General features: G+C 41.8%; 4 protein-coding genes across 6 annotated transcripts in view; 3 read left to right on the top strand and 1 right to left on the bottom strand.

Annotated features, from left to right (window-relative positions):
• The first annotated feature begins 21345 nt into the window (after window positions 1-21345).
• epn2 (epsin 2) lies at window positions 21346-45633 on the top strand. 3 transcript variants are annotated; one of them, XM_034226468.1, is made up of 10 exons: window positions 21346-21566; window positions 28994-29759; window positions 31252-31406; window positions 36746-36858; window positions 37170-37274; window positions 37571-37700; window positions 38501-38650; window positions 39093-39122; window positions 41635-41868; window positions 42399-45633. In XM_034226468.1, exons 2-10 carry the CDS (start codon window positions 29329-29331, stop codon window positions 42692-42694), a joined length of 1644 nt encoding a protein of 547 aa, XP_034082359.1. In that variant the 5' UTR covers window positions 21346-21566; window positions 28994-29328; the 3' UTR covers window positions 42695-45633. The 3 variants fall into 3 exon arrangements, with proteins under 3 accessions (XP_034082359.1, XP_034082351.1, XP_034082367.1); XM_034226460.1 differs by having other exon boundaries at window positions 39093-39185; XM_034226476.1 differs by lacking the exons at window positions 41635-41868; window positions 42399-45633 and adding an exon at window positions 39377-39751 and having other exon boundaries at window positions 39093-39342.
• A 6431-nt stretch (window positions 45634-52064) lies between these two features.
• Window positions 52065-55239, bottom strand: b9d1 (B9 protein domain 1). Its single transcript, XM_034226397.1, has 7 exons — window positions 55063-55239; window positions 54850-54918; window positions 54288-54399; window positions 54047-54143; window positions 53861-53923; window positions 53215-53282; window positions 52065-52519 (listed from the first exon to the last, which is right to left on the bottom strand). Exons 1-7 carry the CDS (start codon window positions 55123-55125, stop codon window positions 52359-52361), a joined length of 633 nt encoding a protein of 210 aa, XP_034082288.1. The 5' UTR covers window positions 55126-55239; the 3' UTR covers window positions 52065-52358.
• Window positions 55240-63139: 7900 nt separating this feature from the next.
• Window positions 63140-65133, top strand: LOC117552740. The gene is made up of 2 exons (XM_034226340.1): window positions 63140-63195; window positions 63380-65133. The coding sequence occupies exon 2, from the start codon at window positions 63510-63512 to the stop codon at window positions 64953-64955; it is 1446 nt and encodes a 481-aa protein (XP_034082231.1). The 5' UTR covers window positions 63140-63195; window positions 63380-63509; the 3' UTR covers window positions 64956-65133.
• A 64712-nt stretch (window positions 65134-129845) lies between these two features.
• LOC117552763 (voltage-dependent T-type calcium channel subunit alpha-1H-like) overlaps window positions 129846-140555 on the top strand; it is a 99557-nt gene continuing 88847 nt past the window's right edge. Inside the window, exons 1-2 of the mRNA XM_034226384.1 lie at window positions 129846-130366; window positions 131378-131838. Coding sequence (XP_034082275.1) covers window positions 131618-131838 — 221 coding nt within the window. The 5' untranslated portion in view covers window positions 129846-130366; window positions 131378-131617. The remainder of the gene's footprint in view (window positions 130367-131377; window positions 131839-140555) is intronic.

Below are 140555 nucleotides of genomic sequence, written 5' to 3'. Positions count from 1 at the left end.
ACATGTAATGGTCATCTACTGTGGACAATACCCACAGGAGCAAATTCGGGTGAAGTGTCTTGCCCAAGGACACAACGGCCTGACGCAGTGGGGCGGGAGCGGGTTTCGAACTGGAGTTCCCCAACGCCCCCTTGATCAGATGATCAAACGCACAGACCACTGCGCCACCCGTCCCTCAATGGTGTGAAGCTTTTCCAGACGCGTGGTGTTGACAGGAAATCAGGTCTTCTCTTTGAGTGCATTTAAGATGTTTATTTGGATTGCAGGATGATGACAGCAAACAAGAGCCGGGTGTTTAACTGATAACTAAACAACTAACTGATAAAGAAATAAACCGAAATTAACTCAAAACAAACAGAAAATAAGCGAAAACACGCACGGTTGAAAAACTGTGTGGCTTCCCTCTGGTGATTCCCAATCCCTAATGCTGTGCACCTGTGTCCTCCCTAAATAGTAGGTTGTACCCTGAAATTGGCTGAGTCCCCGCCAAGCGGCAAACTGTGGGGTAGAGCCGGGAAGCCAATACGGAAGTGCCACACACTGCAGTTCATATATTGGCCGATAGGCCATGGCTGCAGAAAGGAGCAATTACCATAGACCCCCATGTTAAAATGCCCAACTTTACAGCAGAAAAAAACATGTTTCTACCCCTGGCTCCATACATTTTATTATCGATATAATTAGATTCCACCTTCATGATTATGGATCTGTGAGTGAATTGTTTTCTAACGTGACCCTTTTATTTATATTAGGTCTTAAAGTTTGTGCATAAATTAGGGCGTGGTCACATTGAGTGACGGCTCTGTCAAGTGCCTGCCGCTGTTAGCTTCTTGTCTCTCTGCTAGCTGCTCCGTGAAGCTAGCTACAGGGACTCTGCCTGCTCAGCTCATCCAGGAAACACAACTTGTAGCCGGCCGTGGTTGTTTGTTCTTCATGCTTATATATCGGACTATTGTGACTCGCTCTGCGGTTAAAACAGACGGTGCATGAATGTGGTTTTGCGGTAAGTGAAATTCTAGTGCTTTATTTATGTGTTAATGATTTTAATCAGCTACGTAATGAATGGTAAGGCTTGGGTTAGCATGTAAGCTAGTGGTAGCTACATCGGTGCTAACGATTGTAATCGTAGCCTCCAAGTTAAAATCATAGACTGTATATATATATATAAAGGTTAAAACTAAATGGACAAGTGTTAAGTGGGATAATACTGTTGAACAAACGGCTTCTGTTTGAGGTTGATAAAATAAGGTTACATCCTTGTAACTTAGAGATATTTTATTATGTAGGTAGAACTGTATGCATCTAAGGTTAATTTAAATTGGCTATGCTCAAGTATGTAGACAAGCTAATGTCGGAGTAGTGTATGTGAAATCAACCTCACAATAAGATGTGTGTATATTACAATTATTAATGTCATATTTCAAGATGATTACTTAGATATTACAATATGGTTGGTTGAGCTGGAGTTCATTATTGAGCTTACACGTTAACGTCACAGTCATCTGAAGAACGAACCCAAACCTTGTTGTTTTTATTAATTGTATTACCAAATGGGTATCAAATAAACAGTAAGCATTGGTAACACAACTTCCAAAGTTACAGTAAAATAAAAAGGCCCCTGACTCGGACAATACACAATCCAACATGTTCAACAGAAGAGAATCAGTTATATTGTTTGTACACATGGTACTTTACATATATATATATATATATATATATATATCAGCGACGTGCAGTCAGGGGAGGCAGGGGAGGCAGAGCCTCACCTGTCATACTCATAGACTGGCCATACTACAATGTAATGGGAAAACAACTAAAGAAAAACTAAATAGTAATAATAATAACATGTCTCCACTGATCTGTGTTGTAAGTGTGATTTCTGTTTGATTCCAATCGCTTCTTATAGTCAAAATCAGCAAATTTGCCGAGCTCCGCTACAACTACATGGGAGCGATGAGGAGTGAGGCAGGGACGAGCTCTGCCTCTCGTAAGCCCACAGTAACTTGCTGTAGCGCGGGCACTAATGTAGCGCGGGCACTTATTTTGTGAGCGCGCTCAAGCCAGTTACTGTGTGGTGAGGTGAGGCACAGATGAGATCTGCCTCACCTCAGAATGCGTCACCTCACAGAAACTGGCTGGAAAGCGGGCCCTAAGCGCATGCCTGCACCATCTCACTGTATGTCACCAATGTAATGTTTGTAGATCCCTTTATTACATTTATCCTCGCCATCCATAGTCTCTAAATAACTTATTTCACGTATATATGATATTTAGGCTCGCCGTACAACGGCAATGAAAAAAGCACCAGGGGAGGCAGCCATAACCTCTGCCGCACTGAAGGGGGCGCACATGAGCCCACAGGTTCTTGTTGCTACTGTTATTCTACGCAGAGACGGTATAGACGCGAACAACAAACTAGACTTTTGAAACTACAGGAAGATAAGGAGGACTTTTACAAAAAATTAATAGAGATTGTTGTCCAGAAGGATAGCATGGACTTCATCTTCAAGTCAAGGTAAGACCACATTGGTAATGAAAATGGGATCTTACTAAGAAAGAACAAACCAATATTTAGATTGTGGGTATCCTTTTGTTGAACAGTCTGTTTAAAATGAATCAAAACATCAGACCAAAAAAGCTTTTGAAAATAACAGAATATTTCGATTAAGGTCAGAATATAATATTTGTAAATCTGACTCTGAAAGAGTCAGTGCCTCACCAGCCATGAACCTCACCGCACGTCACTGATATATATATCTATAGATATATAGATATATATATATCTATAGATATATATCTATAGATATATATATATCTATAGATATATATCTATCTATCTATATATATCTATCTATATATATATATATATCTATATAGATATAGATATATCTATAGATATAGATATATCTATATATATATAGATATATATATATATCTCTATAGATATAGATATATCTATAGATATATCTATATCTATATATATATTTATATATATATATATATATATATAGGTTCATATATAGATAGAGATATATAGATAGATATATATATATATATATATAGATATAGATAGATAGATAGATAGATATATATATATATATATATATATATATATATATATATAGATAGATAGATAGATAGATAGATAGATCTGTTTGTTTAAGGTGTCCAGGTGATGCAGACAGGCTGGACCAGAGAGTGAGAGACAGAACTGGACTCCTCACAGCAGTGAACTTCAGCTCAGGTACAAAGACTCTTTTTTCATACTGTACAAAGAATCAAGAAAGATATTGGTTTAAATGAATGAAGTATTGACTTGAATACACTGATATACATTCCATTAAACAATACTAAATACTAGATCACCTACACATCAGTTAAGTTGAGGGTTTTTTACATGCAAAAAGTTACATTTAGATGATAACAAGCAATATGACTTTGTCAGCTTTCTAATTTAATGTATTGAAGGCAAAGATATTTAACACATAGTGAGAACTGCTACTATTTATCTCTCAATATTGTCTGTAAAAAACGTGGTAAAAGGGATTCTTTCAGTGAGACAACAGAGCAAGCTTCTACAGTTGCACTACGTTTTGATAACAGTTAAATATTATTTTGATAATAACATATTTCAATGTTGATGAACTTCATACTGTTCATTCATAATCTGTTTGTCTTTGTAGCTCATTGTTGAAATTAAAAAAAAACATTACAATTACAAAATAATTATATCTACAGCCCCTAAACACACAAACACACCGCTTTCATAAATAACACACTTGTTCTGCAATAATATGTTTTATGTTTCCTGTCATTTTTGTTAGGAAAGGACATGCCTGAAAGACAGGACATTGTCTCCTTCTCTGAGGGTCAAGAAGAACATCCAAGAGGAACATTAAAAGCTAATGTTATGAGATTTTAAGACCAGTACAGGACATTCACTAAGAAACTACTTTTATTGTAAAAACAGTCAGCTGATCGAATGCAGCTATTTCCACATCTACACTCCATCAGCTGATTATTTCTATTTGCCTCACTTTATGAGCTTCACAACATGTACCTTGTTTTGCAACGTCACAAATAAATGGGGCCAATCTTCAGTCAGATGTGAATGTGTAATCTAACATTTTCAGTAAGAATAATGGACAAAAGGAGAGCAAATACAATTTATTGAAATGTGAACCAAAAGTTAATCAAATGTTTTAAATAAAAAGCACATATGGACAGAAGGTGTAAACCTATTAAATGTATAAGTAAACACATTTAGTCAAATAAAGTGACCGACTAGGCCTGTGTAGTTGGTATCAGCTTTGCCCAGCATGGGCTCCTCCATCAGGCTTGGTCCTCCTCGCTGAGGAAATACCCTCAGTCCTCTCCAAACCAACAGACAGGACCATCACACAGAGATTTCTCCCTGAAGTCTCTGCTGCTCTCTGGACACCATGCTGTCTCAATCCGTCCGCACTGAATATGAGAGGGGGAAAATGAAAATAATAAATGCTTTAGACAATAAGAAACATAAAGTTGACTGTTGAGTTGCTCAGTTTTTTTAGATTGTCAATACTATTACTGTATAACTAATATCTCAGGTTAAGAGGCACATTCAAATAAAGATTGGTCTTTAAATACATTTTGTCTTTTGAATTGTTTGTCTAAAGTCAAGGATCTAGAACTGGTACTTAGTTTTAATGATACAGTCTGGTTATTATGCTGTTTGGAGGAGGCCTCACAGGTAAGAGCGCTAACTAGCTACCATCACATGTACCTTAGCTTGACTTAAATGTATTAAACGTATAGTTAAGTGATATCAAAATATAAATAACTAATGTCATGCAAACATATTAATATTTGCTTGATTCCAGTGTTGAATTTAGCACAATTGCATACAAACGTTAAGGGGTTTTAAGATTCTGAAGTATTATGCTAAAAGCTCAATAACTTAGATTATTATTTATAGTTTTGCTGAATAGTTTCATGTCCGCTTACCTTAGAAACGTAAAATGTGACGGCAGCGTGCAGATGGGGAGCATGTTAGCTTAGCTTGGTAGCTTCAGCTAGCTCTGGAACTTCCAGCTCGGTGGCAGCAGGTCCCGCCTCGGCTCCGCCTCTTTGCCCTTATTTGGAGCAGGCTGGAGAAGGCGGGAGTTGAACTCTGACGTCACTGTTGAGCCGTTAGTGGCCGACTCCGCCTACTAAGGGCTTCACGGCAACTCTGCAGAATCCTATGGGTGACGTCACGGACCCTACGTCCATTTATATATACAGTCTATGGTCCCCGCCTATGCCCAGGTCAATTCAGTAGTATCACAGCACCTTCATATACAAATATTAAAATACATCAAATTGGCTGCAACAGAACATTTTAAATAAAGTGAGGGGAATACAAATTACTGAGTTGTAGTCATTTGAATTACTTATATTGATTGAGCAATTTGGATTAAATTATGTTAAGTGCAAATAACACAATCCTACAACATAAATGGAACTAATTTGTGTTAATACAACCTCATTGTGTTAAGTAAAAACAACATAACTGTATGATGTAGCATTTAATTAAGATGCTTTGGTAAGATTTACTTAAAGGCAAGAAGTAAATATTAGTTTACTAGTCTGTTTCCTATTTACTTAGCCATGTTACGTGGCAACCGGTTGACATAACTAGATTAAGTAAATCTAACATATAATTTCTTTGAGTGCAGCTCCTCATTTGCATGTAACACATCATTTTCATCATCCACAACCTATATGCATTTCTCCCTGTTTGTGGATTACTTCTTTAACATTGTGCATTTCATTTTGAAACCATTCCGTTTAAACATTTCATCCTCAGGCAACAAAGGTTTTAATGACTCATGCAACCTATAGTTTCCCCAGACAGTTTCCACAACATTTCATGTTTGATTTGCATGTCAGAAACATTTCCATCTGAAATCATCATTTGTTCCAATTCCTTTGCCATTTTACACAATTGTTTTATCCCAGAATTCCTGTCCTTTAGCAGATAATATCTTTGCTTCCGCTGCTTTATACGTGAGTTTAGCTGTCCTTACCAAGCCCATCCTCCTTTCAGTTTGATTGACAGCAGCGTTCATTTCCTGATTTTCCTCGTGACTCATGGCCATTATTTAGCAATCCACGGAGGCTTTGTTTAAAATTACTTTATGGGATTTGCCTGTATCCCGTTGCGTGAAGGCCACTCTCCTCCGCAACCTTTTATTCATTCATAAATACTCCTACCGTGACTTTGATGTTTGGTCCGTTCCTCTTGCGGGTGCGTAACATGGATTTAAGTCGGGGAAAGTCAATGAATACAGCGCTGTCCTCCTGTGTCCATCCGTCTTTGGAAGCAAGTTTTTCAACAATTGTAAAGGCAACCGAACAACAAATATTTGCCAGTGAGGAATTTGGTGTGAAGCTTTTCCAGACGCGTGGTGTTCACAGCAAATCAGGATGATGACAGCAAACAAGAGACGGGTGTTTAACTGATAACTAAACAACTAACTGATAAAGAAATAAACCGAAATTAACTCAAAACAAACAGAAAATAAGCTAAAACACGCACGGTTGAAAAACTGTGTGGCTTCCCTCTGGTGATTCCCAATCCCTAATGCTGTGCACCTGTGTCCTCCCTAAATAGTAGGTTGTACCCAGGGCCGCCCCTTGCCAACTTGGGGCCCCAAGCGACATTGTGAGATGAGGCCCCCCCCCCAACCGACAGGAGTGAAAAAATGTTTGCAAATATAATTCCTGTTTATTATTATTATCAACAGTTACTTTTTTATACAGTGAGGTAAATGGTAAATGTGCATGTATGTCGTTCAGTATGTGTTTACAGGTGAATACGTCTGCATTTCCTGCCAAATACTAGCCTATGTAAGCCAACTAGACAGACAGTTTATCACGATTCAGATTAGTGTTGCACGGTGTACCGATACTTGAAAGGTACCGCGATACCCTGCCGTTAAAAACGGTACGATTCCTCCGTTTCATTAGTATCGGTACTTTAAGAATGACGGGGAAAAGTACTCCGGTGAGAAAGCGCCTTTTTAATAAGAGCCGTGTGTGTTCAGCGCTTTGCTTCCATTCCCTGCACTGCAGCCGTGCCTGCAGTCCCTCCCCTCTCAAGCACATTCTAAGTCCCTCCCCTCTCTCGTGCACTCGGCCACGCGCTAGCTGCCAGAGCATGTGAGAAAACGAGAAGCATGGCTGCAAGTGGGAGTGCAACTGCCGCTGCGCCTCGGCTTGTTGACAAAAAAGACGCCAGAAGCTAAATTTGGAAGTATTTGAGCTATATCTCTGACAGCGAGGGCAAGCCTACGGACACCACGAGGCCTGTCTGTGAGAAATATTTTAGAACCCTGCAAACCAAGGGAGCCAACACATCAAACTTGGCTAAGCACCCGCCGACCGGCATCCAGACCTGTTTAAAGACTTTAAAGGCAGACAGGTTAGCGAATGTGATAGATCAGGGGTTCCCAACCTTTATTGTGCCAAGGACCGGCAGATAGGCTACATTAAAAAAAAATCGCTGACCGGTTGTCAATTTTAACTGATTTTAATATTTACTCACCAGCAGGTAGCAACGGAGGCTAATTGTATGTAACAGCCTGAACAAATAATAGAACAATGCATCCAAAACATATTAACAACATTTACAAAAGAACCGGTGTCGTTTTTTGGTTTTTCGGGAAAATGGAAAACCAAAAAACCAACGTTATTCAGTTTTTAAACCAAAACGGGGAAAACAGATAAATCAACGTTTTGGTTTTGTTTGTATGATTTACGGATAATCCAGTGATGGGAAAACAAGGTGAAGGCGCATTATGAAGGCGGTGTGTGTGTGTGTGTGTGTGTGTGTGTGTGTGTGTGTGTGTGTGTGTGTGTGTGTGTGTGTGTGTGTGTGTGTGTGTGTGTGTGTGTGTGTGTGTGTGTGTGTGTGTGTGTGTGTGTGTGACACTGGCATTTGTTTTCAGAAGATATTATGATAGGGACGTTCGTTCCGGTGCACGTCCGACAGCATTTAGCACTACATCGAGATTAAGATTAAACTAATTTGTTTTGGGAACACCAGCATATAGGCTACCTATGGAGTTAGCCAGATGTGTGTACATTACTGTTCATGGTCATTTGAAAACAAATGCCGGTGTCGGACAGACACACACACACACACACACACACACACACACACACACACACACACACACACACACACACACACTATGCGCCTTGGTGACCGGACATCTCCTTCATAAAACTAATAAAAGGGGGAGTAATCGGGCAGTTCGATGTGTGTAGAGATGTGTGTGGTTAACACGTAGCAGCCTGCAGTCACTCGCTGTTCTGATGAAGGTAAACACAGCGAAGGCGGTGCGTAAAAAGGCACAGCTCTCGGCGCGCTGGTGCTGCACTTCTCAGAAGCGGAGTTACACGTCCCGCTGCCTCCTGATGCTGCCTGCAGCCATTTCATGAAGTGAAGGAGGTTTTCCTTCTATAAACAGCTGCGGGCAGCAGATACCGTGAGAGTCCCGGACATGAATTCATAGATCAAGGCAACTGGTTTGCCAATCCGGTGCTTAAACAAAGGCAAGTCAAGTTTATTTATATAGCACTTTTCAACACAAGGCAATTCAAAGTGCTTTACAAAAAAATGAAAGACATTAAGAAAATGGCATTTAAAATCAGTCATTAAAAAGAAAATCTAATAAAATAAACATATAGCTCTACACCCCTGGCCGACATGTCCTTAAAATGAAGTCCGAGTTTGAAATATATCTCAAATAATGTATGCACTGCCATTTCCCCACATAAACATAACAGTCTGCAATTAAACGGTTGTCTCCTGTGCGCTCCTCTTCCTACTTAGCGCACCGGTAACTTTCTCATGCGCACAAGAGGCTGAGACCAGGGCCCTTTCTCATTTCTCTAACTCCCCTCCTCGACTCCCCTCCTCGACTCCTATCCTCGAGACTTAGTCCCGCCCACAGGAGATGCGAGCCGAGGAGCCGAGCAGAGAGGAGGGGAAGCAGCAGGCGGTTAGAGAAATGAGAACTCCTCTCCTCTGAGCGGTCATTTTAAAGAGACGTCCATTAATGATGACGGAAGCCACAGCTGTTCATGACCACTTATATATTTACTTTGATTCATTCACAGTGATAATGAGACAATAACAGGCTACAGATGCGGGGACACACACACACATATATATTTATATACATATATACAATTTCAGAATCAAACAGAGCACTCTCATAATAAAGTAACACTATCAGAGACTGGATATATCCCCCCCCTCTCTGGTCGCTACAATGAGGACAATAAATTACGGGCCAAAAGTTGTATTTACAAGTATTGAAAGTAAGCAGAGGACACCAAACCAACTGAGACCTGTCTGTCCGCTGCATATACGCACACACTGTACCACACACACACACACACACACACACACACACACACACACACACACACACACACACACACACACACACACACACACACACACACACACACACACACACACACACACACACACACCTACAGCTAACAGCCTAACAGCCGTTGTGTATTTTATTATGTGAAGCACTAAATGGTTTTAGAAAATATGGACTCTTTGTTTGTAGATATCTACTAAACTAAAGCAAATAAAAAGAGTAGGCCTGTTATACTGAGTGATATATTTTACACACTGCTCTACTTTCTGCACGGACCTCACAGCTGTTCTCACTGTAAACATCGCGTCGCGATGAGAGCAGTTAATAAAATAATATCCAGGGGATGCATGCAGAGCTGTCATTGGCTGAGATAAGTCCGGCCGTGCGTCACGACTCTTTGAAACATCTCTGTTCCCGGAAATGCATCCACGAAGGAGCCGTGGAGGACCCATCAGTGTATCCTCGGTTATAGCTCCTCCAGAGAGCCTCCTCGACGCTCGATCCTCGGTCCTCGAAGTGCATTTAGAGAAATGAGATGTCCTTCAACATGGCACACTGAAATTCATTTCCGGTTCACTACCGGAGGACCGAGGAGTCGAGGAGGGGGATTTGATGAAATGAGAAAGGGCCCAGGCTGAGCCGCCGAATCCCTCGGAACATCATAAAAGCCATTTTCAACGGTTATCTGGTGAAAGATTAACTAGGCTACTGGATAAAATAATATGACTGGTAGCCTATAGGTGCGAACATTAAACACTTTTTGAAAAAAATATTATGATAAAATATTTTTATATATTTATAATTCTGCAAATATTACGATAAACTCACAGCTATTTCGCGGCCCGGCAGTAACACCTCCGCGGCCCGGTACCGGTCCGCGGACCGGGGGTTGGCAACCCCTGTGATACATAACATAATTACATCATGCTCAAGCCCATGCCCTCAAATCTAAGTCAAATAAATGTAATTTATTTTTTGACAAACGAACGTTTTCGTAGTTTGACGAGGCAATTAATGGCAATGATAACTGTCTAATATGGCTATCTTTTTAGCTAACTTACCAATGTGGCTAACATCTGCAATATACATTTTGTCAATAATTATTTATATTACTGTACATGTTAATAAAATATAAAAAAATATATATTTTATAAAACAAAAAAGTTGTTTGAGATGATGCTTAATTTTATTTAATATGAATTATTGTCATTTATTTTGTTTATTGTTCTTATTGTTTAAAAGTGTGTGTTATGTTCTGGTGTGACATAAAGCGCAATAATTACATTTAAGACTGTTTCCCTTTTTTTAAGAAAAGTATCGAAAAAGAATCGGAATCGCAATTCTTGACTTGGTATCGGTATCGAAACCAAAATGTTGGTATCGTGACAGCCCTAATTCAGATCGGTTGAACCGTTGAACCACAACGCTCATACCCATGGATGTATAATAAGAACCATATTACCCCTCCTGTACCTGGGCCCGGTGACACGATGGAATCAAGAGAGCTCAGACCCTCACTTAGAGGTCGGAACATGTCATAAGTATAAATAGATACAAGCATAAATAAATGTAGGAATAAAAACATGAATAAATAAATGAATAAATATCGTGCAGTGTTTTCAGGGAGATTCAGTGTGGGGCTGCGGCTCAGCTGGAAAGCAGTTGACTCACGACCGCAGGGTCCCTGCACAACCGGTCAATAGGCCTACGTATTTGTTGTTGTTTATAAAAGCTACAGCTAAATGAGATAATGTAGTTAATAAATGTATTCTTTGATATGGTTTAGCCTTTCTCAGGCTACAACATGGTTACGTTTATGAAGGAATACAAATCCCTCTTTGCAATGTTTACCAGCCTCCTTAGGCTTTTCAATCACAATCATTCAACTGGAATACAAACAATATTGTTGACATGAAAATATGATTTAATGTTGGTTGTTTAGAGTTATTCTAAGGCTTTACTAATTGGGAACTCGGTATGAGATAAAGCACACTGTTGAGATGTCCAATCTGCCTGTTTTACACACTTTGACCAACAGGGGGTTTGTGTTCAAATGAAGCCCATGATGAAGCCTCATGAGATGAACCCTTTTGCGAACCAATTGGCTGGAAAGCTTCAAAGCTTCATAAGGCTTCATCTCACCATCACTATTAAAATGTTCTTTTAGCCCTATCTAAAATGTCAAATGACAGTACAATTGACCAATCTTCCCTCTAAATGGGTGGGTGTTATTATCGCGGACTTTATGACAAGTTCCGCCCGCTGTGAAACTTTTCTTGTTTCCATAACAACAACAACTTCCTGTCAATAGCGTTAACTCGCCTTCAAAATAAAAGCATGCCAAATTACACTTAAGACATACAACTGCAACAAAAGAACACAAATAGGGTTATTTACAGGTGTTGTTTTGTGTGGTAGAGGTTCGCTTTCATTTATGCGTTTTGCACCCCGGGCCGTTGTTTTTGATATTCTGCTGAAGTATGCTGTGATGTAATAACTCGAGGGAAGGGGTGGGGGTCAGAGGGCCTAGGAATACAAGTCACGGCTCGCCACTGGCTTTGAAGAACCAAAAACTAATTAAAATGTCCACTCTGCTCTGCCTCCAAACGTGACATTTTTAAATAAACTGCTTTTTAATCGCTTTGCACAAGTAAGTATTGAATACAATCAACATTTTTGTCCATATCCAAAACTTTAAATCTATTTTCTGTAAGCTTTGTCCCAGAAAGAGCAGACTTAGTGTTCAGTTGCAGATGCATTACGTCTGCCTCCATCTACCCACAAGTACTGACTCCATTCTGCAAGAGTCAAGCTTTGCCTGAACAGTCAACTAAAACTATTCATCAAGTATGAATATTTCTGCTCTCATGGAGGTCAGAGATCATCTCCAGGTTTAAATGTTCTTTTTAGGGATGCACCGAATATTCGGCCACCGAAAATTATCGGCCGAAAATGGTTAAAAAGGCCCTTTCGGCTTTGACCTTTGTCATCGAGATTGCCCTGAGCCAGGGGCGTCGCCTGGACCTGGAAACATTCGGGGCTTAGCCCACAGTGGCGGCGCTACAGTCACATTTTCTACTGCAAGACTCCCCACACGCACATACACAATTGCGCCATCTGGTGTCACAAACAAAAAGCTTTGTTACGGCAATGGAGTGTGGGAGATTCTCATAGCACGTGAGGATCTCTTGAGGGTAAGGTGCCTGTATTATCTCGGTGGACAAAATGTATGTTTTTATTTTATAAGGACAATAACGTTCTGTTGTGTTTGTTTAGTTTAATGTTAATTGTTTAATGCTCACAGTCACAGCAACATGTTTTTTGTGTGATTGGCTATTTGTTTTATATGATTTATCAACGTGATCATCAATAGCTTATCTGAGCACCAGAACCCAGCTCACGAGTCCTTTTATGCTGTCCATTGAAATGCAGGTATGTGAGTTTTATACACCAGTTTATTTATGTTTAATATTTCACATTGCTCCACATGATGCCTTGACTACAAAGTCTTCCATGTTTCTACGCTTCTTCCTCTGTGTCACAGTTTCGGGAATATCAAGATCATTGCACAGGGCCTTGGTCTTGTCATAGACCTCATGTGCTTTCTCGTTACTTCGGTAACTTTTCAGTGTGTTCTCAACTGCTGTTTTGTAATCTACTGCCTACACCAAGTCAATTGTTTCTTTCTGCAGGTATTCAAGCAGGCCCTGAGTGGTTGAGAGCAGTGTCTGGAACATGACAGCATGTAGATGGTACTGCATTTTCAAAGCTTGCTTTCCAGTCCCTTTGCTAGAGGGGCTAAAGGCTCCCTAAAGTCTTGATCAAAGCAGGAGGTTTTTGACATGCCCAGCGAACAAGTTGTTTGTCCCCTACCTCTAGCTGTTTCTGAAATGTTTGCAATCTCTGATGGTGGACAAGAGATGTGGAGAAGAAAGAGTAGAGACACTCCAGGAGATCAACGCAGGTATGTGAGTTTTGTACACCAGTTTGTATAAGTTTAATGTTTCACATTGCTTGTGAAAAATATACTACCACTATACGATCACTGAAATTTGTTGTTGACTGGACACTTATTTTGTAAAAGAGATAGCATGTGAGGATCTCTTAAGCAATGCAGCTCACGTGTCCTTTTTATATGCTGTCCATTGAAATGCAGGAAAGTAATCACCAGCTCTGAGTGATCTGTTGCCGAGGGGACACTACACCGGAGTTACATAAGCAGAGATAAAGTGCTATTTTGGGGGGAACTCACCTCCTCTGGGGTCCCCCAGGAAGACTTTTTTTTTTTAAATACTGAAGTTAAAAGCATCAATCTTGTGCACTTTGAGAGCAACATTAAGAGATATGGATACATCTCTGAACACCCATATGTCAAAAAGAAATCAAAGAATCAGAATCAGAAACGGGTTTATTATTTAAAAACACTTCATTTTCCAATTAAATCATAAACTATGTCAAATTATTAGAAGTAGTTAGTAATCAGATTAAACAGAAAAAAGGGATGGAAGGAGGAAATAATAATCCCTCATCACTTGCTGTTTGCGGTTGAAATGATCTCTTTTGCTGGCCAAACATGCTGGATGGAAAGCAGTGATGTCTCACTTGCCTTGGCCCTGTATCTGCAGTCCCTAAATCAGTCATGTTACTCATTGACTCTTGTCTGGTGTTCCTGTTCATTGTTGTCTCCATTGTCGTTCTTGTCTGTTGTATCTCCTTCTTGTGTGTCCCTTTCTCCTGTTCTCCTTTCTTCATCCTCTACTCTGTTTGGCTCATCTGTGATGACTGTGTAGGTAAACACAAACAAGTATGTAAGTCAATCAGTTTCCAGCTCTGTCAAATAAATGAATTTCAAGATACACACATTTGTCTTCATTAAAATGAGTGTCACCACACTGTCACAAAATGTAATACTAACCAATTGATAATAGTTACATTTACATCTCTTGTTAGATATCACTGTTAGAGTAGTTATCTGCCAATAGGACAGAATCATTCCTATACAAATGCAGTTTGAGTAATTCACTTAATATATTTACTTAAAACTTTAATAGTCATTTTCACTTAATACTCTAATATAGTCATCTTTCTGCTTTCAACACTAAGGAAAGCTGTACAATTTGACATGATAATGAGGAAAAAAGGCCTCCGACAATGCAGATCATTTTTTGATCATATCAATTTTAATATGCGGGTCAAGGCTTAATATTTGGGAGCATAGTGTCCCTTCCCCCTTTCAGGAGCCCCACTGGATTAACTTTGATCTGAAATATTTGAATAAAAAGCTTGTTAGCTGGCTGTCCATCTCATAATGTTCACATAGAAACTAGCTGTCAATAGGAAATATAAATCAGAAGAATTATATTTTCATGCAAAATCTGTCACAAAAAGAGGTTGCACATTTAAATGCAGGTGTTGTTATGGCAACGTCAGTGGCCAGACAGCCACATTTACTGCTGCAAATACGTTCAAACATGCTGTCGACACGTAAAGCAGTGGCAACTATGCCACCATTTCAGCTGACTTTTTCTCAGAAATACTGTCACATAACATCCATATATATATTTCAGTGCTAGGTTGATGCTTAGCTAAGCTAACTATGAAACACTTTAACTGACAGGACTCAGGAATCAGGATCAACTGTGCCGTCCGTCCTATAGGTAAAGTAGGTTAATGTATTATATTATTGAGGGAAAATTTGTCCGGGGCTAAAGAAAAAACATCCGGGGCTAAAGCCCCGGATGCCTACCCCAGGCGACGCCCCTGGTCATGTGTCTTTCATTACATTACATGTCACTTGTTAGACACTTTTATCCAAAGCGACTTACATACTCAATACTGTGGGCAATCCCCACAGGAGCGACTTGGGGTGAAGACGACATGTTGACTGCAGTGGGGTTTAAACCTGTGCCCCCCTGATCCCAACACCAAGGCTCTATCCACTGCGCCACACGCCTCCCCACTTTCCCTTTAGAAATGGTATTTAGTCATTCATATCGGGAACCTGAGTTTCTCAGTTCCCGATGTGTGAACAATTGAACAATCAAGTGCTTTTATAATTGTCAGTAAGTCATAAATAAACTGTTGTTATTGTAGTCTAATGTTTTTTCATTAGTAAATGTTCGATTGTTTGAATACTATTTTGTAAGTTAATAACAAATTGAGTTTCCTACTTTAAGTTTGGGAAGAAAATCATCTACCAGACAACGATACATTACATGCTCATTATTTTAGAAAAGTGTACCAGAAAGTACCTCGTGGTAACACAAAGGATGCCGCAGAGCGTATACATGAATAGTACTAGATGGTTCTTCTGATGCACGCAAAAGCACGTAAGGTCATGGACATGTAAAAAGACAAAATAGTATCTTCTGAAGCTGAAACTATAAACATGGATGGACATGGATCTTTCTCACAGAGCCAGCCTGCTCCACTCGGGGGAAGAAGACATATTGTAAATGAAAAGAAAATGCATTCATATTTGTACCTTCTCTTTACGCATGCAACAACAAATTTGAAATATTTTTATTAATTTGCGTTGTATTAGCTAAAGTAATTAGAAAATAACACTTTCTGGATGCAAACAATTGCTATAATTAAGGTAAAAGTAGTTTGAAGATGTGTTGTTGTTGTTTGTGAGTAAATATAAGTTTGCTAAAAGATTTAATGACCACTCTTTAATGTCGTCCCTTATAACTTTATATTCTAAGTAACATTTTAACCGATAATCAATGCATTAATATAGATTCATTTAGAAATATGTAGTGAATGCTTAATTTGTACTTTTCATTTTTGCTTGAAAAAAGTCCAGAAACCATTACACTCATAATATATTCAATGATACTTAACGTTTCTTGCTCAACATTTTTTAAGGTTTTATAGTTATTTAGATTATCTCTAGAAAGCGGAAAGACTCTATATATTTTAAAACCTAAAAGAAAATGATAAAATCTCAGTGATCCGACCCTGAGACTCAGTCTCTTTGGATACAAACAGTTTTAATGTGACACAGCAACATACGAGTCATTATGTTTATATATTGCATGAACACAGCTGATAGAATTGTCAGTTTAGCTTAGGAAGGTTCCTAACGGAGTGAAATGACCCGGGAGTGCCTCAGTGGCAGCCATGATAAGAGCTGTTGGAATTCTCTATCAGTGCTTCTCAAAGTGTGGTCCTCGGACCACTGGTGGTCCGTGAGCGCCCCCTAGTGGTCCGTGTGTATATTGGTAACATTTCACATTTGAAATTCATTAATTAATTTAAGTTTTCCGCACTCTCGCGGGAATATCTCCGCAATGGAGCGAGTTTAAGTTTCACTTTCGATTGCATGATATAGCCCAGCGCAACACCTTGATCATACATGTTGCCACCTGTTTGTACCATTTTCAGACGATTTGTAATCTGTTCTAAAAAAAACTATGTGTTTTGGGATATTTGTGGAGTTAGGTGGTCCGCGAGTGTTTTTTCATTGGTTAAGTGGTCCTTGGTATGAAAAAGTTTGAGAAACACTGCTCTAGATGATAGGAAAGGAGCTTTGAAACTTCCTTTATAACCTCCTTTAGATTAGGAAACACTCCTTTGATTATGAAACACTCCTTTAGGAAAGGAAAGCAGAACATTTTGCCCCACAATGCCTTGCGGCCGCGACATTAACCTGGACACAACATTCGGCCGTTCACGGAAACAACCGAGAACAAAATATCATGAAAGTTAAGGTGCTTATTAAACATTTTACAAGTTATATTGTAACTTTCCAAAGCAATTTGTTTTGAAAGTTCAACACTATAATAATCAAAAGGCAAAATATGAACGATATTTTTTAACTGTAAAATTATCAAATAAAGTCAACATTTCTCAGTCTTTACTGAGTTGAGGTTTCTTTAACTTTATCAAACACGTTTAATTGGTGATATACACAGTGATAGGTTGAGGCCTAACAAGTTTATAATAAATACAATTGTATTTATTTTTAAATATTTCCATACAATCATGTATTGGGATTCATGTTGATTAAGCGGAAGCAAGTGGGCACAAAGTCTCTTAACTTCCTTTCAAAGAAAAAGACAACACTTTCTTTCTCCATCGCTTTAGTCTGAAGGCCGTTGAGAAAAATGTACAGGACTTAATAAAAGTGGACGAAGCAGAACAACATGGACGGGTTATGGTTTCAACAACATGACCTGTCCAGGAAATCCCCAGTCAGCTGGTCCCTTGACTCAGCCATGGCAAGAGGAATTGCATGAGGAAGAGAGGAGGAAGAGGGGAAGAGGAAGTGGAACGGCCTTTCAGCTCCATGGCCAAAGCACAATCTCTACTTTTTTGTGTGTGTGATGATTTCCCATGAGTTCCTACACATGAGGACGTGTACGGCATCTCAATACGGAAGCAATTCCATCACAGATAGTGATATTTATTATAAACGCTCAACTCTTCATACCCTTTTGTTCTGTTCAGCTCACCCAGCACTTACATCACTTCCTGTGTCAATTTCCAGTGAAGACAGCGCCGGATATTATGAGCAACGAGTGTTGAAGCTGCTGTGAAGTGTTTTATATATCATTTTGTTCCATCACTTCAAAATCTTTATATTTGTATTGAGGGATATGAGTAACTAACATTTCATTGTTCGTGTGAAAGGCAATTCAATAGCAACAGCAGTGAATGTGTTAGCCACAACCTACTGGCACATGTAGAATACAAGGGTGAAGAAAACTGTTCATCCTGTCTTAACCCTAACTCATGCAGAGGGCACAGGTGTGCACATGTGTGTGTGAGTGTGAACAAAAATTGAACAAAAATGTGTATGAACATACAAAGTTAAAGTAAGAATTTGCATTAATAAAATCTATTTATATAAAGATATATAAGCATAAGAAGTTAAGATAATTTCCAATTAATTAAATCAAATATAACAAATATATTTAAATAACTATAAGAAGCAAAAATATCATACAAATATTTCAGTAAATATAAGATGTTAAAATAAAAGAATGTCCTATCGTGGGGATGCAATAATCTATAGACAATGTTTTACTAGATAGATAATAGATAAAGTAGATAATAATGATATTAATAACTGATCTGATTACATCTACGACTGGTGCATTAGACTTAAGGGTGTTGATAGGATATCTAAGGGCCCAATGATTTTCCAATATGGATGTTCGTAATTACAAGGAAGAAGGCAGGGTATAGTGTTTAATTTGAATTAGGTTTAATTTTTTTTTTTATTAAGGGTCACCAGGCTTATTCCAAGTTAAAGGCCACTCATGGCTGCAGGGGTTCAGGTAAAGGACCTCCCAAGTTACCTTCAGATACAATAAGAAGGTAAGTCTTATCAAAAGTAGAACACTGCTGACCTCTGTTGGCTAAAATTGGAACTGCACATGAATGGAGGTGTCTGATCTGAAGGAGGCACGAACACAGCGTAAGACAAGCCTGCTGACTTTCATTGCTTTCTCTGTGCCTTCTATAGATTAGCACAGTGGTGAAAAAGTACAAGACATAACTTAATTAAAGATAGCCTTCAAAATATACTCAGAGTCCAAAAATTAAAAGTAGCCTATTTCTGAATAATAATTATATAATATTACTGCACTATGAGTATTGATGCATTCAAGAGTCTATAGCAGCTGACATTGTGTGTATATATGTAGAACAACTAGTTGCTAAAGCTCTCAGATAAATAATAATAATAAATAATATTTATATATGTGCTTCTCTAGAACTCAAAGACGCTTGTAGCAGAGTTAAGAGTACAAAATGTACATCCAAAATGTAGTGGAGTAGTATAAAGTAGCATACAATGAAAAGTAAAATAACCCTCACAATTGTACTTCATTGTACTTGAGCAAATGTACTTCATTACATTCAACCAATGGAATAGCACAATCCAGATTTTACAGGCTTGAATAAGCAAAGAGGAGAGTATGATAACACTCGGACAGACAAGATAAGAAAACTATGAAACAAGGTGATGTCAGGAGTTGGTAAATAATCTTATATGTCAAGGTGACATTAAATGCTATTTTTTTTTAATGTCCTGCTTGTAAAATAAAGGATCTTATCAGACCGACCAGGGTTACCTTTGGTCACATGCTGGAAAGGAGAGCATTTATCACTTGTGTTAATGCAATTGCTTTTTTCCAGCTGATTAAAGAAAAAATATGTTATATTTTATTATATATTTTGTATGTTATATTTATTTATATAATTCATAACAACATATATAATGCCCTCCTCCAGTCACCTCTCATGTTCTTGAACAAACCAGCTTTGGTACATAATCCTCTTCGGCAATCTGGGCTAAATATTGACTGTTCCAGTGTGTTTCAGGAAGGTTGTGTTTTAAATGTGGATTATTTTAGGTCTACACTGATGTAAAGAAAGCTCAGGGGTCTATCAATGCCAGAAAATACTGTTTTGGTCAAGTTTTTTAATAATCTGTTTATGTTTGCCTGCAAATGCCTGCTCTATTTATATAAAGCTTTAAAACCAGTGTGGCTGAAAAATAAAAGGTATTTAACAGCTTGTTCACACAATGACATCCAAGTCTGTCTTTCTTTTTTACTCTCTCATGCAGACGCTTACAATCACAATTGGCTTAGGCTTAGAAAAAGACCAAAATAACGTGTCACTGCCAGCCAGCCAGAAGGCACAGCATATATAGAAAGAAAATACAGTTTACAGACACCACATTGGCCATGAACATGGTCCAGGTGCTGGCAACTTTCCTGTCAATGCTGTAAAACTCTGACGTTTTAATTCCTACTTAGCAATTGGATCAAACTCTCCATCTTCACTATTCATAGCTCACTGTACACTTTTAAAGCCTATCTTTAGAACTTGATTTGAGTATTACAACAGTGTGTGATGCATATGACTCAGAAATATGGGGGAATGCGTTCCTCCCTATTCAAATTATGAGATGGTTGCAAAGAGACAATGAACAAGTCTGACTGATGGAATGCTGTCCTACAATGTTTGCTATGCCTGTATGGACACACCTGTGACACACACCTGTGACACAAACACACACGCACGCATGCACGCACGCACGCACACATACACACACACACACACACACACACACACACACACACACGTTAAGAAGATGTTATGTGTGTATACTACTTAGCCATCATAAGTAATTCCCAGTGACTTTCATTACAAATAAGTATAGGTTAGTTTCTTGAGGAGAACCTGATTAACCTGAGAGGTCTGTTCAGTCACTTACAGCTCAAACAGAATAGACGCTAATGTTTTATAACAAGAGTGTCCAGGTAATTTGAAATTCGAAAGGAGACATAAGCACTGCTGTGAGCCTTCATGCCATTTGATACACTCCAAAGAAACAAGGCCCATCCTGTTGCATGTCATTTCAGTGAACACTTGGGAAATATATGAATTATGATTAAGGCGGCTCTGCCCTGTTGCCGTCACCTCACATTATGACTTTGTGAGCAGTATGACTAGCCTATACTTTTCAGCTAAGATGGGAGAAGTAGGCTACTCAGATCTTCTAAGTAAAAGTAGAAATGTACTTAATAAGAGTAGGATTACTATTTTCTTGAATACTGCAGGGAAGCTTTTGAATGTTACTCCTTGAGTGTAACTAACATCTTATGTAAGTGTCCTTTATATTTCTCATTATTAATCCAAATCTGCAAAGTAACTAAAGGTATTAAACAAATGTGGTGGAGTAAAGTACACCATTCACCTCTTAATTTGAGTGTGGTAGTACAAAGTAGCACAAACATTTGAAATACTCAAAGTACAAGTCCATCAAAAATGATACTTAAGAACAGTACTTGAGTAAATGTACTTAGTTACTTTACACCACTGGTTTTCAGACCGGAGTAAAGGGTCTTTCTGTGTCGCTGGCAAGTAAAGCCGCCTTGGTCACACCCTTCCCAGCTTCCCCCTCCGCCCGCCATGTTCTGGAGGAGGAGATACGTGTAGCCTCCTGGCTTTAGCTGGCTTAGCATTAGCAACACATAGCTAGGCGGAGGCGCAACAAGCTCTCCGAACGCCGGAATAAGTACTCTATCTTGATTTTTTCCCTTGGGTTTGGAGAAACTCGTTTATGGGTATATTTTCCTGGACTAAAAGTTGAACCCGACGTAGCCCAAATATATGGTAAGTTAACGTCGGCTTTCAAGACAGTCGAGTTGTTTTGTTTTTTTCCAGGGTGTCCTGTAATCCAGTTTGCTCTGGTGATGTCTCCACCGAGCACCCGTCTTGGATGCTAGCTTGAAGGATTGCTAACTAGCTTAGCATCCTAGTGGCTGTCTAGCTAAACGGAATAGTTCTGTATCTTGGTGTGGGATTGCCTGTAAATCCCCAAAAATACAAGCTGTGTATAACACTAGATGCTAAGTGATCAACAGTTGAATGTTTAAGCCAAACTACAGGGGTGAGGAGATACACCGCTGGCTAACCTAACATAAGCTTTGCTAGCTTTGATCCAACTTTTTTACAAAGACAAGTTTTGATCTTTTATGATAAATGAATGTTAGTCAGCCGTTATATCTACGGGCACACAATCAAATTGGTGACAAGACCAACTACATATTAAATCAAAATGTAGTTTTGTTGTGCTTTTCAAATCACCAGACTCAACTAAGTAAAACACTGTAAGCAAGTTGCCCGCTAGCTTATTTGGCTAGCTACTGACAACTAACGTTACTTGCTGCAAGTTTGCACTCAACTTGCTAGCTAGGGTTAGCGGTAACCGTTAGCGACGAGGTGACTATTTATTCAAACGACTGAATTAAAATAGCAATTCACACACTTGGATTTATTCTTCGTTTAACATTATTTCGCTATCCAACCCGGTCTATTGCTTGAAGAGGGACATTATTGAGGCTTACTAGTGTTAGCTAACTCTTCTTTAGCTTGCTACTAATCACATCAGTTCATTTAAACGCCGTGATTTGTTTCCTTTTTGTAAAGGGACGCTTTGATTACTTGTATTTCCTTTACAACTGCACCATGCTTTAATATAGATAACGACTATGTTAGGTCATACTATTGTGAGTCATCAAGGCAAAACTTGACTTCCTTTTATTGATATTTTATGATAAATTATTTTACGATGTGGGCGCTGTCTGTTTACTTGCTCCGTTTCCAATCGACCATCCGTAATGGCATTTAAGCCAACTATGCTGTGAGACACTGAACAGTTGTAGGGTTTGTTTGTTTTATGGGGTATGGTCGAAGATGCCTGTGTCTGGGTCATACAGCCTGTGGGTTGGGTGTAAGCTTTGTATTCAGAGCTGCACTGAGCCCATTTAAACGTGGCCTGAGAGAGGGGCAGGGCTTTGTCTATCGTCAGGACGATCAGTCAGTGGGTGACGGATGCATCACCCTGATTTAGCTTTGTCCCCCAGCCGGCCAAGCAGGACAATAGGTGGCTTCTCCTTCCTCCTCACTGCTTCTGCCTTAATGCTCCTCATAACTTAAGGACAGCCACTATAGGTGTCTTTGAACACGTGTTGATTTGTGCGGGTTAGACTTGATATACTTTTTATTTGCCTTGACAGCATTTCATCTTTGAGTAGTTGAGTGTTAGTGGATTAATCACTGTTATACGGTGCTTGTTGTTGCACTCAAATTCAGTTTAAAGGAAGTAAATGGATGGCTGGATAACTTTATGTCAAGCTGTAGCACACTCAATGCACTCAAAGATATTGGTTCACAGGTATACCGGGTATACCACATACCCGGTTGTGAAATCATTCTATCTCCAGATCAGCTTTACTCTTGTTGTTTGGGTCTGGCTCGGTAGACCTGTTCTCGGTCTACAGCTTTTCAACCCTTAATGCTCATCACAGTTTACCTAGGTTTTGCCCACACACACACACACACACACACACACACACACACACACACACATCTAGCTTGTGCTCTTGCATCAGACAGTGGTGGATTTTTATTTAGAGTGGTGCAGTGATGACGTATGTTAATGGCCAGCCCAGAAGGAAGTATCGCAGGCCAGGGGCTCCTTCAGAAAATGATATTGGGATTTAGCTTTTGGAATATAGCAAACAAATAAGATCAGGTGCAAACAGACGTTTATGCCACTTTCATGTTTTATTGCTTACGTAACAAACAAACGACATGGTTGCCTGACTGAACGTCACAACCGCTAAGCAAAAGGGGGACTAGTATTCTGTGTGATGAAGTTTAGTAGTCATATTGAGTCTCTTGTAAGCAACTTCTGTTTTTAAGACACACACAAGCTTCAGACATTCACGAGTGGGGTATTACCGATGTATTTAATGTTGTAGAACTAAATAAAAATCATTGTAAGCTTGAGTTAAACACAGACCTTATTTTAGGCATCCAAATTGAAAAACCATTGACTTTTAGACAAGGATTACTCAAATGCTAACCCATTTTCGGACACTTTCACTTTTCACTTTACGGACTGTAGGTTGTGGCATTGTCTCACACATTGTTCTTGTCCTCAGTCTCATAAAATGTTTCTATTATGGCCTCTAGTCTGGCATATATTTGCATTCGCACCAATGCGGTTCTGTCGTCTCATCTGTCTGCCCCACAATCCAAATCTTGAGTGTATGACGACAGACCCTGGTAAGATTATTTGCATTCTTTCTTTTTTACACTGTGGCATCACATCATACTGGTCGTGTGCTCTGTAATTCATATGTAGGTCATTCACTAACACAGTTTGAGATTTCAGTTTTAAATCTAGTGCGATTTGGCGTTTTAGCTGACGTACTTGTAGCATCAACAATTATTGGAAATGGATCACACTTTAAGTCGTTGATGTCATTCATCAAAAATGCTGTGATTATAACACTCCTGCAGATCAGGTCCTAATGTTGTAAGTACCTCTGGTCAATACATCGATTTACAGTTCGGCAAGGAATTGAACCTGTTGATGAGCACATCGCAACAAGAGAAGGACATGCATTTGCTATAAACTTGAAATAATTGTGTTTAGTCTGTTTTATTCACTTATTGATAGAAATGACTTTGCTAGTTGACTCAGGCTAAATGTCCCCCCAGATATTGTAATGATAGCCCATGCTGGTACTTCAACATTTCCTTTTATTGTTATAAATGTAAACATGACGGTACCAAATTATATTCTAGTTATTTTTTTGTGATGAAGGAACGTCGTCACCTCCTCGGTCGACCACGGTGTGCTTTTCTTATTAGACGTAGCCATTTTTGTAGCTCATCCGTTTACAAAATGCTGCAAGCTTGCTTCTAGATATATATGCGACGCTAGGGATGAACTCGCGCGCGATCTTGTGACGATTCTCTCTGACCAATCAGCAGTCGAGAGTGTTGACGTCACTAGTTCAGCCCTGGCCCTGGTCTGAGGGAACCACGATTTTATGAGGCCGGAAAAAGAGGGAAAAAGTACCCGCTGGCCGGTACTAGGCTATATGGAAACGCCACCAAAAACTGGCCTGGCCGCTTGAGGACAGTTAAGGACGCTTAAACGGGGCTACCCGCTGCAGTGGAAACGCGCCATTAGATTACTGTGTAATGGCGCGTTTCCACTGCAGGCCTCGCTCGGCCTCGCTCGGTTTGGTTAGGCCTTATTAGGCCCGGCTCACTTTAATGCTGCGCTTCCATTACAGTTTAGGAACTGGGGTAGTTACTATAGTAACGCAGTGTAGGCGGAGCCGTGACGTCTTCTTCAATGAGAGCCCCAGAAAAACAACACAGCCGTTAGCTCTTAGCACTCAGAGCTCACAGCTCCTCATATCTGTTCAGAAACTAGACAAAAGTTAAACAAGTACAAACCACAGACTGCCTGTGTCATGGCGAGTACAGTCGCTGGTTTATTTATGTCTGTATAGGCCGTTGTTGTGAGTGTGGACGGTCGGAGCATATATAACGTTAGCTTAGCCAAGCTCCATTTAGAAAACACGCATTTTAAAGGGTTTTTCGCCTGCCGTCTGTCTGCAGACTTGTCAAAGCATTAATTCATGGTTTTTACTAACCGGTATCAGTATGTTGTTACTTCGGCATCATTTTGAAACGTGTATTACAATTAAATCACGGTCAAATATGTTCATCTTGTTGTAGTTGTAGCCCCCTTGCCAGCGATTCTCTCTCTAGTTTAGCATACTCAGCCCGACTCAGCCTGGTTGTTCCTGGCCCTAGAACCACGATTTAGTCGGGCCAGAAAAAAGGTGAAAAAGTAGCCCGGGCCAAAACTAGGCCAAGTGGAAACGCAACCAAAAACGGGCCCCCCACGGCTCGGCACGCTTAAAGCGAGCTACCCGCTGCAGTGGAAACGCGCCATAATAGTGCACGCGACTGTGTTGTTCTGTGTGGAACAAATGTCTCCTTTCTAATGTTTTTTGCAATGACGTACAATAACAAAGTAGTTTATCTCCTTTTAAAAACTCTGAACTGAGCCCATCTGGTATTTGCAGTTGCGTTTCCTGCTGATACTACAGTACTGTCCTTCTCATGCCTTCATTAGAGCATTTCTTCATGAACTTGATGCCAGAAAAGACAGCAAAATGTGTTAAAGTCAACATGAATTAAAAGAAAATATAGGTTTAGTATGTAGAGATAACAATGTTGAATATAAAAGAAAAGAAAGTCAAATATCTTTGAGACATAATGAAGCCTGAAAGGATATATTTATATTTCTAAACACACACACACGTCTTGTGTGCTGTCTCTTCTGGGCCTTGGGGGATCTAAGCACAGAAGGGCTGGAGGAAGGCGGGCCAACAGTGCCTTGTGGGTTTTTTTTTCCCGGGGTGTGAAGGAGGTGTGTGGGGGGCTTGGATGGACCAGACAGACTCTCCTCTCTTCCTCCTGTCTGCTATGGGTGAATAGGTGATTATAGCAGCAGATGTGTCATTAGGTCTGAGCAGTATTCATGCGGATGCAGGGTGAGGAGTGGGGGGGAGAAGGGTGACGAGGGAACGTTTGGGGGGCACGCTCCACAGGAATCACATTTCACTAACGTTTAGTCAATTTAGGGGATGTGCCAAGTTGTTTTCTTACCCCCCCCCCGAACAGTCTCACGCTCCTCTTCGTTTCCTCACCCTCGTCCACCCCAGCTGTCTTTCCATGGCATTGCTAGGCAGGAAGTTCCTTGAAACAAATGCATACAAGTGTGTAAATCTCTTCATCGCCATTTGCTACTTTTGAAATTGAAAAATTGTGTTGCATTCACCACAGAGTCTGCAAAGACTGCTAATCACGTCTAGAACCCGTCCCTTGGTAATGAAAGCAGGAGGTTGTGGGGCAGGTCGGTACACGCTTGGCGCAGGGATCAGATTACTGAATAGGATAAGTCATCTCGGGTCTAGATGGTAGTCTGAGCAACAGTGGGCACAAACAGATCCTTATTCAGAAAAAAGGATTCATTTAAAAAAGGATTTGGTGAGGGTGCAGTCAGGTGATGTAAACTACGACAATATGTTTGATGGCACTAGTGGGTGGAGAATACGCTGGGCAAAACATCCTAATCAGTGTACGTTCATTTATTATCCTCAATATTTAGTTAACAATTATTTATATTAGCGTCTTATTAAGTTAAGACGCTAATATATGAAGAGCTTTTGTAAACTTTGTGGAGTTAACAATTTAATCATAAATAAATTAACTTGTAGATATGAATCGTGATTAAGCTGCATCAAAAAAGTCACTCCCACCTGGTGACGAGACAGAGTTCGGGTTTTCAAACGGCTTGACCGGCTTCTGACCACACCCCCAAAGCACGGAGGGCAGTCCACTTCGGATTGAAGTAGCAACGGGAAAAAGGCGGCCAGTACGTTTAGGTGCAATGCTCACAGCTGTACCTGCCACCCCAGGGCTCGACATTAAGGACCGCCCGATGGCCCGGGGCCATCTAGTGTTTAGCTCGGGCAATGAAGCCTCACCTGCTGGTTGCCCGATCGGGCAATCTATTGTGCCAGTCTCATGCAGCTCGGGGATCAGTAATGAGTGACCCGACAGTAAAACTAAACATATCTATAACTAGTGTAGGTAGTTTGAGAGGTCATTAAAATAGCTACGTGTGATATTCTAACCTGAAGTGTGTTTTGTTCGCTCACCGCTGCATGTGATCATGCAGAGCTGCGTGTCGACCCGTCAGCAGCAGCTGATCTCTCTCTCCCGTCAGATTAGACTTCACTCTCGTTTATGTCCACATCGATCAGATCCATGCCATGCACTGACCCACCTTCGTTTGCAGCCTTCCTGAGCCGACCTAGTGCTGGATGGGCTGCACCGAGCGAGGGCCAGCCCGCACGGAGGAGAGGAACAAGTGGTGCTGGATTTATAACTAAACAACACGAAAGCATCATGAAACAGAATGCATCATCGTTTTATCTCAATGATCTTGTTTTCATAAACATCATCATGATACTAATCTGCCTGAATGACCGAGCCAATCAGATGCTTGCTCATTGGAATGAACCGTTCTGTCCGAGCGTGCCGTGTTAACATAAGCCACACCTCTTGGTGAACAGAAGCTGCATGAACGGTAAACGTGTGTTTCATAACTTCACAGTAAAGTGACTTTTTCACGCTTCAGAGAGTTTGCATATGGAATGAAATCTGTAGGCGTCACGCAGCTGTGCATCGCTACAATATCTCCATACTGGTGAGTGTCAGGAAGTGATTGGTCTCTGTGCTGCTGATCTGATAGAAACAGGACGAGTCACTTGTGTATTCTTCATCTGACATTCATTTCTCCTGACACCCACCAAAGAGTGGAAACACATTTTTACTCACTGTGTGTTCTGGCGTCTCTCATAATGACTGTTAATACTGTCGTTATGGGGAAGAGCGTCGATAAAGGCTCGTTAAATACTGCTTGAGAATTATAAATAAGGAAAACATTGATTCCACAAAGCTGGCAACAACAAACCACGTTGTGATTGAGGTTATTCTTCGCAGTATCGTAAGAAAAGAATCACCACATTATTTGATTATCTTTTGAGACTCAGACAATTGTTGTATTTTCTTTTTAAACTCTTTAAACATTTATTTTATGTTTTTCCCGTCGCATTGATCTTCTATTTTATTCCCACCAATCTTGCGTTTTCTTCGAGTGTCCTGCGATCTTTGCTCCTATGTCTTGCCCTCCAAGCCCACCCACTACGCAACTTAACCACCACACAGACCTGACTGCTCTTATGTTGTTCATGTTCAGCACCCTGCCTTGTCATTTGAAATTCAGTCGGGTTACTGTAAACTCAAGTGAGATAACAACCGTGGAAAAACCACCTGGCCCCAGTTAATAAGAAGGAGGCATGGAAATTGCTTATCAAAGTGTGAAAGCATGACACATTGTTTGGTCTAGTTTCAGAAAGGAAGGCCCGACAGCTGCTCGTATAAATACAAATGATATTTTCGATTTCTTTGTTCATAATCTTTAAGAAAGTCACTGGCTCTGACTACCAGATGTTCATAGTTTCTCCTATATTTCCTTAAGAAAGGTAGCTTGAATCAAATATTTAAGGGATTTGGATTAATAATATCATTGGCATACAACATCAAGTTGTTGTCTTGTTCCTTCCACTAACCTGGTATTTGTCTGTTTGTTCCAGGTGATGGCGTGGTCACATGTGCAGCCAGCACTGTGTGTGTGGAGATGGTTTTAACAGACGCTGCTCTGGAGGACTCAGGAACACTGCACTGGCCTGGCGAAGCCTCATAAACAAACACACACAGCGCTGTACACAAGAAGATTTTCGTGCCACCGCCGTGCCTTGAGAAAGGACACAGGCGCACGGACACATAACTTGAGCTTCACCTGAAGCACACACAAACACGTATACACCCGCTGTGTTCTCTACCTAAATATTTTTGGGGTCATAGATTCTCTCCTGTGTGAGAGTGTACGTTTTTGTTTCTTCCCACTTGTCCCATCTCCGCCGCCACCATGCCGAGCTCCACCATTCGCCGGCAGATGAAGAACATGGTGAACAACTACTCGGACGCAGAGAAGAAAGTCCGAGAGTCCACCTCCAACGACCCCTGGGGCCCGTCGTCCTCGCTCATGTCCGAGATCGCCGACCTCACCTACAACGTGGTCGCCTTCAGCGAGATCATGAGCATGATCTGGAAGCGGCTCAACGACCACGGCAAGAACTGGCGCCACGTCTACAAGGCGCTCACCCTGCTCGACTATCTGATCAAGACGGGCTCAGAGCGAGTGGCGCTGCAGTGCAAAGAGAACATCTTCGCCATCCAGACCCTAAAGGACTTCCAATTTATCGACAGAGACGGCAAGGACCAGGGCATCAACGTCAGGGAGAAGAGCAAGCAGCTGGTGGTCCTACTCAAAGACGAGGAGCGCCTCAAAGGAGAGAGGTAAGACACTTTTTTAATCAAAAACTCAGAAATATTAGAGGTTGACTTTTGCGATAAGCCTGTAATCATGCCACGTTATTATGTCCTACTGGAAAAGCCTGTGCCCAACTTTTTTTTACAAAAGTCAGGTTTCTCGACTAACTTTTTTCACCATCCTCCCGGAAGCGTCCCGAAATACAATCTCTAAGCCGTCCCGAAATTAATGTGGACCGTCCCGAATTAAAATATTAGTTTTTCTACATTATCATTAGTTAAAATCATTCAAAGTGACCTTTAACATAAATAAAACATCGTACAAATCTAGATGATAATTCATCAACCTTTTTATTTGAGGAAATCAGTAAACAGAAACAAAGGCCAAATATATTTAAAAAACACACAACCGAGAAAGTTACTCTAATATTGAATCCAATCAAGTCTCATCCAATTAACAAACACATCCAACACTGTGTCCTGAAGACAGAAGACAGAGTAACCAGGATGACCGTCTGTAACACAGTCAGGAGACCTGTACAAACGGCCCCGCCCCCTCGCACACAGACGGGAGAGTCTGGATTGGTCTTATTGCGGAGTTGGCGAAACTAAAACTGCGATATAATCTTTATGTAGCAATAATACATCGGATCTTAACGGTACCACGTTCTTTAATAATTCCTGTGTGTGGTGTTGTGTGTGTGTTTGTGTGTGTGTGTTGTGTGTGTGTGTGTGTGTGTGTGTGTGTGTGTGTGTGTGTGTGTGTGTGTGTGTGTGTGTGTGTGTGTGTGTGTGTGTGTGTGTGTGTGTGTGTGTGTGTGTGTGTGTGTGTGTGTGTGTGTGTGTGTGTGTGTGTGTGTGTGTGTGTGTGTGTGTGTGTGTTGTGTGTGTGTGTGTGTGTGTGTGTGTGTGTGTGTGTGTGTGTGTGTGTGTGTGTGTGTGTGTGTGTGTGTGTGTGTGTGTGTGTGTGTGTGTGTGTGTGTGTGTGTGTGTGTGTGTGTGTGTGGAACTCTGAATTATGTGCTCATCCAATCAAAATGGCCTCTTAATAGATATTTACTGAGAAGGAGCCATTGGCTAAAATGTGTCCTCTTTTTTTATTTTTTATCAAGCAACATCATGTATTCACTCTTGTATCTGCTCTGGTGCTGAAAACTACCAAAGCCAACCAAATTCCTCTTCCTCCCTGATTCCCCCCAAAGAATCTGGGCCTTCCAAAATCATATCAGTTGGCCCGGGGGGGGGGGGGGGGGGTGATTCACCATTTGTTTGGCAGCATGTTTAATTCTAATTCATGATTTTTTTGGGGAACTATTTAAAACCCTGATTCTCATGGCTGTTTTAGAAATAGACTTCGTCTCACTCGTGCAAATGTCCACTTCTAAAGACTATTTCCCCTTTTCTTTTAATACCTTATGCTTACGTTGTCTTTTTGTCACACGAAGGATTAGAAGAATCTTAGTTAAGACAAGATTGTTGTTCAGTAGCTGATGCTGTGTTGTATTTGTTGTCCTTCTAGGTCTCAGGCTTTGAAGACCAAAGAGCGCATGGCCCAGGTGTCCACAGGGAGCAGTCAGATGGGTTTTGGTCGAGGCTCGTCTCAGCCTAACCTCTCCACCTCCTACAGCGAAGAGTACGGCAGGTCGGAGGGCTCACCTGCCTCCTACCATGGCTGTGAGTATTGCGTTATAGTCGCCACAGAGGCTGCACACACACACACACACACACACACACGGCTCGTTTCATCTGTGTAAGAAGCCCATATGATACCAAATATTCCATTATATTGTATTGTGCGTCCCAGTTGGTGAAACTTTGGCCTACATCCTGAAACCTGCCCCTCCCCCTGTTCTGTCTCTGGCTCACAGTTCCGCAGTAGGGCTGCATTCCTCAGCACTCACACACATTCACTCTCTCTCTCTCTCTCACACACACACACACACACACACACACACACACACACACACACACACACACACACACGGAAGAGGAAACAGAGTTCACCCCCTCCAGTCTCTATCATCCACACGACAGAGGAATCTGCTCCTCTTTTCACTGATACTCTCACTCCTCCAGAGACATGGAGAGGGAGAGATTTTGAAACACACAGTGACAGACAGTGCAATACTTGCATCTCTTGTTCGACTAAGATACACTCGCTGAAAAGAGAGAAGTTATTGGAACCTGATTTGGCTAACCTTAAGAAGAGGGAAATAGAAATAAATGTGTTTTTTTTAATGACGTGGTTTAGGGCTTCACGATATTGGAAAAAGCTGACACTGCGATATTTTCTTCCCTTGCGATAAATATATATATATATAAATTGCGATATGAAAAAATACAGGAATTGAAGAAAAGACAGTTTTTTTTGTCCGCAAACCATCCTTTCTTGAAATGTAATGATACAATTGGTATTTTTTTTTTCAATATTTAACCGAATGAAGGATTTTAGTCACGGACTTCTGGATCTTAAGTTATCAGAGCAACAAGCTGAGCTAGCTCGGTTATCCTGCTGTGATCTGATCAAGGAGGTTGTGATTAGTGGTTGGCTGTGCATTAGAGCCGGCATGTCACTCACTCAAGTACCCCTGACATGAGAGCCGCGCAAGCATCAAAAATAATTGTAACATGACGTGTTTGAGTTAATTTGCCTACTTAATATCGCACGTCCTGCGATGTCAATATGGCGCATGCGCATACCGCGATTATCGTTACGACACGATATATCGCGCAGTCCTAATGTGGTTTATTTTCTACATATGCACTCTTCGGCTCCATTGCATGATATATCCATTCGTCTGATATCTTTAATATTCCATATCGCATAATTCCTCCCTCCCACTCTGGAAGGGTTTCTTTACTTGCATTTCTACTAAATGTCTTGTTTCCAATATCTCATTCTAACAGTTTTCAAATGGTTTGAAAGGAAGATGGAGGGAGAGAGGCGTAGAGTTGAAAAGAAACAGAAATCCCAGGCAGGAAGTGGGGTAACTTAGAGGGGAAGAATGGAGAAGATGAAATGAAAAAGTGAACCATGGCCCCTTCTCCTTTTCATCCTCTGACCCCTAGTCCTTTGTGTGTGTGTGTGTGTGTGTTCTACGTGTTGCATTGAGTGTGTGTTCATCTTTTACTCTGGCCCATATTCCTGCATGTGCGTTATGCTTGAGCATGGGGCCCAGAGACGGAAGCTCAGGCAGCTGAGTCATTAGTTGAGAAAACTGAAGGAGAGCCGGGCCAATAGGAGGCTGGCCTGTCGCTGTGGGCGTTTTCAGGGGGGATTGTTGCCATTCCAGCCGAAATGTTTTAAGTGTTGTTGTCCAGACAGTGTGTGAATGAACGGCCATGCAAGTGGGACTGTTGGTGTTTACCTAGCATAACCCACCTGACCCCAAATAATCTAAAAAAGTTGGAACTGGCTTGCTCCAATAACTGTAATTGTTCTGAATTCTAATGATATGATTACACCGCGTTAGTGCCAATGTGTGCTTGTGTGCCAACGACTAAGCACATGTTTATTTAGACTGTAGTTTCCCTGAGGTTAATGAGCCAAAGATAAAGGCAGGTTTCGTTTCTGTTTTTTTGTTTATAGTTCAATGACTCCCTTTCCCCTCAGTACACAAGCTAACATGGTTAATTGCTTTTAAATCCCGTTATGAGTTCAAGCAGTTCACCTAATCCAAGTCAACACGCTTGATGAAGTTCTGTTTCTATACGTTGTCTTATCTGAGTAAAATCTCCAGGGCTCCAAGTATGTTCTCTGTGGAACACCAAACTCATTCCTCTTTAGTTGTTCCTCATTCCTCTGACTGGTGATCCCCTTTCTTTACATGCAACATTCTTCCTTCCTAAAAATCTACATTTAAGAACCCGCCCCAGTCACCAGCTTCCAAGCAGCCACCTCATTCTATATCTAAGGAGACAAGAGGCTGGGTGTCGCAGATGTTGTGGTAGACGCCCTGAGGATAACAATCCTATACACTGGTGGTCATCCGCCCATTTCACTTTCCCCAATACGCATGCTGCACTTAAAAACGTGGCTTTGACTGAAGGGTTTGGAGGATCAGTGTTGTGCTTATTCGCCCAGAGATAAAACATAACATGCAGAAAATTGAAATGATAGATAAGTAATTACTGGAACTAACAGCTAACACACACAAGAGTAGGAAACGGTAGACCTAGGAGAGTAGCTTTTTCAAAATGCCTGTTTCTGCTCGCAGGCTCAGCTTTTTCCGTGAGGAATGCAAAGAACTTGTGATTATCCTTATATGGTCCATTCCCACAGTGGTGGGCAAACTGTTGTGTTTTAGTTGGACTTGAGTTTTGTTTATTTGTCTTTCTGACTCGCTCCTGTCCTTTATTGTGTTGGCAGTTCGGTCTTTCTTTAGTGGTTGGAAACGGTTGTTTAAGTCTTCTTTTGCCTTGCAGTTGTTTTTGGAGAGACTAATGTAATGTAACGCATCGATCAAACATGTAAATGGAAGATATTGGCAAATGTCTGAACATCATAGAATAAATGGCATTGTAGACACTTTGTGTGACCCTAAGAACAGATCTCTCTGTCTGTTTTGTAATGGTTTAGATAAAGCATATACATCAGTTGCAGGGTCACATTGTCTTCCTATTTAGGCTTTAGTGCCACTGTGGTCCCTGTCTATTTAAGGCAGACATGTAGCTGAAGTTGAGGCAATGGCTCAAGTCCCACCAGCTAACAAAACACACCTTTACCCTTCGTCCTTCTGATCAATTTCCCAAGAGATACACAGCCTGGAGATAGAGCTTGGGAGACATGGGACTACGGAACAATAGGGCCTGAAAGGAGCTAGTTAGTGAGCCCAGGAGTCAGGAGAGGAGACAAGAAGTGTTTTTTTTTTATTAAGCTAGTTTATCCTTGTGTCCTCACGCGACCCAGAAACCGTTCCATCTCTGCCATCATGGAGGATCATCCCTGTTGGTGAGAGTAAAAGGACTTCTGGAGTCTTTTCATCTTCACATCTGATCGTGACACAAAGCTGTGTTATGGCGCGTTTCCACTGCAGCGGGTAGCCCCGTTTAAGCGTCCCTAAGCGTCCTCGGGCTGCCTCGCTGGCCGGCCCAGGCCGTGGCGCATTTCCATTACAGTTTAGGACCTGGGGTAGCAACGCAGTGTAGGCGGGCGATCGGCTTCACATTTCGAGTTGTTCCGTCGAGCTCCCGCTGGATTTGATCATCCCCAATGAGATGTAGGAACGTCGTCACCTCCTCGGTCGACCACGGTGTGCTTTTCTTATTAGACGTAGCCATTTTTGTAGCTCCTCCGTTTACAAAATGCTGTTTATAAAAATGCTGCAAGCTTGCTTCTAAATATATATGCGACGCTAGGGATGAACTCGCGCGCGATCTTGTGACGATTCTCTCTGACCAATCACCAGTCGAGAGTGTTGACGTCACTAGTTCAGCCCTGGCCCTGGTCTGAGGGAACCACGATTTTATGGGGCCGGAAAAAGAGGGAAAAAGTACCCGCTAGCCGGTACTAGGCTATATGGAAACGCCACCAAAAACTGGCCTGGCCGCTTGAGGACAGTTAAGGACGCTTAAACGGGGCTACCCGCTGCAGTGGAAACGCGCCATTAGTAAACAGGAACTGTTGTTGCTTCTAAACTGAAGCTCTGGAATTAAGGATTATTTTATTTGGCAGCTGTGGCTCCACTTTTCTTTCAGGGCATACCTCCGAATAATTAGGTTTTAAGTTTGAAACAGCTTTCAAAGAATGGAAAGCCTTTGAACTGTTCAAGGAACGTCCTTGTTAAGAACAAATGATTGGTACCATTTACTCGTCATCATGGAAACACTGGTTACGGCAAATCTACACGGTTTTAATAAAAGAAAACTCGATGTGACGTCTGCTTCTGATAGGACCGGAGGATGTTTGCCAAAGAGGTTTTAAAGTTAGTTGTAGTGAAACTCACCATCGTTTCCCTAAGTCATATCTGTGTCAGTGTTGTTGTTGTTTTGTCTCTACACTAAAGCTTCTTTCTATACATCTTTTTTCCAACCGTTTGCTTTCAGAATCTGAAACGGATGTAACAATATACAAAAGATCATCATGGTGTGATGAGTATTGAGTGAGTATGTTTGGGAGTGTCCACATTAGCAGCAGAAGCAGGCATGTCATGACAGGTCTGTGTTTTCAGAGCAGAGAGAAAGAGATTAGTTGGCAGAAGTAAAGGAGCAAAGTTTATAATCTAAGTTGGAGAACTGAAAGCACTCTTGAGACTGAGAGGAATCGTCAAGGACTAACCTGCACAGGGCATTTCTTTCCAATGCATATGCTAAGTAGTGGATACAATGGCTTTGTATATGAACAGTTGCATACAAAACATTTAATTATGAAAGCATAGGTTTAGTGAACACCCACAGACGGAACTGAAAGGAACTGTAATTTTCAGAACTGATGAAGCAGAATTGTTTGTCTGTCTTGAAAATTCAATATTCATGACATGGTAAACGTGATCATTCTGGATAGTAATACTAATATATCATTTCCATACGGTTTCATTTCTTGTCATCACCGCCCACATCATGGTTCCCACGGAAACAGCAAAGTAACTCTTTCCAAATGAGAAGACACATGGTCCATTCGATGTCACCCACCTTGTGTGTGTGTGTGTGTGTGTGTGTGTGTGTGTGTGTGTGTGTGTGTGGTGTGTGTGTGTGTGTGTGTGTGTGTGTGTGTGTGTGTGTGTGTGTGTGTGTGTGTGTGTGTGTGTGTGTGTGTGTGTGTGTGTGTGTGATCCAATAAGCCACTGAATGCCTCCAACACACACTGTACTTTCTATATATTCTGCATACAGCACACACGTCATTTAAATACAACTTGCTCGAATAGACAATACGTTATTGTGTCTTTTTGGGGGAAGTTTTTGAGTATTAACACACAGACTTTAATTGTTAAGCTCTATTATAGTACGTACACGGCTATGTGATGGGGTTAGTGAAGCAGTGATGCTGACATGTCTTCTCAATGTGTGTTTTAGCCACATCTCCCAACGCGGGTTCAGAGCTGGAGCAGGCCAGACCTCAGACCAGCGGAGAGGAGGAGCTGCAGCTGCAACTGGCTCTGGCCATGAGCAGAGAGGCTGCAGAGCAGGTACGCACACGCATAAATAAATGAAAGATGAATGTAAAACAAGAAGTTGAAATACGTGCATTAAAAACACATTGAAACCCTGTAACATTACCTGCACATTGCCAATGCCTCTTTTCTCAATATACTAGGTTTTCCTTGGTCAATAAACTGTAATCTTCAGAAGCATATTGCACCACCAGCGAAATGGCATTTTCCCTTTATCATGAACTTGTATTTGGAACAATAGGTCAAAAATATTGAGACCATTCTGTGTTATATTAGTTAATATAAAAAGAAGTTGCTCATGTGCTGATTATACTAACTGTGCTCAGGAGGATCGCATACGCAGAGGGGACGACCTGAGACTACAGATGGCCTTGGAGGAGAGTAAGAAAGGAGGGCCTGATTCGGGCAAACTGGCCAAAAGGAAGAAAGAGGTAAAACACATGGAAACTGAAGTGACTGTTGTTCCGTTATCATGACGCTGCTCATTAAAGGTATTTTTCTGCTGCTTCCTGAGCCGTAGTGAAAACTGGCAGCACAGTTTACTCATCGTTATTCTGCCTGAGTAGCAACTGGCTAAAGTGCGGCTCGTGTTTTATCTCGGCACACAACGATACGACCAACAGATGGCCTTCAGCCTTCTTCCCTTTTCATCTCAAATGGTCCCATTTTCCCTCCTTTGTCTGCATTCTTGTTTTGTTTCCTGCTCACTTTCTCCGTCTCTTTCCAGCCACAATCGTCTTTGTTGGATCTGATGGTCGTCCCTGAGCCCGGTGCCACCGCTGACCCCTGGGGCGCAGGGGCCGGAGCCGGAGCCAGGGCCGCCGCCGCCGCACCAGAAGACCCCTGGAAGACTTATGGTACACACACTCATCAGATTATGTCTAACACACTGACTGTCCTTGTTGATTAGTTTGGGTGTGTGTGTGTGTGTTTCTGTGTGTGTGTGTGTGTGTCGTCTCTGCTCTCCACCTGCAGCTCAAAGCACTGAGTCTTTGTGAAATAGGAATGCTGCTCCACTGGCTCAGCAGCTATACTGCACAGAGAGGAGGGGGGGAGGGGGGGAGGGGGGGGGGGGTTGTTAGAGGAAGATTTAGTGAAGGAAGTAGGAGGAGGGAGACTGTGGGGGAGCTGCAGAGGTTAATGTTGAAGATAAAATTAAGAAACATGTATTCTTCCCTATTCCATGACTGATCCTTTTAAAATACTTAGAAGTCTGCTCAGTTCAATAGACAGTAGCTAAGAACACCTTTATGTGTAAAGGAAAACTATGTCAAATATATTTTTGGGTCTTGCAGAGAAATTCTGGCTTACACACTAAATTCAAAAGATGTATTAATGTGAATAGTTTTTCAGAAACGGTCCTTCCCTCCAATATCGCAATTGCAATATTAGTTAAATTAGTTCTTATTCCAATTCATGCAGCCTTATCCATATTAATAACACAATGTTTGTATCGTCTAATTATCCCCCTGTTATTCTGTTTGTATGGCGTAGCTAATTATTTGTCACCTTTTTGTGTTATTGTTGTTGAAACTTTCAAGGAGTTATTCCTTGTAGAGAATATTATAATCCATTAGAATATAAATACATTACCACCAGAACCTGCATGAAAGGACTCATTTGACCTCCTTCCTCCTGCTCTCCTCCCACTCCGCAGGGTCTTCACCTAAGCCAGCAGCTCCAGTGGACCCATGGGGGGCGACTCCCTCTGTCCCCCCCATGAAGAGCAGCGATCCCTGGGCGGCTAACTCCGCTCCTGCCGCCGACCCATGGAGCTCCGCCACCCGACCCAAGAACTCCATTACAGGTGACCACCGGGAAAATAGTTTCTCTCTCTCTCTCTGAGTTCTCTCCATTCCAAAAAACATGTCATGAATAAATAGCTAGCATGCAACGAAATTGCGTTACAAATGTACGTTCTATATTAGTTTCCCAATTATCCAAACTCATTCATACTTGTGTGTGTGTGTGTGTGTGTGTGTGTGTGTGTGTGTGTGTGTGTGTGTGTGTGTGTGTGTGTGTGTGTGTGTGTGTGTGTGTGTGTGTGTGTGTGTGTGTGTGTGTGTGTGTGTGTGTGTGTGTGTGTGTGTGTGTGTGTGTGTGTGTGTGTGTGTGTGTGTGTGTGTGTGTGTGTGTGTGTGTGTGTGTGTGTGTGTGTGTGTGTGTGTGTGTGTGTGTGTGTGTGGTGTGTGTGTGTGTGTGTGGTGTGTGTGTGTGTGTGTGTGTGTGTGTGTGTGGTCCCCTTCCAGGTAGCTTTGACCTGTACAATGCATCCAACGGTACGTCTAAAGAGGACTTCTCAGAGTTTGACAGCCTGCGCTCTTCCGCCTCTGTCCCCACTGGTACTCACCCTTGTCCTCGTCTCTCTAATGCCACGGTGTCTGTGTTGTGTTTCCTCTGTGAAGCCCCTCTGCAGACACCACGTCTCTGCGGGGGCACACGCACACATGTCTTGTCTTTGTATGTAAATACCACCAGACCAGCGCAAACACAGAGTGACATCTTGTATTCTTTAAGCAGCTGATGATGCCTCCACTGCGAATACTATCAAAGCTTGCCTGCTGTTTGCTCTGGTCTGGTCCCATCAGAGGTGGAAGAAGTATTTAGATCCTTTACACAAGTAAAAGTACTAATACAACACTGTACAAATACTCAGTTACAAGTCTTGCATTGGAAATGTTGATTACGTAAAAGTAAGTATAATCAGCGATATGTATGTGTTAAAAATAAAAGCAGAGAAATCTAAATATATGTGAAAAACACCCCAATAATTACTTTTGGATAATTACCTAAATGTGTTATTTGGCTGATTGATTAATTAACTAAGCTGTTCCTGTTTTAAGAAATTGGCTTATTTAATGCATTACAAGATATATTTTCATATTAAAAACAAGACAAAAATGTACAGTATAAAGTAAATACATCTCCCCCTAAATTGTAGCGGAGAAGTCAATTACTTCAAATTTGCACCTAAGTAGAATACTAGAGTAAATGTTCTAAGTTACCTTCCGCCTCTGGCTCCCATATCACTGGTACGGTGTGATTTAAACGTTGTTGTGTTTATCTCTAAATGCTTTGTGAGACCTGTGCCATCCAGTTCACAGAATCCCCTTTAGATCTGTTGAATACATTTTCCAATTGTATCTTTAAATCAAACTCATGAACAACTCCGTCCAGGCTGGTGTGTGTGTGTGTGAGGGGGGGGCTGTGAACAGTTTGGCACAGGTCTTGAGTGTTTTCTCATGTGGTTTGTCAATCTCTTGGTGTTGGAGGGGGACATTGGAGTTTTGCTTTAGCTCAACACAAACACTTTACTGATAGGCTCAAGGTCAAACTTTTCCCAGAAGAAGTCATCCCACGGTCTACAGAGGACACACCATGGATGTATAATAAGAACTGGATACAGCGTGGGAGGCGGGGCCTCGTTCATTCCTATGAGAGTTGCTCATTGGTGCGTGAAGACAAAATGGCCTAACTTTTGAGAGAGAGCGAAACGTCACGAAAGTATTCATATAATCCGTTCTTATTGTGCGTCCATGGGTAAAGGTAAAACTCATGTAGTATTAAACATGAACGGCGCGGTCCCGTTGGTAAGACGGCGTTCATAATGCGCTCAGAATAACGTTATTAGCACATTTTATAACTAGAGGACCGGATGTTTTTAATAAGGGCTACAAATGTTCATACTGGGTAGTTTAAAAAAAGTTATCCAACGATTTACAGACGTCTCTTCCCAATGTTAGTCAATGGGAGAAAGTGTTTTCGGGCCCAGCGACTGATACAGACGTGTAGTACCGCCGTTTGGCCACAACGAATATTTTCCTCAGAGTCCGGCGCACTTCCTGGGGGCTTGGGACACACACTTCAGCGGAGCAGCTCTGAAATCTACAGTATTCAGTTTATACACACACCCCTGTCTGATTTGTATTATGAGCCTTTGTTTGGCTACTACTACATTTGAGTTTTTTAAGAAGACATTTATCCTCTTTGAAATGTCCTCTTGTGTTCGTTGCCTCTGACTTTGTGTGTGTTCATGTGCATCAACGCTGCTGTCTGACTGCTGCGGCATAAAGCCAGCTGTCTGCCTCTGGTGGCCTATCGTAAACGCATCTTCTGATCATTTAATTGCATCAGTTCCATTTTATTTCACGGTAATTGTGAGTGCTCAAGTAGATGCTGTGTTTGGTGTAAGTACAAGCTCGGATTGGAGTTGGACAAGGCAACAAAAACAAGGATAAATACATATATTTAGGGAAGGGCGATATTCAGAAAATTCAATATCATGAATGTTTGATCAAATACGCTGATGTGAGGATTTTGACCAAATGATTTACATAATGAATATTTAAAAAGTAATCATAATGTTTATTAAATTACAAGCAAATAAAGGAAAATAATAAGAAAGCTAGATCAACCAGGAACTTTTACAAAATTGCATTTCCTGTAAAGCGGCCATTAAACAATAGAAAGACGTCATTTACGTCTGATATCCAAAATGTACGATATCTAGGTTCAGATTTTGGTTATCGACATTTTGGTTCCCTAAATGTAATGAGACATGTTTTAATGCCAAATCAGTGTCAGTTCAGTATCACAAATATAAAAATATATGTGACATATTTAAGCAAAATCAAGGTTTATGTGTTAGCTGTAGCTTTGTTATATATAATTATAAATGTATCTGCAGTTTACATACAGTCTTCATGATGACTCAGTGTTTTTGTTCCCTCACAGAGGATTCCAGTCACAGCTTATCATCAATGAAATGCAACCCTTCCTCTCTTCCTCCAGGCAACGGGGGCGTAGCTTCCTCTCTCCCCTCCCAGGCCAGCCTGGCCAGCAGCAGCAGTCTGGACCTCTTTGACCCCCTCCCCTCCTCCATGTCTATGTCCGGCTCCACAAACCCAACCAGGAAGACCCCCGAGTCCTTCCTGGGTCCCAACGCTGCCCTGGTCAACCTGGACTCTCTGGTGACCAAACCAGCCCAGCCGGCGCCCGTCATCAACCCCTTCTTAGCTTCAGCAGGTGGGGGGAGTTGTTCTCTAAACTGGAGACATGGACACACACACACACACACACGCACACACACACACACACACACACACACACACACACAGACACACCCATCTGCACGGTTTAATGCTGAATCATCGACCCTGCCCTAACGAGCAGGAAACTCCAAGAGAAAACGGATCTGATTCATAAAATGGCAGTGGGCTAAAATAATCATTGTTTGATTAATATTTTTGAAGTAACAGAAAGATCAACATTTAGTTCTATTAAATCCAAAACATTTGAGTTTACTTTTAATTTGAGGTTTTCAAATAAAGCTTTGATCTTATTATTATATTTTCTCATCGCCATTAAAACAAATCCCATGTTGTGGCACTAGCCAATAGAACTGCAAGTGTTACATAGTGATGTCATTATGTTACTGAATCAAACAAGGATTCCAATGGAGGCGTCTCGGGCAGGGAGGGAGTGTGGCAGGGAAACTCTCCTTTGCAGACCATTTACATGCACCAAAACATATTTTCTCTTCTCCCTCTCTTCAGGCGTCGCTGCTCCAGCTCTCGCCCAAGCAGCCCACGCCAACCCCTTCCAGGTGACCCAGCCGGTGCCCCCCACCCTCAACCAGATGCGGGTCAGCCCCATGCCCTCCAGCTTCGGGATGGGGGACCCCATGTCCGCCCCCCCGGCGTCCGCCCAGCCCATCACTATGGTCCCCATGGTCCGCGGGGGGCTGCCCGCGGCGATGCAGGCCTCCATGTCTCTGCCCCAGCCCCTGATGAGCATGCCCCCCCAGGCCGGGTCGCAGCAGGCCGGGACCACCAACCCATTCCTCTTGTGAGGGGGTGACCACCAACCCCCTCCCTCTCTTTCTCTCTCTTCCACTTTGGCTCCTTAAGAAGCTAAAAAAAATGAACAAGGAGATGTCTTATCTCATTATCTCTTTTTTAACCAACTCCTAGCCAGGTCCTAGTCCCAGCCTGCCCCCCCCCCACACTTTAACACACTCCTTTTACCCCCCCTCCGTCTCTTTGTCTCAGTGCTACAAGCTGCCTAGTCCTGTGTGTCCATTACTGATCCCACGCTGATGTTGACGACCACAAACAGTTTGCAGCAGTCTACAGACTTACAGAGTAGCAGTGGTGTTTACAGTTTACAGAGTTGGGACAGTCCCCCCCCCCCCCCCCCCCCCCCACACACCCGGTCCTGGTTTTATTCACTCGTCTCCTCTCCTTCTTCCCCTAGGACTCCTTTTTTCTTCTTCTGTGGTGGAGTGACAGGAGAGTCTGCCCATACTAACGCCAGGATCTTATCTCTACACTAGAGCTAATCTTTTATAAGCCCTGTCAGCCGGTGTGTGTTTGTGTGTGTGTGTGTGTGTGTGTGTGTGTGTGTGTGTGTGTGTGTGTGTGTGTGTGTTTGTGTGTTTGTGTGTGTGTGTGTGTGTGTGTGTGTGTGTGTGTGTGTGTGTGTGTGTGTGTTAAAGCAGGGATTTTGCACAATTTTTTCTTTTTGTCTTTCTGTCTGCGACTGTTGGGCTCACCGCTACACTTTAGCTAAGGGAGGCCGACACCCTGCCTCGGCTCGCGGTACCACTCAGTCACAAGTCTCGTCACTTCCTGTCAACTTGGACCTTTTATCCCCCTCCCCCCAAACCTCCATGTGAACTTTGACCTCTCGGGGTCACGGGATTAACAATGAACACTTATCAAAGGAGGTGAACCCCTTGTTTTAGGGGTTGAAAAGATTATGAAATGTTACTTTTGTTTGTACTGTTGATGCTCGGATATTAACAGCCACATGTTGATGTATTTGTCACTAACCGACCCCCCCTCCCCCCACCAAGTGTGTGTTTTAGAGAAAAAGACATGAACTGTGATGGCAGCAGTGTTTTGCCATTTGAACATAAGAGATGCAGTGGGGCATCATGGGACAGTTATTTTTTTCCTTTTTAGTTGTTTCTAGGGTCAAAGGGAAGAGGATGGGTTGTGTGTGAGTGTGTGAGTGAAGTTTGCATGAGAGATAGCTTCCAAGTGTACTTTTTATGAGCAAGTTTAAGATAGTTTCTGAAGTTTAAGTCAAAAGGGGGGGGGGATATAGACATCGGCAGCCTTAAGTGTGTGTGTGTGTGAGATTATGAATGTCAGTGTGTGTGCGCAACCATATATATCAAGGAGTGTTTCCATGCAAAGATAGCTATGGGTTTAACACTGCATCGTGAAAACAGTTTTACATCAGAGTGGATTTACAGCGGCTAATCTCTGCAAGAACATTACCTGCTGGACACACACACACACTCTCACACACTCACACGGTTGTTCCAGGATCGGTGTATTGATAGCACACGGAATCCCGCAGCAAAACAACAGAGCGTCATGTCATGTAAACGAGCAATTTTCTTTCGTCGTTATTTACTTTTTTTTTATAGATGTAAATCCATAGCCAAGCCTTTGAGTTTCGGAGCTGTGTACTAGCTAAGCATCGTATCATCTTCACTCTCGTCATGTCTTTATTATTTTCTGTCATGTAGTTTCTTTTCACCCTATGGGTAGGCTATGTAATTCTCTTCTCTTAGAAGCACAACTGTTACCAAAGTCATAGCGACTGTCGTACTTTGAGTAGATTGAACAGTAGGGTCACACTGACATTTTGTTTCTCTGTTTATGGATCCATTGTTATGATTTGTTTTTTATATATTAGAGCTATTTGTTAAGGAGTTTGTGTAAAACAAAAAGTGTTACTGTTAAAGTGGGCTGATAAATGAATTGAGCCTGATGTGCAGACCCTTCCTCTCCTTAGGTCACTCTCCTCTTCAGTTCTGTTATCACTGCCAATGTTACTTGTCTGGAAGGGGTGTATTTTCTTTTCTTCTTCTGGTGTGCGTTGCCGCCCTCTCCTGGTCTGCTGTGGTATGACAGCTACACCGCAGGACCCTTGGTATTTCCACTAAAACACAGACCTTTATTTCTCTCAGGCAAAAGGAGGGGCAGCTCCAACCGTGTGTATGATTTTGGGGATGCTGAGGGTGATTAATGCTTGGGGGTCCTTAATGAATGGGTGTGACACTTACTTGCCGACCAGCAGAACATTTTAAATCTAAATATATGCAAAAATTGGAGATGGATTAAAAAAACAAAAGATTTGCAAAGGTTAGATTTGCTAATAAAGTCTTGAAATGATATTCTAGCTGTCACTTTCTCACTGGCCTTGATTTCACTGCGGCCTGACCTTTAGCGATTGTGAAAAAAAGTTGTTATGGATGCATTGAAAAACAAAATAACATTTATTGTAATGAACAAATTCAACACTCCCTAACGGTCACTGCAGCTGAAGACTTTTGGACTCATGGCTATGGTGCAGTGAACATGTGGCCTGTGTGTAGCGAGCTCCTCTGCGTGTTACTATGTATTCACTATGCTTTTATCAAGAGGACTAACCAACCTGTCTTTATATGCATAAACAGCTTCCTTTAATCTTTTCCATGTCTGTCTATTTACCCTTTCTCATAGTACTGGGAGCAGGCTGCTGCTTTTTTTTTTATCGGATACGTGCTCGACCTGTTGGCATTATAACTGTATAATATAATTTATCATTTGTACTATTGTAACATACTGTTCCTCTGTATACCTTATTATCCTGTGTAATGGGTTTTTGTAGGAAAAAAGTCACCGTGGTATTTTAACGGCATCTAAACAAACGAACGCAGCAGACCGCACCCTGTCGGATGATCTGTAGCTGCATTGGTTCAAAAATAAAATGTGTATCACTTCCGCTCTGTAACCGTCTCTGTGTGCTTGTGTTTCTACAAACCAATGTCCATTCAACTGCAATGCTATATGCCACTGTAGCGGCCAAAATCCTATAGAACTCAAACAGCCGCCGAGGCACTAGTTAGCGGATCTTACGCAGGGCAATGATCATCCAAGTCCAGACAAGAACCTCCATTTGTGCATTTTATTCCATTAACAAAGTACAATGAACAGGTTTCCTATACCTCTTTTCCTTAAGCCGTTCCTCTGGCTTTCCTTTGTGTGGCTTGAAACACCCTGCTTAAAAACCGTTTGCCTGCTAGTGCTCTGGCTCCCACTTCCACCCGTCTCCAATATATACAATTACACCAGGTGCTCTAATCACCCAGTGCCCAAAACATGCCTTTGTAGTGCCGTGAAAAGAGAGTCGGAGGCGGTGTATTAAGAATGGAGTTCCAATCTTTATTATCCATTACTTTCAGAGAGGTTAACACATGCACTGCTCTGCCTGATGAGCTAGCAGGAATGGCAGCTAAAGCTACAGGTGTTCACCACTAAAGGGTCCGTGTGGCAACACAATAAGCAAGGTGAATTATGTCCAATAACGTGTCACCACACAAGCCCCCCCAGAATTCACACATAAACAAAATCAGCATGGCGGGGAGGAACGACACGCTGACCCCCACGACTCCTGAGCACGGGAGTCGGAAAAGTGACTCCCGCCTGTGCGGCCCCCGGAAGGGGAGGGACCGGAACAACAGGTCTTAAATCCGTGACAGGGGACGTGGCCGGGGGGCGGCCCCGTCGCGGAGGTCGAGCCAGCACCACAGGCTGGTCCAAGTCCAGGTGAGCAGCCTTCACCCGGTCCACCGAGACGTGCTCGGCCTTGCCACCCAGGTCGACCACCAGGTGCTTGTCCCCGTAATCCAAGACCCGGAAAGGCCCATCATAAGGGGGCTGCAGGGGGCCTCTGTGCGCATCGTGCCGGATGAACACGTGCTCCGCCGAGCGGAGCTCTGCGGGAACCTGGGACACCTGAGTACTGTGCTGAGTAGTAGGGATCGGAGCAAAGGCCTCAGCGGCGTCACGCAGGAAAGCCCACTGGGCCGACGCCGACCAGGGAGCCGATGCATTTGGGAGGAAATCCCCCGGAACTCTCAGCGGCTGACCGTAGACCATCTCAGCCGTAGAGCACTGCAGGTCTTCTTTAGGTGCGGTCCTCAGGCCCAGCATCACCCAGGGCAGCTTGTCGACCCAGTTACCGTCCGTAAGGCCGGCCTTGAGGGCCGCCTTCATGGAGCGATGAAAGCGCTCGCAGAGGCCGTTAGCCTGAGGGTGGTAAGCGGTAGTCCTGTGCAGCTTAACCCCCAAACCGCCTGCCACAGCGTTCCAGAGCTCGGACGTGAACTGAGAGCCCCTGTCTGAGGAAATGTCTGACGGGGTGCCAAAACGACACACCCACGTTGCAATGAAGGCCCGGGCAACGTCTGCGGTTGATGTTGAAACGAGCGGAACTGCCTCCGGAGGTAGGAAAACCCCTGAGAGGAAGGCAACGGACCAACCAGGTCAATGTTGACGTGATCAAACCTCCTCTCAGGCACCAGGAAACGCTCCAACGGGGCCTTCGTGTGGCGGTGCACCTTAGCACGTTGACAAGCCACGCACTCCCTGGCCCAAGTCCTCACGTCCCTTTTCAGTCCTTGCCAAACGAACTTCGCCGCTACCAAACGCACCGAAGGTTTAACGCCGGGGTGTGACAGGCCGTGCACAGCCTCGAACACAGGACGCCTCCAGCTGGCAGGGACGACAGGCCGCGCCAGGCCCGTAGAGACGTCACAGAGGAGAGTAATGCCCGCGTCGCCGAACACCACGTCCTCCAAGCACAGCCCCGCGCTCTCCACCTTCAGGGCCTGGACGCCGGGATCTGTGACCTGGTCTGCCGCCATGCGAGTATAGTCCAGGCCCAACTGGACGGCACCGATGACGACCCTGGAGAGGCAATCAGCAACCAGGTTCGACTTGCCAGCCACGTGCTTAATGTCCGTAGTGAACTCCGATATGTAGGACAGCTGCCGCTGCTGACGTGCCGACCAAGGCTCCGCCACTTTTGACATGGCGAAGGTGAGCGGCTTGTGGTCGACAAACGCCGTAAATTCACGGCCTTCCAGCATGAAACGGAAGTGCCGCACGGCCAAATAAAGTCCGAGGAGCTCCCGGTCAAAGGCGCTGTATTTGCGTTCTCTAGACGTCAGCTGGCGGCTGAAAAAGGCGAGCGGCTGCCAAGCGCCCTCCACCCACTGCTCGTGCACTGCGCCGACCGCGTAGTCTGACGCGTCCGTGGTGATGGAGATGGGAGCCGTAGATGATGGGTGTGCCAGCAAAGCCGCCTGAGCCAACGCGGTCTTGACCTCAGCAAAAGCGCCGTCCGCCTCTGCTGTCCAGTCGATCTCCTGGACGGGGGTCTTGCCTTTCAACGCTTCATTACAGCGGCCGCATGATGTGTGCGGCCCGGGCGATGAAACGGTGGTAGAAAGTCACCATCCCCAGAAACTCACGGAGCGACCGGGCTGTGAGCGGGCGAGGAAACGCCGCAACAGCCTCCACCTTCGCTGGCAGAGGTGTCGCACCGCCCTTGGTGACGCGGTGCCCCAGGAAATCGATGTCCGACACCCCGAACTGGCACTTTGCAGGATTGATGATTAATCCGTGTTCGTTGAGCCGTGTGAAAAGGGCTCGGAGGTGGGAAAGGTGCTCCTGCACTGAAGCGCTGGCGACGAGTATGTCGTTGAGGTAAACAAACACAAACGGCAGGTCCCGCAGCACCGAATCCATCAGGCGCTGGAACGTCTGAGCGGCATTCTTGAGTCCAAAAGGCGTTATCACTGCTGTCTTGGGAATGTTCAGGGGGTGCATGGGCACCTGGTGGTATCCACGCACCAGGTCCACCTTGGAAAACACCCCCGTACCGGCCAGATGCGCCGAAAAGTCCTGAATGTGCGGCACCGGATAGCGGTCAGGCGTAGTGGCGTCGTTGAGTCGGCGGTAATCCCCGCACGGACAGAACCCGCCGTTCGATTTGGGAACGATGTGCAGGGGGGAAGCCCAAGGACTGTCGGAGCGGCGGACAATGCCCAGGCGCTCCATGGTTGCGAACTCCGCCCTCGCTACAGCCAGCTTAGAAGGGTTCAACCGCCGGGCCCTGGCGTAGACAGGAGGCCCCCCGGTAGTGACGTGGTGTTCCACGCCATGCTTAGTGGTAAGCGCAGAGAAGGTGCGTAGCGACAGGTCTGGAAACTCGGCCAACAATCTGAGAAACGTGTCTGCACCTGACAGCGAGCCTGACAGCCTGTCGTACGCTGCGCTGCCAAGTGTGCACACGAGGGAAGAAAACGTTAAGGCATCAACCAAACGCCTATTCTTAACGTCCACTAAGAGTCCATGAGCACACAAAAAATCCGCTCCGAGGAGGGGAAAAGAAATCTCCGCTGTCACAAAATCCCAGCTGAAACGCTGTCCTCCGATGCACAAACACATAGGCCTCACGCCGTACGTGCGAATGGGATTGCCGTTAGCCGTCGTCAATCGCGGTCCGTGCCCCCCACGGGCGACATCTTCACTCGACGCTGGAACTACGCTCCGTTGAGCGCCCGTGTCACACAGAAACAGGCTCCCCGAAACGCTGTCGCTGACGAAGAGGAGCCTGTACGTGCCGCCGACGCTCAGAGCCACTACTGAGCGCCGGCCCCTCCGTTTCCCGGGGGTTTGTAGCTGCACGGAGCGATGCATCTCTTCGCCCTTGTCCCGAAACGTGCGTGGTAAACGCACTCTCCGGCGTCTCCACGCCGGCTAGCCACAGCCGTGTCCGGCCTCCGCCACGCTTTCTTGACTGCCGGTGGGCCGCTGAGCGTCGCGGCTAACGTCTCTGCCCCGGGCTGTTGCGTAGCCAGGAAAAAACGATCCGCTTCCTCAGCCAAAGCACGGGGCTCCGTGACAGGCGTGTTGGCCAGCGCCGTCTGTACCCGGGGAGGCAAGTGACGCAGGAAAATCTCCGTGAATAAAATCCGGGGATCTTCCCCCCCTAGCAGATTTAGCATTTTCTCCATTAGCTGGGATGGCTTGCTGTCTCCTAGGCCTTGAATGTCAGGTATCTGGCGGGCCCTCTCCTTAGCAGATAAGCTAAATGTCTTAAGGAGAAGGGCCTTAATCGCCTCATATTTGCCATGATGTGGGGGGGCTGCGATGAATCCCACCAACCTGGACGACGTGGAGCTCCCCAGCGCTGCTACCACATGGTAGTATTTTAGGTCTCCGTCACGGACCTGTCGGTAGGCGAAATGTGCCTCCACGTGTGCGAACCATGCCTCCGCGGCGTGCTCCCAGAATTCCGGCAGCTTTATGAAAACATCGCGCTCAGCCATGTTCGTTAATTTTCCGGAAACTTTCTCGGAAAAGTCAGGGTCACCAGTGTAGTGCCGTGAAAAGAGAGTCGGAGGCGGTGTATTAAGAATGGAGTTCCAATCTTTATTATCCATTACTTTCAGAGAGGTTAACACATACACGCACTGCTCTGCCTGATGAGCTAGCAGGAATGGCAGCTAAAGCAAACAGGTGTTCCCCACTAAAGGGTCCGTGTGGCAACACAATAAGCAAGGTGAATTATGTCCAATAACGTGTCACCACACCTTCAAAATAAAAGCATATAAACTACTTTAACTTATGAGACTAACTAAGAATACATTTATAATAAACACTATAAAACAGCAAGAAAATAAATGTTAAACTATTAAATAATATAAAGAGATATATATAGCTCCAACAGCCACAATATGCTCACTATAGGCCTGGACGATTTGGAAAACATAACTAGTTTTGATTATATTGACTCTTTATATGATGTGTGATATAGGCAGTGTTGTGCTAGTTACTGAAAACCAGTAACTAGTTACCATTACTAGTTACTTCATTTAAAAAGTAACTCAGTTACTGTACTAGTTACTTCATTAAAAAAAAGTAATACGTTACTGTGAAAAGTAACGTTTTCGTTGCTTTTTTAAAGGGCTCCCATTAATGCCCTTATAGCCTTCATTTCAGTACTGTTATTGCATTGGAGAATAATACAATCTGTTGATCAACTTGACATGCATTATATGCAATCTGGATTGCATCGATATTAGCTGGCTTTCCATTTTTGTATATTCTTTCTCCAGGTAGTTGGAAAAAGTGTTCCGTCCCATATGCCGCGTGCCGCCCGGACATGCTATCATGCTAACTAGCTCCCTGAACGCGGGTGACTCCAATGTAGCAATAGCCTGCACGTGTTCTACAACATACCGTGCAATGGCTTTATCGACTTTTCCCTGGCTAGCAGTCCCTTGGTTAAAATCCAGCCGCTGTTGCTTAGGTGGAGGTGGAGTGGCGTCGGCTGAGTCTCTGTGGTCTTAGCTACTAGCTTCGTCCCAGCATGTTGTTTTTGCAGATGTTTTAAGAGATTTGAATTACTGGTTTGGGCAGTAGATAGGATCTTTGACCTGCCAAGACACAACTTACATTTAACTAAAACGTTCTTTTCTTTGTGCTCGACAAAAGTGAAATAGTGAGAATATCTCCAGGTGGAGAAACTAGACTTGAGCTCCGCCGCCGCCATGATAGTCTTGTTAGTAAACAACACAAACACGCCCACAGCGCGTCTCCGCATGTGACACAGGAAGTATCAAAGTACATTTACTCAAGTACTTAAGTACAGTTCTCATCTCTGTTCGCCTGGCTGTTGACTATATAAAAAAAACGAACGGAGTAACGCACCATGTAGTAACGGTAACTGAGTTACTGCATTTAAAAAGTAATGCGTTAGAGTACTCGTTACTGCCAAAAATAACGCGTTACTTCCAGCACTGGATATAGGCGAGAGAATAATAATTTGTGAAACATTTTATTCACAATATCATTAAAATAAATATTAGAATGATCTTGGTGTATTCTTTTTTAAGAGGATGTGTACCAATCACATATTTGTACTAACTATTGAATAGTGTAGGCCTAATGTGCAGCAACACGATACTTCACATTCAGAATATTTTGCCTTTACCAAATATTGAGCTTACTGCGATTTCATAATTAACCAGGTCCATATTGTAATTTAGATAAATAAAACCCAGATTTTCTAAAGTAGTGGCCATTTTTAAAAGCTGCTTATCAGAAATGGGGAATTTTGTGAAAGTGGTAGAAAGACACAATTATGTCCTGAATAAGCTATTCTTACTAAAGCTGACATCAACGAGCACACTTAAACGTAGTCGTGTATTCAAGCCCTCACGCACTCAGTAAAATATAACATTTTAGAAAAAGACATGCTCAATATTTTCACAGATTTAGCCTTTACCAAATACTGCATCTACTGCAATGTTGATACTGCAGTAGTCCATACTGCGATCTAAATATTTCGATACATTCAAACACGAACAATTCAGAGTAAAATCCATTTATTTAAAAAAGTAAAAAACAATGTAAAACAGAAAAATTCAAGACATTATCTAAAGCTATTTATATTTGAAAACATGTAATAAAATCTTTAACAAATAATTTAATTTTTCCTAAAAAACCGTGTGTCATGTGATCAGAGTCGCCCTCTGCCTTCTTGCCGCTTTAAGGTAACGGTGGCATTGCAGTGTTGTGGTGTCCCATGCTCCCTGAGCAAGTAAACCAGTCAACTTGTGTTTCATAACATTCAAAAGTTAGTCTGTAAAGCAGTTTCTGGTGTTACTGCGTGCTGAACGGCTGCTCCTCTGTGGACCAGCTGGATGTGGCAGACGGTGTGTTGGCAGTGTTTGACGGCCCTGTGTCGTAACCCAGTTTCCTCATGTCTTTAGTAATGATGTGAAAGGAGACCGTGACGAAGCCTTGGGAACGGACCCGAGTAACTGCAACACAAAAATAAGAAATATAGATTCAACAAACAGTATTTAATAAATGTGTGTACCCTCATTACAACTTTATAGCAATCCATTTAATAACTTATTGAATGTCCACCGATGTAGAGGCAAGATAACCTTGGTCTACTGGTCTAAATCAGCGAAAAAGTTACCAAATGACCTTAAGTGACTTGTTTTAGAAATGTCAGGAGTTTGCTTATTTTTTTTTTTTTTAAACACCGTTTTTTTGTCATTAAAGGTGGGGTAGGTACGTTTGAGAAACCGGCTCGAGGGCGCTAGAATTTGAAAATACACAACCGGAAAAAATCTGCTACTCCCTCACAGAGCCCCTCCTCCAACACACACGAACGCGCACATGACCAATGAGGGCACGAGAGAAGTTTGTGCCCCGATGGAAGGCTGACAGGCAGGTAGGCCATCCAGTTACTTTAGCCAGCTAAAATGATTGGTCGTGCTTTTTACAGCGCCACGGCTTCCACAGATGACTTTTTTAATGGATTTGTTGTCAAAGCACTTGAGATATTCATTGCTATCGGATGTTAAGAGCATTCCATGGAATATAACACAAAGTGTATCTTACCTACCCCACCTTTAATGTGTGTATAATGCTTTTCCGTTAGAGGGTGTGAATCAGTAGCATTTCCCTGTTAACAATGTAACAAATAATAACATGCAGAACAAACCTTCTCTGCCTTCTCCCTGGGCCACTACTTTGGGGTCTGTGTACTCAGGCCGTCGTCCCATCAGCCAGCTGAACAAGAGAGGAAACACATGTTAAAAACTACCAAGAGAGAGAAAGAATACCCCCTAATTGAAATGATACAGTACAGTAGACATACAGGGGTTAACACAGGATACATACTGTTTCTGGAGCTATTGTCTAACGTCTATAATTGGACTCAACCAATCATAAAATATGATGCTCTTGCTTTTCTGTATCACTCCTATTAAAAGTCATCTCTGGCAGACAGGAAGTCATGAGTTCATTTACATGTGATGTTAAGATCAACAACAAAAAGCACCACATGCATATATTTTAACCCTTTCCCAGATGAAAGGAAACACTAAATATGCTCCGAATGTTGCTAAAGGTCCTTCTAATCTGATAGAGTACTGTGTTATGTGTCAAAGTGACTGTGAGCACCGTTGTGTGTCATTCTTTCCATACACACTGATAACAGCAGCTGGCAAACAATACCTACTGACGTCGACTACTGAGACTGTATCATCCGGAGCAGTCAATATTTGCTAATGCTGAGATTTCAACTGCTTCTCCCGGTGGGAAATACTCATCAGCTGCTGACACAGAAACTGAACACATGATCGCACCTCGTGAACTTCTGAAGTCTCCACGTGGGCTCAGGAACAAACATGGGGATGGTTCGTGTGTGCCTAGAAAACAGGAAAACAACATATTCATTTGAAACTTTATTCATGTTATATAGTGTAGCACATTTTTACTTTAACTTCTTGTGTTTATATACATATTTAGATGTATTTAAATGTAATACTTACTGTCCAGGAGTGAATGGGATGTGTGTTGCTCCGTAGCCTCTGACCACATCGTTGCCAAACACATCTGGACCGTACACACTCACCACCAGCTGAGGCCCTGGGAAAGGAAAATGAATTCTGGTCATTTTTCATTGTCTATGAATTATGATTCATAAAGGGCGGTTATTGGGACTCAAGATATGATTATGAATGTGCGAAGACAATGCTAAAAACTGTGTGTGTGTGTGTGTGTGATGCTCACATCCAGTGGGGTTTGTGCTCTTAAACGTCGTCTCCAATGGGAAGTTCCATATTAATTTGTGTGAAGACTGACTGCCTTTACATGTTATTTGAGTGATGCCTTCCTCCAACCCCTACAAAGAAACAGACTTGCTATTAAGATGATAACTACACCTGATAAACCATGCTATACTTATTAAAAAAAAATATTGAATGCACGTGAAAACAAACTATATATTGTCCTAACATTTTGACATTGTTCACAGTGACTGTGTTTCACTCCAAAAGTGTCTTTACTACCAATTCTCAATTCAGGACTTAACCAGTTTCTCTTGTACTTGTTGCTTCAGAGAAGATCTTCCATATGCAGACATTTAATACATTGTTTACCAGTGTTATTATGTTAAAGTTAACGAATATAACACTATGCAATATATACATACAGTATACAACCATTAGTGTCTCTTGCTGTAACGATGTAAATGTAATACATCTAATAAAGGAATTCTGATGTAGAGTATTTGTTTTGATACCGACCATAATCTTTACTCACATAAAGTTACTGTTGTTAGCATGCTACTCACCGAAGTAGGAGCCCAGTCGTGGCCGTACACAAAACAATATTTGCAGTACAAGTTGTCATACTCTGGAAACTGAAATATAACATAAAAAAATACACTTTAATGGCATTCAAACTAATAATTTAGACACATTCAGGTGGAAGGCAAGCGTTGCTAATGCTAATTCTGGTTCAAAATAGCTGCTAGGCTAGGCTAACAATTAGAAGTTAGATTTACGTTTGCTCCCTCAATTTGTCCGTTCACCGTCAGAAGAAACACTGACGGGTTGATTGCAGCCATCAAGGCTTCAGGTAGCAAACTGGAAATATGTAGGGGTGTTTTCTTTATGAATCAGCCCAGTTAGGAAGACATGCTCTGCTAGTTACTGATCCAAACCCTTCCCGTTGCTAAGGCGACGTTTGCGCCTCCTTACGGGTTCCTGCTAGGCTCAAACTGAACGGATGTGCGGATGCAATACTGAAATCATACACTAGATGGCGACAGTGTACCAAACACAACTTGGGTGAATGCATGAAGAGAATCCCAAATGTACCTGAAGCAAGGTTTCGTCTACCTGCGCCGAAAGCTGACTTCTTCACCCAGGACACCTGTCTGTTACAGGGCTGCTTTATATCAAAACCCACGTGGTCCCATGTCGAAAAGCAATGGCTGCCTTTGAGCTAATCAAATTGCTGAAGGAAACAGCAACTCCTCAACCTCGAGGAAGGCCACGATATGTGATTGAAAGCTTTAGAAACATAAAGTAAGTAGACCTTACAGTATTGCCCGGTCAATCAATTGACTGAAAGGGATCTTTGCTAAAGAGTAGTGGATCACTGCTGCATTATTCTTTCAAGACATTTCAATGCTAATTGTGTGCCAAAAAATAGCTCACCCTGAAAACAAAGCCACATTGTTTACTAGATGTATCCCTGGCTGCTCACAGGTTAATAACGTTGCAGCAACAATATGTACACAAGTTGTTGACACAGCATCTGTCCTACTTCTGTAATTGAGAAAATGTTACTTAAAGTTGTCATATAAAGCTCTCATGTACTTATTCTCAAATATACAACTGTACTTGAACGCACACAGAGTGAACACATCTTCCGGCGCAGACTGAAAACACATATCTTTCGACTCCACTTCGAGCGATAGAATTACTAACAAATAATTTCTAAACAAAGCACTTAGGCCTACTAATAAAGGACTGGCTTATCTAAAGCACTTGAAATGTTTTGGCTCTATGAAACCTGATGTACTTATATGATTCTGTTTGTATCTTCCTGGTCGAAGTCGCTTTGGATAAAAGCGTCAGCTAAATGCAATGTAATGTAAAAAAGGTCAAAATAGTCAATCTTTACAATTAGGCCTACACAAAAATATTTCCTTTAAACAAAACAGCGATATTTAGTTGCTTCTTCTAGTGCTATGCATGTTCTCATCTAGGTGTTAATATACTACAAAAAATAGAAGGCATAATAGTATTTAACTTTTAACCAGAGTTGTTTGCTGGCATGGCAGAGCCTTTGACCCAGCTTTGGGACCTGTGCTTTAGCAAACAACAATTACAACGAAGGCCACGATCCCAGCAGGCACAACACCATATTGCTGTGAATGTGGCGTATGATAAAGAACTGCTGACAATAGCATGTATTTAAGGCTAATTATTTGGCAGTATTCATTTGCTGCCTTTGTTCAGATAATTAGCTGTTTCTATCAGCGCTGTCACACACACCAACAATTTCCCCCTCTGTTTGTTGTTCCTGTTCTTGTTCTTCCTCTTCCTCCTCCTCTTCTTCCTCCTCCTCCTCCTCCGCCCTCCTCCTCCTCTGTCTGACAGGTTTCTGTGTGTCCTGTTGTCAGACAGCAGCGGGCCTCCTGGGTCTCTGACCTTTTACTACCGCCCAAACAGCAGCTCTCTTTCCGCCCTCCATCCCTTTACTACACTGTTTATTTGCCATCCTCAAAGCCCTTGATGTTGACCTGTCTCTCCCACTTTAACCCTCCCCCTTCTCTCTTTTCCCTTCCATAATAACGTCAAGGAAGCAATAACGTATCATTAGTAAACAGACCACCATTAAACTGTCAGCAGGCAGACATCAGCCATTCCTAAAGTCTCGGAGTCTCGGAGACTTTCAAGTAAATAATCCATAATGAGATCCAATGTGATGACACTATATGAAACATTTATCCTCCTCTCGCTGATTCCATACTCCCTCCTTCTCTTATCGACCCCATTTTGACTCCCTTAAAAAGTAAATTTGTAAGATATGGCCATATTTTAGCATAAACAATGAACTAACATCAACAGAAATTGAAGAGCTTCAGTGATTTGTATCTAATTCTGTGCCTCTTCTCCTTCTCCCTCTCTCACATCTCATATCCCTCCATTTTTTTCTGCTTGCATATTTTCTTCGAGGCCCTTAGCCCCCCACTACCACCCGTTCACCTTTCATCTCCTTCCCAGCATAGCTTCTCTCCATCCCAGCACTTCACTGGCCCTCCTTCCTCTCCACCTGCCAATTATGTGTCTTTTTATTTCTCCGCCTCCCTATTGCTTTTTCTCCTCTTGCCAGCATCTCCCGCCTCTTTCTCCCCAATGTCCTGCCTATTTCCTCCCTTCTTCTTACCCTCCTCTCCATATATGACTCCCTGTCTTTTTCATTTCAACTCCTTTCTTATTCCTCTCCTATCACTTCCTCTCATTTACCTATCTCCTGTCCTCCCACTCTCTCCCTGTCCCTCTTTCTCCTCATCCACCATCTCTCTGACCCGTTGTTGTTCCTCTTCCATCTCTCAAGTTCTCCTTCTCCCTGCCAAAAGCCTGATTTAGAGTCCAACAGCCTCACGTCCCATTTAGATATCTGTACAGAGGCCAGTCCAAAAGAGGCAATCTAGCCATATGGGATAGCATTTTTCTCTGGTTTGATTTATTTTTACCAGAAAACAACAAATTATAAGTTATTTTACACCTTGCATCTGAGTCAACAATTTCCGGAAAGATGGGATTTGTACCTTTTTGGAATGTATTTACACCGTGTGGTTTAATTTAAAGGGGCCCTATTAAGCTATTTTGGGTTTGCCCTTTTCTCTAGTGTGATATATAGGTTTTTGTGCAAGTGTGGCTAATGCAAAGGCTAAAATCCCAAAGTTCCCCCCAGAGGGACAGCAGAGGCACAACATACAAATATGTAACCTGGAATTGAGCCTAATAGGGCCCTACTTAAAGGTGGGGTAGGTAAGTTTGAGAAACCGGCTCGAGATACACTTTTTGTTATATTCCATGGAATGCTCTTAACATCCCGATAGCAATGAATATCTGAAGTGCTTTGACAACAAATCCATACAAAAAAGTCATCTGTGGAAGCCGTGGCGCTGTAAAAAGCACGACCAATTATCTGAGCCGGCTAAAGTAACTGGATGGCCTACCTGCCTGTCAGCCTTCCATCTGTGCACAAACGTATCTCGTGCCCTCATTGGTCATGTTCGTGTGTTGGAGGAGGGGCTCTGTGAGGAAGTGGCAGATTTTTAAATCTGATTCTGAAGAGCACTTAATGTGATATATTGTTAATCCTTTAACATGTGAACACACACTTCATTGGTCACCGATTGCACTTCACATGTCCCTATATGATTAAGTGACACAAGTTTTCTATATTTATTCCTTATGGTCTTTTTTTTCTGTCACAGAGCGATGATCCACTACGCGGAGGCTGCAGCATCTTGGAGAAAATGTCGTGCTCAAGCACCCTTCGCAGGTATCTACTGGGTAAGTGAATCATTCACAGCATGGGTGGGAAATAGAAAAAGAGTGAGACTGCTTTCCTCTTCCAGCTTAAACACACATCCCGTCACCATACAGGGAGTCTTTGCTCACTGACAAACTGTCACAAATGATTATGTATGACAACTATAAATCAGTGAGTCATATTTAGCTATGACTGCACACAGAGAAAAGGTGCATAGAAGTGAGTGATGCCGATTAAGAGGAATGTCTCAACTGTGTGTGAGTAATGGTGCGTGACCGCTGGTTCGCTGGTTTCGCTCCTTTGAGGAAGCCCCCGACACTTCACCTGCTGACAAAAAAAGCTGTGGAAGGAAACTGACCCATTTTTAAAAGAAGACATCCAGGAAACGGAGGGAGCACAGGAGGTGCATTTCTTCAGAAACAGAAACCTTTGATTTGTCCCACAGCAGGGTACTTCACATTGGTACAGTGCAGAGAAATACAAATATACATAGAGTACACTAACATCATACAAAAAGAGGCAAGCACATGTTTATAAACTGAAATCATATAAGTACACATGCACGGTAAAGAGTAGCAACATTATATATAAAAAAGGTGACTGAACATTGACCGCCCCCACAGGTGTTTTCACTTATATCGCCTAATTAGACCCCCTCTCTGGACCGAGTGGGCGTGTTCACTTGATTGACATGGCTCGGTGCTATTCAGGAGACCACTTTTTTATTTGACATTTATTTTAATCTTTATTCGGAAAATTGCATTTACCAAACATGGCTTTCAGAAATACAAAATATTAAAACATCTATTAGCAATCTAACAGCTTTAAACATTTTAATAAACTCATTGTAAAACACATTATATTTAGAGTTTGATTTAATATAATTGGATTTGTCTTTATAAAATGTACATAGAGCAAGAACAGTCCACAAGTTTCTGGAAAGCCAATCATGTCCTTCCAGCCTTAAAGCTTCAGAACGGAATCGGACATTAAAGCGGCTAAAATATATTCAACCATCAATAATTTTTATAATTTACCCCCATGCTTGCCTACTGTGGCCCCTCAATATGTCTTCAGTTAAACAGGCCTATTGTGCATGCCGGCTCGCTGTCAAACTGGCACAGTTTACTAAGTTATTGCCGCCTTCAAGGAATGATGGAAAGAGAGACTGATTAACTAAAAGGATCGGAAGGAATGTCTCCTGAGCATTTAATTACCACCGATTCCAAAATGCCGTCATTTGTGTTTCTTTTCTCTTGTATTTCAAATGCAGTCTGTAACTAAACTTCCTTCAAACTTAAAGTACCCATCTCCCTAACAAGGCACATTGGGTAGCGTTTGTCCTTTTCATTAAATCTGTTTTAAAATTCCCCACCAGTTATTCTCAGTGGCTTTATGAGGACAACGTTCTGTGTAATGACACCTGCAACATTTGAGACGTTCAGCCTGTCTAATAAAAAAACCACACTGTCTGTTGCAGCACTTCACATTCAGTTTAATGAGCTGCTCCTCTGGCAGTCTCCTGGTCGGTGGAGCCTCTCTGTCTCCCCCCCGCCCCCCATGCCTCCCCCTCTGTTTCTGGATGTCCGCACTGTAAGTTTATTTTCCAAGTTGTCCTCTTGTCGGCCTTAACCTGGACAGCTTTCCAGGGTTTCTAGTGAGTGTTTGTGTATGCTGCTTGCATACGTGAGTGTGTGTGTGGTCCATGGTGCAGATTGAATCTCTTTCCCATGGGAGAGGAACCAAATCTGAACATCATATTTTTAAACTCCTCACCTCCCCCCCAAAATGTCTCCCTGCCTCAGTCTCAGAGTCCTCTCGGCTCCCAAGGTCCCATCTGTCCAGTATCACTCCAGTCTTGTTTAGGTCCTCCGGCTTGTTTTGACTGTTTGGAGCTTTCGAGCAGGTTTTCCAGTAAAAACGGACTTTTACACTCAAGTCAGCAAGTTTTTGAGAAATTATTACACTACATTTATTCACCTTCTTCCTGAGAGTTATTTGAGAAGATCTCACTTGTGTCCACTAAATATGAAGCTACAGCTAGGTAGCTTAGCTTAGCATAAAGGCTTGAAACAGCTACCCTGCTAGCACCTCAAAACCTAACTTATTAAAAGAGTTATATATATCGTTTGTCTAATCCATAAAGTTATTTCTTTATACTTCTCGAGCTAGCTTTGTATGATCTGTGTTATTTGAGAAGATATCACTTGTGTCCACTAAATATGAAGCTACAGCTAGGTAGCTCAGCTTAGCATAAAGGCTTGAAACAGCTACCCTGCTAGCACCTCAAAACCTAACTTATTAAAAGAGTTATATATATCGTTTGTCTAATCCATAAAGTTATTTCTTTATACTTCTCGAGCTAGCTTTGTATGATCTGTGTTATTTGAGAAGATATCACTTGTGTCCACTAAATATGAAGCTACAGCTAGGTAGCTTAGCTTAGCATAAAGGCTTGCACCTTGCACCTCAAAACCCAACTTATTAAAAGAGTTATATATATCGTTTGTCTAATCCATAAAGTTATTTCTTTATACTTCTACTATTGGTAATGCAAGGATAAGTGCCTCATACAAATGACTTTCTAATTGTTTTTTCTTTATGATCATGTGGTTATTATAGTGTTCTACCCTTTGCTGCACTCTAATCCTTGCGCTTGTAAACAGGAAACTCGTCTATAGCCATCATTGTTCTGTGAGTGGATAAAACATACATTTTCTAACCACAAGTGTCCTGTTTTGCCTCAAAAATCTAATATGCATTTAGTTGACAGTAAGATCAGCTATTAGGGCTTCCGTTAGTAAACAACTGAGAGGCCTCGACATTTCCCAGCAGCTTCAACCTCATCTTCCTTCCTCTGAGAGCCTGTTCTGCCCTCAGACATCTACAGCGCCCTGTAACCTCTACTGTCCTTAACAAGGAGGAGACAAAGACACTAAAGGGAGGGGGAGGGAACAAGGTGGTGGGAAAGTTACACCGCCAAAAAGATTAGGAAGTTATTGGTTTGATATTTTAAAGTATGAGGAATGGGTGTCGTGCATATACGAGAAAATCAAGTAGCAGATGAGGGGAATAGGGAAAGGAGAGATAATTTGAAGGACTCAGAGGGGAGGTTATTTCCATATTAATCACTGGAGTGAGTATTTAAGGTTAGCCTGGTCTGCTGAGCTCCCCTGTGCTGGAGTAATAAGTCAGGAGGCTGTTAGCTCTTGTTAAAAAAGAAGAAAAAAGATACCAGGGAGTGTTTTTTATGTATTCGAACCTGTCAGATTTGAGGAAATGCTCTATTCCTCACGTGTTTAATACGATGAACTCTCCCCGGCTCCCCCAGCACTGCCAACTGCTCATTCAGGGTCATTTTTTACATCCACTATATGGGTTTCTGCCTTCTGTGGCAAGGCAAGGCAAGTTTATTTATATAGCACTTTTCAACACAAGGCAATTCAAAGTGCTTTACAAAAAATGAAAGAGATTAAGAAAATGGCATTTAAAATCAGTCATTAAAAAGAAAAGCTAATAAAATAAACATTAAAAGAAAAAAAATACATGGATAAAAGTTACAGTGCTGTCAATTAAACATTAAAAGTGGCACACAATTGACTTCCTATAATGCAGTCAATATACGAATAAAGCTTTTTCTTATATATTGTGTGCTCGGGGGAAAGTACAAGAAAATCAGCAGTAATGCCTACAATAGATTTTCAGTGTATCGAGGGGTAGATTTGCAAGTGAGTTTCAACGATCACATCCCCATTAGGCCGCAAGGTGAACCTCGAAAAGTCCTTTAGAAAAGAAATCCCGCTCCACAGAAGTGAAACTACACAATCTTTAGTTCATAAAAAAGAACGATTCATGCTTATCCACCAAAAAAAATTTCGTCGCTAAAATTCCTGCCAATTCTTCTAGGCACGTAATTATTGGCTGAACTATTCCCTTCGAAGCGTAATAATATCTTGGTCCAAAGTCGTGCCACGGTTCATCACGTGATCGTGCTACACCAATTGGGTAGCTGCATATTGTCAACAGAAGTGAAAGATGGCGGCCGCCATGGTTTCATCGAGTAGCGGAGACGAGGAAAACGCACCAGAAAGTCTCAAAAAGTCAAAATTGTCAACACACAAACATTGTTACATGCATATTACGTCTGTGAAGCACGAAAAGGTTGATTGTTTTACCAATACAAGATGGAATACGTACAGGACAAGCTTACAACGGTCGCTCGGCTTGAAGGGAGACTCTCGGAACGTGGTGGCTGAAAACCACAAGCACTGTCTTGATTTCGAGTTCGAAGATATTCCTGAGGACGCTGGCTTCCACCACACATGCTACATAAGGTTTACCGACACAAAGGCCATGACGAAGGTGGAAAGACGGCTCGCACGTGAGGGAGATCAAGACGTTAGGGAGGACCTTGAGGTCGAGCCCATCCCATCGACGTCTCGCAGCACGTACCGAAGCCAAACAGAGAAGCTACGATCAAGGTCAGGCCTGCCAATCGCAGGCTCTGGCCCCGTCCTTCCTGCCCTGTGCATTATATGCAAGATGAAGGAGGAAATGATCATCAAAGCAGGCAAGCGACAAAGGGATCAACTGTGTAAGGCTGAAACATTAAAAGCAGGTAAGCAAACCCCCTCCCCCACCCACACACCACACACACACACACACACACACACACACACACACCACACACACACACACACACACACACACACACATTCTCTGTGGTTGAATAACTGAAAGGTACAATTATGTGTGAGAGATACGTCAACAAACTCATTGAGTTGTCCTTTTTTTCCGTTTAGGCAAATTGCAGAAAGCTGCTGAGAAGAAAGATGACCAAAGTGTTGACCAGCAGGCAAGGAAGTGATTTTGCGTGCTGACAAGAAGTTATTTTCCAGGCTCCTCATCCTTGGCCAGAGCAGGAAAATTGAAATGAGGGAAATTCTGTCATATTCCTTGGGAACTGTGTCATATCCATTAGCAAGTGCTGATGGTTCACTTGCCAAAACAAACAAATCAGCTCTCATGGATCTATTGCAGAGCAAAGGTGGAGAGTGCTTGGTTGACAAAGTTCCAATAGGTGGTGCCATTCTTTTTGATGGCATGGCAGTCATGCAGGCCATGCCATCCAGACCAGCAACATTTGGAGAGCTTGCAGAGACCATACTGCAGAGCATACTCCAACTTGCTTTGCATCACAAGTGTACACGCATTGATTTTGTCACTGACCGGTATCCACCCATCAGCATCAAAAGCCTAGAACGGTCCCGTAGAGCTGATGCAGGGTCACAACTAATAACAATCTTCAGCCCAGATCAGAGAACTCCAACCCAGTGGAAGAAGTTTCTCTCTGACGGAAAAAATAAGGAAGCACTGGCCGAATTCCTTTATGTGGCATGGACACATGCAGACCTCACAACAGTGGGTAAAAACCTCAGCTTGTACATTGCCCATCAAAATCAATGCCACTGTGTAACTGTCATGGAGGGTGTACAGTCTGTTGATGTTGTTGAAGACCTGCAGTGTGATCATGAGGAATGTGACACACGGGTGTTTTTACATGCCCAACATGCTGCACAGGAGCACAAAGCTGTCATCATCAAGAGCTCGGACACTGATGTGGCAGTCATTGCTGTAAGTCTGCAGGCAGATTTGCCATGCAGCTTATATGTGTTCACAGGGACTGGCAACAGGACACGGATCATTGACATTGCCATGGTGTCATCAGCTCTCGGAACCAGTGTGTGTTCAGCCTTGATTGGAATTCACACGTTCTCTGGGTGTGACTCCACAAGCGCTTTCTATGGCAAAGGCAAAAGAAAGTCATTTGCTGTTGCATGTGAGAAAGATGACTACCTTAAGGCTTTCAGAAGTTTAGGTACTAACTTTGACTTGGAGCAATCAACATTTGCACTTCTTTGCCGGTATGTATGTCACCTGTATGATCAGCCAGCAGCCGAACATGTAAATGATGCTAGGTACAAGGCTTTCTGTATGGCATCATCGGCCTTGCCAGAATTAAGCATTCCCCCTACTCATGATGCCCTCCATCAGCACTGCAAAAGGGCAAATTACCAGGCAGCAATAATGAGGTCCTGTCTCAAAAGAGAAATGAATGCTCCATCACCTGCTGGATATGGTTGGGAAATAGAGGATGGGAACTTACACGTCACCTGGATGACAAGAAATCCTGCCCCTGACAGTGTGTTGCATGTGATACACTGCAGCTGCAAAGAGTCTGCCTGTGAGAAAGGCAGATGTTCATGCTTCTCTGCAGGACTCTGTTGCACAGACTTATGTCGTTGCTCAAATTGTGCAAATAAAAAAGAAACAGAGGAAGAGAACGATGACTGCCCTGACACTGACAGTGAGGAATAGGAATAAAAGAGCCTTCTTTCCATCTTTCTTAAGCTCTTTTCTGTTCTTTTGGTTTTAGTGCCTGGCCGACGCGCTCACACATCACTCATAGATACGTTTGTTTTTGGTACTAGAACAGAGTATAATCAGCAGGACTCTTTTAACCAGCTGAGGCAATCACAGCACCAATCAGCCGCTCCGCCCAGCCTGACACCAATCAATTATACTACATTACATGTCCTTCTACTGTTTTCTATGTCATACCTTTTATATTTGTAATAAATCTCGTTTTTATGGTTCATCAGTGTTGTTTTCATTTGTGGAGGGATGAATGAGTAAATAAATGAATCAATGGACATTGGTATAAGTAAGGCAAGGCAAGTTTATTTATATAGCACTTTTCAACACAAGGCAATTCAAAGTGTTTTACAAAAAATTAAAGACATTAAGAAAATGGCATTTAAAATCAGTCATTCAAAAGAAAAGCTAATAAAAGAAACATTAAAAGAAAAAATACATGGATAAAAGTTACAGTGCCGTCTAAGATATGAATAGTTCAATTAAAAGCAGCAACAAAAAGAAAAGTCTTCAGCCTGGAAGTACTGCATTTTATTGATCTAAATTACTTAACGTAACAAGTTAACCTTCTTCTTGGACGCAGAAATCAAGTCATGTTTATTTTAAGAGTGCATTTAACGTGTACAGGGTAACAACAGACAGACAAAAAGTCCTCAGTCTAATGGAATAATCCCAATGAACCTAGCGATGTGAACATGGCAGTCCAGGAATGATAGTTTGATAAATATGAGTTTGATATACTTTATTAATCCCCGTGGGGAAATTGTTTGTAGCTGGAGTTGGCTGATAAACGCTGCTAGTCAATGTTGATTCGATGGTCAACTCTGTTCCCAGATAGTAAAACCTCTCACAAATACCGCGTATATAACGCAAATACCTCGGACTTAGTGATGTATTAAGACATATGACAAAACATGACATAAAACAAGCATACAGCACTGTTTAGAATCCATTTGGTCTGGTTTAGCGTAACCATGGCGGCCGCCATCTTTCACTTCTGTTGACAATATGCAGCTACCCAATTGGTGTAGCACGATCACGTGACGAACCGTGGCACGACTTTGGACCAAGATATTATTACGCTTCGAAGGGACTAGTTCAGCCAATAATTACGTGCCTAGAAGAATTGGCAGGAATTTTAGCGACGATATTTTTTTTGGTGGATAAGCATGACTCGTTCTTTTTTATGAACTAAAGATTATGTAGTTTCACTTCTGTGGAGCGGGTTGAAACGATAACAGGGTTCACCTTATGGCCTACATAGATAGTTACATCTTTAAACATTCATGTTTTGAGTTCAGCAGCCAGAGCATCTCAAGCTTAGTTTGTCAAGTCCGTAAACAAAAAAAAGTAAATTTTGCAGACTAAAGTGGTATTGTAATAAAATAATGAACAATCACTTGAACCATATATATAAACAGTGACATTGTTTGATTCGGTTCTTTATTTTTGTCATACGAACATAGCTATAGTTATGCCAATGAAAATCTTAGGTCACAGGCTTCTCCAACAGTGCAACACAAAAACACAGATAAACAGAAAAATATAGTGCAGGTAAATAGTAAATACAAAAAGAAAAATATTTTAAAAAAAAGTGAAATAGTGCAATAAGAGTCTATTGGAATGATATATTAGAGAAATAGATAAATAATTACTAAGTTGCAGATGAATGTTATGGATGTTGTTTCAACAGTTCAGGTGTTTAACAGTCTTATTGCCTGTGGGATGAAACTGTCCCTGAGTCTGGTGGTTTTAGTCCGGATGCTGCGGTACCGCCTGCCAGACGATAGCAGACAGAACAGTGTGTGGCTGGGGTGACGGGGGTCTTTGATAATCCTGAGGGCTTCCTTCCTGAGCCGCTGGGAGTAGAGGTCCTCCATGGATGGCAGCTCCGTCCTGGTGATGTTCTGTGCAGTTTTCACCACCCTCTGTAAAGCCTTACTGAGGGCGGTGCAGCTGCCGTACCAGGCCGTGATGCAGCCAGTCAGGATGCTCTCTATGGTGCACCTGTAGAAGGTCAGGATCCTCTCTATGGAGCACCTGTAGGTCAGGATCCTCTCTATGGAGCACCTGTAGGTCAGGATCCTCTCTATGGAGCACCTGTAGGTCAGGATCCTCTCTATGGAGCACCTGTAGGTCAGGATCCTCTCTATGGTGCACCTGTAGGTCAGGATCCTCTCTATGGTGCACCTGTAGGTCAGGATCCTCTCTATGGAGCACCTGTAGAAGGTCAGGATGCTCTCTATGGTGCACCTGTAGAAGGTCAGGACCCTCTCTATGGAGCACCTGTAGAAGGTCAGGATGCTCTCTATGGTGCACCTGTAGAAGGTCAGGATGCTCTCTATGGAGCACCTGTAGAAGGTCAGGATCCTCTCTATGGTGCACCTGTAGAAGGTCAGGATCCTCTCTATGGAGCACCTGTAGAAGGTCAGGATGCTCTCTATGGTGCACCTGTAGAAGGTCAGGATCCTCTCTATGGTGCACCTGTAGAAGGTCAGGATGCTCTCTATGGTGCACCTGTAGAAGGTCAGGATCCTCTCTATGGAGTACCTGAATGTCAGGACCCTCTCTATGGAGCACCTGTAGAAGGTCAGGATGCTCTCTATGGAGTACCTGAATGTCAGGACCCTCTCTATGGTGCACCTGTAGAAGGTCAGGATCCTCTCTATGGAGTACCTGAATGTCAGGATCCTCTCTATGGTGCACCTGTAGAAGGTCAGGATCCTCTCTATGGTGCACCTGTAGAAGGTCAGGATGCTCTCTATGGTGCACCTGTAGAAGGTCAGGATCCTCTCTATGGAGTACCTGAATGTCAGGACCCTCTCCATGGAGCACCTGTAGAAGGTCAGGATGCTCTCTATGGTGCACCTGTAGAAGGTCAGGATGCTCTCTATGGTGCACCTGTAGAAGGTCAGGATCCTCTCTATGGTGCACCTGTAGAAGGTCAGGATGCTCTCTATGGTGCACCTGTAGAAGGTCAGGATCCTCTCTATGGAGTACCTGAATGTCAGGATCCTCTCTATGGTGCACCTGTAGAAGCTCAGGGTCCTCTCTATGGTGCACCTGTAGAAGGTCAGGATGCTCTCTATGGTGCACCTGTAGAAGGTCAGGATCCTCTCTATGGTGCACCTGTAGAATGTCAGGATCCTCTCTATGGAGCACCTGAATGTCAGGACCCTCTCTATGGTGCACCTGTAGAAGGTCAGGATGCTCTCTATGGTGCACCTGTAGGTCAGGATCCTCTCTATGGAGCACCTGTAGAAGGTCAGGATCCTCTCTATGGTGCACCTGTAGAAGGTCAGGATACTCTCTATGGTGCACCTGTAGGTCAGGATCCTCTCTATGGAGCACCTGTAGAAGGTCAGGATCCTCTCTATGGTGCACCTGTAGAAGGTCAGGATACTCTCTATGGTGCACCTGTAGAAGGTCAGGATCCTCTCTATGGAGCACCTGTAGAAGGTCAGGATCCTCTCTATGGAGCACCTGTAGAAGGTCAGGATACTCTCTATGGTGCACCTGTAGAAGGTCAGGATGCTCTCTATGGTGCACCTGTAGAAGGTCAGGGTCCTCTCTATGGTGCACCTGTAGAAGGTCAGGATGCTCTCTATGGTGCACCTGTAGAAGGTCAGGATCCTCTCTATGGTGCACCTGTAGAATGTCAGGATCCTCTCTATGGAGCACCTGAATGTCAGGACCCTCTCTATGGTGCACCTGTAGAAGGTCAGGATGCTCTCTATGGTGCACCTGTAGGTCAGGATCCTCTCTATGGAGCACCTGTAGAAGGTCAGGATCCTCTCTATGGTGCACCTGTAGAAGGTCAGGATACTCTCTATGGTGCACCTGTAGGTCAGGATCCTCTCTATGGAGCACCTGTAGAAGGTCAGGATCCTCTCTATGGAGCACCTGTAGAAGGTCAGGATCCTCTCTATGGTGCACCTGTAGAAGGTCAGGATACTCTCTATGGTGCACCTGTAGAAGGTCAGGATCCTCTCTATGGAGCACCTGTAGAAGGTCAGGATCCTCTCTATGGAGCACCTGTAGAAGGTCAGGACCCTCTCTATGGTGCACCTGTAGAAGATCAGGGTCCTCTCTCTGGTGCACCTGCAGAAGGTCAGGATGCTCTCTATGGTGCACCTGTAGAAGTTGCAGAGTATCCTGGAATCCATGTTGAACCTCCTCAGCCTGCGGAGGAAGAAGAGCTGCTGTCGAGCTCTTTTGGTGATGGTGGTGGTGTGAAGAGTCCATGTCAGGTCCTCAGTGATGAGTCCATGTCAGGTCCTCAGTGATGTGGACACCGAGGAACCTGAAGCTGCTGACTCTCTCCACCGTAGTCCCATTGATGGCGATGGCGGCGTGTCCCTCTCCCTGCTGCTTCCTGTAGTCCACAATCAGCTCCTTGGTTTTGCTGACGTTGAGATGGAGGTTGTTATCCTGGCTCCAAGATGTCAGGTTTTCGACCGCCGTCTCGTCTCCGCCTGTGATCTGGCCGATGACGGTCGTGTCGTCGTCAGCAAACTTCACGATGGTGTTGGAGTAAGAGCAACACATTGTCTTTATGCAATCGTTTGAAATGTTGCCATATGAAATGAACACCAACTTTGAGGATGTATAGATGAAACATTTTTGAATCATCGTTTGTCGGTTTTAGTGCCCATTTAGATTTGCTTGCTCTCTCAGCTTGATGTCTAAACTTGAGTATATTCGGGCAGTCTTGCATACGTGTTGAGATAGTGAAATGTGTCTTTCACTAATACAAAAAAAAAGCTCAGCAGAACCCAACAAGCTTGTAAAGGCGCACATAAAGCTTTGCTGCAGTAATTTTAGATCGTGATTGACAATAGGAAGGAGAGCAGGAAGGCCAGAAAGGTACTTGTACATTTCCACCTGCTAATTTCTCACATCTGCTCCAACACCTGCCACTTATGCTGCTTTAACACCTGGCAGAGTGGTGGGAATTAAGAATACAACAGATTAGAAGTAATATTAAACTAAAAGTAGTTTTAGAGCCAACCAGGTCTAATGTCGAATATGTATTTTTCGGTACCACTTTTCAATAAGACTTCCCTTATAAAGGGTTTATAATTAAGTTATGAATTAGGTTGTAAACACTTTATTAATCATTAAGAACCATACGTCAACACAGGCTCACTATTTGGCAAGATGACTAAGCCTTATATTGGCTACTTGGCGAGAATCAACTCAGTGAACAACAGATACCAAGGATGCTGGCTGATGAAGCAGATGAAGTAAGCTAAGTAGCCAATATAAGACTTAGCAGTACAGATACATGTGGGCTCACTATTTGGCAAGCAACCGGTCACAGTTGCCCTGTTTATCTCATGTCTTATAAAAGCGTATTAATGATTTATAAAGTGTTCATAACCTAAGTAATTACAAACTATTCGTAAACCCTTTATAAGGGTAGTCTTATTTATATTTATAAATATATAAATGTATATTTATATACACTTAAACACAGACAGTGGCAGAACTTCAGTGTTAGTATTATTAGATCTCAGTGCTGCGTTTGACACTGTTGACCACAGCATATTACTAGACCGACTGGAGAACTGGGTGGGACTTTCGGAAACAGTTCTGAATTGGTTTGAATCCTACTTAAAGGACAGAAACAACTTTGTTTCTATAGGTAAATACACATCTGAGTTGACAAATATGACATGTGGGGTTCCTCAAGGCTCCATCTTGGGGCCTCTTCTCTTTAACATCTACATGCTACCACTGGCTCAGATAATGAAGAACAACAAAATAAGTTACCATAGCTATGCAGATGACACACAAATTTACGTAACAATTTCACCAGGAGACTATGCTCCAATTCAAACACTGAGTAAGTGCATTGAACAAATCAATGACTGGATGTGTCAGAACTTTCTCCAATTAAACAAAGATAAAACTGAGGTAATGGTTTTTGGAGCCAAGGCAGAACGTATAAAAGTTAGCGCTGAGCTTCAGTGTGCAATGTTCAAAACAACAGATAAAGCCAGAAATCTAGGTGTAGTCATGGACTCTGACCTGAGTTTCAACAGTCACATTAAAACTGTTACTAAATCAGCCTACTATCACCTAAAGAATATATCTAGGATTAAAAGACTAATGTCACAGCAGGATTTGGAAAAAACTTGTCCATGCTTTTATCTTCAGTAGACTGGACTACTGCAATGGTGTCTTCACAGGTCTCACTAAAAAATCTATTAGGAAGCTGCAGCTAATTCAGAACGCTGCTGCTCGAGTCCTCACTAACACTAAGAAAGTGGATCACATCACTCCTGTTCTGAAGTCTTTACACTGGCTTCCTGTGTGTCACAGAATAGATTTCAAAATACTGCTGCTGGTTTATAAAGCACTGAATGGTTTAGGCCCAAAATACATTTCTGACCTCCTGCTAAATTATGAACCATCCAGATCTGTCAGGTCTTCAGGGACTGGTCAGCTTTCTGTCCCCAGAGTCAGAACTAAACATGGTAAAGCAGCGTTCAGTTATTATGCTCCAAATATCTGGAACAAACTCCCAGAAACCTGCAGGTCCGCTGCAACTCTGACTACTTTTAAATCCAGGCTGAAGACTTTTCTTTTTGTCGCTGCTTTTAATTGAACTATTCATATCTTAGACTGCACTGTAACTTTTATCCATGTACTTTTTTCTTTTAATGTTTAATTGACAGCACTGTAACTTGTATCCATGTATTTTTTCTTTTAATGTTTATTTTATTAGCTTTTCTTTTTAATGACTGCCATTTTCTTAATCTCTTTCATTTTTTGTAAAGCACTTTGAATTGCCTTGTGTTGAAAAGTGCTATATAAATAAACTTGCCTTGCCTTGCCTTGCCTTGCCTTGCCTTGCCTTGCCTTGCCTTGCCTTGCCTTGCCTTGCCTTGCCTTGCCTTGCCTTATTGTAAAGTGGTATCTATTTTTCTATTCACTTTTCCTTGATGGAAAACATCCCGAGGTTTAAAATAAATAAAGGATCACTCATAAGGAATTAGGGAAAGAGAATAAGATACATCTAACTGCACCTACACAAGGCTACAGACCTTTTTGTTTTTAAAGCAACATTTTTAAATGCACAGAATACGAGTAAGACAAAGTCAATGCAGAACATTTCAAGTAGTGATTCCTCTTGATAGATTAATACCACAAAAGGATGTTTTCAGTTTATTTTATTGACAGCTGAATAGTGCGCCACTTTCAATTTTGTTGCTGCATCGACTTGTGGACAGGCATTATCTCTTTTTATGAAGGACGGTTCAGTTTACCCTATAAGGACATAAGAAAAGAACCTTTTCTTAGCCTTAAGAGACATCTAACCGCTCCCATCATGGCTGCCACTAAGGTACTTTAGGGTCATTTCACTCACTTAGGAACCCTCCGTAGCAACAAAGACTTTTTGACCACTGCATGGCTTCTGTGGCCTCCTTTGGTTTAAGTGTACTCCAGTGCACTGTGACCTCAGCGGCAGTAGAGGACACCTCTAACCACAAGACTGTCAACTTTCAATCAGAGAAGGCAATGCTTTTAATCCTAGTGTTAAGTCTCTCTTCAAATTACAATTACCTACCTTTTTAAATGACATGAAGTTAAACCATAGATGTGTAAAGAGAACTGGTACAGCGCTGGAGGCGGGACATCCTTCATACTTATAAAAGTTGTTTGAAGAAAAAAAATGTATACGCTGATATACAGATGTCTTTTTCCCAATGTAAGTCAATGGGAAAGTATTTTTTGGCTCACACAACGTCACAAAAGTCTAGTACCACTGTTTGGCCCCTGCGAAAATGAGCTCACTTTAAAAAAACAACATTACATTAACATGAACTACAAGGCTACATATGTATGTTGGTTGTTTTATATGGTCTGAATTCTGGAATATTAACAACCATGTTAGCCATCAAGAAATAGGTCCCTGACCAAATTCTAAGATTACAATTCCCCAGAATAGAAGCTAAACTAATATAAGTAGTTTCAAATAACTGCACTTGCTTCCCCCATCACCTGATCTAAACATCATTGGAACTTAATGGGGAAACGATTTAGCCCAGAGTGCTTTTTGTTGTGTAATTTCTCCATCCCTCTTTACCTCTGCTATGCTCTGGGACTTGGAAGCTCGTGTAGGATTTTTAACCTTCGTTTAACCCGGCAAGCTGTTTAAAGAGCCATTTCGTATTTACAGTAACAGCCTGGGGGGAGTAGTTGTAGAGGGAGGGTGGCATGCGTGCATTCAAACGCTCGTCACTTACAGTAGCAATTGAATGTTACAAGGGTTTCACGGCTCGAAGTTCAGCAGGATTTTTCTGAAATGAATGAGGTCTGGAGAAATGCTTGTTTGATCAGTTACGCAATCTTGGGCAAAGGGCAGCTGGATAGTAACACATTTCCTAACGCATGTGAAAGCCATTTGTCATTGAGCAGGTTAATGTTGGATAATCGTTTCATTGAGGATGATGGCAAAAACGTTTGTGTTGATTCTTTGTTGTACATGTCCATAAACATCATACGTTGCAGATGCAAAAGAAAGAAAAGACAGCGCTTGAAAGAGGACTTTAAATCAAGAATTGTCTTGCTGCATGAAGAGTGTGGTTTTCAGATCTGTTTTCCAAAAGTAACAACACTCCTTTCGATTCAACATTGGAAAGATGTTTCGAGTGTGGTGTTTCAGATGTCTTTTGATTTTATGACGAACACTTTGTTTGCCACGTTGGAGTCATTATGGAGTTACCTTAGTGATCAATATTGGTAATTCATATCAATATCTGTTTTGAAACAAAGACAATGGATCTTAGGACTCTCTATTACCTCATTCACACCAACGCAACTCCGGTTCAAGCTCCGTGCTAGAGCTTTTCAGGTTCAGAACCGGTTCTTCGGTTTAGCGGAGGCTCTTTTCACACCGCCCAGAGTCAGACTGGTGCTGCGTCATTGCGTCATCGTTTGCGTCATGACGTAACCGTTTGCGTGCCTGCTTCATAAAGCCAAACCGCGCGGGAAACCCCTCACAGCTGACACCGACAACAACAACAATGGCCGATTGTGCTCCAGCTTCCTCTGTACCTCTTCGGAAGACCAGATTCCCAGTAGGTAGCTGGTCTCTTCAGTGGACCACTGCTGCTTGTTACGTTTCTCCATCGTTGTGTACAAGCTGGATAAAACGCGGGCTTCTTGTTGTTGTTCAGGAGTTGATCCTGCTTGAAACGAACCGGATTCCGGAGCTAAGAGTCTGCTCCGCTGCGGTGTGAAGAGGAAAACCCGGTGCTTTTCAAGCTCCAGCTCCGAACCGGCCCCGAAACACCGTTGGTGTGAATGAGGTATATCATCATCATCATCTTTTATTTAAAGAGACTCTTGGTCCATTATTACAAAAACATACAACACTCAAATATAAATTAAAAAAGGCAGTTATACCAATGTTTCCACAGAGGTGACTGGTATCGTACAGCACTGAAACACGGATTTGACAGCAGCATAATGACAGAGTTATGAGAAACATTCAATCGACAGATGAATTTGTACATTCGATTTCTCAAAAGAGCATGGAACGTGTTGACTCGTGCGTTACAGAACATTTCACTTGCACTGCACCACCTTGGTTTTCTAAGCAGTATACGCAAACAGTCATTATATGCAACCTGGAGCTTCTTGAGGCTTGCCTTCTTATACTTGACCCACAAGGGGGCAGTATAGAGAGGAGTGCAATAAGCTCTAAAGAGGTTCACCTTAACCTTATCTGAACACCAAGAGAGTTTTCTAGCCAACATGTTGGCTTGCATATATAAGACACGCCGCTGTCTATACATGTCATCCTCATCAGCCATTTCATCTGTGATGATGTGTCCCAGATACTTAGTGTCACAGCAAACAGACAGCAGATACTTAGTGTTACAGCAAACAGACAGCACCTGTCCTGACAGGTAGAATGTTGGAAAACAAAGGTTCTTATCCCCTTTTGCTCTGCAGATCATTACAGCGCTCTTCTTAGCATTGTATTTAACGTCAAATTTGACTCCGTAATCAGAACAAACATTTAGCAACTGTTGAAAACCAGCACTGCTAGGAGAAACAATAGCCAGATCATCGGCATACATAAGATGGTTTACAATCACATTACCAATCACACACCCTGTTTTACAGACACTTAAATCATCTGATAGATCATTCATATAGATATTAAAAAGGCATGGTGAGAGGAGCCCCCCCTGGCGGACTCCATTACCAACACCAAATGGCGCAGAGACTGCATTCCCCCATTTGATCCGCATGCTCTGGTTGGCATACCAATAAGCCAGGATCCTAATTATACTGTTAGGCACACCCCTTTGTCTCAATTTTAAAAACAGTTTATGGTGGTTAACTCGGTCAAAAGCCTCAGAGGCATCAATGAAACCAATCAGAACAGTGGAATTCTGTCTTCTATATGTTTCTACCATTTCCTTCAAAGCATAGATGCATAGCTCAGTACCATGCTTAGCCTTGAAGCCAAACTGGTTATCTGAGGTACATAAATAGGAACATAGTCTATCTAACAAAATTATTTCCAAGACTTTGGATAACACACTGGCTAGAGCAATTGGTCTATAGTTATCCAAGCTCCCTACCTTGCCCGCTTTGTCCTTAATGACAGGGACCAAGGTAACAGTCAACATGGAGTCTGGCAACATACCATGAGTCATGAGGCCGGTAAAACAAATGGCAAGAAGAACTGCAACCTTCGGGCTTGCCAGTTTAAGGTGCTCTGCAGTGATTCGGTCAGAGCCGCATGCTTTATTATCAGCTAGCTGTGCAATTGCTCGATAAACCTCTTTAGCTGTGATTCCCACTGTGTCACTCTTCACAACATCACCAACTTTGTAGGGGTCACTTTTAACACAATTAAGTATATTAGAGTAATGTTGCCTCCACAACTTAGCTATGTTATCGGCTCCAGATAAGTTGGGATGTACTACATCAGTAGAAGAGCCGGGGGGGCTCGCATCCTTCACCAACACCGCACCATCACCCTGAGCGATCCCACAGGTAGTTTCAGCGTCACTTGGTACAGCCAGTCCTCCACCATGACTCGGCTCCAGCTGGCGTTCTACGGCAGCAACTCTGCTGTCCATGGTCGCAGCCACAGCACGCAGGTCCTCACCGATATCTGCCTGAACTTCCACTACGTGTCTTAATGCGCAAACCTCGCTGTGCAGTCGCTCCATCTTGCTCAGCAGGTTGGACACATCCAGGTTGTTAAACGTAACAGGCGGCAGCTCATCCAGGTAGTGGGAGACAAAACGGGGGATGTTTTCACCGCATTCATTTAGCACTTTTAGGCAGCTTTTAATATTGTTTGCATCCTTCTGGTTGCCTTTAAAGGCCACACACCGCTGCTTGGTTTCAGGACAGAGTTCAAACAACGTCTTTTTAGAAGTCTCGATCCATTCGGAATCGAAGGTGTTAGAGGCTACAAGGACTAGCTCGTCCTGGGTCATAGTTTTAATTTTAACCGCCAGGAAGTTGAGTAACTCATCCTCTACAATAACTAGGCCGTCAACAGTCTTATATATTGTAGGTTTTAGTCGAGGCCGGTGGTTTGAATCGGGAGCTACCGAGCCATAACACACACCATCAGCCATCTTGTATTTAATAATAATAATAATAATAAGTGACTTTTAATAAAACAAAAGAGTCCGAAAACCAAACAAATACAAACTATTCACGTCAGACCATATTGTAATTTAATGTAATTTAACCCACATTTACTGGATATAGTGATACATGGGTAATGCACATATTTTCAATCATTCACCAATACCGATATGAACGCAGCATATTTCTCTTGTGTAATCCAGCTGCTTGAAAATGTCTCACTCAGTTGAAAAAGCACTAACAAAACTAACAAATGCCACATTTAAAACAACACACACATGCTCTGCTGCTACCTGAAGCCAGATAGAGGAATTGAAGAAATGTACACTTGGTACCCGCAAACATACACACACAACCCACCCATACTGACCCTAAATAATCAAACACAGTTGCTCTTTACCTTCTTAGCATGCATTACTTCTAGCATTTCGCTGACAAAGAGAAAACCATGCTATGAATGATAATGATTTCCATCTGTACAGCACTTTGCCGCCTGCGCATGTGGTTGTGTATGTCGCAGATAATCAGCTATTAAAATGGTTGGCGTCGTTGTACTCACAGATAATACCTGGCCTAAACGCAACTTCAATCAATGGATGTAATGAGTCGGGTAAACAAAGCTGCGCCCGGTAGTGCTGCACAATTTGGGGAAATAATCCAATTGCGATTTTTCTGACAGATATTGCGATTCGATTTGCGATATTTGTTTTTAGGCGACCCAACGGAAGTTTATTGTAAAATGCGGCCATAACTCCGGCTAGGAAGGTCGTATCAACGTGCTCCCATCTCTAGCACCCCGCAGCCCGAGCTACGAGTGAAAGAACTAAACTTACATGAAACTTCCGTTGGGTTGCTTTAAAGTCGAGCTTCAGTTAAAGATTCACCCTGTAATAGAAACATGTGATGGAGCGTTACTAACCTGACTCAGATGGTTCACCAAACCATCTAAAGCTCCATTGGAAGCCATTTGGAAAGGGCAGGCACTTTCAAAAGCACTTGGCAGGTGATTGGATCAATCTGTCTATCAGCTTCTATCATGGGCCGCTTCTGATTGGTTAACAATGGCTGGTACATGTGGAGCACAGCACTTCTGATTGGTTGGTGTGGATGACTGACACACAAGAAGAAAAAGAGGAAAAGTTAAAAAAAAGATCGCAGGCTTTGCGATTTGATAATCGCATCATTTAAAATCGCGATTTCGATTTAAAATCGATTAATCGTTCAGCCCTAGCGCCCGGTTGTGTCGACGAATGAGTATAAGAAAGCAGGTCAGGTAACAGTGTCATCGATTTTTGTCTGAGGAATGAGGAAGCCATTTATTATGGAAGCCCATTAATAATGTATGCGTATACCTGTATGTGTATGAGAGGGATGAAGAGGGATAAAGAGGGCGGAGGGACAGCGCATCATCATTTATATGGCTCCTCCATTAGCCTGAGTGCTCTGTGACAACATAATAGCGGTCGCCCAGACAACAGGGTCACCGTAGTTATGAACACACCCGGCAACGGCGCATGTCAATGTACCAAAGTGGGTCTAGGAGTCCAGCTTGGCCAAAAGGCTTATACAGAAATGCAAACACGCACTCGGCTTGGGCAGGGCAACTCTCTGGGGAACTGAGAGGTTTTTGAGCTGATCAATAAGGAAAGACGGGATGATGGGAAAAGAGAGAAAGAGCTCAAATGAGAGTGAACCAGAAAGTCTTGTGAGTAGCTCAGAACGAAAGAGTTGTTTCCAATGCAGCGCAGTTACAATGGAGTTATGCAGGCCCATTTTCGCAAAAAGCATCTCAGTGGTAAGATTATCTGTTCCATTACAAACCAATGGACTGAGACGTGCTCAAGATGTTTTTGTGACTTCACTTGCTTTTACTGTAACTCGTTCCAATGGATTTGGAAGTAACAGGGATTGAGAAACGGATACAAAAAGAGGAAATACTACAGAAGTGAGGAGGCGAAAGAATGATTGAGTGTTGCATAGAACATTTTTGTGTGTAGAAGTTCCAGATCAACAGCTACAATATAAGAGGGAAAAATGGAAACACTTGAAAAAGGAAAACTAGATATGGTGTAGGAAGATTTCTGCTACAAAACACTTTTCTTAATAAAGTTTGGAAATCAAAAATGGTAGCCTACCCAAATCAGTTACTGCTGGAACTCAAGCTGCATTCATCTTGCTCTGTTGGATGCCTTTGTCTGACTTTGGGCTGTAAAGTGATTTATCCTTGTTTACTCCTCTAAAAGGGATTTATATTCTCCACTGATTAGTTGACAAGGTCATGTTTGCATGTAGTTGACAAGGTCGTGGACATATTGACTTTGGCTTATTGACAGCTATGAATGGTAAGAAAGGATGAGTTGTAAATAACTGCCCTGAAATCTTTAGTTAACGCTAGCTCCTGGAAGTCAACGTATTGGCTTTACTTCCACAGACGTTTATACATGAATTGTTCCTTAACCATTTAACCTTTGACTTTGGTGAGCCTTTTATCTAACCCATCATGTCAACATTTTATTTTTCCTTCAATTACGACCAAGCTGCAAAACGAATTACTTGCACCAACCATAGATGTTTGACCCTGGTAAACAGTCTAACTGCTAAACTACAGCAGTGCTGTGTTCACACCGGACATCAAGGTGCTTTACAAGTACACATTGATATCATACGTGCTGTGGACATACCCACAGGAGCACATTCGGGTGAAGTGTCTTGCCCAAGGACACAACGGCCTGACGCAGTGGCGGAGGAGGCGGGTTTCGAAAATGGAGTTCCCCAACTGATGATCGAACACACAGAAGAATGTTAGCTTGCTAAAGTTAGCATTTAGCTGAAAGCCCCACTCTACCAAAGTATAACCTGGTGGTGTTGCTGTAGACAATTTATTTTATTTTAAAACTCAACAGTCTTCAACAGCAGGGATGGTGTATGAGCCCATATAGAGGTGTGGAGGACGAGGTTACAGTTCATTCCTCACTGATCGATCAGAACACCAAACCACTGCAGGAGTACACACTTTAATACAAAAGGACCATTGGAGGAATGAAAGGTGTTCCATATCTGTGTGTGTGTACCATTGTGTGTGCGTGAAACCATACAGCTGTATCACTGTGTGTGTTTTTGTGTTAGAAATGTACAGAGAAGCAGGCAGGGTCCCACAGGCAACACAATCTATATTTCAAGAGCTGCAGAGCTGCTGTAGACTTCTTCTTATGCCTACTGCTTTGAAGACCAATAGTCGGGGGGTGGGTGAAGAGAGGGGGATGGAAGTAGAGGCCAAGGATTGGAGGGAAAGAGAGGGACTGGGGAATGTGACACGTCTAATGAAGAGAGAAGCATGAGAAAGCAGGCAGAAATAAGAATCCAAACTGATCATAATCACCAGATGCACGCAACAAGAACAAGTGCTGGTGGAGCAATACTGCCAAATCCTCCGCCAGACACGACCACAGCACATGATAGCTGGCATCAGACGGTAATGACTCACTTATCTGCTGTCCCTCCATTGTCTACAAGTACCCCCTCGAAATACTTTGAGCATTTGTGAGGGAATAAATTACAGGCAGGGTTGAGCGAAGATTAATTTCCTACACGATTATTCGTCCATAACAACGCTTGATGAAGTGCTCTGATATTTACAGAGAGAAACGCTAGACTTTGAGATGTCTGACTTTCAAAGTCTTACCTTCTGACTCATTCCAAACCCCATCACACGGGTTATGAGAATAAACAAACTATGAGGATTAATGTACGATGTTTTGATTCCTTCCTTTTACGGTTAGCAGTAATGCCTTGTGCCTTAGTCATTCAATTGTACATCCTACAGTACAGAGTACACCATCCTCGGCAGTGAGTTAGACTTTTTAAACTGCTTAAACTTGAATGATTTTTTTTTACTCTTGTACCGTCTTAATGGTGTTTTCTGACAATTCTGAATGTTCACAATTCACTGAGACAGAGTTTGCTTAGCTACAGGGTTGTTATTGAACTTATACAGCCTTTGTTTTTCAATTATTTGTATCGTACTGTTTCAAATATGGACATAGTTTCAGTGACGTCACCCTTAGGTTTCTAAAGAGACATTGTGAAGCTCAACCTGGATGGCTCCTGCAACATTGACTGCGGCTCGTCCAAAAAAGGAGGGAAAGAGGTGGACCTGAGTGTTGCTAGTAGCTAGCAACGTTTTAGCTAAACTCCCTGTCAATTAATTATTTAACGCCCCTGAACTTTAAGCCTTAATATCATTTCAAGTTGTATGAATATTCCATCACCGTACAGGTACTGCAGTTTTTGACACTTCAGCAGAAGCTTCATTTTTCAGCAATAGAGGTTGACTCGTAATACGCATGTTGCGATTTAGTAAATGTTCTAGGTCAGGGTGACCGCGGGGTCTTACAAAGTATTAAAAGTTGATAAATAAATGTAGCGAAAATGAAGGCTATTAAAAAGTATTAAACGGCATTTTCCAAGATATTACATTTTGTAGCTTGTTTTCAATAAGTATATAAATGGCCCAAAGAGGTTGTATTCTACAGTCTGCCTGAATGTAATCATGGCGTAGGTGTGTCGTGTGATTCTGTGTAGTTTATTGATGGCATCCCGTTGGACTTGACGTCATCTGAACAGGACATCGCACGCTCACTGCTTGATAGCGCGAAGGTCCGTTTACGCCGGTTGCTAAACAACATCGTTATGGGGAAATGCAAGTCTGCGTCCAAATGGTTGGAGGATAAGGAGGAAGGACAATCAATACTATAGTCAATGTGAGGTGAAGTGTGTCGCCAAGGTAACCGGTTACAACTCCAAGTGGAGATGAGGTCTTAAAATGTGTGGAAAGGGTCTTAAAAAAGGTCTTAAAAGGTTTTACATTTGACTTCAGGATTCCTGCATATACCTGTAGGTGTATGTCCTTGTTGGATTTGAGATACTTGCCTTGGTAGAAATGGTGTGGTCAGAGGTGAAACAGGCTTGAAACCTTTCACCCAGAGAGGGCAGCAAAACATTGCTTTCCAGCTGTTTTATGTAGAATTTGTTTTACTTATGTAAAAATGTTTTAAACTTAAGTAAATTGCGTTAAAATTCCCGGTACAGGATCCACGAAACACCGATGGCAAAACCTTTTTTAAACCCAGATTGATTTATAACCGCATGATTCCTATCCATATAACGCAGTATAAATGTGATGGTAAAACTGGCAGAAGCAATGGCTCGTATCAATGATAGCGGGTTAGCGTTGCTGCTGTACGGCACTCAGGGGGCTCGTGGATGTGAGAGCTGATGTATAAGAGGGTGTTCAGATGATCTCCCCACTGACAATGAGACTCTTTAAAACATGCAAATGGTACTGCAATGCCTGGAAGATAACATCATGGGACTTGGAGCTGCTATTGAAATGAATCACAAGACGCATTCATACATTTCAATGATTGGTCGTGGTGGGTCATATGAGAGCAGAATAATGGCTTTTGCGGAATTTACAATACGCTTTAGGTCATCTTTCCGCAGTTATCCATGGAGGGTAATTCATTTTTAATGCAAACAATGGAGTGTTATTCCAAGTGCTTTCATAAGGGAGCTGATAACCAATCAGATAAGGACTCATGAATATGGAGGGAGATGCTGACATGACGTGAGCATACACATGTCAAATGTTTTTGATGTGTCTGAACAGTTGGAACCAGCCATGCGAGTGTTTGTGTCTGTCGGTGCAGATTCCCACCGTTTCCGCATGTGCGTGGGTGCGTGTGTGTGTGTGCGCCGGCATGCATTAACTCATTGCAGAGTGGATGGTTATGCTCTCAAACAGCACAGTCTGGTCGCATAGCAACAGACTCACTCCACTCCCCTCCATCTCTTCTTCTTTTTCTACTTCTTCTTCTTCTCTTTTTCAGTGTGAGCGTTTGAACTACAGTGAAAACATTCTTAAGGCTCTCACGCACTCACCTCTGGAGTGCGCGGCACAAACGACATCACAGCATGTGTGTTTGTGTCTCCCGGAGTGTGTTATGTATGTCTGTCTTCTATGAATTTCACAGAGCTGAACAACATGAAAGAGGAAGAGAGAGGAAGAAGTCCTCCTCCTCCTCCTCCCAGCTTTGCAGTACCACCGCCAAAGAGAGAGCTCAAATGGAGCCTGCAGTTGAGCTTGCACTGTGGTTGAATATTGATGTTTTTACTCAGAATATCAGAGGGCTTTAAAGTCTGCCCCCTGCTCACATACAGACATTTTCATCTTTTGCTTTCTTTCCCTTCATTCACCCCGCTCTCTTTCACACACACAGCCTCTGCTTGTGAAGCAAAGTGGGAATTCTGCATGTCTTGACAATCACATTACCCCCCCCCTCAACCGCCCTCTGCTCCCTCCCCACCTTCCCTGTGGCCTAGATAGAGAAATATGCAGAACTTCTTCAAATAACCCTGCAGCTAAAGTAGTAGATAATTCACAGTACCCACAGATGCTGAGTTTTATCATCCACTCGAGTGATGTAATAGCCTCCTGATGTCGCGCTTTTGCCACTGTCTCCCGATAAGATGCCGCTGTGATGTATGGAAGTGTGTGACACATGCAGCTTCCAGGCATCATCTCCATATTGGAGTAATCATGACACACAAACCCACACTATAACTGTAGCTTCAGATAAGGCTTATCTGCACTGTAATTGCGTGTTTAGCGATTGTGTGTGTGAGACTGATTCGGTGTTTTTAATGTGTGATGGTATGCCCCGCGCTGGCTGCGGCAGTATGTTCTCCGTTTAATGCATTCGACAATGTGAGAAGATTGGATTTGGATAAACACGATTGTAATGTCTCGCTGTGCAGCCAGCTGAGATTGTTATGTCCCAGTAATCCAAACATTAATAAAAAGTTAAATCCTGCCAGAGGAAGGCATAACAAAGCGGGGCCGGTGAAAAGCTAATACTGTCAGGTACACCGCTCTGCATTAAAGCAGGCACTCGAGATAAAAGACACGTCATAACATCTATAACGCAATGTTGTTTTAATGATTCAACATATTGCCTGTTGCACGAAAGATGGTGTGTTGTGTGTTGGGCTCAGAATTATATTTGTCATGTTATGATATCCAGCCATGGGAATCATACTGAGATAATAAAGTGATGTCTCCAAACTGTCCCTAAGATTTTAACAAGTTCAAGTCATGCTGATAAAGGATTTTTGTTTTTTAACTGACTTAAAATGTTAATATTTGTCATTAAAGCGGCATACATCAATATTCTTATATTAAGAATGGATCACATCACCACTTGTGAATTGTGAACTCAGACAATTTTAGACTTTTAAGCTTTATTACATCCAGTTGTCTTGTGGTGTTCTGCCCAGCAACAAACATTTGCTAAAGGCAATGTTAGCAATTAGTTAGCAGCTAAAGAGCCAGATACATACACTGAACAAAAGTATAAACGCAACACTTTTGTTTTTGCTCCCATTCTTCATGAGATGAACTCAAAGATCTAAAACATTTTCTATACACACAAAATAACCATTTCTCTCAAATATTGTTCACAAATCTGAAAGAATCTGTGATAGTGAGCACTTCTCCTTTGCCGAGATAATCCATCCCACCTCACAGGTGTGGCATATCAAGATGCTGATTAGACAGCATGATTATTGCACAGGTGTGCCTTAGGCTGGCCACAATAAAAGGCCACTCTGAAACGTGCAGTTTTGCTTTATTGGGGGGGTCTGGGGGGGTCCGAAAACCAGTCAGTATCTGGTGTGAGGGGTAGGGTTAGGGTTAGGGTAATGTTGTGAATCGAGTGGCCTGTGTTCGTCGTCCATAACATACGCCTGCCCATACCATAACCCCACCACCACCATGGGCCACTCGATTCACAACATTACCCTACCCCTACCCCTAACCCTACCCCTACCCCTCACACCAGATACTGACTGGTTTTCGGACCCCCCCAGACCCCCCCCAATAAAGCAAAACTGCACGTTTCAGAGTGGCCTTTTATTGTGGCCAGCCTAAGGCACACCTGTGCAATAATCATGCTGTCTAATCAGCATCTTGATATGCCACACCTGTGAGGTGGGATGGATTATCTCGGCAAAGGAGAAGTGCTCACTATCACAGATTCTTTCAGATTTGTAAACAATATTTGAGAGAAATGGTTATTTTGTGTATTTAGAAAATGTTTTAGATCTTTGAGTTCATCTCATGAAAAATGGGAGCAAAAACAAAAGTGTTGCGTTTATATTTTTGTTCAGTGTATCTCAGGATAATAATGTACATGTACAGAACATGACTCCAAAATAAAGGCTTGTGATGCGCCGTATCTTCTAAAATGTGTAAATAAACAATGTGCAAACAAGTCCACCATATCAACTGTATAAGGAGACATCAGTCCATTCTTTTAAATATATTATTAACATTTTAAATTGTATACCCCGTTTATCTAGGCCCTTTTTGTTTTGTTGTATGTATGTCACACTGTGGGACACGGTATCTCGAGATTTCTGGATGTATAACACATAATAATAATAACAGTAATTTTGACAATAAAGCTGACTTTGACTTTGATTCAATATCTCTTTTAAAAACTAGTGTACTAAATGTGTAATGTGAAAAGTACTGCTCGCTGTTACAAAACAAGTCATATGAAGCATTTGAGCAGCTTTCAGCTAATTAGATTAGATTAGTTACACATTCGCAAAATCAATTTTATAAGTTGACAATATTTCAAAGTTGCTTTTACTGCTTGCTGTGCTCTAAAATGCAATCAATGCAGTATATATTTGATTTGTTAGGTTCATAAACTAACCAGGTCTTGTGGAAAAATAACTCCAATGGATTCAGAAGTACATAAATCTGCTCCCATGTTCGGAGATTTTCATGTCTAATAAGTGTGACTCCAATTGCAATAAGTACCGAAAACATCGACAAAGAAGCCGCCGGGCAGAAAGCTAATCAGTCCAGAACGAATCAGTCCAGAACGAATCAGTCCAGGTGGCGTTTGACTCGGACAGTTTGTAATGCAAGGTTTTCGAAGCGTGAGGAACTGTTGGTTTGTGGAGGCCAACATCTGTCCAAACCTTGTTAGCAGAGGCTGTTTGGGATTACATTAACAAACTGCATCACCGTGTGATTACAAGAGGAAGGTACCACTCTCTACCTGAGCCATCCTCACCACGTTAATGAGGCACAGCTGTAGCTTTATGAGGTGAAGCAGGCTTTAAACTGTGATAACAACATGTATCGCCAGAATGCAACCACTATTCACACATCACTCGGTCTCCGTGACTTCCTGTTGTTAATAGCTGTAAATCTTTAGGTGGCTGTTACAGTCTTTTGTTATATTGAGCTCTTTATATGACTAGTTTTCTCCCGTTCACTGGTGGAGATGACCTTTCCTCGCCTCACAAACCGCATCCCTGCTCTGAGATGTGGGTGAAGGAAGGTATTTAAAAGCAGGACAGTGGAAATAAAGGGAGGGAAGAAAGAATGATGTAACTATGAGGAAGGGTCTAGAGGAGGAAGGGTCACTTCAGTGCCTAAACTTCCTGTAAACGTTCTTGGCCTGGCTGACAGGACAGGCTGTCTCCCTGCGTCTTGCTCTCTTTCCACAGCCGCCCGCCCTGTCACACGAGCCACCTTGCAAGCCACCTGCTCTAAAAGTACAAGACACTTTTGGGCCTGAAGTGTTTTCCCTCTGCACTTTGCAAGGAGCATTTGTCAAACTGCCATTGTGACTTGAATCTCTAAGGCAGCAAGCTAGTTTCTAAAGGGCCAATTTGTATTGACATGCTTTGGTGTTGGAAGGCAATTAAGTGAGCAGTTTGGCCACAAGGGGGTGTCTCACTTAGTCGGTTGCACCGTAAAAAGATGTAGTCACGTTGAAATTCAATGAAATGTATAATATAAATGAACAGATTATAAAAAGATAAAAGCGGACAGGACAGAGGATGTGGATGACAGGTTTTTGGATCAGGTATTACGTCTACTAAGATCTCACCATTGGTGTCTCGCCTACGGCACTAAATAACGCCACTGCCAGAAATAAAAACTTTAATTTCCCAGGATGACAGCTTTTTTAACACTATAAAAAAAGCCACCGGGGTGGGAAGTGTCAGGAAGGTTTCTAATACCTGGAGTTATTGAGTCGTGCATGGTTGGTGTGTGGCGTGAGTCGAGGTGCTTTGATCCATATTCATCAGCCACTGTCTGATCCAGCCACTGTGATCATGCCTCATGAATGAAACATAACCAAGCTGGGGCCATTAGCCGGTGTTAGCTCAGATAATGCTTCAACTAATCACTATTCAGTCGTCAATGAAAGGATCAAAGAGACATTTTAGTACACAAAGAGGTTGATGTTGCGCTATTAATAAAGGAATGAGTCCTAAACACGGAAATGAGTTTGAGCATTTTAGCTCTTCTGGTTGCCCTCTCCTCAAAGTCAATGTTTACTAGTTTTTAGCTTAGATGCCTGAGATAAGGTCTGTGGTTAACGCAGGCTCACGGGATGTTCGTGTAAAGTTCTAAGACACAACATTTATCAGTGAATGCCCCACTGGTGAATGTCTGAAGTCTCAAATAAGAATACTTAATGTCATCAAGTCAAACACGAGATCGCCTTTAGCTAAGCGAAGGGCAACCATGATGTAGTTTGTTAATAGCTTAACGTTACCATTTTAATTCTCGCGATTGCATTTACGCTTTAAGCATACTTGCCAACCTTGAGACCTCAGAAATCGGGAGCATTTCAAAACCGTGGGGGGGGGGATCGCCGGAGCTGTAGATTAACATTAACATGCTTATTGTAGTTGTAAGTGCACTGCCTTGCGGCCTGTAGCACCATCCTTGATGGAGTGTGTGGGCTGGACCTGTATTTTACAGGAAAGGAGTGAGCAGAGGGTCGAGTTGTCGATTCTTGTTCAGTTTTCTGTGACTTTCTGCCTCACCCTCTCAGACTTTCAGTTGCGTGCTACTAAAGAGACGCGCTACCATGGAAACCAAACAATGGTGTAGCTGTATTAAAGTCCGAGTGGAAACAGTCGTGAGTACATCTGATTTAGTCAGAAATCGGGAGAAATATGACCCCGGGAGGAAACCGGGAGAGGGCAGTGAAATCGGGAGTCTCCCGCAAAAAACGGGAGGGTTGGCAACTATGGCTTTAAGTGTTATACAATTGGTGTTTATGTAAAGATTATCCTGCTGAACAAAAATGGCAGGTATCAAAAGGCGCATTCACACTGCGGTACTTTTCCCACAAAGGTTCATGTGAACTTAGTTCATGTGAACTCTTTTATCGCGTTCACACCAAAAAGAGCCGGTACTAAAATGAGTTCATGTGAACCTTTTTACCCCCACGAAAGTCCCTGCTAGAGAGCAGGGACTTTCGTGCGGCTCTCTTGTGAGAAAAGAGCTATATTTCTGATTGGCTGGAAGGATTGCCTCCAGGTTAGCGGCTAGCCTAACGATACATCATCACTGAAGCACTCTATAAGGACATTGCTTAGCTCAACAGGTGTCCGTTGTATATCTACGAGGACATCGCTTGTTTGCAAGGTTATTTTGATGTGTTAATATATAAACACATGTTATTAGATGTGGTCTGTTTTTATTAATTTGAAACTGTACAGTATACCCTGACGTGGCTCATTTTTTGTTGACAAAAGCCAAGTATAAAAGACTAGTGAACTCTGTGTGTATTTATAAAAACGAAAATGTATATATAAGATTCATCCTGTGTGTATCATTAGGCCTATATTATGTAGAAATAAAATAAAAGGTCTAGTTAGAGAAAGCAAGCTGACTGATATTGATATACTATGATCAATACATTCTAATTGCTTTCCATGTTGTTTAACATACTGTAACCAACAGCAACAACAACATAACAGCTCTTCGATTTGCAAACGTTACAGGAAGTGTTAACATGCCACCTCAATGGTAATTGGTCACCTGACCTGTTGTATTGATTATTTCTGCCCTGTAGCGACTTGTCGGGGCAGACGCTTCCAATTATTACTTCAGATGTAATGTGTGTCTACAAGTCCCCAATTTACTCAGTTTGAGGGGACACCATGTTTGAATGTTTATTGATTTTCCATTTCACCTATTGATTCCCTTCATGACATAAGAGTTGAAAAGGTTTGTAACTCTTTTTTTTTTTTATTAAGAGTTGTCTTGTTTCTGGAATAGACAGTGCTGACATCCTGTGTGTGTGTGTGTGTGTGTGTGTGTGTGTGTGTGTGTGTGTGTGTGTGTGTGTGTGTGTGTGTGTGTGTGTGTGTGTGTGTGTGTGTGTGTGTTGTGTGTGTGTGTGTGTGTGTGTGTGTGTGTGTGTGTGCTGTGTGTGTGTGTGTGTGTGTGTGTGTGGTGTGTGTGTGTGTGTGTGTGTGTGTGTGTGTGTGTGTGTGTGTGTGTGTGTGTGTGTGTGTGTGTGTGTGTGTGTGTGTGTGTGTGTGTGTGTGTGTGTGTGTGTGTGTGTGTGTGTGTGTGTTGTGTGTGTGTGTGTGTGTGTGTGTGTGTGTGTGTGTGTGTGTGTGTGTGTGTGTGTGTGTGTGTGATTAGTATCCATTACTGAGAGAAGCCGGGCAGTTTCACCACAATGCACAATTCCTGTGATGTGTGTGTATTTCTATATGTCGTTCAAGGTCACGTGTTGCCTTCTCTGTCGACATTTTGTCTGTTTCAAGGCTGGAATTTGGCTTAAGAGTTCAGATAAGAACAATATTGTGATTTAGCTCCGCAGTAACAGATGTCTGCATGTATTTATATTTGCGTCAACATTTGTCTCTGCACCTTTCCTCTCCAACTAAAGAGCTGCCATATAATGAACTAAAATATACAGACAGAAAGAAAGACAGGTGTTGTATTCAACTTAACACACTGTCATCATGACTTGTCATTTTTCTCAGTTTTCCCCTTCCTCATGCACCATCCCCCTCTCACATTGTCCTTAAAACGATTATTGCATGCCGGATGAATTTCATAAAGCAGCTGATATTTACTTTAAAGACCTCATCCTTATCCGTGTGTGATTTTAATTACACAGTATACTAATACAAATGTGTGATACACAGAGGATGGGAAGAGTTAATGGGCAAACAGCTTGATGGTAAACAGACGGAGACATATTACATGACAACATGTGCGTATCTATTGTCCGGGGAAAGTTCCATGGGACAATTAATGCTTATGTTTTTGTGCTACCGTATGTTCATTTCCAGAAAGTGGCTTGCCTTTCATTTTCCCACTACAGCAAGAAATGTAATACACATTCTGCTGGGTTAATATGGAGGTATATGCTGATGACACATAGAACTGAGCATGCCGTTTCTCTTCCGCTCTCTCTGACACACACACACACACACACACACACACACACACACACACACACACACACACACACACACACACACACACACACACACACACACACACACACACACACACACACACACACACACACACACACACACACACACACACACACACACACACACACACACACACACACACACACACTCTTTCAAAGACACATTGAGACATGATTATCTACAATCTGTGTTTCATCCCCTACCAAAAGGGTATGTTCTGTTCCTTGCGTCCGCTTTCCACCAACATATTTCACTCCTTCTTTGCTTCTCCCTTCATCCCTTGCATTTCTCCTCCCTTTATCTCCACCAGTACGGCCCGTCCACACAGCGGCGTGCGTTGAAGCTTCCAACGCTTCTGCCCATTCACTTTGAATGGGGTGACGTCACTTTTAGCCGAACTGCATTTTGGGAAGCGACGTGGAGCGTTGCTCGCTTCAAAAGTTGAGCAATGTTCAACTTTTGGCGCCTCGGCAGAAGCGTCAGACAATGAAATCCCGTTTATGCAAATCTGCCAGTACAAGCGCTAGCCAATCAAACCGCGTGTATGCTGGGAGAGACTACGCAGGTCATTTCCTCATATTCAAAAAAATGGAGGGAAAATTCATTGTAGCGGTAGTGAATCACCCGGTGCTGAATGATCAGTCTCTGTTCATCTACCGGGATACAAACCGGAGGAGCGAGGCATGGAGGGAGGTGGCAGAGACAGTGGGTGGAACTGGTAGGTTTTCGCCTGTTTGGGGATTTTATATCCAGTTTACTTCGTTTTAACATTGCTATTGCTTTGTATGTCGGGGGCGGGAGATTCATGTGATTGGTTGTTGGTCGCAAAAAATCCCCAAGCTTCAGATACGCCCACCTCCGGAACAGAGATCACATATCACATGGCAAAGAAACATACAGGTACAGCACTTTCCTTATTGCACATACATAATCAAATATTGCACGTTCCCTACTGTATTCATACACACATCTCTTTAGTGTGTAGAAGCTAGTAAGCCTACTATTTGATTTGTTTTAGATAGGCACAACATGTTTCATATGCAGACCTTATTTTCCTGTTCCATGTTCAAATAAACCATTTCCAGTGGTACCGCTGAGAAAGAGTAATTTCTTTGGTCATGGAAAATTAGGTAAAGGTCCTGGAGAAGTCATTGGTGAAAAAGTGTATGAACCCTGAAAGGTAACATTGCAGATTAAGTCGTAGCTGTATAACTTGCGGTATTAATATACACATAAACCAACATTTTATATATATATTTATAAAACGGACAAGTCAAATCAAGCAATCTGATTGGTTCTTAGCCGTGATAACTGAGTGTATACCACGGGTAGAATTGTAAGTTACTTTTCACAACAAGTCAGTATCCCTCCGCGTCTGAGAAAAACTGTCTACCGTTGGACTGGAACAAGAAAGCAGCGGAGAAGTAACGGGCAGAAACCCTCCTTTTTACGCAGCGGTCCAGACATAGACATCAAACGGCGACACATATTCAGTGTGCAGTTCCTTTGGCATTAGGGCAGGGATACCTAGATACTTCCCAAGGTTTGACATAATGAATTGTGCTACTTTTAAAGCAAGCACCGATGTTTTCAAATCTGTAATCAAAGAGGTCCGCAAAAACACTATCGGCCAATCAGATTGCTTGATTTGACTTGTCAGTTTTATAAATATATTTACATTTCTTCCGTTACGAAACAAACTTACAAAGCATAAAATGGAAACATTTAAGATGTATATAAGTCCCTTATAGTACATTTCAGATAACTGAGGCTTCTGTTAATCACAGTTGATGTTAACATTCCTTTTGATTTGAGTTAACAACATTCGGAAATCATAATTCTCTAAATATAATCCTGCTCTCTTTGCTTGCGTGCATCAGGTGTTATCTGTTATCTGAGTGTGTGTTTGTCCTCCATCATTGTGTTTCTAACATCACCTGTGCCCTCTGCAAATCTCATGCGTAACATGAAAAGATGGAAACATTTTCCACAACACATGCAAATTAAATTGAAATCAAGGAACCAGAACATTGTTCATTACGTTTGCTACTGACAGAAACATCGAGACTCTATCCTGAGCTCCGGTGATGGATTGGTATCATGTTTAATTTTGCTGTAACTTCATATTAGCTTTGGTTGAACTACAACATTTATGTTTCACCAGATTGTGAACTTTGGATTTTCTCTGTCATCTTTTACAGTGACGAGTATTGCATTAAGATGGATTTGTTTAAAATCCAAGCCTACCCTTTAAGCAAAATCAAAAAAAGCTTTATTCATAGTGATTACTTTTCTCCACAGGAATGTTTTGGATAATGTGAGCTCAAGGGTTACAGTGAGGTAAGCTTGAAAGCTAGAAAGAGATATCACTAAACCAGAAGTGAATAAGCAATCATAAAGGATAAAGAGATGGAGAAACAGATTGTTAAACCTCCTCCACATACAGATATATCCTCACCCTCTTCCTTTCCCTCTGCATCTTTACACTCAAAGGTTAGTAACTCTAAGGAGCTACATCCTGTTCTGTTCCTCCACTGTTTCATCAGACGAGGCTTCAGTAAGACACTTCACATTTCGAAATGAGTCAGTGAAAGACAATCCTTTATCTTAACTGACAGAGGTCTGGTCATATGAATTTGATCCTTGGTTGTGCAAGAGGTAGTCTTTAAGGAGAGATAAAGGAGTTGTTTTTCAGTTAGAGGAAGAGATTGACGGCACAAGAAGGACTCGCATTTACAAATCCCCACTGTGACAGCCCCTCGGAGAGGATTGTTGTTCAAAGGATTGAGTCTAAGAACTCCCAAACCTGAACAAAATGAGAGCTGGAAACAGATGATTTGGGGTACTAAAGCAAACCGATATTGTTCTAAACTGTATTAAAGTAAACAGGTATTATCTTGAACTGTATTGAAGTGAACATGTATTATTTGGGACTGTTTTAAAGTAATCCTATATATATAAAACTTCTTACTTACACTCCTTGACCCAGATATCAGCAACACATACGCCTCCCCTCACTAACACACACACATGTTCTTTTTCAAGGTTCTTTCTGGGGCCAATAATCCCAAGCACCAATATATCTGTGTACAATGTTTGATTGTATAGGAAAGAATAGTTTGTTTGAAACCTTCCCTGGGAAATTAAAGGAGTTGGGTCCGGTAGAAGATAAGAAGTGAATCTCCGCCCCAAAAATGTCCATATATACTGTTGTTTCTTCATGCAAAATGCTCCCTGTTTCTGACTGGCTGGTCCCGATATCTGTATCGCACGGCAGTAGAGCGGGGAGCCCGGAGTGTTCTGTTTCAGGGCACTCTGTATTTCGTATTGTGTTTTTTACTGTATTAAAATTAGATTATTGTTATAACTTTTATGTTTTGAACTCCTTCTTTTATTAAATCTGACCAGGCTCATCTAACGGACGGCGCGGAGCAGAGGTGGGCTTTAAGCCACCACTATTGTGTTTGCTCCTACAGTACAGAGACAGATTTTGGTCCTATTGCAAACAATAGCCATATTGCAACTCAAGAAACTGCATAATAACCGAGGGGATACTTTATAGATTGTTCTATTTGAAGTTGAGTGATTTTCATTTACATTATGTGTTTGCTTTGCCTTGAAATAATAAATAAGACCGAACGTTGTTCAATTATACCTTGAAGCTCATTTTACACGAGTTAGAAAGAAATCTGGCCATTAATATTTGATGTTTGGACAAAAAAGGTGCTTTAGTCTAAGAAAGCTTTTCCAAAAATCATTTAATATTCCATCTGGTTGAATCAGCAGCTTTCTGAATTCGTACTCTCCCACCAGGTTACCAGTGTTGTGGCCCTCAATGTAATTGTTCCCTGGTCTGGAGTCAGTTCACTTTGGGGGGAAGACTTACATAATTTGACATGAAAATGCAAATTGGCTTGGCTGGCCGCTCTGTTTTTTTCTGGTAATGTTCTCTGCACCAGCTGGTCATTTGGCATCGCTGCTGAGAAGTGGCTAGTGACTTGTACTAACATGTAGTGTGAAGCATTTGATTTCAGCACTGACACAGTATAGAACATCAGATTAGATCAGACTTGGAGAGTTTTGAAAGAAGGAAGATATACAGTTTCTTCTCTGTTTTTGAAAACTTGATAATTGACCCATTGTCCATGTAATTCTTCATCTCTTATAGAAAATCAAACTAAATTCAACCTGATTTGGCAAGGTAAGGTTATCATATTTAGATAACAAAGCAACATAATGTGTATTAAACATTTCTACAATTATTATAACATAGTGAATCACATGATGAATATTCAAATCAAAAACCGGTCAATAATAATAGAAGATAATACAAATAACAAGTCAAAATAGTACAAGACATGAATAAAATAAGGGGTTTCTTGATTCAAACTATTTGGTACTTCCAACTACCAGTGAAATTAGATGGTTCTCAAAACCACATTCAATACTAAATCAATTATTGTTTTTATGAAATAATTGATTTTATTAAAAAAACTAAACAAGTATAGTTTTAATGATGTATTAATTCCTTTTCTCATATATTTTTGTGAAACTTGCAAGATTGAACTCGAACACATTATGATGTTATAATTCACCTCCTCTAGAACTTCAATGCGTCACAGTGTAACTCAACCTCCTTAGCGCTACCTCTGCGGTGCTAACAGCTAACGTTATTCTCCTACTGAGTTTAACACAGATTTGTTGTCGGTGATAAAATAGTATGAAACTTCTGGGCTCGTAAATAGTGAGTTCAAAGCGTCCTTATGGTTCATCTCAAGTACCACGATGTTGGTATCGATTGGTACTGTAACTATACTGGCCTCGCCGAAATCTCCTTCTCGGTTAACCAGCGAGATAAACACTCTCACACAGTAACGGTGTGTCCACACAGCAGCTTTGACCAAATCTTGAAAATCCTGGAGCTGGGCGTGTCTGACAGCTTGGGGATTTCGCAACCAACAACCAATCACATGAATATTACATGAATATCCCGCCCCCGACATACAAAGCAAAAAAACCCGGTTCTTCTACACTATTGTCAAATAGGAAGGGCTATGATGAACATTTATTTTTTTAACATTTTGAACATTTATGAGATTAATGTTTATGGTGCTATTTTATGTTACATTCCATGCTGGCTAATGATACTGTCTATGCTTGCTAGCAACGAAGTAAACTAGCAACGAAGTAAACTGGATATAAAATCCCCAAACAAGCGAAAACCTACCAGTTTCACCCACTGTCTCTGCCACCTCCCTCCATGCCTCGCTCCTCCGGTTTGTATCCCGGTAAGTAAATAGGGACTGGTCATAAAGAACCGGGTGATTTGCTACCGCAATAACTAACTTCTCCTCCATTTTTGTGGAATATAGAAATGAACTGCGGTCTGGTTCTCCCAGCTTGCACGCGGTTTGATTGGCTAGCGCTTGAACTGTCAGATTTGCATAAACGGATCTGATTGGCTGTCGCTTCCAGCTCAGCCTCAAAAGTTGAACATTGTTCAACTTTGGAATCCTTAACATCCTGGAAATCCTGGAAATCTTCGCCTCGCCCCCCCACAATGCAGTTCGGCGACAAGCGAGGGAAAGTGACGTCATCCCCATTCAAAGTCAATGGGCGGAGACGCACTGGAAGCGGTGGACAAATCGCCAAAAGCTGCTGTATGTACGAGCCGTAACGGAGCATCCACACAGCAGCGTGCGTTGACGCTTGGAGGTGGGCGTGTCTGAAGCTTGGGGATTTTTTTGCGAGCAACGCGACCAACAACCAATCACATGAATCTCCCGCCCCCGACATACAAAGCAATAGCAATGTTAAAACGAAGTAAACTGGATATAAAATCCCCAAACAGGCGAAAACCTACCAGTTTCACCCACTGTCTCTGCCACCTCCCTCCATGCCTCGCTCCTCCGGTTTGTATCCCGGGAGATGAACAGAGACTGATCATTCAGCACCGGGTGATTCACTACCACTATAATGAATTTTCCCTCAATTTTTTTGAATATGAGGAAATGACCTGCGTAGTCTCTCCCAGCATACACGCGGTTTGATTGGCTAGCGATTGTACTGGCCGATTTGAATAAACGGGATTTCATTGGCTGACGCCTCTGTCGAGGCGTCAAAAGTTGAACATTGCTCAACTTTTGACGCCAGCTACGCCAGCAACGCTCCACGTCGCTTTCCAAAATGCAGTTCGGCTAAAAGTGACGTCACCCCATTCAAAGTGAATGGGCAGAAGCGTTGGAAGCTTCAACGCACGCCGCTGTGTGGACGGGCCGTCCAACTCAGGACCACGAGGTGATGTTTTGAAGCTTTACTAAGCAAGCAGTGTGAAACTGAAAGAATACAGAAACAAGAGCAATTGTAAATATCAACTACATGACATAATAATTACATACATAGATAGATATCCAAGACGGCATGCAATTAGGTCAGTGCCAAAGTACAGATGCAATGTTTAGGCTATATTGCATATACAGCAAACAAAATGTCAGCTGGGATCAATGATCACAATAATGCACTCAAAGTAAAGATATATAATATAAACTGACACCATTAAACACATGGAACTTTCTTTATGCATTAACCGCACATTCAAGCTGCCACTGCTTTATCCCAGTCACACCAGAGTACTTAATTCTGTCTGTAAAATAAACAAGTGCTGTTTCTGACTTATGTGCCCTGCTGTGCAAAGAAGGTCTATACAGGATTAAAGTATACAGAAGTATTTATGGTAGACCTATGAATCTAGGCCACCAGGAGTGCAGGCCAAATGCGTTTCAAATGCATTTCAACAGTTTGAAATGTGGTGCTGACTAATGACACTTATGTAAGGCAGGGCAGGTTTATGTAATCCCTGTCACACACGGCAGGAAGAACAAAGAACAGATTTCCGGGTATCCTGTGTTTGCTTCTAATTTGGCTCCTGAGAGTTAAATATAGAAGTGTAATGCCATACATCTGCTATGTATAGGACTAATGACAGATCAAATGCTAGAATGCATAGCTACTCAGCTTAAAGATATAAAATAAATCATGGAGGATTATTGCTGACTTTCTGATAATAGGATCATTGGTTGGATCCTGACCCTCATCCAGATGAAGCTTGTATGACATCATGGTACAATCTGTGCAGACATATGATGCATGGCAGAGGCTAGATCCAATATTTACTACAAACTTATAAATTACATTTAAGCTCAAAGTCTTTTCCCCCAGTTGTCCGCTTAAATCCTTTTTACTTGAGTTTTTTTAATGTCACCCTTTCACAACATTTACATTCAGCTGGATCAGAATTGATTTCTTGTGGTTGTGCAGCAATCACTTTAGTGCATTTAAGGTAAACAGTCCCCTCCCCCAAGTTGCAGACCTCCTCGTCAATAATCTATAACCAAGACGTGACCTCTGCTCGTGACCCCGGCATGTGCATACAGTACACATCTGGAAAGACGTGATGTGTTTGAGAACTGAGTGTATAGGTCTGTAAACGTTCAGATATCTTAGTATGTGATTAAATTATTACTATGGACTGCAGCACCTTTCAAATGTTTGACACAGTGCTAAGCTTGGTTAACAAGTAATGAAACACCCATCACACTACATTACACATGACCTGGTTAACCTCTAGTTGTCATGTTGATTACTGGGGGGGAAGCATTTAAACAATATGTATGTGTGTCCTAGTTATTGAGTCAAAGGCATTTGATAAATTGTTCTATTGACCTATCAGACCTATGCAGTGTACTGATTTGACCAATTTAAACTATTGGACAGTAAAACCGTTGTTGGCCTTACACGAATAAGATGAATTCCTATTGAGTACTAGCACTGACTGCTTCTTTAGCTTAACCACCAGATACAACTCATGACTGATACCAATCCCCACTGCACACACACATACACACACACACACACACACACACACACACACACACTTCCGTTAAGGAGATTTAAGTAATCTAGGGAGTGATGTGTCGGCATAAGGTAAACAGTTTCTGAGATATCTTTACTGTCCCGCTGTGCTGAGGACTGTTTTACACGCGCAATAAACCTCTTGCCTTAATTACCCTGAGCCTTAAACACACAAACATTCGCAATCACACACAGTTCCTTACCATTTCTGCTGTGCACTTAACTGTGTGTAACATGTTTACACACCAACACACACCATTAGTTGCACTTCGTTTGTTATTGACAGCTGAGTGACCACATCTTTCAAACTCTTCTATAACCAGAGGCCCAAGGGTTCAGTGACAGGTCGCCTAGAAACCCTGACGACATCACCCACCTCCTGCGTGTGTGTTGTGTGCAAGTGTGTGTTTGTAGTCATGCCTGTAGGTGTCTTTGCAATGTGTGAGAGACAGAGAGAGGGCAGAGGAAGAGAGAGCGAATAAGTGAGTGATTGATTTTATTTGACACTGTGTAGGAAACATAAATAAAAAGACTGCAGGCGGGGAGGCCCGTCACTGAGAGCAGGGATGGCTGTCAAAACTCTGGTGACTTCACCGAGAGCTTTAAATCCCCTAAATCAGGACTCACAATGCACAACTTTTAAGCTCCAATTTACTGCAGAGTCTCCCAGTGGAGTCATGGTGCTAATTTAATGAAAAGCCACGCTTTGTAACAAATCTGCACCAATGCTCGTTTTTTAAACATCTAAACCAGCTTTCTGTGGGTGCAACAAGGTATAGTCCGCTTAGATTTGGTCATTTTGTTGTCTCTGCATCACTAATGTAACAGTTAACATAACCACCATGGTATAAGAGACGTCACTTGGAGAAACTCAAGTATTGCTGTGGCCCAATTCTAATAAATTGCTATAATTCATACTGTCACGATCTGTCTGCGTTGTGTTTTGTCTTGTCTAGATCTGTCTTTGGTTTTCTGTCTGCGTTGTGTTTTGTCTGGTTTAGATCTGTCTTTGGTTTTCTGTCTGCGTTGTGTTTTGTCTGGTTTAGATCTGTCTTTGGTTTTCTGTCTGCGTTTTGTCTTGTCTAGATCTGTCTTTGGTTTTCTGTCTGCGTTGTGTTTTGTCTGGTTTAGATCTGTCTTTGGTTTTCTGTCTGCGTTGTGTTTTGTCTTGTCTAGATCTGTCTTTGGTTTTCTGTCTGCGTTGTGTTTTGTCTTGATCTGTCTTTGGTTTTCTGTCTGCGTTGTGTTTTGTCTTGTCTAGATCTGTCTTTGGTTTTCTGTCTGCGTTGTGTTTTGTCTTGTCTAGATCTGTCTTTGGTTTTCTGTCTGCGTTGTGTTTTGTCTGGTTTAGATCTGTCTGTGGTTTTCTGTCTGCGTTGTGTTTTGTCTGGTTTAGATCTGTCTGTGGTTCCCTGTCGTTAGTTTCCCTGGTGTGTCTAATTTACCCGTTTGTGTTCACCTGGTGTCCCTGTGTTTTCTCCTCCCTCCTCACCTGTGTCTTGTTTGTATGATTAGTCTTGTGTGTATTTAAGTTCTGGTTTTTCTGTCTTTGTCGGTTCGTCTTGTGTAATGACTTGGTCTGTGGTGAGTGTTCTGTTCAGTCTTTGTTTATAGTTTAGCCTTGAAATAAAGGAGTTATTTTTGTCACTTTGATCTGCATTTGGGTCCTGCTTCCTGCGCACGCACACACACACACACACACACACACACACACACCGAGAACACCTTTGCAATGTGAACATTTCAACCATGTATCATTTTATTAAATCGTACTCTGCTGATCTGCCCTGACCAGAAGTTAAGATTGCTGCTGTTAGCTAGCTAGCTAGCAACGTTATCACGTTAGCAAATACTTGAAGACTTTTCAAATACAAATAAATGGTGGCCTCTTTTTCACAACAGTGTAGTTGTATGTTTATTAAAATCAAATACAAATGCATAACTTTGGTTTGTGCTGTGTTCACAACTGCTATCGTTGCTGGTCATGTGACTTCCTTTACTTAGCAAAGATGGCGATCGTTGTGTTGGAGTGTCCGGTTCAACTTTGTGACTGCTGTTGGCTCTTATCGGAGGAAAGCTCACCTTCTTTCTCACATTTACAAAGCATTTTAAATACGTTCTGTAGTTACACTTGTTATTTAGCTTTATTTGTAATGGTTAGTGTCAAACTATAGAGCGGAATATAAGGCAATGAAGGCTCAGGGATCACCGCAGGAATCCAGATTCAGCTCCCAGCAGCACTGCCTCACGCTTGGATGCAGTCGATGGTTGGAAGGACGCACACAAACATGTCACTGGTGCTGCACTAGTGGTTTAAACTGGTTGCATGTCTGTTAAGGAGTGGGGTAGAGAGCCTGAGGGACTAGTGTGGAATTTAATATCATGTCCTTGTGTATTTCCTTCTTCTCCAAAGAAAACATTTGAGATGTAAATTATATATTTGAATAGTTATAAAAGATACTCAATTTATTATCACTGTACTTATTTCTTTTAATGTATTAAACATACCAGAATCTCAACAGGGCTTTAAGCACTGCACAGGAAATTCTGATTCACTTGCATTGAGTCAGATACAAATGGTTAGCATTCTGGTGTCTTTGAAGCTAATGTAGGGCTACATGCAGTGGTTGGTTAGCGTAGCTACATAAGCACAAGACTGGAAACGGGTAAACAGTTAAAAAATTAACAAAACCAACTAACCTCACCAATAAAGATCACTAGTTAACACTGCTGTTTGTCTGGCAACATCACAGAGAAAAAAGACTCTTGGTAGTTACTACACCGTATCAAGAAATTGTCCGGTACTAGTCCCTTCGGTTTTTTAAAGGTCCCATGACATGGCCATTTCTACTGATCATAATTCCATTGTTGAGGTCTGCTAGAATAGATTTACATTGTTCAATTTTCCAAACTCACATTAGTTTCTCATACAGCATCTCTGTATAGTATGTGTATTCACTCTCTGTCCTAAACGGCTTGTTGGTGCTCCTGCCCCACCCTAGCCCACTGTGCTCTGATTGGTCAGCTCACACACTCTGGCCGTTTCTCAATCTCGAGGAAACTGGCTTCCAAGCCAATATTTCAATGATGCTATGTCATCAAGTGGCGCAGCAGGACCGTTCCAATGTCCAGCATACTTGCAATTCCAGCGAGGCCGCGTCCTTGGTTTGGGGGAAATTTCGAGGCTGCACATGGATAGACTTCTCGTCCTTAAAATCCCCACAATGCTTTGCGCACGGACGAATTTCCCCAAATCTGTGGCGGAAAATGTAAGGCGGGGCCTCTCATATGACGCACACTTGCTAGCCTGTTCCACTCTTCGTTTTCCAAATGCCTGGAAGGATTCTTGCCCAGCTTCTGAAGACATGTGCTACCAAGCAAGCGTACTCGCGATTGAGAAACACCCTCTGTTCTGATGAGTCCACCACCGTTACAGCGGAACATCAGTGATTATGTGTTACAATGGCATTTGTTAGCAACCAGGAAATGACACCAGTAAGGACAAACAGACGAGAATGCTGCGTGGGGTCTGGGTGCCGTGTTGGCGGGACATTGCGGGGCTCGCCGCTCCGCCCTTTGAGGCTCGAGGAGCGGACAGTGTGAGCTGTTTTACTGGTGTCGTTTCCTGGTTGCTGCGTGGGGTCTGCGAGACACCGTGGAACTCAGCCTGAGCACACAGTGTGTGCGGAAATCCGTGGCGCCGCGGCTGAGAAAAGATAAGGCTGAGTCTGTGTGAGGTGTGTGGCGCAGTGGGTTGTGCGTTGGTGTTGGGTGGGGTCACAGGTTTAAACCCCACTGCAGTCAGTATGTCGTTGTGTCCCTGGGCAAGACACTTCACCCCAAATTGCTCCTGTGGTGATTGTCCACAGTATTGTGTATGTAAGTCGCTTTGGATAAAAGCGTCTAACAAGTAATGAGGAGCTCCGCGGATTGGTCCATTTGGACCTGGGTATCGTTACGTCTCTATAGTCAGGAAGAAGAAAATGGAAAAAGAAAAATCTCCAACGAGGAATTCTGGGGCAGCATAGACAGGTATTTTCTGTGTTAGAGTTTTACTCGCTGCAGGGTGTACTTTGAGGGTTTGTGACTTTGCAGACCGTTTACATGCAAAAATAACACACAAGGGGACGGGTAATAACCAGAAAAGCATGTCATGGGACCTTTAATAGATTAAAGACACAAAAATATAACTAACTGTTTAACTTATTATTTGGTGGTAATGGATTTTGTAATCTTTTTACAGTGCCAGGTGGGCTCTTTCCCCTACTTCCAGACTTTATGCTAAGCTAAGCTAGGCTAGGCTAATCAGGTGACAAGTGTAGCTTCGTATTTGCCATTCAGACATCAGTGGTAGCAATATTCTCATCAATATGCTCAACATGAGAGCAGTTTCTGTAAGCATAATTCCAATTGTAAAAAAAATAATTATTAAGTAAGACCCCAAGGCGTGCAATTAAGGAAACAATAGTAAAAATAAGACGAATGATGTTCATACGAAATCCTTTTGCATTTGCAAGATACATTAAGAAGAAAAAATACCTCCAGCTAGATTACATTTTTAACACAGAGTACTATGAGATGTGAATTTCGATGACAAATGAACCCAGACTATGCGCTGCGTGTTTCCAGCTTCTCTCTCTCTCTCTCTCTCTCTCTCTCTCTCTCTCTCTCTCTCTCTCTCTCTCTCTCTCTCTCTCTCTCTCTCTCTCTCTCTTTCTCTTTCTCTCTCGCTCGCTCGTTTGGAATAATACATGTTTAACAGAGAGTTTATTTTGCAGGAAATTGTACTAGCAGTTTGGTGCCAGACAGAAAGACCATAAGACAAATTAAAACCACACAAAATACATGAAAGCACAGTTTATGGGATGGTGACACACACACACACACACACACACACACACACACAGTCAGTCTCACACACAGGGTCTCACACACCTGTCAGAGAGCTGTGTTTACCCACAGCAGGATCTCCATGAAGGACTGTTTTTCCTGGTAATTGGACCTGTGTGTGTGTGTGTGTGTGTGTGTGTGTGTGTGTGTGTGTGTGTGTGTGTGTGTGTGTGTGTGTGTGTGTGTGTGTGTGTGTGTGTGTGTGTGTGTGTGTGTGTGTGTGTGTGTGTGTGTGTGTGTGTGTGTGTGTGTGTGTGTGTGTGTGTGTGTGTGTGTGTGTGTGTGTGTGTGTGTGTGTGTGTGGCGGCATTTCCTTCTTCTCTTGTGAAAAATAAGAACAAAAAATGTTATTTAAAAATATTTCTTGATCATTTAATATCTAAAGGAGTATGTATGATGATGATGATTTAGAGTTGTTCTGAAACTACTAATGGCTCAATAACATTTGTTGTAGTTAAATGCTAAAAGTGTGGAGTTAATGTGTATTAAAGCCTATCAGAAAATCAGACACTCAAAGTGCAATATTTGAGAAGTTACTCCCACAAACTTTACATACTTCACTAATCTTTGCCTAATCTTGAGTATCTGAAGCAGAAAATCTATCCCCTCGGGCGCTCCGAGTTTAGAACGAGTGCCAGGAACTATTTCCTCCCAGGATCTCACTCTGCCTGTCCGGAAACTTCTCTTCGTGCCCCTCCTCCTCTGACTCATCCTCTTTTCGCTGACCAGAAGTTATCCCACAGTCCCACTTCTGTCCCGACAGTCCTCCTGACAATTGGCAACCGCCTGTCGCTCCCTCGTCTCCCCCTCCTTATTCCCTCCCTCTCCTCCCCCTCTGTTCCCTACCCCCCTTCCCTGGATCATATATTGTCAAGACATACTCTTCTGCTCAATTTATTCTTCCTCGCTCTGTCTGCATTGTATTTTTTTCAACATGATCACTTTCTAAGATATTTTAAACTGAGTATTTACTTTATTGTTACCAGCAAATGAGCCGAGTGTTTGTGGGAAATCTATTTCTACAGATCCTGATCAACACCAAGTCCAAGTCCTCCAGGGGTTAGTTCCACAAACTGGCATATTTGAGGACCATTATCAATCAATCAATCAATCAATCAATCAATCAATCAATGTTTATTTATATAGCCCAATATCACAAATGTTACATTTAGCTCAGTGGTCTTCACAGTGTGTACAGAATATCAGTATGACAATACGACACCCTCTGTCCTTAGACCCTCTGTCCTTATACCCTCACATCGTACAAGGAAAAACTTCCAGAGAAAACCCACAGTTTAAAGGGAAAATGGGAGAAACCTCAGGGAGAGCAACAGAGGAGGGATCCCTCTCCCAGGACGGACAGACGTGCAATAGATGCCGTGTGTAAATTGAAAAGATAATACATTTGTAACATAGGTAGACCAAATGTTTGGAAATGCATGTGTGTATAATAGGAAGATGAATCCACGAGGATATCCATCCAGGACCTATGATCCAGGACCACAGCCACGACTCAAGATCCAGGGCTCGCGATGCAGGACAGAGGAGCGCAGGATCATCCATGACTCCGGATCCCAGCGTAGATAGACACCAAAAAGAAAGAAATGTGGGGAAGCTGGGTTAATCGGAACATGAGAGTACACAGGTATAGACAGAGAGAAGGAAGAAGTAAGATGTCCCCCGACAAACTAAGCCTAGGGGCTGAATCTAATCAGCCCTATATAAGCTTTATCAAAAAGGAAGGTCTTAAGCGCACTCTTAAAAACGGATAGGGTGTCTGCCGCCATTATCAAAAGAAAATACAATAAAAACATGAATTTATTATTTTAAAATAACTAAACTTTAGGTTTGGTTAAATAAGGTAGACATATATTTTATTCAACATATTTATGAAGGTAGATATGGTGCAAAATGCGAGAGCGTGAAAACCTGATGTGAGCACTTGTAGAAAAAAAATCTGAGTTTGTGTGCATACATTTACACTTGTATAAAATATCCACATAACTGTGAACCAAATGTACACTTGTATAAAATATCCACGTAACTGTGAACCAAATGTACACTTGTAAAAAATATCCACGTAACTGTGAACCAAATTTGAAGTCACAGAAGAAAAAATGTTTTGTAGCTTGTATAAAAAAAATGAACTTAGTGATGAAATGTTCACTTGCAGAAAGATACATATTTTAAAAATATATTTTCCATTACAACTGCAACTTGAAGTGTAGCAAAAGTCAAGACCGCAGATTCGTCGATTCATACTGCCACAGAGCAGATTCGTCAAGTTGTAATGACTGATTTGAGAGTTTGTAATAAATAAAGTTGCCGTTATAATGGCAAATATATTTAAAAAATATGTATCTTTCTGCAAGTGAACATTTCATCACTAAGTTCATTTTTTTTATACAAGCTACAAAACTTTTTTTTTTCTTCTGTGACTTCAAATTTGGTTCACAGTTACGTGGATATTTTTTACAAGTGTACATTTGGTTCACAGTTACGTGGATATTTTATACAAGTGTACATTTGGTTCACAGTTACGTGGATATTTTATACAAGTGTAAATGTATGCACACAAACTCAGATTTTTTTTCTGCAAGTGCTCACATCAGGTTTTCACGCTCTCGCATTTTGCACCATATCTACCTTCATACATATTGGGGGTCCTTCTTAATTGCTTCAAAGTTTGCACACATTAAAACCATAAACAAAAATTTAAAAAGGAATTTAAAGGACAACATTCAATGGTGAAAAAAGACACACTTCCTGGGGTCTTCTACAACACACGTTGTTGTACGTTTTATTGCCTATTTACTAATACATTTACATCTTGTAGTTGCCTGATATCAGATAGAATCAGCTTGTTTCACTCAAAATGCTGAATTTCACCCTCTCTATAATGAGGAGGCTCATTGCAAAAACACTCCAGCTTATCGCCACACACAGAGTGAAATTATCAGCGTCTTCAAAGAGTTAGTGGTAACTAAAACACTAACAGACTGGGATATCAAATCCCAACTATGCTTTCTCTCGGTCACATTTTTAAACTCTCCAAAAGTTTTGAAGAAGGCCTCTGCACCTGTTTAGCAAATGTTTTCTCCCTGCCGTTGTTCTGCATACTCTGAAAAAGCCTTGTGATATTTTCTCGCATGGGTAATTAGTTAAATGGGCAGAATTATTCAAACTTAAGACGGAGCAGATGGCTTTTGCAAGTGCAATTCTGTGAATTTGCCCATCGGTGTTGGATCTCAAGAGCAACAGATTTGGAGAAAAAGGGGCATAAATCCTAAACTCCACTTGATCGCTAGTGTTTTTTTAGTCTTTTGGCCACTAGAGGTCAATGCAGCAGCCCACTGATTTATATTTATTGTGGGGACCAGCAGAGATTGTGACCGAATGATCCCAAATGTACAGGGAACGCCAATTTCTCCTTTTTATTCCAGACTACCTGCTTGTCTCCCTCACAAGAGTTCATTCAAGGGGAATTTACCCAGGGGCAACTTGTGGCCCCACGCAAAGTTATGTGATGGGGGGGGGGTTGCTAGTGGAGTTTGCGCTTCAGGGGCCTCATTTATAAAGGGATATACGCTCAAAAAATGGCGTACGCCAGTTTCTACGCAATGTTTGCGATTTATAAAATACTAACTTGACGGGAAAACGTGCGGTCCTCCACGCAAACTCTGACCCATGCGTACGCACTAAGCACAAAAACGGGAGAGACGAGAAACTCCGACACCGTTGGCAGAAGGAAGAATGGAGAGAAATATGTGGAAATAATACCATAAATAAAATGTTACCTCTCATTTATCAGATATGAAGAATTCATTTTCAAACATTGATTAAAGCCAATCTTAAAATGATTAAACAAACGCCTGTTTGAGACTCCTCAGTGCACACAAAAACATAACTTGGAGAAATAAATAAATACGGAAATGTTATTGATCACCCCTCGAATATGTTCTCTTGTTAAGAAATGTTTTCTCATAAATGATGCGGTAAGCATAAGGACATAATTACTTTCAACTGACGCCCTTTTCATTTCTATAGGTTGTAGATACGAGCATGGTTTTATATACTATCACGTTTAATCATGTTTTGTGCCATTCGCCAATAGTCTATTTGATAAGTCGCTCGTAAAACACAGGAGGTATGGAAGCTAAGAACACCTATGTGGTCAATTGTACAGCTAATATAACACAACACATTAGTTGTATTTCCTTTAACTGGTGGATTATGGTTGCTGATCGAAAGCTGGCCACAAACCACCAAATACAAACAAATAATTCAGATCCAGTCGTCATGACTCCACTCCGGAGGGATTCCCCGATCATTTCTTACAGTTTCTCATCAAGGGGGGGGTCTCCTGTCCCCGGTACAAACACACTGCCTGAGGAAGGCTATGTGTATTATTTTTTTGTCATTAACCTTTTTCGGACCATTTATTTATTTATTTTGGTGACGATCCGACCTCCATGCTGCTACTCTGGTTCAAACTGCATCCACCAAACAATATGATGTATCTCGACCTCCCCAAAATAACCACAATCTGACACGGTGTGAGATGTCTTTTTTAGCTGTTCTGTCGTCATTTCCTGCGATCTTCTCCATAAAGTCAGTCAAAATGAATGAATGGGCGTTTCTTTGACTATTTATGGGCAAATATGGGCGTTACGTGAAGCCCGCAAAAGCTGCGCCGCATTTCGAGTCGATTGTGATTTATAAAGGGAAACCGGCGTAGGAAGTGCCGTACGCACTTTCCTCGCCGGTACGCAATGTTTTGTGAATCGGAAAATGTCGGAACATTTCTGTACCTATTTTTTTTATTTCTACTACGTAAGCAACCTTCGTGAATCCTACGCACAGCGTTATAAATGAGGCCCCTGGTGAGGCTCCCACCGCAAGATTATCTGCGTGATCTGCGTGTAGGGAGGGGTGGCCCTGAATTGACCAATCAAGTTTAAACACTTTCAACTCAAACTAATGATTATTTATTTGTCTTTACAATATTGTGAGCTGCTTTAGTTTGACTCCTTGCAGTTCCCATCCACAGACTTTATTTCAATTTGATACCTTAAGTGAACTAAAGCCACATTTCATTTCAAGTCCATAAGATGTGTTCTCTACAATAAATGATGACATTATTATTTCAACAGTTTATATTCCACACTTTTAACAGAGATACGGTTGTTCTTGTAAACCAGCTTTTATTGATTTTATGATATTTATAGCATTTTTCTTCAAGAGCTTTAAGAGAAAAACTATAAAAAAGACAGAAATGTATGTTTTCTTTCAGTCAAACTATTGAAAGCATCATGAGGATATTTTTTGAGCAAATGTTATTGTTAAAACTCAAGGTTTCTTATAAGGTTTTTTTTTCTCCCAAAGGATAAAACATGTAGATTTGGATGCCCAGACTCAGACCTGCAATATCAGGAATGTTGTTTTATCTCCCTACCAAATGTTCAATGTCCCATCTGCAATGACTAACTGTGTACGGCAGGGGTGTCAAACTCAAGGCCCGGGGGCCAAATCCGGCCCGCCACTTAATTTTATGCGGCCCCACAAGAGCTTGCAAAGAACATAATACGTTTATTATAAGGTTCCGCTTTACAGAAGCACGTTGCCCATAAACTACATGTCCCACAATGCATCTCATTTTGTGACGTGCGCACTGAAGAGACTTGCAATTATTTTCCCAAGACTTCTGCTTTCAAACGTAGTTAATTATGAAGTTATCACCCTATCCGATAATAATCCAATGCAGAGGAAATAATACATTATTTTATATATTTATCCATGTATATTTATTTATATAATCTTAAAGTTACCACCGGCCCTTTGAGTGCAACCATAATTCTAACGTGGGCCGTGATGAAATTGAGTTTGACACCCGTGGTGTACGGGGTAATTCTGGTGCCCTGGGGTGATTTTTGCTGCCATCTGCATTGACGTCTGTTGTTTCGCAGAATTAGCGACTGACGCACCCACTGGATTACAAAGACTGCAGCACCAGCAGCATCATTGTGTAGATTAGATTAGATGATTAATGATCATCAGGACAACAATGGGCTGGAGCAGCAAATGTAAATCAAGGAGGGAAAATAACAATGTAAATACAAATATCCACAAATGGAAAACAAAGTCTCGCTTATCAGGAACATCTGGCAAACATTAATTCAGTCTTATCAAACAACGCTATTATTAACAGTACATATGTAATTTGGAATGGCTTGAAACAGAGTTCTGCTACATTGTGTGCATACAAAATGTTAAATGAACAACTTAATCAGGCATTACCAAAGTAGTTGCTTGTCACATCCTCATTTACGAAACAGTAGTCAACTATGTTCTGTTATCAATCATTTTAATATGACATTTGGCCCTTTTATTATGTCATGTAGTCCACAAATTAATGTTAGAAAATATACAAACATAACAGCAACAAAGGGGACGATATAAATGGAGGGACATACAGTATAGGCCATACGAGCGATATCCATTACACATTACGCCAGTCGAGGATTACGTAAAACATGTTTTCTTTAAGTTAGTTAAGGTATTCAAAAAACATTCTCCTTTTTCTTTTTACTTCCACGGTAATGAGTCGCAACTCAATCCATACCCCATAGAAAGAGAAAGCAGTGTTATCAAGCTCAAAGCGCACCATAGAGACATTCAGAAGACTTCTTTGTGTAGATCTAGTGCTTTATTCGCAGGTATAAAAGGGTTGAAAGGCTGGAGATATAAATAGGTAGTTTGCCTAACAATGTCAAGACAATAAAAGACAAAATTGGCCCGCTTGTCTTAGTTATCTAAAACCCATCCGTATAGGGATAAAGTTGCACGATTTGAAATCAAATCACCATATTTATTACAGATACTTAAAAGCTTTGCACAATTTTCTTTCTAGCCTCAAAAGGAAATATGTGTTGGCTTTAGCTTCTTCCAAAGATTATCAATAAACACTCAACAACTTCTTATCAAACAATATGCCGAAATGTCTTTGTCTTCTGTCATCACCTTCATCCAAAGACATGTATGGTATTCCAATTGCATATTAAAAACACTTTGTAGACTTTTATGGATAACTGGGGTGGTCCCAGTTGGAAGCACTCTCATGTTGTGTTGTTTGTTTGATTCTAGTAGTAATTAGTATTTACTGTAGTTGGTAGAGACTGATCTGAGGTCGGAAGGGTCGTTTTCTCGTAGCAGAGGCATCTTGTGAATTCAAACCAGCTGACACCAGTGCAGCGAGCTTCATTAAGTTCTCCTCACTGCATCAACATCTCCCCCTCCTCCTCCATCCAACATGTCCTCTCCACCCCTTCCCCCCTCACCAGCCTGTCTAGGAATCCCCTTTGATCAGTGATATGACAGCAGCTGCACTATGCGGCATCCCAGAAGCCCATCTATCAACTGACAAGTGCTCTTTCTCTACACACCCATTGGTAGATCTTACAGGAATGCTTCATGTTTAAGGGAGAGCAGCCTGTTGGTCCGTTAACAGCATAAACAACGGGACCATCCATTACAGTGAAGTACATACAAAGTTAATGGAAAGCTTGTGACAGACATTCATTGGCTTAATGTTGAAGAACTGCGATGTCAGGACGATTTATGACCTGTTTATCTTCATCCATGCCTCGCTTACATTTACCCAATCACTCAACGCAATGCACGGGGCGGCTGTGTCTCAGGTGGTCCAGCCCGCTTTTCATTAGCAGTTAAGTTGGTGGTTTGAAATGTCCTTGGGCAAGATGCTAAACCCCAGTAATGTGTTATTCTGCTCCGAGGTTAAAAGTGTCACATGTAGGCCGTACTAGAGGTCCTGTAGCTAACAATGCTATTTACACCCGGGTGTCCGTAGCTAACAAGCTCAAGGTTCAAGGTTCAAGGTTCTTTATTTGTCAAACAAACATAGCTACAGTGTAGTTATGTCGATGAAAATCTTGTGTCACAGGCTTCTCCAACAGAGCAACACAAAACACAGATACACAGAAAAATATAGTGCAAGTAAGTAGTAAATGCAAGAAGAGAAATAGTTTGAAATAGTGCAATAAGAGAGTCTATATGCAAGTCTTTGAAATATGATATATTATGTAAATAGATACATAATTTTTAAGTAGCAGCCAGATGAATATTGTGGATGTGGTTTCAACAGTTCAGGTGTTTAATAGTCTTTAATGCTATTTACACCCCAATGTCTGTAGCTAATAGGGGTGTAACGGTTCACAGAAGTCACGGTTCGGTTCGTACCTCGGTTTGTGGGTCACGGTTCGGTACGGGTTCGGTACAACAAGAAAAAGCAAAAAAAAGTCCCAAATGCATAATTCCAGGTTTGTTGTTATTTATGTTTGAACAGTAGTGCAAGTTTCATTTTAAAAATAAGGAATAATTAAAACAGTTAAAAACAAACCACAAACAGTACCACACACACTCAGATGGCCATATTATCTATAATGGCTGATGTCAAACAAAAAGGTTTCATCAAGCTGTAAAACTAAAAAGAATGTCTTGAAAATATTACATCATGAATAATAAGAAAGTGTTTCAAGAGCGCAAAGTCGTTGAAAAACATATGCCAAAAGCTTCCGTTATTTATTTTGATCTCACAGCTTTCATGTCTATTGGTTTAAACAGCGGGGATCAGCTGTTGAACTGCTGCTGTCTTTTGCCGGGCTCCGGTGATTGGCAAATGTGGGTGATGCCTTTTGATATGATTTAGCATGTTTGGCTTGTTTCCATTAGCATACCGCACCGCTGTCTATCAACGCCGACACACCGTCCTCGTCCGATCCACCACTCGCACACTTAATCGTTATTGTAGTCCACAGGGAACCCGAAATGTTCCCACACAGCTGATTTAAAAGAAGCAGGTGAGTTCTAGCTCCTGTGTGTTATCTGAACTCGCCATACTAACTTTTCTTCTTCTTGTATTTTGTTTATTTTGTTGTTGTGTTTCTTCTTGTTCTTCATTTGTTGTTTAAGGGCGGCTGGCAAACAGCTTTTAGGCGCAATACCGCCCCCTGGATTATATATAGTGTAGTGGATACTGCCCTGAATGACAGACTTTTTTCCCACTCGTAAAAAAAAGGTGTATTCGTCGTGTGACTGCGCGTGCCGAACCGTGACGTCCGAACCGTGACGGTACGGGACGAATACGGATACCGTTACACCCCTAGTAGCTAACAATGCTATTTACACCCGGGTGTCTGTAGCACCATGATGGCCAAAATTAACATATTTTACTGTGATTTAATTGTAATACACGTTTCAAAATGATGCCGAAGTAACAAAATACTGAGAACGGTTAGTAAAAGCCATGAATTAATGCTTTGACAAGTGTGCAGACAGACGGCAGGCGAAACACCTTTTATAATGCGTGTTTTCTGAATGGAGATCGGATCGATCAGGCTACGTCCACACTCACAACAACGTCCTAAAGACAGAAATAAAGCAGCGACTGTATTCGCCATGACACAGACAGTCTGTGTTTTTTTCATGTTTAACTTTTGTCCAGTTTCTGAACAGATATGAGGAGCTGTGAGCTAACAGCTAACGGCTGATATGTTGGTTTTCTGCTTCAACGTCAGTGGCTGAGATCCTCACTGCTGATTGGCTACCGCGAGAATGCCTCGTAAAATTTGACGCTCGAGTTGAAAAAATTGATTAAAGAGACTCGCGCGCACACACACACACACACACACTTCAAAGTATTGCTTGTTCATACAGTTGATTGTTTGAGCTTCACTGTGCACTGCTGAATGATGTATGTGCAGAGTTTGACCCTTGAAGGCTGTTTCTGAAAATGTAATATATGTGTTACATATTAATAGAATTTTAGATTTTGTTATTTGATTTCGGATTTGTGAATGGGATATGTAGTAGATAGAAAACATACCAAACACTAATTATTCAAAGTAAAGTATTACTAAGGAGGCATAGGCCTATATGATGATATAATGTTTGACATTATTGAGATTAAAAAGTGATTTGCTTTCCATGTCATTTGTGTGTTTTTCTTATCAGAAAATGAAGTTATTTATTTGTAAGCTCCAAATCCAAATGTTTCCCTCAATGGCCTTTGTGCCCTGGCATGTGGCCTTTGCGCCCTAAAAAAACGTGTGGCACCAAAGGCCAAATGGTCTTGCCCCTAAAATGACGAAATTCCAAGCCTGGTCTGTAGCTAACAATGCTATTTACACCCGGGTGTCCGTACTGTAGCTAACAATGCTATTTACACCCGGGTGTCCGTACTGTAGCTAACAATGTTATTTGCACCTGGGCTACACATTAGATACTGTTTTGGATGTATAGGTATTTATGGAAATGTTTCTTTGATAACTTCATTCCATTGTGCTGCTGCGTCAAATTGTAATTCCCCTGGCGGATGTATAAAGGCACATCTTATCTTAAGCACTGTATCGATTTACACCCGGGTGTTGTACTGTATGCATCTCTTCTTGCTCTTTCTACGATAGCTTGGTAAGGTTACCTGAACGTCAGGGACAAAAAACACCTCTTTTTATATTGTGAACACCGGCGCGCCCGGAGCTGCAACAGGCGTCTCATCTGGCGCACCTTCGCCGCTTGGTGAGCCCCGGGCGCAGCGGTAAACGCAATGAAGCGAACATGGTTCATTTGCACATAACATTACCGTCTATGGTTATTATATGGCAAAGTTTCCAAGTAATATTAAACTTGGCTAAATTAGCTGCGTTAGCTAATCTTAGAAGAAGTCTATGTATTGGACCATTTCATTTGAATTATACAAACAGTGATAAAACATAACTTTGTTGGAAAGGGTATATTTTGTGTTTAATGTATCTTACTTTTTATATTTGTATAATTATTAAAGATGTTGCGCGCCTCTGGACTGTCGTGAATCCCCCTGTTGAGCGTAAGCGTCTCGCTTTACGGCATGAAGTGACGATGTTTATGTTCTTTTTGGGGTGGGTGTTAATAGCCGAATAGCTGCCGTGTGTCTATTTTCACCCGGGTGCAAATAGACACTCCGTTTAAAATATCATAGTATTTTCAGCAGTTAACTCAATATCAATATTGTGACAATACGGTAGTGTTGACTATTGCGTGTTTGCACAATGAGATTAATTTGTTTATTATAAGTTGATGGGAAAGGGCAAATAAAAGAACCGGTTTTCAGTCAGGTCAGTTCAGAAACTTTACCATAGTCTTTAAAATCAGGAAAAGACAACACTTGTGCCATAACGATATCCAAAATCTAAGATGAAATCGAGTCTTGTATAGTCCTATGGCAAACAAGTTAAGTGTTCATCCTAACAGCCTTTTTTCTATTTAAGTTAGCCATAGCAAACACGAATATATCTCATGATCATCATGAACTCAGTGTGGCTTGTCATTTCTTTATCTAAATGTCAAAAGTGAAAAATCATTGGCAGGAATTTCCTGTTGAGAGCATCCACTGTCATGACATGTCCATACATCACCTACATTTTCTGTAAATGCCAAACAATATTCTATCAAGTATAAACATCAAATCTCAAAATAAAATCATAACCCCAGATTACAGCGTCCAAGCCAGATAGAAGAAGCCCTTTGATTGGTTAGCTGTATGGGAAGGTGATTATCATTGGGTTATGTGTAGTTCAAATGACTACGGCCCGTCCACACTACAGCTTCTACAGCTTCAAAAACGGTTTCCAACGCCTCTGCCCATTCACTTTGAATGGGGTGACGTCACTTTTCACCGAACTGCATTGTGGGAAGCAGAGCGGAGCTTTCCTGGCGTGTCAGGCTGCAAAAGTTGAGCAATGTTCAACTTTTGAAGCTTCTGAAGCTTTCGGTGGAAGCGTCAGCCAATCAAATAATATGCCAGTACAAGCGCTAGCCCATCAAACCGCTGCTTGTGTGTCAGGGGCGGGAGATTCATGTGATTGGTTGTTGGTCGAGTTTCAGACACGCCGAGCTCCAAGCTTTTTTTGAAGCTGTAGTGTGGACGGGCCGTAAGCATTGCCAACCTTACAACCTCAGGGTCGGGACTGTGTGTGAGTGTGTGTGTTGGATCAGTATCAGCAGGTCGTTCTCCTGCCAGGCCTGTATTCAGATTGGATCACACCACTGGACAGTAATCCTTATTTGATGAACATATGTTTTAATCCCACATCTACCCGACCCACTCACCGACCTGTAAACAACATGTTTTGACCATTTGGAGAGAAAAAAGAACAATAACAACAAAGGAAAAAGAAAAACTGACCAAGGCTTTCTGTCGAAGATATGGAGGAAGAGGGGAATAGCGAGAAACTGATGGAGTGGGATTTGCCACTGGGAGACTGAGAGATGTGGGGGCGGGGGGGGATTAGCCATGAGAAGCTGGCAGGACCTTTTGGCCTCACACACTCCGTCTCTCTCACACACACGCACACACTTACAGTCCAGGAAACGGATTAGCAAGCGAGGTTGTGTAGAGGCATAGCGGATGAAATGGTGATTCACCGTTTCTGTACAAAGAGCTGTGTGTGTGTGTGTGTGTGTGGTGTGTGTTGTGTGTGTGTGTGTGTGTGTGTGTGTGCTGTGTGTGTGTGTGTGTGTGTGTGTGTGTGTGTGTGTGTGTGTGTGTGTGTGTGTGTGTGTGTGTGTGTGTGTGTGTGTTGTGTGTGTGTGTGTGTGTGTGTGTGTGTGTGTGTGTGTGTGTGTGTGTGTGTGTGTGTGTGTGTGTGTGTGTGTGACTTTCTCATTAGCGAGAGCAGTGAGGCTAGCTCCATGAAGGCGATGCTGCCACAGACCTTGTTATGAAGCCTCTCCTCTAACTTCATGATCCTCGGACTACACAAACTCACGTCGTACACACACAGGAACATGTACTTCCTCGTGCACACACAACGTCACAAACGCATGCTTTAGGTTGTAGCAGAGGGATGATTTTTGACACTTAGACCCAATAAGCCATATTAGCTGGACTTAAGGTCCCCCACACGTGTATTTGTGTTTTGTTGTGTGTGAGTGTGTGTGTGTGTGTGTGTGTGTGTTATCGTGACAGAGAGGCGGATGATGAAACTAAGCTGAAAGTCTGGTGAAGCAGCCGGAGCAGAAAGACGAGAGGCAGCATTTCCTGTCAGAACGCTGTGGTTTGCAACTTTTAGCCCGGTATTGACTTTTTAATTGCCATCCATTATGTGGTTGATTACATAAAGCCTACTTTACTTTAGTTTCAAATGTCTACAAAGTGGTATTAGATTCATTCTGCCTTTTATGGATTTGTTTGTCTTTTTGTTGTAACTTAGAAGGGAAGGCAAGTTGAATGGAAGGATAGACAGACTTCAAATCAAAGACCAGGTTTAAGATGACAATTTATTAAAATGTCCCTCGATGTTTGGGTTTAATATTCAGCAAAATATTTTTGATTTAAGTCCTGCTTTGGGCCGGGTTTGATTTTTGCCTTAAATTGTCATTATAGTTAAGACTTCAGCAACACTCTTTAACATTCTTTAATAACTCTGTGTTGTGCCGTGAATCACAACTGTTATTTAAAGCTATAATAATGTTTATCGCCTAATATCATCTATTTTAATTTGGTTGTCAATCCTACAAGAAAGAGTTAAACTTTATGCTTGTTTTTGCTTCAGATTTCTGCTCTGTAACAAATAAGCATTTACCAACAGTTCTGTACAAATGTATTGACACAATTACCATGTTTTTGAAAGCTGGTTCTATTTTTTATTTATACAGGTGTAAAATCTCATTTTCAAGAGAGACCTGTCTCACTACCACACAAAGTTACAGACAGACAGGACACTAAACACAGAGGCAACACTAAAATACGTAGTCATTGAAATCCATATACAGTAGTCAGATATAGCAGGTGCAAACACCCACACATGATTTCTCCAGCTTTTTTTAAATTAGTTTAAAATCCTTGATGGGTATCAAAGTGGTCAGCTTCAGTTCCTGCTGAAGGGGCAGAGTATGATATGGCTTAAGGTTAATTCATGCATTTTGGATTCAGATTTGTATACACAAAACTATATTCATCTAAAATCATTAAGGTGTACATTGTTTTGGTTTAAAGCTAAATTTGTTGTTTTAAAAGATAAATGTTATAGGGAGCCTATTAAAGTGACATTCTGAATTTGCTCCTTCTACCAATTATATTGTGAGTTGACATTTCAGGTTGTAGCTGATCACCTGTAGGTTAAAGTGTGAAAGATGGCCAAACAGACGACACAGCAGTAGATTACATTGGCTAATTGACAGCCTCAGCTGCCAGGAGTAGACTCAGCCAGTCAACGTTTTTATTAAATGCTCTGGGCGAGATGAACAAATGATAAATTAATGAAAACAACGTTCATTTTAATAAATCATGTTTTGTATCCGCCGTAGTAGAGTGGTGCACGAATGAGTCCTAAACCTCGGAAGTGAGGTAGCACTTTTGGGCTCTCTCGTCTTGAAGTCAACGATTTCTGGTTACATTTTCACGATTTCTTTCTCCGACATTAAATACATCAGATACATTGTTAGGTTTTGCTAACAAGTCTCTAAAGGTGACTTCGGCATGATACTTAACGTCATCATGCCGAACAGTAGCTTAATATGTGGAAATGAATCTTGCTCGGCAAACATTTGAAAAATCCCGTTGCTTTTTGCTGAGGGACTTCCTTTTGATGCTAACTTCGTATTCAGGTTTAAGTTAGGTAGCAGGAGGGATGACATAAACCAGGCAATTTATTCTTTCTGTGACTCTGAGACATGAGGCTGGTGACAGACAAGTACACACAAATGAACACACACACGTACATGCTGACTGGTGGCAATGACTGGTCCAGATGGTAGGAGAGCAGGCGGACGGATAATGTGAGGGAGCTGATGGGAGGGGGGGGGCCCTCAGCTGGGGCGAGAGGGTTAAATATTTCTGATTGGAATCCACAGCTGCACACACACACACACACACACACACACACACACACATGCATGCATGCATCGTCACACAGCTGAGTATGTGAGGACTGCACAGAAGTTTCTGGAAGTGTAGTGAGACTTGACAGAGTTGTGTGACTCAGCAGTGGGAGTTTGCTTCCTCCTGTCTGTCTGTCTGATTAAAAAAATAAAATACCTCTCATTTCTATTTCCTTCTCTCTCCCTCTTTGTCCCCATTTCGTCATCTCACCTTTATTATTGCATCTCTGTTCAGCTCGCACTCACCCGCAGCACCACACTCTTATTTTTTACCGTCTTCCTCTCATTTTGTGTCTATCTCTCAGCAGGAGCTCCTAATGTGACAGACTGTGCAGACTCTTTCCCAACAGTTTCTGACACACTCAATGGAGTGTAAAGTCGAGCCGAAACACGGTGATGCGTTTGAGAGACAGATGGTAAGTGAGTGAAGGTAAACCCACCTCAAGCATTTCACCTGCACATGTTGTATGATGGGGTTTAATCACCAATTTAACTTACTTAATCTGTATCATACATTTATGGTATGAAATAAATGTGTTTTTATTAGGGATGTAACGATACCAAAAACTCACGGTGCGATAATATCGTGATAAAAATTCCACGGTACGATATTTATCGCGATATTGAAAAATAAAGAAACGTTTTTTTATTTTTTTTATTTTCTTTATTAAATAATACATCTGATTTGTACATCATTTTAGTAGGATAGTAGTATTTCAAAGTGTCAACAATATAATAATCAGACCCTGCAATAGAATAAATCAAGTTTCACTTTAGTTTTTCAAGTAACTCAACTCTAACTCACTCACTCACTCGCTCGCTCGCTCACTCACTCACTCACTCACTCACTCACTCACTCACTCACTCACTCACTCACTCACTCAGCATCATCAAGGTTATCTTTTAGGAATATGAGCATGTCCACATTTCCAGGTAGAAGCTGGGATGTTTGGGCGTTTACAAAATCCCCTGCTGTGGAAAAAACTCTCTTGCTTGGTACTGATGTTGCTGGGACAGAGAGATATGCTTTGGCCATGGGTAACAGTAGTGGGTCAAACTGTGCATTGTCTCTCCACCACTTCAAAAACAATACAGTTGTTGCCAAGAAGGTGAGGCTTATTGACAGAGATATAAATATACTGTTGGTACTTGTCAATGTCTCTAGGTGTGTACATGTAGCCCTGTAAATACGTATAATAATGTTGTTTTATGTTCATGTTGTAACCTACTTGCTGCCATGTTGGACAGGTCTCCCTTGAAAAAGAGATCGATGATCTCAATGGGACCATCTGGTTAAATAAAGGTTTAAAAAGAAAAAAATATTTAAAAAAAGAAACATTATTAATTTTTTTTTTTTTCATCGCGGTAGATTTTGTCAGTCTCACGACGGTATTGAGATTACCGCGATATTCGATATATCGTTACATCCCTAGTTTTATCCTGCTCTATTGCACCTTTTATAATATAAATAAAATGGAGAAACCATCATGACACCAAATGTCCCCAGGGGATTAATAAAATATCATGATTCTGAAATATGATAGGGAAACTATGGAGGACATTTATTTATTTATACTTATGTCATGTTCCGTCCTCCATAGGAAACAAACACTATGTAATATTTAGTGTAAAGTGTTTGATTGACAGTACGTTTTACATGCAGCCATTAGGGGGACTGTTGCTTTCTTTGTGATTGTCCATATATACGTGTTAATATAATGTCACGCAGACGGCTGCCAGATGCTGTTGGACAGTAACACTTCATAATCCAGATGTTACTTTCATTACTGCTGCCATGACACATCATTATCGCTCTCTCAATGTATGTGTGTGTGTGTTCACTACCCTCTCTCTTCACCTTAGTCTCCCTCCATCCCACTTTCTCTTTGTTTACCTCTCTATTGACTCCCTCCTCTGTTTTAGCTTCATCCTCTCTGTCTCTCTCGGAGCCGGTTTGAAGTCTACCAGTAGGGGAGTATGTGTGGGTGAGGACGCCCTGCAACCTGCAGGTCTTTGTATTGAAAATGAGTTTTATATTTTTCAAGAGGCCAGCAGGTAGTCACTGCCGGTGTGTGTGTGTGTGTGTGTGTGTGTATTCTTTTTATTTTTCATTAGATGAAAGCAGAGAGGGTGCAGACACAACAGAATAACAGCACAGAGGAAACTGCTCCACATGTACATGGAGACGTTCAGACTTGTCAGTCTTCGCTATTAAAATGCCCAGGCATTTTAATATGACATCACATATCACAATTTGGTGCTCCAATAAACAACCTAATAATGTATTCATGAGAAAGTTGCTCTCCGACTGGCATGCTTGCATAAGAGAGGTTAATTTGAATTAAATCATGTATTATTTTAACAAGGAAAATACAGATAAACATTGTAATGTATAGGTGTCTAAAGCTAATTTACAGACCCTGTTATTGTTAGGCTTTTAAATTCATAATAAACAGATAAATGGATACAACAGATGAGGATAAAAAGGAAAAAACAGGTGAACACACTTCATGTATTTATTGTACATGCCTGTGCATGAATTCACATGAACATATGTTTGTAGGCGTGCATCTATGTGACTGGTAAATGAATTATGTTGGTGCTAAAGCAATTGTATCGGTTTTGAATTGTTACCAGATGTGGAAGAAATACTCGTATCTTGATCTTAAGTGAAAAAACAATATTTCCATCTGAGATATAGTGGAGTATGTGAAGTAGTATAAAATATAAAAAACATATAAAGAATACCAAATTGACATGAGTAGTGCTTTAGTAAACGTACAGTTACATTACACCACTGGGTTTATGCTGTCTTTGAACACAACACTGCATTTTATCTTTGGTTTCATCCGTAGCAAACATTTTATTTTTCTAGGCAGACATCTGTGAGGTGAAGATGCAGCTCTAAGCTTTGTAAAAATAATGTTTCAATTTTTCCCTTTGAGGTTAGTGCGACCCATTCACAGAGCATTGTAAAGAGTGCTGTGCTTACGAATTTATGTGCACTGCTTCTGTCACATTTATAAGAGCACAGTGTGCATGGTTGTGTTTTCTAAATCTCAATCTCTGTGAAATTGGGCATGTGAGCACAAGCCCGCTTCCCACTCTCGGGTATCATAAGAAATGGATGTAGACATGCCTGGAATCAACACCTGTTTTGGGGTGTGTTGAACACGTACATTTTCGTAGATAAAGATATAGGACAATGGCTTGTCAACCTCTGCTGACCACAGTGATCAAATTCATCAAATGCTGTTTTGTTTGTAAACCGCTGATTATATGGTTCAGTTCCCGTGTGGCCACCAATTATTTGTGTGATTTATAATGGTCTCCTCTTGAATCAATTTCATTTGTAATGTCAAGTGCTGCTACAACCCTACAAAATATACCAACCCCTAACTATGTGTGGTTGCACTCACACCAACATTACAAACAGCAATATTTCAATCGAATGGACATTTCCTTATTTGCTCACAACTGCAGAACAACATCTGGGTAACATTTTTGTGAACATTTAAGTGAATTTGCGCACTTTACAATTATGAATTGTCTTAACAGAACTGGCCTTTTGAGAGGGAAAAGAGCTCAAAGCTTAGCGGTGTTATGGCTAGCTAGCACTATCATGCCCCCAGCTAGCTAACATGTTACCATTTAGCTAGCAAGGTTTGCCCTCTGAAGTTATTTCACTCAGCTTCAAGCAGCTTTTTTACGTAGCACATACAAAATATCCACAAGCATGCCAAATAAACAAACTACATGATTGAGCATTGACACACACATGTTCAGTCATTTTGTATTTGTGTCTATTTAGTGTGTAGTGGGTTATGCTATGACTATCTTCCCAGCTGGCTAGTATGTTACCGTTTTTAGCTAGCCAGCATCAATAGTTAATTTGCCTCCCTGCTTCCAGCACCTCGTATAAGCAGCAGATACAAAATGTCCTCAAGCATTTAGATAAACAAAGGCTTAATGTGACTTAACATTGACACACATGCTTAAAAGATAACATATTTACATGCTAAATGAGCAGCAGATGATGCGTGTACACAGGCAGTATGTAGATGAAAGCGTGCAGCCTGTTATTTTTTTCATCACACACACACACACACACACACTCAGACACACAGGTGTCTTTCACATGTCAACATGTATGATTGTGCTGCATGCTTCAGTGCGCTGTGAAGCATGACAGGTTTTCTTCCATCTGTGATGCTGCTCCATAGGTTGCTGTGCTGGCTTTGTGTGTGATTATGTAACGGTTTCTTCTGTTCCTGTTGTGGTTATGATGGCTCACGTTTTTTTTCTCTCCTTTTCCCCATACCCTAATTAAAATGATTATATTGGCATGCAGCTAGAAAGAGAGATGATTAAAAACACGTTTCTTTCATTCTTTTTTTCTCTCTCTATCACTAACCACGCCACTCTCCCTTTCTCAGTGCTGCGTTTGACACTGTTGACCACAACATATTACTAGACCGACTAGAAAACTGGGTGGGACTTTCGGAAACAGTTCTAAATTGGTTTGAATCCAACTTAAAGGACAGAAACAAACTTTGTTTCTATAGGTAAATACACATCTGAGTTGACAAATATGACATGTGAGGTTCCTCAAGGCTCCATCTTGGGGCCTCTTCTCTACATGCTACCACTGGCTCAGATAATGAAAAACAACAAAATAAGTTACCATAGCTATGCAGATGACACACAAATGTACGTAACAATTTCACCAGGAGACTATGCTCTAATTCAAACACTGAGTAAGTGCATTGAACAAATCAATGACTGGATGTGTCAGAACTTTCTCCAATTAAAAAAGATAAAACTGAGGTAATGGTTTTTGGAGCCAAGGCAGAACGTATACAAGTTAGCGCTGAGCTTCAGTCTGCAATGTTCAAAACAACAGATAAAGCCAGAAATCTAGGTGTAGTCATGGACTCTGACCTGAGTTTCAACAGTCACATTAAAACTGTTACTAAATCAGCCTACTATCACCTAAAGAATATATCTAGGATTAAAAGACTAATGTCACAGCAGGATTTGGAAAAACTTGTCCATGCTTTTATCTTCAGTAGACTGGACTACTGCAATGGTGTCTTCACAGGTCTCACTAAAACATCTATTAGGAAGCTGCAGCTGATTCAGAACGCCGCTGCTCGAGTCCTCACTAACACTAAGAAAGTGGATCACATCACTCCAGTTCTGAAGTCTTTACACTGGCTTCCTGTGTGTCAAAGAATAGATTTCAAAATACTGCTGCTGGTTTATAAAGCACTGAATGGTTTAGGCCCAAAATACATTTCTGACCTCCTGCTAAATTATGAACCATCCAGATCTCTCAGGTCTTCAGGGACTGGTCAGCTTTCTCAAATCAAATCAAGTTTTATTTATATAGCACATTTATAAACGATTTTTGGTCGAGCCAAAGTGCTGTACATATAATAAAAATAGCCTACAGTAGAGACACTTTACAGCAAATACAACAGCACAGATTGTTCAGAATATCAGTATGAGAAAAAAAAACGACACACTCTGTCCTTAGACCCTCTGTCCTTAGACCCTCACATCGTACAAGGCAAAACTTCCAGAGAAAACCCACAGTTTAAAGGGAACATGGGAGAAACCTCAGGGAGAGCAACAGAGGAGGGATCCCTCTCCCAGGACGGACAGACGTGCAATAGATGCCGTGTATAAATCGAAGAAATAATACATTTTACAGCATAGGTAGCATAGCATAGTTCTATCCCCAGAGTCAGAACTAAACATGGAGAAGCAGCGTTCAGTTATTATGCTCCAAATATCTGGAACAAACTCCCAGAAACCTGCAGGTCTGCTGCAACTCTGACAACTTTTAAATCCAGACTAAAGACTTTTCTTTTTGCCGCTGCTTTTAATTGAACTATTCATATCTTAGACTGCACTGTAACTTTTATCCATGTACTTTTTCTTTTAATGTTTATTTTATTAGCTTTTCTTTTTAATGACTGATTTTAAATGCCATTTTCCTAATGTCTTTCGTTTTTTGTAAAGCACTTTGAATTGCCTTGTGTTGAAAAGTGCTATATAAATAAACTTGCCTTGCCTTTCACTTTGTTATATATCCGGGTGTACTTTTCTTAGATTTCAATTATACATCAAGAATATGCATATTTCAGAAGCTTTGAGCAATACACTCGTGACACGCACTGCACATGTACAGCAGATAAGTGCCTGTGTTGCTGCAGGGGGAAGCCCCTCTGAAGGAAGACTTGCAAGGGTGTCCCCCTCCTCACAATACGTCAGCGGGCATGTAATAAGAAGAGTCAATTCCCCAGAGATAAGCGAAGAGAGAAATATATGCGGGGGTGGATGGACAGTGCAACGAGCTTAGATTGATCACAGGAAAAGGTGCAATAGAGTAGGAGAAAAACAGACAGAAAGAACTGTTCGCTTAGTTTGTTGTTTTTATTCATTACTTTGGAAGCGTTTTTGATGTGTAATGTTTCCGCTGATTCTCAAGAGATCGCTTGTCAATCAGACGGTGCGAACAGGACTCAGATATGACTTTCCTTGCGGTTTTATCAAAGACGTTTTTTGTAGATGCTGTGGTTTTCTTTGTCTGTTTAGCCATTTATGCTCTTGCTGCTCCCACCCCCCTTTTCCATGATGTAATGCACCATACATTGAGTGATTAATGAAGCATAAACCAAGCAAAATGCTTCCAAAATCCTTCTCGAAGATTTTATGAACTTTATAGCGGGCTATATTTAATATAAATATTAAGAACAAGTGGCAAAGGGTTTTAAATGACTTCTTATCCTGCAAAATCCTACCCAGTAGGCTATAGGATCGAGAAATGGTCGCTGATGGTAAGGAGATGAGAAAAGCAGGAAAAGGCTGGATGATGAAAGCGTAGGAGTCAGAGTGGAGGGGATGGGGGGGGATGGGTAAGCGTTTGGGACGGCCAAGGAATGGAAGGCTGACTGAGGACTATTGATTTAGACTGTTGGCCACGCGTATTGTATAACTAAATTAAATCAGTGAAGATAGATGTTTTTTTTCTGTTATTTGTACCCTTCTGGATTTTGTGACCAATGTATTGTCCACATAATAGATTTAAAATAATCAGTAAAGTTACAAGCTCGGGACTTTGTTGTGTAATAAAAGGCAAGCGGACAAAATCTGATATTTTCCCTGAGGTAGAATCTGCTGCTGAGTTTGGGTAAACTAAGAAAATCTGACTTTGTGGCTTTCCTACACTCAGCTGAACGTGGTGTGAAACTGGAGCCAGCATTAGCAGAAGTCCTCATGGGAGCCATTTTGGGGCCAAGCCTTTGGTAATAAGGATCCAAGCTCCAACTCTGAACATGACTGAGAGGACGGGGGTGGGGACAGGACAGGTGGGAGAGACAGACAGGTGTTGAGGAGCTTTTGCTCACAGCTGAGAATGAATGGACACACACGAACATCAACATATCCTTGAACTCTTGTAACGACTTCAGCAGGTCCTGATGTTATTAGTTTAGACGACATACTTGTACTATACTTTGAGTATTTACATTTTCTGCCATTTGGTACTTCTAGTTCTCTAATTTTAAGAGGGAAATATTACGCTTTTTCTAAAATGATTTAACACGTTCAGACACTATACAAATACACACATGGTGCTTGTATGATACGATACAGTACTCTGCTAATTATACTAAGTATTGAAACAGGTTCAAGCAGACAAACAAGATTAAAATGCCCTTAATGTAATTGTTTGTGATAAAAACAACATAAAACTGTTGAATAATAATATATTACTTTAAAAAGAGACCATACTGCATAATGAGTACTTTTTATATACAGTAACATTTTGAATTCAGGACTTTACACTTTTCTTGGAGTATTTCCAGGGCATAGTATTTTCAATTTTAACAAAAGTAAAGGACCCTGATCACGTTTTCCTCTTTGCATAAAACAGGAACGTTTGATTTGTCTTCAGAAGACTCATTTAAACCGTTTCTGTATTGGGCCCTCCATAAGAAAACTCTCTCTCTTTCTAACGCGGCATGACCAACACAAAGCTAACTATCATCCTTTCTAAAAAACGTTCCATTAAACTAAGTTCGCCACTTTTGAACAGAACCCGCGAGTGTCCCCATTGTCCCTTCACGACTTGAAACGACTCTTTAATTGGCTTTTGGGGGCACGGCTCCGCTGCCAAGGGTCCTGAAGGAGAACATCAACCTTTTGGCAAATTATTATTTTAATCAGCTTAGCCTTGTGCGACGGGAAGGTTGGCAGCTCCATCGCATTTGTGTGCCCAGCGTTTATTCGGTGTGTGCAGCGTGGCTGATGCTTCACAGTGATCTGTGAACTGCACAACAGCTCCAGGGCAATGCTTTTCAATAAAGCCTGCATCAGTGGCAGTGTGTTTACAGCCAATCCTACCGTATTATGTATGATTAATAAAAGAGGACATTGGCTAAGACGTCGGTTGACTGAACTTTTAACATAACAGAGAGATCTTTGAGTAGAAGTTGCGACCAAACGTTTGCTATCTTTGATTATAAATGAGATCACATCATTTTATTATTTTTTGGCCCCTTTTTAGGTGAAAACATTCGCTGTCATTTGATTGGCAGTAAATTCTTAGGTTTTCATCAAATGTTTCATTCTAGGTTTTATGACGACTACAAATTACGAATCCATTTTAATCTACAAGGAGACAAATTACAAAGGTCAGATAGCCAAACATGACATAATGTCATTGGAGATAGATGACCGGCGTCGATTTATGGTTGAATTTAAATCAATAGGGGATCAAAGTCCGGTCAGTGTGCCAGTGGACGAGTGGCAGTCAGCAGGTTTACACTTAAACTGGGTTTCAGTGTTTTGCAATACATATATCCACTACTTTGATTTTTAACATTTCAACTATTTACTTAGACGATTGACGTGAATGTCATTAGCATCATAGTGAAGCTGTGATGAAGTGTTGGCCATAGACATACATTGGCTGATTTAGCAGGCAGTGACGCTGCTCTCATCTCTGGTGTGTGTTGTTTATTTACCAGCTGAAAACTAAACAAGCTACTCTCAACATTCTGTTTCCATAGTAACAAACTGACACTGTCGAACTGTCACTGTGTTAGTGTGGATGTAAAACAGCACAGAAGAAGCACAAAAGTAGTTTGCTATAGTTTGTAACCACAGACCATGGTGAATACTGTCCCTAGAGACAAGGGGCTGGAAATCAATGGAGAAACTGAGGACTGGAAGTCAAATTAGGGGAAACTCACAGTGTGTCTTGGAGAGCCCTGAAATTCCATATATGGTCAGATTCAGCTGAAATGTCTACTTTCCTCGTGTTTTTCACCAAGTCAAACTATTGCCATTTTGGAACAGACCTACAGTATACAAATAGTATCTTCCTAAATGTTGCATCATTCTGTGTTAGATAGATGGATAATAAAATAGATACTTTATTAATCCCAAATCGGGGAACGTTACATTGTAAAGCAGATGTTAGCCCCATTGAACTCTCGAAAATCTAAATATTAACCCAGTTAATAAATCGCTAGTGTCATTTGAACAACCAGTTATTGTGCCACATGCAGACTTGAGGCCAAGTACAGCAGGATCAGCATAGCATAGATTATATTTTTCATATGCCTCTGTATGTATGTGCACAAAGATTAAGGGATTACAATTTGGCCTTTCAACCATTATGCACCCTTTCTGTCTGCATATGTGTAGACTTTGCTCAAGGATTTAGTCTAAGTTTGAAGAAGAAATTGGTATAAAAATGTAATCGTCATCCTGCCCTCACAAAATATAGAGAAACGAAGCATTGATGCTGTGAAAATAAAGTTTAATCAGGACGGGGACAATTAATATTTTAGTAGTATAATGTGTCTTAATAAATAATAAGTGAGATCAACTAGTAATCATTTTCAAACCACGGTTATTTTACAACTGATGGACACTTTAATATTTATTGGACCGATAAGATACACAGTATTGTTGTATCTGCTTTTCATCAAATATCATTACATCGAAAATATCAATCAAGACACTGCCAAACATTTTTTAATACGATACATGACACAAGGCTTTTACACTATTGAATTTACTTTTTAAATGTGTGTTCCTGGATGAGTGACGATCTGGCATTCACTCTTGTTAAGCACCTTGATTGTCTTGACATCAATAAATGCAAAATTCAAAGTCTGATATTATTGATTTTCAATATATTCTGAAGGTGTGGCTTCTAACTCTCTTTTTAACGGCACATATTGCAACCAACATGTGATGTTCACTCTCCTTCTCATACCATTTCAATACCTTATGAAAACCACACATCACCAACACACAGTCAGCTGTGCTCACGATTAAGCTATATTAGAGTCAATTGTACTGGGTTTTTGTATGATTGATTGATTAAAACTCAGACTGAGTGTTTTCATTACTTCCGTCCTAAAGACTATAGGCTTGCGTTTGTTCTGCGCAGTGACTTCTGCTCCCTCTCCAGAGGGGAACAGAAGGCAGCACTGGTAGTTTAAACCAAGTTTTATTGTTTTTTTCCCTCAGTGCCAGAGTAAGCGATCCACCAGAACACATGACTTTTCTGACTTTGTTGCCCTGCCCACAATCTCCCAAAAATCTGTCATATGAACTCTGTGGGATTCAATTCAAAAGTGGAGCCCTTTCAACCTCCCCATCCTACATCTATTGCTGCCCAGTTTCTGCCAGGTTCTTGTTATGGTGTTTAAGTCATTGGTTAAGTTTAAGTCATTGGTGTTTAAGTCAGCATATGCTCCTATAGTGAGGATCCTAAATCTACAGCATTAACTCTACCCCAGCAATAAATGTCCGCTCAACACCCTGTCTTCTTCAATCTTTGATTTTCAGCCTCTCCCTGGAACACTCTTCATTAAATATAGTGTATCTCGTGATCAATCATTCAGGCAGCATGGGCGTTTCAATTAATTGTAAATATCACAACGCCTATAAAGAATTGACAGACGCAACAAATGGTACTAAACCTTGATGCTTAACATGTGAACTGCAGAAGATATAAATTGTGTGCAAATACTGTGTTTTCCCAATGTTGGTAACGTGTTTTCATTCAGTTTTTTTCAGCATGATGAAACTGACAGAACATGTTTAACACAGGTGGCAAGTTCCAAGATGGCTGATTTACCCCTGCTCACCGCCACACACGTTTACAAGCGTTTGTGTATTGTTACATCCCGATGACGTATTTGTCGTGCTAAGCAAGGTGACTTCCTGCTGACTGTTGAGTATCATGAGCTACTCTTGTCCACTAACGAGGGATATTTGGTTCAGATTTTTTCAAAAAAGGCTGATCTTGGCACCGATGTTATCAGATATCATAAAACATAAAGCAATTCTAACCAACACGACAGTTTGTCCCCAAAACAACATTTTTTTGTAATATGGCTTCTTTGAGACTTTTATCGTTATTGAATTGGTCATAAGAGTAATTTGAGTGTATGAGTTATGTATTGAGTTCATTTGGCGTCATGTGTCCTGCAATTACAAAATATGGCACACTGCTCAATATCATCTTGCAGCCCAGTTTCTCTTTTATTGTTTTACCCACTGTTTTGCAGCACCCCAAAGTGTAGTGGAAATCCCGAAATGCAATCTGCTCAACCCAACAGACATGAATTGACCTCAGGGGGAAATAAAGGCTAAAGGTCCATACACTTTTGTTTTACTGAAAACATAAAGGACACAATTGATCTCTCTTAAACTCCCCATTGTATACAGTAGTGTTTTTTCATACAGGAAGCACTTAGTCACTATGGCTACACATTCAAGAACATAATAGAATAAATATACTTAAAATATAATAATAATAATAATAAATAATAATGACGTTTCCTTGTGTTTCTGTGGCATACTCCCACAGAGGGTAATGGGCTAATGCATGTTTCATTCCAGCTCCATGTATCTTCTTGCCTGACTGCATGGTGATGCATGAAACACAGCGGGCGTGCGCGCCCGGCTTGGCTCTTCCTGGCTTTTTTTTCGCGCGTGTGTGTCTCCTACTGTGCGTTAAGGTCCTATAGCCGGGCCGTACAAGTCACGTGTCAGGGACTTCCTCCGAAGTCCTGGGGCCAAGTTTCTCTGTGTCAGATCATCCACGGAGCTTCAGCACGGCTCGACCCTGGCGCGCAATCTCCGCTCCACGCTGCGTAAAACAAACACCTCGGCGAGGATGGACGGATGGATGGTTGTATGGATGTGGATAGCAAATGAAGACCGCTTCAAGTGATTCTTCATTACTTCCCAGTGATTTTCTTTTTCTTTTTTACATCGTCTTTCGGATACCTTGTTGATCTGTGAAAAGCAAAAGAAGTGAGGCAGATTTGCAGAGAGGAAGAAAGAAAGGAAAGGGGAAGCTCCGGGTTGCTGGGAAAGGCTGGGTGCGCTAGAAACACGGAAAGTCACGGATCATGCTTATGGGAACTTCCGATTCCGTCTCGATAAGGTATTTTTAAATCATAAACTTTTCCTCTTTGCCTTTTAATGTTTTAAATTTGCATCGAGTCCAGGATTGAGTACCACTTTTTAATGGCGAAAAAACAAAAACACAGGTGATGGGCGCTCCATTCTCTTTTCATTTCCTTTGACACCATTTGAAACGCGTAAGGTACTTTTCAACAGCTATCCTAATTACTGCATGTTTCACATGTTTCCCTCCTTTTGTCATACCCTCCCTTTAGGAGAGCATAAAACTGCCTCAAGCGTCAAGATGCGCTTCTCTCTCATAACGGCAAACAATGGACAAACAAAGCCCATTAAAAAATAAATAAATAAAACCGTAAAAGATAAAAAGTCTGTTAGCTGGATTATGGTGACTAATGTTTCCTGCTCGATGTTATTGTACTTATTATAATAATCAGGATTAGTGTGGCATTTATTGTGTTTTTTTCTTTTTGCGCATTCCCTGCCCACCATTGCGTGGTGTGGGCTAAAAACCTCCAGTAGACCAGAGACAGAGCAGTCCATCTGTTCAATCACATAGCAACAGGAAGAGCGAGGGAGAGGGAAAACAAATCCCCAGTATTCCCATTATATCACAATATAATTATGGGGCATTGACAGTTTATGACTTTATTGCTATGGATACATAAATGTGTTTCTAACTATGTTGGCACTGAAACAGCAGATCTTTGTGGCTGAACGCTCAGTTTACTGTATTTATTAATTGTTTATATAATCAGACAATATTTATTAGATGTTCTAAAAAAGAATCATAGTGTTGTATTTTCTATCTCAGCTAGTTCATGTTAAGAAAAAGCCTGGAGAGATGTTTGATATGAAAGCTTATGAAAAGCTTCAAACGCTGCCAGGTTAGTTAACGAATATTGATAATCTGTGTGTATAGTTATTGGACGCCAGTACTTTGCCGCTGAGGGATTAAAGGAGAAATGAGAGTGTTTATTTGGCTTTCATTATGCGTCTCCAATTCTCTTTGCTAAGTTGATCTCTCTCTTCCACCCTCCTTCTTTTTTCCAGTCACTGTTTCTCTGCATTCCTGCAAATGTTCTTTCCTATTCTCCGTCTCTCCCTGTCTCATCACATTGTTGTCCTTCTTTCCACCCCTCCCACTGCCCATCTCTATCTAACTCCTCTCCCTCTGACCCCCTCTTCAGCGTGGCTCTGCCTGATGCTCTATCATGACTGATGGCGAGGGGAGAGTGCGCTTTCAGTTCGCAGAGAGCCCGAGGGGGCAGTGCGGAGGGGGTTCAGGAGGAGGTGAGGCTCGCCATACCTTCGGCCTACAGGAACGACGCCCCCTGGTCATGATGCTGACCCCGGAGGAGGCCACGATGAGCAAGAGGTAGGACGAGAGGAGGAGGTGGATACGAGGAGGAGTTGGACTGGTCGTGGCGATGGAGCGGAATGGAGTCCTGAGGTGCAGGAGGACCAGGAACCGGAGCTGGAAGTTGGACCAAGATTGGGAGTTCGCATTAGGACTCCTATTCGGGATCCAGACTGTGTCTCCGAGGAGGAGGAAGTGCAGCCGTACCCCGTCCTGGCCCCCGTGGCCTTCCCTCTGCCTAAAGCAAACAACAAGGCCTCGCAACTGGTGTCTTCGTGTCGTCTGTAACCCATATCCTTTCACATGCTGGAAACCTAAATCTGTCCGACGCCTGGTAAGACCAAATATGTCCTCACTCCCTAATGTGTGAGCATTGCCAAGCTGACACATTTCTCTTGAATACAAGGTATGTGATTCACATGCTTTTAAGTGCAAACATGATGCTGTGTGCAAGCCTTTCTATGTGTTCCCATGAGACTAAACAATCACCAGCAGCAGGCGCCACACTGGTGAAATCCATCTGCTCATTTGTCCAATCAGTATGGATGAATCTCTGCCATTGTTTGGGCCTATGAGATGAGCGATGTTGTGTGGCTCTATGTAGGAATGGCTTCTCTTCTTGCAGTTGTCTTGAGCTTGTCTTCATTGGGAAAGAGTTCTCTCTCCTGCGCTGGCTTGAGATTTGGATGGTTTATATTTTAGACTTGTGTACTGACAGTGCTTCTCTGTATGGCGGATCATTCCAGTGATTTAGCCATTGACTTGGTCAAAACCACATTGGTACAAAAGAAAGTGTGTCCTATATAGAGGCCATTGACAGAACTTTGTAAAGTACAGCAACATATTTGTACTCATTATGTATATATTTTCAGCTGTCGTACATTTGACTAAGCAATGTTTCTGGTTTTACTTTCATCCTTGTTGTTATAGTTTACCTGGGTTTATCTTCATTGGGGATTTAAAAGTGCTTGATAGCATCACTCAAGTTGTTTTGGGATCAATTTCAAAGATGATTCAAAGTTATTAGCGCAATGTGTTTGAAATCCCCCTTTTATTAATCACCGTGTGCAGATGAAATACTATCTTTGAGATGACAGTATCCCTCTCTCACATTTTCTGGCTGCCATTTGTGCCATAAATCATTCATTTTATTATAAGAATGTCGAAATATTCCAAGTTAAATCAGCTTTTAGCTGCTTATGTCTGTTTGAGTGTCTATTATTACCCTTCAGCTGCACATCCCGCCTGAGGGATGTTTTTAACACACTGGAGCAAAAAGAACAGAATGTGCATCCAAATCTAAGCTCTAATGAAAATAATTTGAAGATGAACCACCGCAATATTCTTTCAATCCTGATGCAGCAAAGTGGGTGGTGTAAAGAAACGAAACGAGGACCTGCGTCATATTTATTTCCTGAGTACATTCCTTTGTACCTGGAGTCAAATCTGCAGGGTGCCAAGTATAACTAAACAAATGATAACATCTTCTTCCTCAGACCTTTGCTTTGTCTTCAGGATGCTTGCAGGTTATATCTGTTGAGTGACTGCACCAGGACTGCATGATGTTTTTAGAAGTGGCAGCTGGGAGTTGGAAGGCTGCATCTTTTGGAGGAGGATCTTGACAAGGTGTTTGAGGTAGATACTGTAGACAGGTAGACACACCTTTAGATACACATGTGTGGATGTTTTATGAGCACATAGCTGGAAAGCTGCTCAAGGAAACGGAGTTGTGGATTCAAATTGACAGGACGTGGGTCAAACCAACGTCGATCGTTCTAAATTGGTAAATGTGTGTTTTTCCAACTCTCCTTCAGGACTCTGAATAAGTCAGGATAGCATTATTAATATCTGCATCTCCAATATGAAAATAGAATCTCAGTCATCATGTTCTGCCACGCCCCATGAAACCCCCAATGGGGAAATAGTAATTGATCATAGAACAATTGTGTTGTTTATTTCACCTTTCCTGTCTGTTATTACCCTTATCTTTCAATCTCCATGCCCCTTGTAAAGGGTATTTGTTCTGTGAGCCTGAACCTCACTAATGAGTTATCAAAGTGTTTCCTACTGAGCCATTGTACATCTGTTTTCACAGATTGAATAGAAGTCTCCTGGATGAGTAACCTGACATTTAATGTGTTGATAGTTTTGTGTATTTAAGGTTTGATTTGTGGCCTTGAGGAAAGTCCTAATAGTTATACAGACCTTCTCAAAACTGGCACACTTGGACGCACACTACCATACATCCTGTACCACAACACACTCCTAGGGACTTTCCCTTTGGGGATTCATATCAAAGCATCCGTAACTGACGCTCAAGTACCAAGTCATGGGATGAAAAGGCATGTTATTCTCTCTTGCATATCGGCTGCTTGGTGTGGTTAGTGGTGGATACCCTGCAGTATGAGCAGTTGCGTCTTAAATTGGTGAGGAAAAAAAAATAGAATTGGCAGACCTGCGCAGGCATTTTGGAAATCCTACAAGTGCACATCTTGTTGGCTGTTTCTTTTAAAGGCTGGGATTCTAGCCAAGCCTATTTCCTCTTACGCTGGTGCTTACACAACGACTGAAGGTGTGTTTAGAATATATTTCAAAGCAAGGAGAATACTGTTTATTGCTGGTTTTTGAACAGGTTTTATTTGAGAGTAGAGCAGAGAAAATTCAAACTAAGGTACAGGCTGTTTTGGCAGATGTTAATGTTGCATTACATTATGTCTGTTTTTGTTCAAAGCTCTGTGGCTGCTGAAGTAAGTTCCTAATAGCAGATGCTCCTATGGTGAGCACATCCTGCCTGACGTATTGTCCTGATCACATTTCTGATTGTTCCAAGACAGCATGGCTAATAAATGACACACACACATGCTCCACATTGCATTATTGTTTAAAACTTGAACCGGGTTGTGTCATAAGAGCTGATTTGACTGGACAGCTCTCTGTGTTTTTGTTCCTCCGTGCACTGCGAGTGTGTGTGCAGGACCCACTGTGTAAGCATTGCAAAGTTGGTGGTCCACAGTGGGCTATGTAAATATTATTCCCAGCGTAAATTCTCTGCCACTCATCCACACAAAAGGTATGCATACATTGGTTGAATTGTGCGTTTGGAGAGATAAAGAGATAAAGAAGATTTGTATTGCCATACATTATGCTAACATGATGGATATTAAACGATCAAAGAGTTAGGGTTGTTTTATGTAAAATTGAGAATCCTAGCATGACTAATCTAGATTTTTTGAACATGTGACAAAAAAACATCTCAATAGTTGCGTACAATTACAGCGTTTATCCTTTATTTTGTTTATTATGCTCATCATTGATCCACTGGCCGGTTCTCTTGTCATGTACAAAAAACATTTAAGGAAAATGCATCTGTGTTCAAGCTGCAATTACAGCAGCGAGCTATTGATTGTTTTATTTACTGCTTTGCTTTTGACTCTGCCGCCAATCCACACAATATAAATATGAGACTTTCATAGATTCTTTGTATTGCTGCTCACTTTAAAAAAGGCTTAAAGACAGATGACCACTTTAAAATTAAAGACAAAATATTTCCCAACGTTTTTGAGGGTCCATGTTTGTTTAGTGTTTCTCAAACTTTTTCATACCAAGGACCACTTAACCATTAAAAAAACACATCGTTTTTCTAGAATAGATTACAAATCGCATGAAACTGGTACAAAGAAGTGGCAACATGTGTGATGAAGGTGTTGCGCTGGGCTATATGATGCAATTGAAAGTTAAACTTAAGCTCGCTCCATTGCGGAAATATTCGCGCGAGAGTGCGGAAAACTTTAATTAATTTCAAATGTGAAATGTTACCAATATACTCACGGACCACTAGGGGGCGCTCACGGACCACCAGTGGTCCGCGGACCACACTTGAGAAGCATTGTTAGATACCGAGATGTGTTCAAGAGCAAGGTCGTTAGATGCTGAATAGCGACCCTTTTTTAGTGTTGAAGACATCTTTGCTCCTCTTCCACGTTAGATTTTTTATACATCATAGGTTTTCAAACATTAACTAGCAAAACAGGGTCTGGGAACAAGGTTTCAATCTTTGAAAGTGTAGGGCGGAAAAACAACGAGTTGAGTTGGTGTTTGCGGAAATGTTCTTGAAAGTAGCTTTTATCAAATGAAAATGTAGTCTCAGTCCCTCTGGGTTTTGAACATTCGTTATCCAAATAATGTTTGACTTGGTGGTGTGCCCTTCATTTTTGTGAAGATCTTAAAACTGAAACAATTAATTAATTTGTTCACCAAATTCGCCATACTCTTAACAAATATTGCACCAGTTGCGATTTAAAGAGGACCTATGATGCAAAATCCACTTGTTCATGTCTCTTCTACATCAACATGTGTCCCCTCTTCTTCATGTCTCTTCTACATCAACATGTGTCCCCTCTTCTTCATGTCTCTTCTTCATCAACATGTGTCCCCTCTGTGGAAAGAGACTCTGAAAGTTTCAGGAACAAAGATTCTCTCTCTTTTGATCCATTTATATAAAAAACCTGTCTGAAAACGAGCTGATCAGATTTTGGCCACTTTATGATGTCATACCGATGTTTTGTCTTGTGTAATCATTAGCCAATCAGCAACCAAGGTAACCCCCCCCCCCCCCACCCCCACCCCCACCTTATCACCTGAATCTCCTCCTAAAGCACCATTGAGTTATTTGTAACCAAATCTCTCTCAGAGGGGCGTGGGGAGGGGCTCCTTATTTTCATCTAAAGTAACTGACAGAGAATCAGCTCTTTGAAACAGGGCTGAAACAGAGGGGATTATGGGTAATGCTGCAATGATCTGTTTGGTATTTGGAGCCAAACACTTCAGAGACATGTTTTGTATAACTGAGACCTGTAATATATTGATGAAAAACAGTATAATAGGGGACCTTTAAGACATTGCAGGGGGGCTGTGTTGCGATTCCCAAACAATTTTAATACATTTTACAGCCCTAGGCTGCGTCTCACTCACTCAATTTCCTCGCTCCTCGGTCTCGGTATCACTGGAAGTTGATTTGTCTGCGCCATCTTGAGTAGCGTCCCAGTGGCCTTATTTGTGCCGGAGGACCGAGGGTCGAGGAGCGATAACGGAGGAGCTATAATCGAGGAACCACCAGACCATCCTCCGGTGAAATCCTCAGAAACTCGCCCCGCCCCCTTACTGTGTATCGCTCACTGATTGGTTGATGCAGCACATGCACTGATCTGATGCTTCTTGACATAAGAGTAGTTTAACAGCAGAGTGAAGAAAACACATGAAACTCACGGGACTCACTCCTCAGTTTATACTGTGTTTTGTTTCAATTCATGTTTCATTTAGTTACAAATATGTGATATATCTGAACAACAAAGTGGACAAAAATCTTTTTATTAATTTATTGGAAACATTTTCATGATCGCTTTTTTAATTTTACATTTTAATTTATTGTCATTTCCATTCAGTCAGTCATTAAGTGCTATTAAAATGTTAATGAGCTACATATCCAAACAAAGTGTGGCAATCCAATGAATGTTAATCTAACTGGGTTTTGATAGATAACATATCTCTTTTTCTTCTCTCAATTATTTTATTTCTATTGTGCACTCTAATCAATATTAATCAAACTATTGTTCGTTTATACATTTTAAGAATGGCGTTTATCTTTTTTGAGAATTAGTTCTTATTTTATTTTATTTATTTGGGTCTACAACAGATGATACAAATGTTTATGTCATATCTGTACTAACAGAGGCAACGGGGACAGAGCTGCTGTCAGACGATCAGCTGTGCGGAGTCATCACAAACGGACGTCGCTTCACGTGACACTCCGGAGGAAAGGACGTCCCATTGCTCTTAAAACTCATTTCCTGCTTCTCGTGGTTTCCTTGCGTCTCTCCATGCTTCCGACTAAACGCAGGGAAACGACGCAAGTGAAGGACGCAAGGATTCCATTTAACCGAAGTGAGATGCAGCCATAGTCCAACCTGAAACCGGCTGTGTGCGCTCCTTTAAGAGTATCCCAAGCAGGAATCTCTCCAGTAGATAATGTAGTGCAGTCAATTAACACCTGAATCGACTTGTTCAGCACTAACACCGCCTGCGACACTATCACTGATTGTAAGGCGTCGCTGGTTAGATGGTAATAATTTGATACACAGTGATTGGATCAGATTCTGGGGGCCAGACAAGGTTAATCCATTACAGACAAGTGGATTCATCATGCTATCCGCCTCTATTAATCATCCTATACTCTAAACACGGTGAGAGCCACTCTTGCTTTTCGTTTCTAAATGGATACAGATGGAGCTGGGCTATGGACACTATTTCTATTTACCTCCACACATACAGAGAACAACCTTTTTGTGATTAGAGGCATTTATTAATGATATTCACCTTCAGACGAAGAGTTTGGATCAATTAATTCCACCTAATTCAAGCAGGAAAACATTGTGAGGGACCCCAATTAAAACAATCAAACACCTATTTGTCTATTCCAGGTTATGGCGCATTGAGCCAGCTGTGTAAAATTGGAGAGAGAATAAAGCCGACTGGGACGGGGGGGGTAAACATTCAAAGTTCGAACCTCCAGCATAAAGAATCTCATTAAAACATAGCCTGGATGAGTGTTTCGGATGATAAGAGGCCTGACTGTTTGCTGCGGGGGGAACAGCAGTGATAAAATGGCCCCTAATAAGCTCTGTCTCCAGGGCATAACGTTTGAATGGTCCCCTTCCTCCAACTCCCACAGAGATGTCAATTCTAAGGTCTCATTCCATGTGTTTGTACTGTGTGTTTGTGTGTGTGCGAGTTAAAATGATTTCTTCGCAGCCGTGTGAGGGATAAAGAGATTTAGCCTTGATGACAGCAGGTTGTCCTTCTCTCGCTGCCACTCAGACTGGCATTCTGTAATGTGTGTGTGTGTGTGTGTGTTTTCCAACGCACACAGACAGGCTTCTTTGCAGCTCTCCATCTTTGCCAGTCTCAGTGCTGGTTTCGCTCTCTTGATATTGAGCTGTGTGTGTGTGTGTGTGTGTGGTGTGTGTGTGTGTGTGTGTGTGTGTGTGTGTGGTGTGTGTGTGTGTGTGTGTGTGTGGTGTGTGTGTGTGTGTGTGTGTGTGTGTGTGTGTGTGTGGTGTGTGTGTGTGTGTGTGGTGTGTGTGTGTGTGTGTGTGTGTGGTGTGTGTGTGTGTGTGTGTGTGTTTGATGACCCAATACATTTGGCCTGTGCTCAGGATTACAGCAGATTGGGGGTCATGAGGTGTGTATCACTGCACAGACAGAGGGATCCTGTCTCTCTGACGTATAACGTTTTGGCAATCCCTGCACATTCCTCACTGTGTGTGTGTGTGTGTGTGTGTGTGTGTGTGTGTGTGTGTGTGTGTGGTGTGTGTGTGTGTGTGTGTGTGTGTGTGTGTGTGTGTGTGTGTGTGTGTGTGTGTGTGTGTGTGTGTGTGTGTGTGTGTGGTGTGTGGTGTGTGTGTGTGTGTGTGTCTGTGTTTACAGTAAGTGAGTCTGTGTTGTGTTCTGTTATTGAAGGAGGAAACTTCCAGCAATGACATGTTATCACTCAAATGCAATGCATCAGACATGGCAGTGATATTACAAAAATATTAAAACAATTGTAAACAACTGTAAATTATTAAAATGCAAAACTACATGCATTTGTAATTCCATGTAAAGTCACAAAAAAAACAACATGGTGGAAACAGCTGAGCTTCATTTAAGACCTGCAAGTTATGCGTAGCTTTCAAAATATAATTCATCTGAAAATCCACTTTACGATGCAATTTATAACGGCCTGTTCTTTTAACCGCAGCACAGTTGAATGCCAACTGTCAATTAGTAAAGCTGGAGGTGAATGCTTGTTCAAATACATCATTTACTTATGACAGTTTTTTGTTTTGCCAATAACAGGCTTTCATGTAGGAACCATTGTCATTCAGCTATTAGTTTTTGTTAAACGAAACAAAGGGTTAGTGGAAGACATGTTTAAGATATGATTTTGATTATGCTAAGTTATCAAAAAAGCATTCTTTTGTGACCAAAACTAAAACGGGCAAGCTTTGTGGATATGTGCGCATGATATACAGTAAGGTGTGTGTGTGTGTGTGTGTGTGTGTGTGTGTGTGTTGTTGGATTACTTCCAGTACAGTAGGATCTTTGTTTATCCTCAGGCTCATTGTTTACAGACTCTCAAAATGATCTGGAACTAATAGCACTGACTTTCATGTGCGTAAACGCAGGGTGTACAGTGTGTATGTGTGTACTCGACAGATGCATGTGTGTGTGCATTCACACACTGAGCATGTGTTTATGCAGTGACCCTCTCCTGCCTCAGGCTCTGAGTGGATGACTCTACAAAGCACTCCAGAGTGTGTGTGTCTCCAACTTGGTGTGTGGGTGCCGAAAGCTGGTGGCTGTAAAATTAAGATCGACATTTGCTGTGGTTCAACATTTTTGAAAATGTCCTGTTTGGCTTTCTTGCGGAGAGTTAGACAAGAAGATTGATACCCCTCTCTGAAAGCTGCTGCTAGTAGCTAGTTAGCTTAGCACAAAGGCCTGAAAGAAACACCTAGCTTAGCTCTAGCTGTTATTATAAATATTTTAGTTTTTTAATTATTGCACATTTTTACTTTCAAATACATATTTTATTCTAAAATAAGTTCTGGTTCTGATTAAGGGAAAACATTGTGGCCATAACTACAGTGGGATGCGTAGGAAGACATTACCTCATCATCAGCGTGCTTCATAAAGCGTCCTGCCAGCCAAAGGTTGTGGTTCATCAGAACATACTGATGAATCTGATTGGTCAAAGGTTAAAGGTAAATCTGAGTGAAGCTGGTGGTGTTCAGGGTCAGAGGGTTAATCTGTTAAGGGTTAGTCAATCGAGTTCTTGAACATCATCCTGCTGTTTCAAAACAATAAAACAGGTCACTTCTGCCCTTGAGTTGTATAGAGTGGCGAAGTCACGCCCATCTACCTTATTTCGGAAAAAAGTATGTATTGAAGTCAATGGAGAGAGAAAGATT

The sequence above is a fragment of the Gymnodraco acuticeps genome, unplaced genomic scaffold (genome assembly GCF_902827175.1).
Source record: "Gymnodraco acuticeps unplaced genomic scaffold, fGymAcu1.1, whole genome shotgun sequence".
NCBI classification, from domain to species: domain Eukaryota; kingdom Metazoa; phylum Chordata; class Actinopteri; order Perciformes; family Bathydraconidae; genus Gymnodraco; species Gymnodraco acuticeps.
The sequence above is the reverse complement of the archived record's forward strand: the minus strand, read 5'-3'. Positions and strand labels throughout refer to the sequence as shown.

What these genes read in the sequence shown, in the direction of transcription:
- b9d1 (XM_034226397.1), bottom strand. Translation starts at nt 55,125, where the DNA reads ATGGCTGCAATCAACCCGTCAGTGTTTCTTCTGACGGTGAACGGACAA. An exon ending in ACGACTGGGCTCCTACTTCG is followed by an intron (nt 54,400 to 54,849) that starts GTGAGTAGCATG and finishes GTTTCTTTGTAG; the next exon opens with GGGTTGGAGGAAGGCATCAC. An exon ending in ATCCCATTCACTCCTGGACA is followed by an intron (nt 53,924 to 54,046) that starts GTAAGTATTACA and finishes CCTGTTTTCTAG; the next exon opens with GCACACACGAACCATCCCCA.
- LOC117552740 (XM_034226340.1), top strand. Translation starts at nt 63,510, where the DNA reads ATGAGGGAAATTCTGTCATATTCCTTGGGAACTGTGTCATATCCATTA.
- epn2 (XM_034226460.1), top strand. Translation starts at nt 29,329, where the DNA reads ATGCCGAGCTCCACCATTCGCCGGCAGATGAAGAACATGGTGAACAAC. An exon ending in TGGCCAAAAGGAAGAAAGAG is followed by an intron (nt 37,275 to 37,570) that starts GTAAAACACATG and finishes GTCTCTTTCCAG; the next exon opens with CCACAATCGTCTTTGTTGGA. An exon ending in TTCCGCCTCTGTCCCCACTG is followed by an intron (nt 39,186 to 41,634) that starts GTACTCACCCTT and finishes CTCTTCCTCCAG; the next exon opens with GCAACGGGGGCGTAGCTTCC.